Below are 144,179 nucleotides of genomic sequence, written 5' to 3'. Positions count from 1 at the left end.
GATCTTGTAGATCATTTATATATAAGGAAGATGCGAACATGTGAATATTAAGGCAGATTTTGGAGTAAGGTTTATGGTTATTGTGTGAGCTTAAACCGGTACTGAACCTGGCATAGCAAATGCTAAACCGAAGCAGTACATTATATTGGATTTACATAATCCATTTTTGTAAGTCAGTGAGACTTCCTTTTGTAATTAAGCAGTGAGCTTTAGGCAGTTGGCCTTCCTACATGTGCAGGTCCCTATTGTAAGTAATATTCATTTATTGGCTAGTGAGTGAATATTGTGGGTCACAAATCCCATAGAGGTTTTTCCCACACCGGGTTTCCTCATTAAAAATCTTGTGTTATGGTGTGCTTTCTATGTTGTGATTATTGTTCTTATTTACTGCATTAATTCTTGTTTACCGGCACACTGTTTTGGAATGTAATTTGTTTAATAAGGTCAGAAAATATGTTAACCGGCAAGATACTGATTCACCCCCCCTCTCAGTATCTTTGGGAATCCTAACAATTGGTATCACAGCCTGGTCCTCTTTTTTCAAAAGCCTAACAGCTTGAGGGAGATTTTGACACCAGTACAAATGGAAAACTTGAGAAAGCAATTAGAAACAACTCTTGCAGATTATGATGCAGAAAAGTTAAAGAATATCAAACTTGAAGATGGTCTGAAGGCTGCACAGGAAATCATTTAAGGACTTAAAGGAAATATTACTATTGCTAGAAGCAAAAGAAGAGAACTTCATGAGAAGATACAGAATGATGATGATGAAAAAGAAACTCTTAATGATCTTGTAAGCAAGATGAAGCAAGAAAACATGACGTTGAGGAATGAGATGCAAGATATGACTATGAGATTTTGTAAAGACATTGAAGACAGAAAGAAGAATGAAGATTACTTGGCTAGGAGAATCAATGATGCTGGAAATGAAAATCTTAAAGACAGATCTGATTCACTTGGAACATGATAAAACTGAACTCATGAGACAGGAAGATTTTTTGGAAAATGAGTTGGCTGCTGCAAATCAACATAAGGAGAAGTTCAAGAAAAGTTCAGAAGAACTTGATAATATGCTAAAAAATCAGAAACCTAATGGAGATACTAATGCACTTGGATTTGAAGTTGATGAAAGCTTCAGTGCTGCAAACAATCATGATCACAGTAAACCGGTAAGACAACCTAATGCATACAAATTTAATGGGAAATGTTTTAACTATAACAAGTATGGTCATAGAGAAAATTAGTGTAGATCTAGAAACTATCAGAACACTAATACACCCACTGGTCAATGTTCTAAATGCAACAAAATTGGTCATAATTCAGAAAATTGCAGAATGGATGTAAGATGTTATGTTTGTCGAAGATTTGGACACTTATCTAATCAATGCAGAACACATACCGGCATAGGATATGGAAAAGCTATTCAGAAAAATAATGTGACTTGTTATGCTTGTAACAAGATTGGACATATTGCAAAATTTTGTAGAAGGCATCACTGGCAAATAGCAAAGGACCCAGCTTGAAAGGTAAAGAGAAGGTTGAAGAGGTAAAGCAAGAATTTTCAAAACAATGGATTAGAAAGAGAGATCAGAATGTTGATGAGACTATTCCTTCACCGGTAGAACAGAGTATCACTCCACCAGTAGGAGATTCTTCATCTAACTAAAAAGAAACCTTTTTGGGGTATGGCAACTAATTGAAAATCATGCCAGTTTACCCTTGGTTGATGGTAAGAAGATGAAATGCTTCTCTACCGACAGATGAGTTAATTTTTCACTTAACCGGCAGGCATTTATTATGGTAGTTGAAGGAAATGACATTATAAAGCAAGTGTTTTTCACTCTTTTTCACTCACCGAGCACTCAAATTTCCTAAGAGTGCGAAAAACCTGAGCAAAGGCATCCACAGTGAGAAGTGAAGCAAAATCTATCAATCATTCAAACCTAAAGGCAGATTAAGGTATTTATCAAATGGCTTCCTCCTCTTCACCTGAATTCATTGCAAACCCTACTGTAATTGAAGTGATTAAATGCCCTAGGCCTGTATTTAAGATCATACCTAAAATAGAGAAGCAGGATGATACCCTAGGAGAATTTTCTAAAATACCCAAAGCAGTTGCTTATGTTGAAGACCCTAGGATATACATACATTGTCATATTGAGGAACTTGGTGCTGATGAGACAATGAACATGTATAGGACTGTAATTTGTGATGAAAATGGTAATGTGAAACCCGAACACAAGATAATTGAAACCCTAGGTTTTGTGGAGATACTTAGCATTCCTAATTTTCCCAAGGAAGTTGTAAGAATTGTACTTAGCAGATTTCATGGGGAATTCTTTTGGCTTGACTCCATCCATAAGATTACAAGAGAAGCAGTTAGGGCAGTGACTGGCTTACCTTCCACCGGTTGCAGGCCTGATAAAACTAAAAAGGTTCCAAACAACATTGTGATGACCCTAACCGGTGCAACCCATGATAGCAGATCCTTGAAAGTAAATGATGTAAAGGATGATAATGTAAGATTCATTAGCATGATACTAGGATACAAGACTACACCTACTAATAGATTAAACTTTGTTTCCACTTTATGTATCAAGAGTGCTTATGACAAGGTGAACAACAACACTAAGATTGACATATGTGAATGGCTAAAAGATGAATTGATTGACAACCTGAAGAAAATTAAGGGTGACAAGAAAGGCACGTTCAGATTTGGTAACTTACTTGTATGTCTATTGCTATACATCACTAAGGAAGTTCTCGGTATAGGCAGAAAAGAATTTGGTTTTGACATACCGATAGGAAAACAACTCTTGGATATTTTTACCAACATGGGAGATGATAGGGAAAAGAACATAATTGAATACTTTCAGGCATTTAAGGCTAGAATGAAGATTAGGGAAAGATTAGGCTTTGTTATAAAGAAGGATGAAATCTTGATGGAAGCAGTGGTTCCAAGAACAATTTGGGTAACTGAAATGGGTTATGAGGCAGATGAAAACATAATAGAAACATATGCTAAAGCCTTCCTTGAAGCCCCTAGAGAACTAGAAGAAGAAGTATTTGGAAATGCTGAAACCATTGAAAGCAAAGTACAAACCCTGAAAAGAAGGAAGAAAAGAGAACAAACAATCAGAATAGTAACTAAACAGGCAAAAGAAATCAAGGAAGACTTGTTGAAAAAGACTGGTATCAAGGAAAGTGACCTGGAAGGGTTACAACCGGAAGCACATCTTTCACCGGTTGGTACCTCCTCCGACAGTGAAATACTGGCAGAGTTTCAGAGAATAGAAAGAAAAAGGAAACCTTCACCGGTACCCTCTTCTACACCGAAGAGAACAAGACAGAAACAACAGGCAGTAAGGCCTCCAGCAAAGAAAATAACACCAAGGAAGAAGAAGGAAAAACAAGTTATCCCTCCACTTGATAATCTTCTAAATGAAATTACTGAAGAAGGAAACTTGTCCAATGTCAGCAAGTTGTATAATACTTTTACCAATGAAGAAAATAAAAGCATAGAAAACAGTGTCATTCTACACTAAGACATTTACAAGAAATTTTTGATAGAAGTTGTAGATGATTTACCAAGTGATTTGTATAGGAGACTAGATGCAAAGAGATCAGCAATTGTGGAATTAGATAAGAAGATAAAGGTAGAAAAATTACTTGCAGTTCACCCAGTGAAATCAGCAAAAGAAATTGATCAACTGATAAGTGAGGCTAACAAGACTATATTTTCCACTGGTCACCGACATGTAGCTTTAATGGCTGGCAGAATGAATGAAATATCCGAAGAGACAGTAGATAAATGGGATATCTTCTTTGTGGAGAAAGAAAAGCAAGAAGACCTTAAATGACCCAAAGCTTTCAGAGTCTATCAAAAGGATAAGGATAAAGGCAAAGGCAAGGTAGGTGGACCTCCAAGCATAAAAGTGATAGCCAACTTGCCCCCACCTTCTTCTGATACTCCACCGGCACAAAACGTTGATACACCACCGGCTACTGATAATGTTGAGTTGGAATCAACACATGAGGACACAAATCCTGATTCTGAAGTGTTATATACAATGAAAATTGATACACAAGAGGTAAACATTGTGGTTGATAAGGAAACCATTGAGAAGAAAGATGTGGCAACTGAGCCACTGATTGAGAATATTGCTGTAGAAACACATGTTGAGGATACAGTTGAAAATATTGAAATTGGGGTTGAGACACAAACTGAACAATCAGTTGATCCCCTGGCTTCTAGAATGGTGACTGATACCACTGGTACACACATTGAAAAACCTACTGAGTTAGAGAAATTGGATGATAACACAAAGAAACCAGTTGAGATATCGGCAGTGGACAGTTCAAAGGTGCATACAGAGAAATCGACAGTAAATACTGAGACTTCATCAGAGAAATCGGCAGATGAAAGCACAATGAAACATACTAAGGTACATTCTGAGAAACATGTAGAGAAAAAGGTTGAGATAGAGACAGTGCCATCAGCAACAGCTGAGAAACCCAAACCTTTTCTAGTTGAGATGAAGACACAAACTGACCTGTCAGAGGTCGATATAAGCAAAGAGGTTACTAACACCGGTGAAATGCAAATTGTTAAGGTAGTTGGACAAACATCTGGTTCTTCCATGACAGAATTCAGACCAACTAGTATAACAGAGGTATTATTCAATTCAGTTAAGAAACTCATAGAGTGTAATGCATTAGCTTATAAGGCTATTGATGATACCATACCTATTATGAAATTGATTGCACCCAAGTGCATTGTGGAAAATAAAGACTCTTTAAGTTAATTATACACATTGTCTAAATATATCACTGGGAACACATTGACAGTTGAACAGATAAATGAGGAGACATTTAGAGAGAAAATGAATAAGGAAAAAGAGAAATTATTTGATGAGACAATAAAGAAGTGCACGGAACACATTGAAACCCTCCTACCGGCACTAAACAAAACATTAATGGAATTTAAGGAGTTGTACGGAGACACATGTAAGACCAATATTTTGACAGTGGATATAGACAAGGAGATCAGCATGGTACAAACAAAAATAAATGATATAGCTAAAAATATCATCGGTTCATCAAAACCCATATCAGTTATAGAGCTGGAGATAGTAGGTTTTGAGGAAAAACTTGAAAAAATGGAAAAGAAAAAGGAAAGAATATAATACAAGGCAAAAGAGCTTAAATGTATACTTGGTCCTAAACTTGACAACCTCATCTCTTTGAGGAAAGAGATATTAGATGCACTTGTTCAAGGACTGAAAACACCAGAAGAGAAAATGCACATCCTCACCAGTACAATACAAAGGACACAACCAGCATTAAAAGACATTGAAAGGTTCACTAACAGCTTAAATTTTGTACTGGAAGATCTATTTCAGATTGTAACCAACCAGTTAAAGGGATCCAGCTGAGAACTACACTCAGTTGACATTTTTGACAACCTTTGTCATTGATGTCAAAGGGGGAGTAGTTGGGATGAGAAAAATGATGACAGAAGAGATCATCTACTCAGGGGGAGCACACAGTTTTGACAAAAAATTTGGACTTCAATTTTGGATACATTTTTGGATTTTTCTCATGGTCGTTGCCATCAATGCCAAAGGGAAATATTGTTGGCATTGCACACTCCAATGAGAAATTGTAGGTGATTGAAGGTATTGTCATTAATGGAAACCTTGCAATCCTATGGCACCGGCAGGCACCGACACCGGCAAATAGTTTACCGACAGCGGCAAAGATGATTATCGGCACCCCAGCTGACAAGATTTTGTTTATTGCATTTTGTATTTAATTGTAATATCTTTTTGTAAGCTGACAAGGCAAATTGTAATAAGACTCGTATATAAGTATGAGATCTTGTAGATCATTTATATATAAGGAAGATGCGAACATGCAAATATTAAGTTAGATTTTGGAGTAAGGTTTATGGTTATTGTGTGAGCTTAAACCGGTACTAAACCTGGCATAGCAGATGCTGAACCGAAGCAATACATTATATTGGATTTACATAATCCATTTTTTTAAGTCAGTGAGACTTCCTTTTGTAATTAAGCAGTGAGCTTTAGGAAGTTGGCCTTCCTACATGTGTAGGCCCCTGTTGTAAGTAATATTCATTTATTGGCTAGTGAGTGAATATTGTGGGTCACAAATCCCCTCGAGGTTTTTCCCACACCGGGTTTCCTCGTTAAAAATCTTGTGTTATGGTGTGCTTTCTATGTTGTGCTTATTGTTCTTATTTACTGCATTAATTCTTGTTTACCGGCACACTATTTTGGAATGCAATTTATTTAATAAGGTCAGAAAATCTGTTAACCAGCAAGATACTGATTCACCCCCCCCCCCCTCTCAGTATCTTTGGGAATCCTAACAGCTTCTACTGGAGGATCTATCTCTAATACCAATTGTTAGCAGCAATCAAGAAGGAAGACTGAGAGGGGGGATGAATTAGTCTTCACCAAAATAACAAAACTTAACCACCAAAAACAGATCTATTAAATTGTAGCAATAAGAAAGATAAGAAAATTAACAACACAACACACAACACCAAGATTTTGATGTGGAAAACTCAATTAAGAAAAAAATGACGATGGGAACCTACCCATACTAAGATGATACTTTGCAGTAGTATGTGAAAATATTACAATGGGGAATGTGCATGCATTCAGGCACATCGCCTAGAGCTCACTGCTCAAATATAATGGCTCGAAAGGCTACAACCCTCAGGGAAGTCTCATTGACTTACAATAAGATTTGAACTACAATTTGGAAGAAATAAACTAAAAGAATAACATCTCCAAATGCGTGATTATAGTTCTAGTTAAGCAAAGATGTCTTCCCTGCAACACCAATCTCTCCTCAAACTCAACACCGAAGGATAAATCAATTGTTCACACACAAATGTCTCTCTCATAACTCATGCACAACAACGACACCCAAATTACATGACTATATCACCTATATATACAATTCATCAACCTTGATAACAAGGTTGGCTAAACCCTCAACCCTCAATAACAAAATTACATCACACAATACAAAGATTGACCACCGAACCAATATAATGGTTTACATAGCATAGTATAGTCCTAAATCAAATTCCCAAATGCACAAATCCACCAGAAATCTTGCCAAGATCAACCGCAACACCCTACACCACCAAGAAAAACCGCATAACACGCAAATCCATACTAGTTGATGAAAACCACCAAAAACTCGCACAACGATCAATGCGGATCACCAAAACAAATAGGACATGACTATGAAACACTAGCACCAACACCACTTTTCAAATCTTCATCGATCAATGTCTAAAAGCTCAAGAACACAACCAATCAACAACTGTCATGAAGAAAGATAACTTACAGAGCACCAAATCACAAACCATCTGAAATGAAGATACACAAGACCATCCCAAACAATATCCCAAATCTCAACACAAGATCTAATCACACCGGAATGTACCTGAGGAAATACTAAACTTTGCAAAATAGCGATTAGCTAACCAACACTACAAACCAGATCAGAAAATCTTCCTAATGGGTAAGTGCACCAAGATAGTGAACAAAAAGGGGGGTATAAGTGGCCACTTTTTTTCTAAAAACTAGTAAACCTGAACTTCAAAGAGATATTTGAAGGTCACGCACTCAAAACTAGGAGTTCAGAAAAGAATAAAAATTGTAGTACTCTCAATCTAGTTTCTAAACAACTAAATTTTTTTAAAATTGGATAAGATTAAGAGGGTCAAACCTCTCTCGCACAAAAAATTGTTCCTAATTTTTTCAGAAAAACATAACATAGATGTTTTCGTGCGCTGCATAAAATATATAGTTAAATTTAGTATTTTGCAAAACCCTTTGGTAGGATGATAGGTAAGATTGAGATCTAGAAGTTGTGTATTTTTTTGTAATTTTTCCTTGAGTATTTTTTTTTATGATTTTTAAAAGTGACCGCATCTTGAAAATTTGGTACCTGTTCGTGTGTTGGGCATAACTTGCATCAAAATAATAAAAAATCAAAACTTATTTTATTTAAATTGTATAGAATCTAGTGTAGAACAATAATATGTAATTTATTTTGAATTTGGTCAAGTATATCAAAAGTTATTAAAAAAATGGTAGACATATGTCTGTGAGGACTGTCAAGGCACTGGTAAAGAAAATGAAAGTTTACTATGCTAATGTTGTCCAAAAATAGAAAAAAAATATATGGTCAGAAAGCTGAGAAGACCTGTGAGATTATGGTGGTAATTTTAGAGATACCCACTTGATCATTTATAAGCCTGATGATGATGAAGTTGATAAATCATGTTGGAAGATGAAAAAATGTGTAAAGGGACAAAAATGGAGGGAAAATGGGCTTGCAAGCCTTAGGGTCATTTTCCAACCCTCTTACCAAGCCAAAACCCACGTGGGTTTTGATGTGCAAGATAACCCACTCAGGTTTTGAAAAACAAAAAGTACCATTCATAGTTCTACATAACCTGTAAAAAATGAAGGGAAAATGGGCTTGCAAGCCTTAGGGTCATTTTCCAACCCTCTTACCAAGCCAAAACCCACATGGGTTCTGATGTGCAAGATAACCCACTCGGGTTTTGAAAAACAAAAAGTATCATTCATAGTTCTACATAACCCGTACGGGTTATGTAGAACTAAAACCATCATTTTGAGTTTCACAAAACCCGTACGAGTTATGAAAAACCATCATTTCGAGTTTCACAAAACCAGTACGGGTTATGAAAAACATCATTTTGAGTTTCACAAAACCCCTACAGGTTATGAAAAAATATCACTTTGAGTTTCACAAAACCAGTACAGGTTATGAAAAACATCATTTTGAGTTTCAGAAAACTCGTATGGGTTATGAAGACATCAAAATGTATGCTTGTAAACTTAGCATTTACTACACATATGTATAGACATACATATATAATATGTGTTAATGAATGTATATATATATATATAGATATATGTATATATGTTTGTAGACATGCATGTCTCTCTTCTTTTCCTCTCTCTTGTCTTCCTTCCCCCATCACTGTCTTTGTCTATTATGAGCCCTAATTATCATCCTTGAGTTCTATCTCATCTCTCTCCCCATCACACTTCTCTCTCTGCTGAGTCTCTCGCCCTCTTCTCTTTCTCATTCTCTGTCTACCTCATCTCTCTCTCTCTCTCTCTCTCTCTCTCTCTCTCTCTCTCTCTCTCTCTCTCTCTCTCTCTCTCTCTCTCTCTCTCTCTCTCTCTCGTTATCCTATCCTATTATCACCCTCTCCCCCTTCTCTCTTTCTCTCCCTCTACCTCTCCCTCTCCCCCTCTTGTTATCTTATCCTCTCTCTCTCTCTCTCTCTCTCTCTCTCTCTCTCTCTCTCTCTCTCTCTCTCTCTCACACATTATATCTCTCCCTCTCCCTCTCTTTATCCTATTCTCCCCATCTCCACCCTCAATCTCTCTCTTCCTCTCCCTCTCCCTCTCCCTCTCCCTCTCCCTCTCTCCCAATCTCCTCTCTCTCCCCTCTCTCTCCCTCCCCCTCTCCTTATCCTATGTCCTCCCTCTCTTCTTATCCCCTGTTCTCTACCATACCCCCTATCCCCCTACTCTCTCTCTCTAACTATCTCTCTCACCCCCTCTCCTTATCCTATTTTCTCTCTCTCTCTCTCTCTCTCTCTCTCTCTCTCTCTCTCTCTCTCTCTCTCTCTCTCTCTCTCTCTCTCTCTCTCTCTCTCTCTCTCTCTCTCTCTCTCTCTTTCTTTCCCTATCTCTCTCACTCTCTTCCTATCCCCTTCTCTCTCTATCTCTAACACTCTCTCCCTCCCCCTCTCCTTATCCTATTCTATCCCTCTCTCTCTCTCTCTCTCTCTCTCTCTCTCTCTCTCTCTCTCTCTCTCTCTCTCTCTCTCTCTCTCTCTCTCTCTCTCTCTCTCTCTCTCTCTCTCTCTCTCCACTTCCTCTTTGCTTCCTAGTTCTACATAACCCATACAGGTTATGCAGAATTAAGGCTAAAACTTCTAGTTTTGCATAACCAATACGGGGTGTGAGAAATTGTTCCTAAAAACCTATACGGGTTTTCAAGAACTTGTTTTTTTATTATTAAATATAATGTTCCTCAAAACGCGTATAGGTTTTGAGGAAATTTTTTTATTATTATTATTTTTGGCTAGGCTTGGTGTTACCAAGCCTAGCACATTTTTTAATTTCATAGAACACGCACGGGTTATGAAAAATTTCATTTTTTTTTTTCATGTGGCCACTTTTTTGTTCACCATCTTGGTGCACTTACCCTAATCAGAAATCACCAGATCAAATCATACGAATATGTTGGCATCAATGACAACAACATATCCTAGTAGCAGCAATGACCAATAATATCCATCAATCTCCCCCTTTGGCATTCATGGCAACATATGAGTGTGAAAAATAGTCAATGCAAAGAAAGAAGATATCACCAGCAAACTCCCCCTAAGATCATGATTGTTAAAGAAGTTTTTCACATGATCACTCTCCCCCTTTGATAGCAATGCCAAAGCTCACAAAATAGAAAACCAAACAAAATATCTCTCCCCCTGAAATGCATAACTAGATCGACAAACTACTCCACTAGAGGAGCAACACCTACTTACCAATCTGGATAAAAAGATAAGGCTCTGAAGTCCACCTAATTGATGCATCTCAATACATCTAGTTATCATCAAGAGGGGTAGATACCCCTAACTTGTCTCTCAAATAGACAAATGTATCTGCAGGCAAAGATTTAGTGAAAATATCATCTATTTGTTCCTTTGTAGATACATACTCTAGCTTCACCTTCTCTTCACTTACTTGCTCTCTCAAATAATGATATTTGATTCACACATGTTTAGTCTTTGAATGTTGCACTGGATTCTTTGACATGTTGATCACACTAGAATTATTACAGTATATAACAGTAGGCTCATCATAAATAATTATGATATCCTTCAGCATTTGCTTCATCCAAACCACATGAGTGCAATTACTAGCAGTAGCAATGTACTCGGCTTCAGGAGTAGATAGGGACATTGAATCTTGTTTCTTGTTAGCCCATGAAACAAACTTCTCACCTAAAAAGAATGCTCCACCGGTAGTACTCTTCCAGTCATCATCACTAGCCCAATCAGCATTAGTATAGGCACATAGCATGAAATCATCATTCCTAGGATACCATAATCCATAATCAACAGTTCCCTTCAAGTATCTGAATATCCTCTTCACAACAGTGACATGACTCTCTTTTAGATCAGCTTGATATCTAGCAGCCATGCTCACAGCATGCATAATATTCAGCCTACTCTGAGTAAGATATAGCAGTCCACCAACCATAGATCTATACAAACTTTGTTTTTTCTATAGCAATCAATCAAGTATGCTTTCTCTGTTTCCCCACATGATATTTCCAAAGTTCTCGAAGGTCTCGCAGGCATGCATGGTTTCTTTATGGAAAATATGCTTTCACGTGCACCCTCGCACAGATTTAAGTAAATGAGCAAGATGCCCATGGGTATGTGAGAAACAAGTGTAAATTGGAAATTTCTATGTTAGACTCATGTGAATATTTTTGTCATTGATGTAAAACTATTTATCTAGTTTCGACCAGATAGTATATGCAGTTCAGTGTTACCTAGTTCCGTCTGGATGTTGTATGCAAATGGTATGTGCAGTTTTTATTATGAGCAGGTGTTGTGATGCAGTAAGATGGAGGTGACATAATGGAGTAATTTTTAGAAAATCCCTTCCTTGTAAATCCTATGTTGTGTTTACATTGGTCCTACTATCAATTACGTGTTCCGGTATCATCTATTTTGGTCATGTCAATTGTATCTCTTCAAGTTTCATGTTGTGGTATTCTTGGTATGCGTGGAATTTGTGCTTGAGTTTTGTGATAATGGGTCAGTATCTTTGGGTCTGGATAACCTTGTCCTATTCCGGTAATCTTGGTATATGCATTAGCAAATTAGGTGTGAAAAATGAAGTGTATAGATATTTTGTAGAGGCCGACATGGTTGTCTTATTTTATTGGATAATGTGTTGAGATAGGCTAACACATTATCCTGACGTATAGATCCTCTGATATATATATATATATATATATATATATATATATATATATATATATATATATATATATATATATATATATATATATATATATATATATATATATATATATATATATATATATAAGTATGTGATATGTGTGATATAGCAAGGAAGAGTGTGAGGTGTGTGTGTATGCGAAAGAGACATGGCAGTGAAGATAGTAGAGAAGCGGAGTGTGAAGTGTGAGTTGCAGATAGCAAAGGCAACTAGTGCAGATTCGGAGTGCAATTAGTGTTGCAGTTAAGTTGTACAAAGATCTTTCATCAAATCTATTGTAGAGTTTTTGAATTGTGATTTGGGCTTAATCTTGAAACTGATCGCATGTATTTAGAGATGAAATCCTCTTCATTTCATCCTTTCTTATTGCAGTGAGCATTCTGGCAGTAAGTTGTCATTTGTATCTTTGCAGTGAGCAGTCCGGTAGTGAGCCATTTTTAGAATCTGGCAATGAGCCACCCTTTTGTAAAACACCATATAACTAGTTAAATTTTTTTGAGAGTTAACACTCTCCGTGGTTTTCCTTCAATGTAAAAAATCTAGTGTTCCTTTTGTGGCTGTGTTTTTCATGTTTGTCCTATATTTGTTGTTTCATGTGTGTTAAGCATATTTGGTTAATTGATTAGAAAGTTTAATGTTTGGACAAAAAGGTTTTAATATCTATGGGAATACAGATTCACGCCCCCCCCCTCAGTATTTTGGTCCTTTCAACCAAGTCAATAATTGGTATCAAAGCTTTGGTCCTTTTCTTGGAAGCTCAACCACTTATGTGCATGACTGGAGAATTTTAGTTGGATGAAGACTTGCAAGTAGCTCTTGAAGATTTAGGAAGTGTTGAATCAGAGAATGAGGAATTGAAAGAGAATGACCTAGCAAATGAATGTGTGCAGAAGTTGGGAGAGAAAATCTGGAAATTCAAAATGAGACATAAGGAGGCTAACAATCAGTTGAAGCAAGTGAATGAGACTATTAAAGATCTGATATAAAGTTGGCATATGTGCAGAGCTTGATGGCATGATGATATTGTATGTTGTCATTGATGTCAATATGCTAAAGTGTGAGAACCGGTATGATATTGTGAACCGGTATATGTGAAAAAGTGAAGCGGTATGTTGGAATGAGAACCGGTATATGGGAAGTTTTGTATCCGGGTGTCATTTGGTATGACTACCGGTTGGTAGTCTCAACTTTAGGGTTTCCGGTTGATGCATTTCAAGCCTGTGTGATTCAACTGATGACATCTTGTGATGAGTTAGCATTGTAATGAAGATCAGATAGTGTTGCCACGTCAGCCTTGTGCGTGTGAAGGATTTCCTTGAGGATCTTGCATGGAGATTGATCCTATCTACCTTGGGAATGTGCAAAGTCTCTGTAAACGGTGGAGAGTGTGTGATGGGTTATCAACTTCCTGAAGCGGCAAAGAATGAACATTGGAGAACATCTTGAGATCTATTCAAGACTGTTGTATTCAATGCAGTATGATTAATGGTCAGTATTGAACCAATTGAATTGTTAAACCTAAATGTTTAGGGTTTAGGGTTTATGCTACCAACCTATCTATTTCCTATAAGGTCAATGATGTTTTTCATTTTGAGGTTGTTGGCAAATGTTTTGTGTGTATCCCAGTGAAGAGATACTTGATTCTTGCCAAACCGGAGAAGTGTGGTGATACCTGCAAAGTGTGATTGCAGAAGAAAAGGAGCTAAAGTGGATCTGCCTTGGCATTGAGTGCTATTATCATATCAGTGTATTACCTGTTGACTTCTAACCATTTCAGCAGTTGGAAAATCCCTTAACCGGGTAGCTTTAACAGGCTTCTGTGTAAATCCTTTAACAGGGTGACTCAATTCAATGAGTTCTTCAAATCCTCTTGCAAGGTAACCTTTAACAGAGTTCTAACCTTTAACCAGGTATTTAGCCATCCCTTAACCAGGTGATCCCTAGCAGGATTGGTTCCTAGCATAACCTATTGTAAAAGTCTTTAACTGGACTAGGCTCCTAATAGAGCGGAGTTCAAAAGAGTTCAAAGAACAGCTTGTGGGTATTCATCCCCACCGTGGTTTTTCCCAGTTGGGTTTCCACGTGAAAAATCAGTGTGTCATGTTTGATGCTTTTCATGTGATGCTTTAATATTTTTTGTTAGGTGGTAAAGCATGTTGAACCGGTAGTCATTATATTTCTAATGATATATTACTTATTTATGCATACAGGTGAAGTGGAAATGAGATATTAGATTGTGTGGAGATATAAGTGTTTACCGATTTATTCTTTCATACTCTCACTGTCTTTTACCGGTAGTGCCCTGATTTAGACCGGTGTTACTGTTTACCAGCTAAGTGTAGTCTTTGCAATCAAACTGGTTCAGGGAAAGTTTTTGTCTGTACTAATTCACCCCCCCTCTTAGTACCGGTTTGGTACTAACTGTTCATCATTATTCATCAATTGGTATCAAAGCACCTTCCAAGTCCTCTATGTTTTAAGCTTAACCACTTGAGGAAAATATCCTACTCTAATGATGAAGAGGGAAGGCCTAAAGTTCACCAAAGATAACTTTAAGATATGGAAGGACATAATGAAGATCTACATTAGAAGCATGGGTACTCAACATTGGAGCTATGTTGAGAATGCTTATGTTATTCCTACTGGTACTCTCACCGATGATCAAAAAAGAGAGATTCGGGAGAATGGGCAAGTCATGGAAGCCCTAATCAGCAGTCTATCTGACATTGAGTTTATTGATGTTCAGGATAAAGATAATCCCAAAGAAGTATGGGATGCTCTGGAGAATATCTATGGCGGTGATGAGTTTGTGAAACAAGCTAAGGAAGAGAGCCTTGGGGGAAATTTTGAAGACATGTGGATGGTTGAAGGAGAGACCATTCAACAATATGGAATAATAATCAAAACTATTGTTGGAGACATCAAGAGTGTAGGAGGTAAAATAGATGATTCCACTGTTGTTAGCAAACTCTTGAGATCCTTGTTACTAGTCTATGCAATAAGGGTTGTTGCTATTCAGGAGTTGAGGTCTATAGACAAGACAAAGGTATCCCTAGACTCCATCATTGCTAAGTTGACTGCATATGAGCTAAATAATTATGATGGCAGTATTCAGAAGACTGAATCAACCTTTAGAGCATCTGCTGCACCATCTAGAAAGGGAAAAGAAGTCAATACCAGTTGTGAACCAAGACAAAGCAGAGAAATGGATGATGAGGAGATCTTGATGGAATTTGAAGCTCTCCTTGCCAAGAGACTTCCTAAGGGAACTGGTAAATACAAAGGTAAGCTCCCTTTAAAATGCTTTTCTTGCAATAGGATGGGACACATTGTTGTAAATTGTCTTAATGGTGAAAATAAGGACAAACAGGAGAAGTTCAAGAAGTTCAAAGGAGGAAACAGGAGAAACCATTTTGTAGCAATTGATGAAGGTATCACTGATGAGGAATCAGAAGATGAAGAAAGTGAAGACATTGTGTTTGTAGCAGTTAAGGAAGATGTGTCAGACAAGAAGGCTCTTGTCTCCCGCTTTGATAATTCCAATGACTGGATTATTGACAGTGGTTGTTCTCACCACATGACTGGTGACCGGAGTAAGTTTCTATCTCTGGAAGAGTATGTTGGTGGTGTGGTCCAATTTGGTAATGATGCACCATGTATGGTAAAAGGCAGAGGGTCCATCTCTCTAAATGGAAAAAGCAATGTTGATAATGTGTATTGGGTAGAAGGTCTCAGGCACAACCTTTTGAGTGTTGCCCAGTTGAATGATAATGGGCTCACTCTGGAATTCAAAGATGGAGTGTGCAAAATAAAAGGAAAGAGTGGTGAACTAATGGCCACAGGTATGCAAACTAGAGGTAACTTATTTCAGCTGAATGCAAATATTAGTACATGTCCAATGGCTAAGTTTGATGATAGCTGGATATGGCATAAGAGACTCTGCCATGTAAACTTTGATAATATTGTGAAGGCCAGTAAGATCAAGGCAGTTAGAGGATTGCCTATGCTGAGAAAACTAGAGAATCCTTTGTGCAGAGAATGTCAACTGGGGAAAATGTCTTCCTCAACCTTCAAAGTTAAATCTTTCACTGCAGATGCTGATTGGATTATGGTATCCATACAGTAATGATTTCAACCTGAAAGTGTTTACAGATGCTGATTGGGATGGTAATGTGGATGACCGAAAGAGCACAACCGGTGGTGCATTCTTTCTTGGTGGTAGAATGGTCTCATGGATGAGTAAGAAGCAGAGTTGTATCTCTTAGTCTACAGCAGAAGCGGAATATGTTGCAGCATTTATGAACTGCACCCAGACAATTTGGATGAAGCATGTATTTAGTGGCTTCAAATTTCCTGTATCTGAATCGGTAAGTATATTCTGTGACAACACAAGTGTAAATAATATTTCCAAGAATTTGGTTTTACATGCTAGAACCAAGCAATTTGAGCTGAAGTATCATTTCTTGAGGGAGAAGGTTCAAAACAAAGAAGTTGTATTGGAACATGTTTCCAGTAAGGAGCAGTTAGCAGACATATTCACCAAGCCTCTACTGAAGGCTACATTTACCTATTTAAGAGGTGAATTAGGGGTCCTGCCCCTTCAAGAGGTGAACTAAAGGTGTGTGCTCCACATCAGTCAAGTATTGCATTGACAAATCTTTTTCAGGATTGGTGTGTTGAAGGATGCTACTCCTTAGGGGGAGCAGCATAATGGAACATAGTTGTTTGTGCATCAACTTTGGCATTGTTGTCAAAGGGGGAGAAGATGTGAAGCAGAGAAGATATCTATAGTATTGGGGAGAAGATGTGAAGCAGAGAGGTATATTTGTATATTACCATCAATTCCAAAGGGGGAGATTGTTGGCATATGTGCAGAGCTTGATGACATGATGATATTGTATGTTGTCATTGATGTCAATATGTTGAAGTGTGAGAACCGGTATGATATTGTGAACCGGTATATGTGAGAACTTGTATGATATTGTGAACCAGTATATGTGAGAACTGGTATGATATTGTGAACCGGTATATGTGAAAAAGTGAAGCGGTATGTTGGAATGACAACTGGTTGGCAGTCTCAACTTCAGAGTTTCCGGTTGATGCATTCCAAGCCTGTGTGATTCGACCGATGACATCTTGTGATTAGTTAGCATTGTAATGAAGATCAGATAGTGTTGCCATGTTAACCTTATGCACGTGAAGGATTTCCTTGAGGATCATGCATGGAGATTGATCATATCTACCTTGGGAATGTGTGAAGTCTCTGTAAATGATGGAGAGCACATGATGGGTTATCAACTTCCTAAAGCGGAAAAAAATGAATGTTGGAGAACGTCTTGAGATCTATTCAAGACTGTTGTATTCAATGTCGTATGATTAACGGTCAGGATTGAACCGATTGAATTATTAAACCTAAATGTTTAGGGTTTAGGGTTTAGGGTTTATGCTACTGACCTATTTGTTTCCTATAAGTTCAATGATGTTTTTCATTTTGAGGTTGTTGGCAAATGTTATGTGTGTATCCCAGTGAAGAGATACTTGATTCTTGTCAGACTGGAGAAGTGTGGTGATACCTGCATAGTGTGCTTGCAGAAGCAAAGGAGCTAAAGTGGATCTGCCTTGGCATTGAGTGTTGTTATCAGATTAGTTTATTACCTATTGACTTCTAACCATTTCAGCAGTTGGAAAATCCCTTAACCGGGTAGCTTTAACAGGCTTCTGTGTAAATCCTTTAACAGGGTTCTAACCTTTAACCGTGTATTTAGCCATCCCTTAACCGGGTGATCCCTAGCAGGATCGGTTCCTAGCAGAACCTATTGTAAAAGTCTTTAACTGGACTAGGCTCCTAAGATTGTGGAGAAAGACAAGATCAAGAAATCCCTAAAAGAATCAATCAAGCTAAAGTCTGAGGAATGTGAGAAGCTAGAGTAAGAAGTGAAGAATTTGAAGGCAGAAAACAAGGTCCTTGACAATAGAAAGCTCCTGGAAGATTTGATCAACATGCAGAAAGCTCATTTGGAGAATATTAGACTTGGATTTCAATCCGGTGTGTGTTCGGATCAGTATGGCAAAGAAAAAACAAAGAAGTCAAATCTGAAGTTGAGAAGAAGTCAAAATATGAAGGAAAAACCTGGAATCATTATTCTAATGCAATAAGACTACTTGTTCGACAACCGAATGTACAAAGGTACCCATCTTTTAATGACTATTGTTTCCCATGCAATAAATTTGGCCATAAGGCAAAAAACTATGGAAGCATTCAGTGTTATAGTTGTAAGAAGTTTGGTCATAAAGTAAATCACTGTAGAAATCATATTGTGAGTCAGAATCATAATTCAGTTGAAGCAAACAAGATGAGTCACAAATTTCATAAATATTGTTATACTTGCAATGACTATGATCATAAGGCTAATCAATGTAGATATAGATCTCATATAGTAAACTCTACAAGGAAGGTCATTAGTTGTTTCAAGTGCAAGCAGTCTGGACATAATTCTAATCAATGTTGAAATGGAAATGCAAAAAAATATGTTGAGAAGAGTGTGATGAAGAATGGTGAATCAAAGAAGAAGGAAAACTTGGTATGGAAAAATAAGGAAGTGAACAAAGGAAGTGAGCCTGATGTACTGGAATCTAGTGCAAGCACATCTTCCTCTGACAACTGAGTATAGTGATTTGGCTCAGGGGGAGTTCTATTCTGAAGGAAAATCCTTTCACTGTCCCCTGTCTGAGTGGATCATATCATTGATTCAGTGTGACTATGTTTTAGAGGCTATCTGATACTCGAAGGTATTTTGTTGGCATCATCGATAAGACAATTCTTGGCGGAAAAACCAAAAAGGAAAGTTTTTTTGGCGAGATAAGTATCAACTTTTTGAATTCATTCTTTCATTGTCAATCATTTGTGCTTGAGAAAATTGCAAATAGTAGAAAGATAATAGAGAAAGAGAGCAGTGCAAGAAATCATGGAAGGCCAAATGATCATCAGAGAATCTAGTAGCATGGAGTCTCAAGCCTTGGAAAAGGTATTCCTAGACGAATTTAACCCAGAGAAAATCAAAAATGTTGAAGCTGGTATGAGTGATGTTGGGTTGCAGAGGGTCAAAGGATTGGAGAGAAAAGGTTTGAATCTATGGACAAAATTCCCTTGGTTTGATAATACGGAGGTTATTAGAATGATCCTTAGCCATGTACGAGATGACAACATTCTGTATCAGATAAAACCTATCTGTAATGCCCAAACTATTGGGCAAAAAGACAACAACTAATTTTTTTTAAAGGCTTAAATACTTGTGTTTACGTAATGTTAAGATGAGGTTGATCACTTAGTTTTACGAATCTGATTACATAAGTGACAACTTGTAATGACTTACAATGAATTGGGCTACACTATTTTATTAAATCAAATCTAGAGGGGGTGGCATGTGCATACGTTAGCCAAGTGGGTTAAATTCCACCCCTAAGACATTTCACTATAATACACTCAATCAGGAATAGTTCTTTAAAATTGATTAAAGAAACTATCCCTAGTATTGAAAAAGATAATTTAATTTCGATTAATTAAATGACATCTAAGTTTTAAAATAACTCCATTCACTTAGATTCTAATTTTCTAAAAGATCATAATCCAGTCTCTTTGAAATAACGATTTAATTTCGTTTTCATTTAACGTTAATTAAAATAACTCAAATAGTTTCAGCGTAACTTTATTGATAATTGTGTTCTTTAATCGTGATTTATCCAATCCAAACATGATAATATTAATATGACCCCCCTTATATTAATAATAATTTTAATAGTCAAATATATTTGTTTGCGGCAGTGGTCATTTTATTATTTCACTAATATCACAAACCCATTTTACTATTTTTGAATTGATACAACTCTCTTGTATTACTATTAATTTAATTGTCAAGGTGTCCATTAATACTTGTTTATCGAATATATATATATATATATATTTATTTATTTATTTATTTATTTATGTGTGTGTGTGTGTACTTATAAATAAACATATATAGATATTTACCTATACAAACATGAATAGACATCCATCCCCTTTTTAATCATATATATATATATATATATATATATATATATATACATATATATATATATATACATATACATATATATATATATACATATATATATATATATATATATATATATATAAATAAAATATACTCCTCATGTATGCAAATAAATACACATGTATATAAATCCTTCTATTTAAATTTGGGGTATTTCCCCATTCTTTATTTTAAATTCACCCTCTTTCTTTTTTTTAAAAGTTAACCTAACTTATATTATTTTTAAATTCCCCTTTTTAGGGTTTTCTTTTCTTTACATGAGATATTATTACCTCATTCTCTATTTATCTTTTTACTCTTCTTTACCCTAGAATTCAAATTAGGGTTTCATTTTATGAATTTTTTCATGGAGATTTTTTTTTGTTACAGGTTAGAGATCATAGGGGCAGCGGATCCCCATGCCTACCCCATGATCGACATCCATGACGGCCGACATTTTTTTTTGCAGGGTTTCCATATTATTGGTGGAGGATTTCATTTCGGCATGGAGGAGAGGTGAAATGAAGGGAAGGGGAGGTGGATCGACGTGGCGGCCATTGCCCACAGCGCGGGGAGGTTATTCCCCCTAAGACTATGGGGATGTCCCCCCCACAACCACAATGCTTCGTCCCCATGACTGTGGGGTGGCCTCCCCACAGTCGTAGTGGGATACCCCAACGACTGCGGGTGGCCTCGGCCCCCACAGCCTCGGCTCCACCAACATGCGATGCAAATTTTTTTTATTTAAAGAAACATTACCATGTTTTAATAAATGTGTGTGTGTGTGTGTGTGTGTGTGTATATACTCACTGTATATGCATAGTGCTTATTCAGATCTGTTTCTTTAACAGCAAAATTAGTTATGTTAAATACGATAGATAGATAGATAGATAGATAGATATTTATTTATTTATTTAATATATATATATATATATATTTGCACAAGTATATGTTTTATAAATATGATGTTATTTTCTATTGATTCTTACATTCCTTTTTTTCAAAACAAAAATAACAGGAGCAATGCAATGTCTTATATATATGTGTGTGTGTGTGTGTGTGTGTGTGTGTGTGTGTGTGTGTGTGTGTGTGTGTGTGTGTGTGTGTGTGTGTGTGTGTGTAGTATGTGTATGTGTATGTGTATGTGTATATGTATATGTATGTATGTATGTGTGTGTGTGTATATATACATATTCTCATGTACATACTGGTAAAATAGGAATAAGTAGTTTCTTTCAATTTCAGTTTTTTTTTTTTTTTGAATTATCAAGTTGAAGATTAAAGCATCTAAGTGTCCATATATGTTTTTTTTGCATATCACATGTATACACATTCAAATAAATAGAAAGGAGAATATTTTTTTAAATCTAAATCTATTTCTTTTCATTTTAAACTTGATCTACTTCATTTGAAAACTAATAGGGTAACTGAAAAATACAAAGGAACTCTTTCTTTTTTTTATTTTTTGCAAGAATAAACTTTCTACAACTAAAGAGCAAAATAATACAAGATTCGAGTTTAAATAAAATCTGAAACTTAACAACTCAATCATTTAAGAAGTATAACTTTTCAACCCCCCCTTTTTTTTCAATGAAATTATAGCAGAAAACATAATACATCTTTATCTCTTTTTCCTTTCTCATGAATGATTAAGATCAATGGAAACATTTCAACCTTGTACACTTAGTTCCTTTATGAACTCAATAGTGGGAAAAAGGAATACATAAAACATCTTTCTTCTTTACAATCTTTTCCTGATTCTCATTGAACATATAAGAAGTAGCATAAACTGAAATAATCATGAACTTGCAACTTGGAATACATTCTTCAAACAGTCACATAGGAAACTTTGTTTTTCTTCAACTTCAACTATCGTTTGCAGACCTACAAGTAAATGGAAACTTTTGGTTGTGACCATGGAGGCTCACCTCCCAACCTAGGCCTACAAGAGGCCACCCTCGAGCTTGGGAGAACTAGATACCAAACATGTTACACACACATTCAAACACACATATATTTTCTAGATTTCATAGGGAAAGCATTCAACACAAAATTCCCAACCCAAGCTTAACACATAGTCATCAAAGTGACATTTAAATTAGGGGTGAAGGTGGACCAAGTATCAAAGGGGAGAAGTGCACTAATACAATAAATACCAAATGCCTTCACAAGGCTAACAAACCCTCCAAACTCGGTCTCTCACATGACCACAAAATTTCCTTATGACCCCCTAAGGCTTTCAAGTCAAAACCTCCCCTTATGACCCCTAAATATACAAAATAAATGCAGCAAGGATCCTAGATCCTTGTTTCTCCCTCTCTTCCCAGAAGAGAGACTCTACACCCTAAGATTGTCACAAACCCTTCACCCCAAGACTACTTTGCCCTCCCAAGGGTGAGTTTGGTCTTGACTCCCATACACAATATTCAAAGAAAATCCAAATGAAACAACTAACAATTCAAGCAAGTTCATAAAATCAAAGTTTCAAAAGAATACACTCATTCACATATATTTTCAACCATATTTTTACACAAAGACAAACATGAAAGTGTGGCTAAGATTCTAAGTGTGACAATGCACCAACCTTCAACTCTTGGTATGGATTGTGTGTAGAAGAAGAGCTTCCAATTTACCAAACCAAGCCCAAAATCATGCAGCAACAAGTCTCCACACTTAGACAAATTTTCTTCTCTCAATGCAAAATTCCTACACAATTCTTAGTCTCCAAGATTGGAGAGTGGGTGATAAAAACTCTAAGTTTGAATTTTTCTCCTAAGTAGACTCTCTCCTCACACTTTCCAACTTCCTTGGAAAAGGATGGTGAGAGCTTATAGGTTGGTCTTCCCAACCTTATTACAAGGTTTCTAAAAGAGGAAACTGAAAATGTAAGTGTAAGGTGGGGAAGTGCATCCAACACAAGAATGGAAGGTTGTCTAACCAAGACTCAATCTTCTAGAAGTTGATTTTCGTCCATCAAGAGAAGGTCACTTTTGAAGTGACTTGGCAATCATATGTGAGTGTTTATATGTTCAAAAAGGTCCCTTACCCATAGGTATATCAAGTGGGCCTTCAAAGATGACTTAACTTCAACTATAAGAGTTAGTTTGACCCCCAAAAAACCCACCTAAATTTTACCTACGGGTCAAACTTGATTTGACCATTCCAAGGGCTCCCTAACCAAGTTGTCTTATGGGAAAACTAAATGGGATTTGAAAAATGCATAGGTTTTCACATTTCCCCCTCAAAGGCATGTCACATGCCAACTCACAATACTTCACAAGTGTCAAGTGACACCATAAAATACAACACATCAACATACACTTGGACATGTCTTTTCAAGGTGAATTAAAATTAAAATTAAACAAATTGAACACACACACATGCATTCACTTATACAAAATAAAGACTCTACAAACAAGGTATTGTCTCTCCAAATAGACAAACCTTGGCTTCACAATCACACATAGGTTTGGCTCTAGTTATCTCATGTATTTCCATGGTCACGTGGATTAATATCCTACACATCTCAATCCACACATCAGTAGGTCCAAAATAATATGCATACATATATGAAAGAAAACACTTTAAAACACATAGCATCCAATTTCACATCATATCATGGTTCAATCTCTTAATCAAGAACAATAAAGATAGAATCCAATTTATTTTCCTAACAATCCATATGTGATCATTAACCATATTGCAACATCATTTAATTCATATAAAGCAATCATCAACTTGGCATGCATACATGATTCATCATAACATTAACATAAGTACTGAAATTAAACATAATATGGGATATATCATATCCAATGTTATCAAATTGTCTATCAAATAGTCTCAAAATACATAATGCATCAAAGTAATGTATCGAATGATAAGTCCATAGTGGAAAATAAAGAAGTGTTATGATAGCTCGGGGTAGGGCCTCACACTATCCAATCACGAAGGAGGTTATCTCTATGATCACTAGTTTGTGTGTCAATGGAGAGGTTCCAGCTAAGAAGTGAATTTTTAATAGAGAAGTGGAAGCCCTAATTGGCATGAAGGGTGATCAGCGAGCATTGATCATTGACAAGATCATCAACCCTGTGTTGAGGTATGTTGCCTATGACATCTCTTATAAAATCTATTTCAAGAATACGGAAGGTGTCAATTCAGCAATTGCAGTATATATGGCACATATACTTGTAATGAAAAACAATATATTCAACTTGTGTGAATTGTTGAGATAATTGTTGTAAAATATTAAGATGTCAAAAGAGAAGAATTATCCTTTCCGGTTTGGTTCATTGTTTGTGAGTTTGGTCATGTATTGTTTTGGATCCCTTTCGACAAAAGGCAATGTCATATGAGAATTTGGGGTTCCAATTACGAGGAAAATATTTAGGTATTTGAATAGTTTGGATAGTAAAGAGGAAGTTTGTGATACATATTTCAAATCTTTTCTGGACATGTGGAGTGTTGGCCTAGTATCCCTTGTTTCTGGTTCTGGAGGTTCTTCCTCTGAAAAAAGGAAAAGAAGACAGTTTATTTTTGTTGGTGTTTCAAAGTCAAAGAAAAGAAAGGTGGATCTGAAAGAAGAAGATATTGTTGTTATTGAGGATCTAGAGTCTCCTGTAACTGTACGATATTTGGCGGTTGCAAAGCAGGAAACTAGAGAATCAAATGATGAATCTAATTTGTTGGAATTAGTTGGTAGTGTGGATAGAGTCAAGAATATTGGCAAGATATGGCTGAATTCAATAGAGTCACATATAATTGAAGGTGTTATGTTGAATCATTTGATCTGAAATGGCATGAGCATTGAATACATCAGTAATTTGCTTTTGGAATCCTTGAATGAAGTTCTTAAGGAGAAGTTCTTTGAGCAATCTATTGAGGGGAGAATATCTGAATAAAAGGTTTTGATATGCGGAATCTATTGAATGAATGTGTTGATGCACAAAAGGTTTTATCATCATGTATTGAGGAGTTGAGAGACTATATTCGCGGTGCCAGCAGAGTCTACAGGTATTGTATTCTTGGTCAGTAGCTGCAGTGAAGCACAAAGCCAAAATTGATGCTATTGAAGATGAGTTGAGTGCTTTACGAAAATCTTTTGATTTCCTGATTGATAAGGATGGTGAGCAGAGGAAAAGAATTAATTCTCTTCAAGATAAACTCTAATTCATGTAGAGGCAGAGAGAAGACTTTTTGAATATGTTTTGGAAAGTAAAGGAGATTGTTGAGGCAAAGATGGAGCATTTTTCAACATTGCTTGGTAGTGCAGTTGAGTATGAGAAAAACCCATCTGCTCCAAATAGTTTCTCCCATGCTATTGATCTATTAGTGGAATGTAGAAGCCTTTCAGTTAGCATTAAATTGGTTATAAATTCTTGGGAAATTCTTCCAGAATTCACGGAGAAATACAAGCCTATCTTTTCGAAGAAGAGCAGCTGAAGGTTCTTTCTAGTGTGGTATTCAGTTTTTTTGACATTTGTGCAGTTCTGTATATACTCTGTTTCTTTTCTTTCTTTTATTTTTCATCAAAGACATCCTTTGTCCTTGATGCCAAAAGGGGGAGAAAGGAATTTGGACTTTGGATATGATGTGATGTATGAGTTAGAGGGAGTTGAGTTATATGAAAATATGTTTTTGATATATTTTGTCATCAATGACAAAGGGGGAGATTATTACACTTGTGTGAATATTGTTGTCATTGATGTCAAACCAGTTATCCAGTTTGGATCAAATAGTATATGCAGTTTAGTGTTACCTGGTTTGGTTTGGATGTTGTATGTAGTTGGTATGCACAGTTTTTGTTATGAGAAGGTGTTGTGATGTAGTAAGATGGAGGTGATATATTGGAGTAATTTTTGGAAGATCCCTTCCTCTAAAATCCTATGTTGTGTATACATTGGTCTCGGTATCAGTTATGTGTTTTGATATCATCTATTTTGGTCATGTCAGTTGTATCTCTTCAAGTTTCGTGTTATGGTATTCTTGGTATGCATGGAATCTATGCTCGAATTTTGTGATAATGGGTTAGTATCTTTGGGTCCGGATGACCCTGTCCTATTTCGGTAATCTTGGCATATGCATTGGAAAATGAAGTGTGAAAAAGGAAGTGTGTAGAGATTTTGTGGAGGCTGATGTGGTTGTCTTATTTTATTGGATAATCTATTGAGCTAGGCCGACACATTATCCCAATGTATAGGTCCTTTGATATATATATAGAAGCATGTGATATGTGTGTTATAGAAAGGAAGAGTATGAGGTGTGTGTATATGCGAAAGAGACATAGAAATGAAGATAGAAGAGAAGCAAAGTGTAAAGTGTGAGTTACAGATAGTGAAGGCAATTGATGCAGAGTCAAAGTGTAGTTAGTGTTGCAATAGTCCTTCACCGGACTTTCTATAGGACATTTGTACAGAGATCTTTCATTGGATATCCTACAAATTTTGTGAATTGTGATTTGAGCTTAATCTTGGAACTAATCTCATGCATTTAGAGATGCAATCCTCTTCAAGTTCATTATTTCCTGTTGTAGTGAGAATTCTGGAAGTAAGACATCCTTTGTATCTTTGTAGTGAGAAGTCCAACAGTGAGCCATTTTTGTAATTCGGCAGTGAGACACCCTATTGTAAAACACCATATAACTAGTTAAATTCTTCTGAGAGCTAAAACTCTCCATGATTTTTCCCATTTAGGTTTTCCACGTAAAAAAATTGGTGTTCCTTTTGTGATTATGTTTTTAATTCATGTGTGTCCTACATTTCTTGTTTCATGTGTGTTAAGCATATTTAATTAATTGATTAGAAAGTTTAATAGTTGGAAAAAAGGTTTTAATATCTATGCGAATACTGATTCACCCCCCCCCCCCCCTCAATATTCTAGTCATTTTAACCAACTCAACATGTTATGCCCACATCCCCGCAAAATAATCAATGGGACCCAATGTGGAATGCGTGTGTGCGAGGATAAGGAAGGTTGATGCAAGGTAGACCCCACATGGTGATTTGGCACATGCATGGATTAAGAAGGAATTCCATCATGGATTTTATAGAAAATTTGAAGCAACCATTGGAATTAAAAGTGAAATCAATGGCCTAGGTTTTAAAAGAAAAATTCAATACATCTAGGTGTCGAATGAAAGTTAGTTCATGCCAATTTAATGCAGAAAATACTTCATTTTTAAAGTTTAACCGATTATATCATAACTACATCTAGAAAATGAGATTGAAGAAGGAATTTCGTAGTGCAGGGAGAAGCTATTTTGCAGAATTCAAGAAGGTATTCTTGAAGTGACTAAAACCAGTGAGTTTTTCTTTCTTAGAAGATTTCCAATTTGTTGAAGAAAACTGTGAAAATTGAGTAGAGAGTTACTTGAGTAAGATAAGTTAGTGAGTATAAGGTCTAGGTTTTAAGGTTTAGGAGTAGTCATGTTAAGAAAAGGAGAGCCCTCGTCTAGGAAGAAGAAGGAGACATTGCCACCAGAGGGCCAAGTCCCACCACCTCAATAAGAGGTGCCTACACAAATAAAGCCAATGAAACCTAGGGCTTCTCAAAAGAGGAAAGAATATATAGATGACCCTGAGAAACCCTCTCAATGGAAGCCAAGCAAACCAAAGAAGGAGAAAACCTCAACCCCCACAAAGAATGTCCATGTGATTAATGTTGAAGAGGAAGAAAAGGTAGTGGCAGAGGAAGAAGGTGGTTTCAAAGAAAAAAAGAGGCCACTCACAAAGGATATAATGTATGTGCTTCCTGATTCAGGTGGAAATGCAAGGGAAAAGGGTGAATTCAGGGATGGTTGTGCTCAATGTGGTAATGTGAGGTTGGAAACTATTTTCTTATTTCTATCACAATAGGTATTGTGTTATCCCTCTCTCCAATCCTTGGACCTTGAATCGAGCCAAGTTGATTATGCCTAATGTATTCATGGAGGTGGACTTGTTAATATTCTTATCTAAAAATTATGACACTACTTCCATGACCATTAGAAATGAGGATGGCCATGTAATGGTGGATCTCAGTAGAATGGCAATTGTGGAGTGTTTTGGCTTAATTGGTCAAGGTTTGGTACAAATTGATCTAGACAAAAATGATGTAGACTACAAAAGAAGAATGCACACCCTCAAGGAGAAAGAGGTGTCATTGTTTATGAAAAAGGGCTATAAGAATGGCCTTGTACCTATCCCTCTTTATGAGAAAGAGCCCTTTTCAATTGGTAAATTGAAAAATGATTTCTTCAACACATACTATGATATCTATCAAGTTGTAGGAATTGATGTTGAAAACAAGGTTCCAGTTGGAATGATGTTGACGGGGATGAGAATTCGGCATAAGTATGTTAACAGTGAATATAATTTTTCTTCCTATATCAACCACAAGATTAATGAAGGAATGTTGAAAATCAAGCAAGAAGGGAGATAAATTTCAAGTTATTCTCTTTGTTATGTCATATGATACTGTTTTAACATAAGTATGAGTGGAGTCTGGAGTTGCGCCTAAGGTACTTTGATGAAAATGAAAAAGTGTAACCAATTCAGAGATGGTTCTATCTATGGGATAGCAGTTGTGAGGAAGTAGACTATGTCACTTTTCATCAGCATTTTGTGTCCAAAATTATAGGGTGGTGTGGCTACAAGTTTGAGAGATTTCCACCAAGAATGATACAATTAGTAAGGCTGAAGTCCCAACGAATTATTGAGGAAGGAAGATTTAACTTTGGCGACTGGTTCTTTTTAAAATATACAATAATAAAGGTGTATGGGTTTCCTCAACCCCCACACCAATTGCCAATTCATGTGTCACATCACCTGGCTTTTTTAGAAATTATGTGACAAATAATGTGGATGGAGAAGATGTACATGGTAGGACTTCAAAGAAGGACACATTTTTGCCTAGGGTCACCAGGTATTATGATTTTTTTATTGGTCCAAAAGCACTAGAGAAGGTTCAAAAGTTTTTGATTGAAAAATATACTTTGAAGTTTGGAATAAGGAGGAAGTGTGATCCTGAGGATTTCATGCATTAGCTAAAGGAGGACCATTTGAAGAGAAAGGAAGACTACCATGATGAGTTGAATCTAGATGAGGATATAATTAGAAATACTCATGATGAATAACTAGTTATTCAATGAAGGAAGAAATGGGAAATTTTGTCCAAAATTGAAATGGAAATGAGATAGAACGACCCTACTTTTAGGGGTTTCTTCCTAAATGAGCCCAATATTGTAAAGAGAGTTGAGATGATGATGGATTCCTTTGAGGGTATTTTCACCCATGCTCTACAAGCCAAACAATAGCAACGCGGAACTAGTAAAACTGTTGTACAAGATGTTGCACAAGCTCCTCAGTCCACTGAGGAAGAAATTGTAGAAAATGTAATTCATGTAGATGCACCAATACAAGAGCCACCCATTGTTCCCTATCATGCCTTGCAACAAATATTAGAATCTGAAAGTGCAGTTCATATTTTAATAAATATCATTGAGGGAGATAAGACATAGAAAAAATTGAAGACCCCTCTGAGGGATGAAATCCCTAATAGAGATCCAAAGGAAAGAGAAAGGGTTGATGTGGAAACTCCACATGAAGAAATTGATGGTGATGAGAGGGCCCTCAGTGCTCAAATATTTATTTTTGATGATCAATTTATTAAAACCCCAGAATTTAAAGTTTTATGGTTAAGAACAAGGGGGTGATCAAAGGAAAGGACCTGATCACTCTAGATGAGATTAACCTTGATCATATCACCCCTGATGAAGCAATAAAAATTGTAAAGGAAAGCGGGATGTTATTACTACAAAATTGGAATTTAGAAGACATATTCATTCTTGACCAAATAAGACAACAATATGACCCAATGTTGGTTGTTGAGTTTGATAGAGAATGAGTGATCACATGAACATGGTATCTCCCATCTTAAAGGCTCTTGCACAATGGGTGTCAGCACCAAGGAATGATAGGTTGATATTGCTAATAGGTGTTGAAGAACGGGGTAGTGATGATACAATAATAAGGACATTAAAGGATACTACTATTGTGGAGGCTACTACATTGACCATGTACTCTGCAATGTTGAAAAAAAATGCCACTAAGTTGTTGCAAGAAATATTGGATAGATATGTTGATGAGTGAATAGAGATGCATGCAACCTACAATCAAACATTGATGGCTAATTCCCAACTTAGAAAAACATTAGCTATAAGGACTCTTGCACCTCCAATAATGATCGAATAGGGTGAGTCTTTTTCCTTGCCGTAGGAACTAAGTTCTCTAAAGAAACAGTTGCAAGATGTGCAACATCAATTGAAGATAAAGGAGGATGAATTGGTGCAAGCTAAGATGATAGCCAAGGATAGAGTAATGAAAATAATGAGGGAAAATTTGTCCCATCTTTAGAGGGCCATTTTGAAAAAATTATAATTTATCTATGATTCTTTTTACACTCTTTCTCAAGGAGGTATTCATTGTGCTAACTTTTTAAAAGAGTTAATTTAGAAATTTATGAGACATGGAGACCAATGTCAACACAGATTAGAGACCTAGGAATAGTAGCTCAAAATATGCCCAAGACTCCACAAGTAATAGTTTTTGATTAAGGAAAATCAGGTTTTAAGGGACCCCAAACCCGCTTACATAATGAGAAGATAAGCATAAAAGAAACTAGAGAGGAAAGGACAAAGTAAGAAGAGTTGCAAAAGACCAGCAGAGAAAACAACAACTAAGGAAAAGACCAGCAAAAAGTCGAGGAGAGACTGGCAACCAAAGACTAGATTACATGTCAGATAAAAAACTTTATACTCTTTTGTGTCCTTAACCATCATCATCATGGCATTAGCAGCTTCTTTTAGGTCTTTGTTATCCTACATCCGATGGGTGTCTTTAGTCTTCATCTCCAGATCACTAGTAGTTTGCCTTGTTCTTCATCTGGAAGAGTGAGGATCAGAACCGGTGGTCAGCACATCATCAATGATCACCATCTCTTTGTTCTACTTGGTCTTCTCCAAGCAAGCAACTAGAGCATTCATGTTTTGAGACAAAACCTTCAAGACCTCAAGGCTATGCTTCATAAATTTTTTCAAGGCCTTCTCGGTTTTAGTAATTTGATTGATAATAATTTCATTATCAACCTCTCCCTTTTCTTTGATGATTCTAATCACATCTTCAAGATGCTTCAAATCACCATTAATCATTTCTTTTTCTGAACAATCCTTCATTTCTTCTTCATCCTCAGCCTCACTGGTATCCACCGCCGCATCCTCTTTACCTACAGTATTGGTATCCTTAATCAAATTCTGAATTTTATGATCCAAATCTCTCTGTTTATTCTGAATACTAGAGATATTTTCAATCACCCATTTCTGGAAGTTGAAAATTTCCAGAGTGTTATTTCTAGCAGCGTTCAAAATGGAGTTCGCGATCTCCATACCCGGAGCAGAGCTCATAGACCTCGGGTTTACCTCTTTCGTAGTGTGCTAAGCTTCATTCCTGCTATCCGAGACTTCCGGCTCTTCAAAGTACTCTTTTCTCTGCACCTTCTCTTCCTCTCCCTCAGCCTCTTTCTTCTCACTCTCTGCCTCAACATCAACCACCTTCCCCTGTACCTCCTCTGAACCAGCTTTCACTTCCATCTCATCTTTAGCTTCATCAGAAACCCCACCTTTCTTATGTAAAGGAATGTTAGACACATCATCATCAAACTTAGAGCCCTCATGACCCTCAGAAATATGGGCATTTTCCACCAAAGGATCTTCCCTATTAGCCCTAGCTTTACCCTTCAAATGCTCATAAATTAGCAATATAAGCCCTTGGTGAGCAATGGGATAGGATTTAGGTTTTCTGGCATGATTGGCCAAGCTTTCATTAAGAGAAGAAGCTAAATAGAAAGGCAAAGAGATCTTCAATCCATGGCAAAAATGGTATAGGATAACAAAATGATAATTGTAAACCTTAGAAAACCTACCATCAACCGTTAGGTATTCCATTAAAGCTCTTAACATCTTTTGCCAGAAAGATTTTACCTGTTGAGGAAGATAGTAGGACACATTGTCCTTCTTGGCGAGCCAAACCCTCTCTTCATCACTTTTAGGGAAGTTCTTGGTGGCTTCCACCGAGAACTTGCGGTCTCTGTAAAATTTGGTACCTTCCTTCTGTAAAACTGTAACCTCCGCCACCAATTCTTCATCCATTTTTCAAGTCTGCCCAAATAGAGTGACTTTGTTATTGCTCCATCCCTTGGCGAAACCATGAGACACTGAATTTTTACTCCCGTGAAGTTTTTCCATGTAGTCAGTGAAACTATATCTATGCAGCCTCCACCAAATTTTGCGTTCACTTTTCCAGTTGGAAGGCTCATTTCGATTCAGATTACCCCCCATAATGTAATTCAGGTCAAAACCCTCAACTAAGCATGAGATACTCAAATGCTGAAGAAACCGGATACCTGGACTTAAGCTCGGACTCTGGAACAAAATGCTGGATTTGAAAAATAGGGTTAATTCCTTATTATTCAAATAGTCTTTAAGGACATTCAACATGAACCAACACTTAATATGATTAGCCCCATCACACTGATTATCATAATCACAATGCCTAAAATAGATCATCAGCTAACACTTCATATAACTCCAATATTTGTCTTTGATATCCGAACCTAGAAAAGTAATAATGAACTTAACTTGTACCATGGATTCGATCAGTTAATAATTGCTCACAGACAACCTTCTTACAAGCAACTTCTCTGATATATTTAGTGTCCTCCTCTAAATAAACCCCCTGATTAGCTAATAAGTCAGCTACCTTGTTACCTTCCCTTAGAGTATGGGAAATGAAAACACTATCATAGGCTTCTAATAATTTTTTAGCTCTCTAAATGATATTATAAATGTTCCAAGAGGGGGAACTAGTGCCTTTGATAGCCTGAATAATATTGAGAGAGTCCCCTTCCAACCATATTTTTAAAAAATTAAAACTCTGAGCAAGATGGAGGCACTTTAACATTGCCTGAGCTTCTGCGACATGATTGTTTTGAACTCCAAAGGGAGAGGCAATTGCAGCAACACAATAACCATAAGAATTTATGATGACTCCTCCCCCTCCAGACTTCCCAGGATTGCCTTTAGCAGCACCATCAAAATTCACCTTAACCCAATTATGACAAGGAAATCTCCAAACAACATTTTCTCTCCTACTCTTTGTATCAAATTTGCAGACCTTGTGAATCAAATTCCATTCAGTGAGGATGCTTTTCTCATAATCATTCATATTAAGATAGCTCCACTGCTTGTTGTTTTTGTGAAGAGTATTTATGTTTTCTTTACTTGCCCTACAAATCTTTTCAAAAACTACCTGAGACGTACACTTAGCCTCCCTGAAAATTTTATTATTTCTCTCCTTCTAGATGTACCAACAGGTCATAGGAAGGACAAAGGACCAGAGGGTCTTAATGAGAGGAAATTTGGTAGGAAAGATCCATTGCAGGATGACTTCCTTAAGACTATTATGCATAACCCAAACAACTTTCCATTGCATCCAGATTTTACTCCAGATTTCCCAGGTAAAAGAACAATGGATAAACAAATGATCCAGAGATTTTGCCTCTTTCTAACATAACTCACACCTGTTAGGAAACATGAAACCTCTACGAGCCAAGTTATCAATGGTAAGAATCTTGTTGTGAGCAGCAAGCCAAAAAAACATGTTAACTTTAGGAATGAGGGATCTATTCCAGATTTTAGTCCATGTTGGATTGCAGCCCTGAGTAATAGTTTTTTTATAAGTCGAGGCAACAATGAAGTTACCCCTAGGATTTCTCTTCCATAGAAAAACATCATCAAAATCTTTACTAACGGAAAAGGACAGCAGATCCTACTGGAGCAGCGAAAAACCAACATAAATAACATCAAGTCTAACCCATTTATTCTCCTTCCAGTAATTACAAACCATAGAACCACACCTCCTTTTGCATTCATCAATGAATTGGCTCCAGTCCTGATTAAAGAGAGGTTCATCTTTAATCCAAACATCCTCCTAGAACTTGATTTTATCACCTTTGCCAAGGACCCATCCAGCTCCAGCTTTAGCAACTTTTATAGATTTGATCATACTGTTCCATATAAAAGATCTAGCAGGGATATCTTCATAGTAGAGAAGAGAATGAATTGGCTGGTTATGAATATATTTATCAAACCACACCCTACTCCAATATTTCTTAATACCAAAAGTCCTCCAAATCTGTTTAGCAAGCAAGGCTTTGTTAAAAGTTTTAAGAACTTTAATACCTAATCCCCCCTTGCACTTAGGATTACAAACTTTGTCCCAAGCAACCAAGGCTATCATTTTCTTGTCTTCAACCCCTGACCAAAGAAATCTTTTCTGAATCCTTTCTAAAGCTTCCACAAATTTAACCGGTATACTAAACAAGCTTAGAGCATAGACAAGAAGATTCTGAAGAGTAGCTAGAAGAAGTTGCAACTTACCAGCATGAGATAGCATAGATCCTTTCCAACCTACCAATTTCTTGTTGATTTTTTCAATTAACGAGTTCCAGAAAGAGTTTGGAGGAGCCAAACCAAGAGGGAGACCCAAATAAGTAGATGGGAGCAACTCCACCTTACAACCAATAATGTTAGCAATTCGTTGTTGCCTCAAAATTGGGGTATTTATGAAATAAATAGCAAACTTCTCCCAATTAACTTGCTAACAAGTAGCCAAATAATAAGAGCTGAGAGCACCTTTGAAAGCAACAGCCTCACCAATAGAAGAATATCCCATCAAAATTGTATCATCAACAAACTGTTGGTGAGTACAGAAAACATTAGCAGAGGAGGGTTGCAATCCTTTGATGGTTTTATTCATTTTCATTTTCTGAATCAATTTGCTCATACTCTCCGCTAAAATTGTGAAAAGGATAGGAGAAATAGGATCTCCTTGCCTGAGTCCCCTAGAAGATTTAAAAAATCTAGACGGAGAATCATTAATAAGAATAGAAAAGTTTGGGGTAGATATCAATTCTCTTGTAACTTTAATTACCTTCTCATCAAATCCAAAGGCCTCCATAACCCTAAAAAGAACCTGCCATTACACTCTATTATAGGCTTTAGCCAAATCCAATTTTATCAGGAAACCCTCTTTGTTTGCAGCATTAAGAGAATGGATATTCTCATTCACAAGAACAATAGAATCCAAAATCTACCTACCTGGGACAAATCCTTTTTACTCATCAGAGATAACAAAGGGGAGAACAGCCAAGAGTCTGGAAGTCATAACTTTTGAAATGATCTTGTAAAAGGAATTACAAAGACTTATTGGCCTAAACTTTCCCATAGAATCAACTGCAGCCACCTTAGGAATTAGAGCAATAAAAGTAGAATTGATTTCCTTAAGGATTCTTCTAGAACCAAAAAATTCTTTGACAGCATTGACCATATCTTTCCCAACAATATGCCAATAATCCTGAAAGAAAAACATGGGAAAACCATCCAGGCCTGGAGCCTTATCCCCTTGAAAAGAAAAAACAACTTTTTTTATTTCATCAGTTGTAGGGATAGTAGATAGAGTCTTATTCTGGTGAGGTTCAATAATCTTAGGAATGTTATCAACCAAGTCTTGTTGCTTAACAATGTCAATATCCTTACTACTAGTAAGGAGGTTAGAGAAGAACCTAATAGCTTCATCTGAAATGTCAGCATCTTTGAGAAGCATTTTGTCATCAACAATTAATCTAGATATTTTGCTGGTAGCTTTATGCTTCAAAGATGTCATGTGAAAGAACTTAGTGTTTCTATCCCCAACTTCCAACCAAATAGCCCTAGATCTCTACCTCCAGTAGATTTCTTCCCTATAAATAGTGTTGTTCTTTGGCTAGAATCTCATCCTCCTTAGCCTTGGGAAGCATATTATAACCATCTTTCTGAATAAAGTTTTGAGTCTATTCTAATTCCTCCTTCGGCTTCCTTTTGGATTCAAAAATATCTCCAAAAACCTTCTTGTTCCAGATCTTAATGTTATCTTTGGTATCTCTTAGTTTTTTAGCAACTTTGAACATGGCAGATCTATCCACATTAATATTCCACCATTTGGCAATGGAATTTTCCAAAGAAGGGTGTGAAATCCACATTTTTTCAAACCGGAAAGGAAAACATCGATTGCTTTTAACAGACTCAACAACAAAAGAAATGGGATAATGATCTGAACCTATTCTATTAATAATAGACAAAGAACATCTATACTTGAGGACCCAGTCAGGAGTGATAAGGGATCTGTCAAGCCTTACCTGAATAAGGTCTCCTCCATCCCTTCGATTAGACCAAGTGTAGGAAGCTCCAGTAAGATCAACATTAATCAGAGCATTGGCATTGATAAAGTCCATAAGGTCAATCCTGCTATCCAGTTGAGCTTGAGTTCCTCCATATTTGTCACTTTCTTGCAACAGGGTGTTGAAATCCCCCATCAATAGCCACCTGTGCTGAGAAAAAAAACCCCTTTTCTGTTGGATTTTGTCCCAAAATTTACTCCTAGCCGATTTAGAATTTGGGGCATAAATGTTGGTGACCACCCAGTCCTGATCTTTAGCAATACATCTAACTCTCATAGAAATAATATTATCATCTTCATCAATCAGATCTCCATCAATAGTTTTCTTATTCCAAAATATGGCCACCCCACCTGACGCCCATTCGAACTACTACCACAAAAATTCCTTAATACATCCTATTTGTGGAGACCATTTAGGCCTCAAATATTCCATGAAATTACCTTCATTTGGAAACCTGAGAGCAGGATTCCTGGATAGTTCGTTGCCTTACATCAGCTATGTTCTATTTACTCTCCTGGTCCCTATGCCACTTCATGGTTTTACGTCCCTGCGGGGATTTGGAAAGACCAATATCCGCCTTAGATCTAGTTCTAGTTTTAACCCCATTAGAGCAACCTATCTTCTTATTTTATTTTTCCCCCACTCCTATTATCTCTTCATCTTCTTCATCTTTATTTGTAGGTAGCTTATTATAACATGGTTCTCCTATTTTCTAAGAAGACATGGGTGATTCAGTACCAACATTCTAAAATAGAGAATTAAGGAAAACCTGAGGCGAACCAAAATTGATCTTTTTACCAACAAGGACTTCTTGGCCTTCAAAGCCCTCAGGGAAAAATTTATTATTTTTCATATATGTTTCTTTTAGAGCCTCATGTTGTGATTCATTTGTATCGTCAATCTCACCCTCTTCAAGATTTTCTTCTATGCTTATATTCTCTACCTCCTGACTCTATAATACTTCAAATCCATTGGTTGTTTTGATCTCAAATCCTTTATCTTTATTATGTCTATCTTCCTTCTGACTAGAATACTTGGAAGGACTAGCTCTCCTATCATCTTTTTTCATATCATTTGAGTTACTAGGAAATCCACTTCCTCCTTCCTCTTTACCCTCCTCATTTTTTGTTACTCTTCTCTTTCCAAATCTATTTAACATGATTGTTATGCTTCTGAACATTCTTGGGGTTACTTGGGAAAGCCTTTGCCCAGTGTCTAGCTTTCTTACAAGAGAAACACACAAAGGGGAGGGACTCAAACTCTATGGCTTGTTCCTAGTTCCCTCGTTTGGAATTTATTTCAATAGAGCTAGGTAGATCCGTATTCTGTGAAATATTGACATATATTCTCGCATATACCGGCCTCTTTCATGTTGTTTTCATAGAGTCTATAGCCACAAGCTCCCCAAAGGAGTTGGCAATACCTGAGAAAACATCCTCCAACCATAATTCAAGCGGCAAGCCAGGCAATCGCACCCATACCAGGGCAGATTCAAAAAAGGAGTCATTGAGCTCCATATTTGGAGACCATTTCCTTAAGGATAATGAGGATTTCCCAAACATCCAAGGTCCTCCACTCAGGGCCATTTCCAAATCTTCCCCACAAGAGAAGGAAAAGACAAAGAAACCCCTTGACAGGGCTGAAACATCAACCTGTCCTTTCAGCCTTCATTTTCTCTTAACAAAAGATCTAACAACCTCAATATTAGGTCTAGGTCCAACAAATTTACCCACTAGAGAAAAAGCCATCAGAGATATACTATGGTCTATTACCACATCTGGAACTGTAATAGCCAGTCTGCCTATTTTTCTATCAGAAATATCTTCCACAGAAGGAAAGGACGATTTACCAGTGGGTTTGTTTGCAAAAAGACTATTCCAAGGTTTGAGAGCTTTATTCTCTGTCTTCTTTTTCAAAACGACACTCAATATCTCGGGAACCAACTTTGAAGAAACTTCATTATTTTGAGGAAGGTCTAGATGCCATGGGTCCCCGTCCTTTCAACCATCCTCATCATCCACCGTAGAATCCAAAGAGTCAAGTTGTCCTTGTGCTGTAGAGGAATCAGAACCAGAAGAAACAGCTGCATTGTTCCCTCCATTCGCAGAATTCAAATTTCCCTCTAGCTGCGCTATTCCCTCCATTTTTGCTTGGTGATTGCCTGAGATTCAATTGTTGTAATTGCTATCTTGAATGTTACGAATGGTTTTCTATGTGGATTATTACCATTACTAGAACTAACATCCAACTTGAAGGAAGCTCAAGATGGTTGTAGCCAACATATCTTCGTTCCATCACTCCACAAGTAATAGTTGATATGTACAAAACATATAATTTACTTCACAATGAAATTAAATTTCTGGAATCTAAAGAGGGTGCAATAAAAGGAGGAATGTAGTCATTTAGGGAGCTCCAAAATTGGACCATCCCTCTTCTTCATAATGAAAATTCTAAATTGAAGTCTTTTGAAGAATGGAAGAGGGATTATGAAGGCATTGTAGACATTATAATATAGAAGATGAGTGATAAAGATCATCTCATAGAGCATGTCTACTACATTGCAATTGATAAGATGGTTTCAATAGATATGGATTTTTCAAAATTCATTGCAAATGCGAGGTCCATTATCGACAGCAAGTGCAAGGAAGTTCGAAGCTGAGTTCGATAGATTAAATATTTTGAATGGCCTACCAATTATGGAGTTCAAAGTTGGCATGAGAAACATTGCACGCTCAGAGAGCGATGACACGGGAAGGAGCACAATGGAAGGAGGGAATGAATACACTCTCAAGTCTTTTGCAGCTATTTTAATAAGCACCTTGCCAGATCCACTAATCACGGGTGTATTACAAGCCAACAAAAAAGTTGAAAATGTTTGAAGAGTAGAAATTGTCAGTCAAAAAATCAAGTCCAATCAAAATCAAAGTTGTTAAAAAATAGTCCTTTGATTGATTATAACGCATATGTAATACAAACCTGTAGAAAGCTTCAACAAATTATGTATTTGTTTCTTATCGCTGAGACTTTTGATATTTGACAATTATAAACAACTTAGATTCATAATTGTTGGTTTCTTTATGTTGGGTTGTTTTTAATGTTGTTAGAAAAAAATTTCATTATATTTGTCATTGTATGGTTTGAGTTGTATAACTCGACCATTTGCCTCTTTCTTAAATACTCTCTCATGATCATTGTTAAAAGAAGATGTGAGTTTATGGGAATATTTTTAGTTGAATCTATTATATGGCTCGAACTCTTTTGTATTGTGGTGTTAAAAGATGCTTTAAGAATATTCATGTTTTTAGACATTAAGATTTTGATAGATGGCAAATGATCTTAGGCTTGGTTTTGCTCCCTTGTTTTATAAAGAGGGTTCTGAAAGCTTTTTGTATGCTAGGTAGTCTAGTTATGAGTAATAGAGTAATTTGAAATTGAGTCTTTATCTAAAGGATTGCATGAACTTATTCTGGGACATTAATGAAATATAACACTACAAGTTGTCTCCTAGTTTGTTTCTTGTTATCATATGAATTTATCCATTTAGGATGGATGAATTTGTCTCAGTGATATTGTCATTGATGAGTTATATATTAGTGGGTTTGTTTCAAGGAAATAGTTAAATTCCGCTGAAATATTACAATGGTATATTCAAACAATTAGTGATTTTAAAAGATGGCTTGTATTGTTGTATTGTTGAATGTTTATGCAAGGTGTGAATAGTCAGGATCGTGGGAAAAGTTAATACAATTATTTGGAATGTTTAACTTGGTTAAATGACTCTATTACCCATGGATTTAAGCACCGATCTAGTGTTTTCTGTTTCAATAGCCAACCCAAATGAAATTGTGTTGTATTTTCTTGTAATAATATTTTATTTGTTTTGAATAAATTTTCTCAATCAAGTGTTAAATGCAATATAGACCATGAGTGCTTTCCTTGGTATATTTCCATTTATAACTATCTATTTAAGTGCAATACTAATGTGAATTTGTTATAGGACTTGAAATATTGTACAAGTATACCCGCCTAGGTTTCACATACCCTGAAGTGTAGAGGAATTTGATTCTTACAATCAAATTCCTGTTAAATTGGCCAATGGCTCAAATTCCTATTGATGAATAATACCCCAATTCTAGGAGAATTCAAACAACCAGTTGGAAACACTAACATTGTGGATGTGATGAAAACCTCTTTTTGAGCCCAAAACTGATAAAAATTTGCCCACTAGATCCACAAGAAAATGAATCTGGGACCCTACAACGCTTCTGAGTAAAGAAACCCTCAGAACTTGAGAAGGGGTTTGTCGAATTTGCGCTTTGATACCATGTTGAAGTTTTAAATATCTGATACCATGTTGAATTCTGCAACACAAAAGATTGCAACACAATCCTACAAGATCAAATAGAAAACAAAAACACCTTCCACAAGAGAGAGCTGTACAAATGAATGCTATATTACTCAAAAGAAAAGAATACATAACGAGTTACAATTGTACAATGAGGTGCTTATAAAGAAAGAACGGAGCTAAATTTAGGAGAACTAAAGTGCAAGCATGAGAAGTTAAATAAATCTCAACTCTAGCTAACTAGGTGCATACAAGATAAACTAGGTGCACAAGTAAAATAAGCACTCGTAAGTGAACTTAAAGAAAAAAGAAAAAAAGCATAACTAGTTGTAAAAAAACAACTAATAGCTAAATATTATCTAACATGAACTACCTTTCAAATTCATCCTTATAACTCTCATCTCATTTTCTAATATCAACTTATCTATGTAGCTCCTCTTGCAGTGTCTTAAATTGTCTTTGGAGACATCTACAACCATCATTTGACACAACAATATTTGTTCCACTATGGTTCCTTTGTGGAGGCATTTTTCTAACTTTTCTCATGGACCCAACCACAAACATGGTGCAAATTGCCTCATGTTCTGCGATCTATTTACACACTCAAGAACTTCTACTATGATGCCACCTAATGAAGGGTACTCCCCTTACAAACCCAAACGCACAACAACAACAACAACAAATAAATAAATAGAAAATACAAGAAAGGAAACACTTTCTTTCTATTATCCAATGAAATGAAACTACAACATTCAAAAAATAACATGTTGCAGCCACATGGGATTTCTCACTTAAATAATTTGCAAGTCAAAGACACAATCTACACTTCTGGAGTTGTCCTTTGAAACCCTCATTTGTCTTCTTTATGTTAAGTGCTTAATTACCAGGTAAAATATTCTAGAAAGTGTAACTCCCATTTGGCCATCATAAGTCCAATCGTCCATTTTCTCACTCAAGAAGATGCTTTGAAATTTTTGGATTTTGATAGTACAACTTCTCAAGGTCATAAATTTTATATATATTTGTAAAGCTCTCAAAAATACCTACTCTACAATAGTATCAAAGGGTATATTGTAGTTTTCAACAAATTTTTGTGCCCATCCAAAGCCTCTAAGTGCCTCAAATTTGACTTTGAATATTTTAAAAAGATTTTGAAAAATGAAAATAGTAATATCTCACAAATAGCATATAATATTGTAGCTCTATCTTCACCATTGGCTTCATTTTGTCATTCTAGAGGTCCATATAAGTTTTTCGTGTCCATGCATGCACAAATTCCAACTCACTAAAATGGTAACCCTACCATTTTTAGTCCTTATTGAGAAAGAAACTATTTTTTTTGGTGACGCAAGATTGCTCTTACACCCTAGATGCTCCTACATCACCCTACAACATAGTTTGTTAGTTCCTACAGTCTATGAGTGTATTGTATGGTTCCTAGCTATAGATTATGCTAGTTGTTGAATCATACCTTGCATTTTCCTAATAAAAAGTAAATTGGGACTATGCCTTTCTTCATCATTCTCTTCTCTTACTCGTGTGTTTATTAGTGATTTCCCTTGTCTTATGTATGTTTAATATTTATTAAGCTATATGATTTTCTAGCATCCAAGTTGTTTTGCAAGTTATATTTATCTAATCATTGTCTTTTGTAGGTTTTATATGTATATTTTGACATTGTTTACCATGAAAGTTTTTGTGGATTAACATATATTTGTTTTGTAGGTTCTTAGCTTGGAGGCATAATCACTCCATTTGAAGAATCCTTGTCCTTTACAATATCATTTTTGGGTGTATTGTGATCTTATTAACTTTTAGTATTTTATTTGTGTACTTTAATGTAGCATATCACTTACTGTCATAAGCTTGCTAAAATGAAGATAAAATATAACATCAAAATTTACATATACTCTTCTAACTTCACATTATGTTTTGGATCCACTAAGTTATGTTTTGGATCCACTTTAGTGTTTGTCTTCCGTAACATAATTAGGATCTTTTGGCTCATGCTTTAACCTATTTTCACCCGTAGTACCAAAGTTATGTCTCTAGTGATCTATTTTATTTTTTAAAATTTTGAATCTACGAAATTTTAAATTTATTACCTTCTCATATCATTTTATGCCTACACCAGATCTTTCAAATAACTCCAGGTTTGTTTCAGTTTATACAATACTACCACATTTCTTATCTGAAGGCTTTGATATGGATGATGTATGTGATTTGATGAAAGGCTCAATGGAGAAAACTGATAGTAACTTCTTCATATGCTGGCTTATTTGTAAGAGCATAATCACATCGTATTAATTTTTCTAGATTGGGTGGGACATTCAGTAATCTTCTTAAAACTCATCGAACTCAAGTTGAATATCTATAAGAAATTGAGTGGGATGAAGGTTGCATGGTGGTAGAGGAGAGAAAAATAATACATCATACTGGAACAAAACCTTGTTTTAGTTCAAGCACTTCTACAACAGGCATGTGGATCGTGCAATTACTTTTGATACAAAGTAAAACTGATCAAATTTTCCTTTGTGCACTGGAATTCTATGTAGAAGCACTAGTAAGAAGTGATCCTCCCTTTGTTTCTATTCCTACTCTATTGCAATAAAGGCTCTCGTCATTCAGATTTTTTCTTGTTTTGGATTTCAATTATCCTCTAAAAGATGTTCTTCTACAATCTATGTCTGTGTTGGTACATTGTGAAAAATACATGGGTTCCCTTCTGCAGGAGTTTCAATATTGAGCTAAAAACTTCATTCATCTGTTTCTCCAACAATGACAGTTCATGAAGGATGAATATATAAAATATAAAGAGAAGGATGGCTGATGCATTGAGGCAAGGCATGCTCCATTGGAATTTGTTAAAAATCTCAAATGCCAAAAACCATTCAGGTACCGTGAATGTTATTCATGAGAACAGTGGGCCAATAACTACTCAACAAAAATCTTAACTTGGCTATTCATAAAATTAGTGATGGTGGGATCATTGTATCTTTGCTAGAAAAAACATTTGCGGGAAACTATGGTATCAAAGTTGATTTAAAGTGCATCCGCAGAATAACTTGGCCTTATACTTGATGTTGTTATCAAGAAATTTGAAGTTGCAGAACTTGTGGGCATTATCTTAGGGTTAACAAAACAACACCATATCTTTGGGATTTGTGCGAGAAGTAACTACAGGGAAATTTTTTAATGATGCTCCTGCTTGTATTGCCATTATGAAGCATAGAGACAAGATTAGCATTCAGCATGCTGATTCTCGACAGTTGCAATTTCTCATCCTTCACTTCTACACAAAGTGTATGATCTTTTTGACACATTGCAGACTCTAGTGGTTACATTCAAATTTCAATTATATTATCTTAGACTGTGCATACATATTGATTTGAGCGAGCATTCAACACTTGACCTGCATACTGATGTTCACTCAAATAATATCTTAGAAAAATGAAGCTGTAGCGTCCTAAAATTGCGACACTTGCAATTTCGACTGCATTTGGGTCTTCACGATGGCGACGCAACATTGAACCTGAATGGAGACCCCGAAACCTGTTTACAACACCAAAAACTGCATTTTTCAGCACCCTGGCCTGATCCTCCTTGCACCCTGCTGTCCCGGGAGGTGGGACCATGGCGCCCAGTGCCCTGGTCCCCCAGGACCATGGTGCCCAGTGCCTTGGTCCCTGGCCCTATTTTGGGCCCGGTCTCTTTTGGGCATCGGGTCTTTAAGTTTGCAAATTGGAAAATATTGTTTCCTGGTCGGCCTAAGGTCGGGAAAATCAGTCTACCAGCCCTAATTGACAAGTATATAAACTACTTTTCCTCTCCTAGAAAGAGGGAGAAAGAGGAGGACATATGTATGAAAAAGGCGGAAGCGATATTCAAACATTCAAACATTCAAGCATTCAAGCATTCCTTCAAGCAATTGAGTATTCTAAGTCTCCATTCAAGGCTAGGTGTTGCATTCAAGACAAGGATTCAACCATTGAAGAGGAGATCACATACAACATACAACATACTACATACATTACACCTTTGCATGTAAGAATACAAACATTCTTACAACAAGGTATCAGTACTTGTTTACATTACAAACATTTACATTTACAACATTCTCATTTCTTGGTTAATTCCAAAACCGGGGTTTGACCTAAAGGCAAACCCCTCATCCCTAACCCCCCAATCGTCCTCTCTTTTCTGTGTGTAGGTTGCAGGTACGCGGCTGTAATTGAAGATCTGGAATCCTTGTGCAGAGACTAACAGCTCCACCTTCGTTTCGCGGATTTTTCGGAGGACCGTGTGCACGTCGGGCGCCATCGTCCCGTCAACTTTCGCTCAAATTTGCAAAACAGCACTGTCTCGACATTTTACTGCTAATTCCATGTCCGCAGCTTCATCCCATATCCCTATCTCTGTTTATAAGTGAATCTTTCCTACTTTACATGCATTCCTAGTTCAATCATTCTATCTACATTCTTTACAAAAGAGGGTATCCTTGATGTCTTAACCCTTGAAACTCATTTAGAATCCAATCTTGCATTGCGTGGGATTGGATCTTGTGGGTTTCAACCCCTCTTTTGAATGTAAAGTCTCTCCTAAGTGAAAACCATCAACCCTAGTGACTCTCCCCTCTCTCTCTTTGGAATTGGGGAGGGGAGAACGACTAGGGTTCGATTTTTCCGCTTTACATTTTGGTGAACCTAATGTGAACATCCTCATTCTGATTATTCATGGTTAGATTTGAAAAATTTGCTTCCTTAATTACATTCCCATGTTTGATCTTTTGCAAATTTTAGAGGTTGATTGCATAAAAACCCTAAAATTTTCTTTTTAGTAATTGACCTTGTGAAATATTTAATTGTTAATGCTTGTTTCAGATCTACCCTTCTATTGCAAATTGCCAATTCATATTTGTGCTTTAATTCTGAAAATTAAGTGGTTAAGTGTCAAAACCCTAATTTTTAAAACCTTCTTGATTCAACCTTTGACTGATAATTTGACTGATCAAAACACCTCCAAATCGGCTGTAATTTTGGATTCCGCAACAAAATCACAATATCTTTCATCTCTGAAAATTTGGAAAAAAGTTGCGAGGACCGTGTGCACCCCGAGCGCCATTGTCCCCGACATTTTTTCCGAAATTTTGGGAGCTAGATCTTACTGTATTTTTCTGCTAAAATCCAGAATTTTGGCTGATTTTATCAATTTTAACACTTTCAAAATTAAAGTCAAAGTTGGTCTAGTGATTGCTTGGATTGAGGCTTCTAATCATTCAAAAATTGTTGAAATTGAAATTCATATCAAAATTGTGTTTCTTACAGTCCTAAATCTGAAAAGTGTGTTGGCATTCATTCGAAATTTCAGTGTTTTATTCAAATTTTTTACAATTTGTGACTTTTGAAATTAAGTGTCTAATTGCGATAACTCTGATTTCCGCTTTCAAATTTGAATTTTTCATGAAATTGAGTCAACTTTTAAATTTCAAAGTCTGCATTGCTTTCAGCATTCCCTCTAAAATCATAAAATTCAAAATTCCAGTTTCCCTCTCTTTTTCAAAATTCAAATTTTACATTTTTCAACAATCTTGGTAGGGTTCAATTTTGAGATTGCAACTTTAATTTGGTCTATCTACAGATCGTAAAATCACTCAATTTTTTCAGATTAGCTTTAAAATCATCATAACTTTCATCCCTAAAAATTTCGAAAAAAGTTGCGAGGACCGTGTGCACTCCGTTCGCCACGGTCCCGGACATTTTTTCCGAAATTTCGGGAGATTGTCTTGATTATATTTAACAGCTTAAATCTAGGAGATTGGCTGATTTTATTGAAATTTGCTACCTCTAAAATTCAAAATCTTCTCTCTCTCTTTAGTGCATGAGTTTTACAACAATAAGCCCTACATACACTATTCCCGTTAGACGAAGCCTTAGAATTAAGTCCTTCCAAGGTTTAATTACTGAGGAGATGGAACATAATTTGAATGGCCTTTTTAACGAGGACATGGGTAATTCCTCTAATCCTCTTAATGATGAAGAAGCTCTCCATGAGGTTTCTGTAGAACAACTTTCGAAATTGGATAACCAATTTGATGATTTTCGACAATGGATGTCTCAAGAATACCCTGATAGTGAAGCTCTTTCATTAATTGAGGGTCTAAAACGTATGGTTCAAAGTGATAAGAATGGAATTGATATTTTGCGTGGTATTGCACACATTGTGGATTCGAATGTGATGCCTATGAAGAGTTGTGCCGAAACTTTAGGTTATACACAACCTCCTACTCAAGTTAATCATTCTATTCCTTTGACAACTCCTATTGCTAGTATACCTACTTTTACATCAAACATAATGACTACTTCAATACAAGACATTCCTCCTATGATCACTAGTCATGGGGGCAATCCTTCCTCTTCAATCAATCCAACTTCTTCATTCATTCCTTCAATGAGTGTTCCTATTATATCTCCACAAATGAACATGACGCAAGGGGGCAATTCGTTTAATCATTCCATTCCTCCTTGTAGTGTTCCTCCTTTCCAATCATCTCCTATGACTAACTATCATAGTGTCCCACCACCTTACTCAATACCTTCTTTCAATAACATAATACCTCCATCACAATCTAACATGTCTAATATGAACTCTTCGACTGAAGCGACCATTAACAATCTTGCACAAACTGTCTCTTCTTTACAGCAGCGAATTGCCTCTATGAATCAATCTAAGTTTAGTGTGCCCACATTTGATGTTGCGAGCCCACTTTCTCTTGACATTGTTCGAGCTATTCCCCCTAAACATGTTGAAATCCCGCATTTGGAGCTTTATAATGGTAAGGGTGATCCTCTAACACATGTTAAGACCTTTCAAACAATATGTACCGATTTTGCTTATGACCAAAGGTTGCTTGCAAAACTGTTTACTAGAACATTAAGAGATAAAGCCCTACAATGGTATTGCTCGTTGCCTTCTTATTCTATTTCTTCTTTCGAACAACTTGCCAATGCTTTTATTCAACAATTTCAAAACAATATAAGTCCTAAAGTTACTTTGATTGATTTAATGCATTGTAAACAAGGTGTTAAAGAAAAAGTGACTGATTTCATTGGTAGATATAAGCATTTGTATGCTCAAATTTCCTTTCCAGTGCCTGACAATGATATTCAAAGAATCTTTATTTCTAATTTACAAAAAGATATTAGAGAAAAACTTTTGTTTTCTGAGTTTACTTCTTTCCAACAGTTGTGCGCAACTCTTCACAATTATCAACTGACTGTGAGTCGAATGGAACAAGCAAATCCTATGGCTCCGAGTGATAAGGGTGATAGTAGTCAACAACCATTTGGGAAGTTTAAACCGAACAGAGAGTCCATTAAATTCAATGAAAACATCATCAACAACAATGTGAATGCAGCATCAGGTGTGCCTCCTATTTCTAAGTTTTTCAAGAAAGAAAGAAAGTTTACTCCTTTGAATGAATCATTGCATAGTATTATGAATAAGTTATTGGAACAAAATGTGCTTACTCTTCCTCCTATAAGGCAAATAGATCCTGAAAAAATTAATTCACCCTATTTTGATAACAAATCTTTTTGTCAATTTCATCGTCATCCTGGGCATGATACTGAAAAATGTTTTGCTTTAAAGGGTAAAATTCAAGATTTGATTGATAATAATACTATCTATGTTTCTGGTGTGAATGATAAAGGCAACACATCTGTAGCTCCTCCTAACCAAAATCTTCAGATTTTTACTGATCCATTGCCTTCTCATACCTCTAATGCGATTGATACTACTGATTCCTCTGTCTCACCTGATGATCTTGTGTCTATGACTCCTAATGTGATTAACTTTGTGGAGCAGCAGAAAATCCCTAAAGAACCTTCCATCACCTTTGATTCCAGTGAAACTATCAGGGCACCTGATGGTCCTTTATATATAGTTGCAAAAGTCAAGAATACACCTTGCCGTGGAGTGCTTATTGATCCTTCTTGTATGGTTAATGTCATTACTGAAGAATTTCTTTTTACTTTGCAATTGAATCAAGTGATCTATGACGAAACAAATGTGGTTGTGAAACTATTTGATGCATTTTCTTCTCCTGCAGTTGGTTCTATTACATTACCTATTGAGGTTCATAACAAATCCCTTGATGTGGACTTTGCTATTATTCCATCATCCGAACAATTTCGTGTGAAGCTAGGCTATCCTTGGCTATCTTCCATGAAAGCTATTGCTTCTCCTATTCACAAGTGTTTGAAATTTCCCCATAATGGTGAAATTGTTACTATCAATCATAGTCTCTTTAAACCTGCTGAAAGAACTTCTAACGTTCCTATTGATTACTTTTGGCCTAAACAATTCCAATCTCTTCCTCCGCGAAGTGATCATCTTTTCAAATCTTATCAAAAGTGGAAAAAAGATATGATCCTATCTCTAAGTGAACCTAGAACACCCAAACTTGACATTCCTATCATTCTTGAGAAGGAAGTTCTTCCTTTGAAAGATAAAACTAATGTCTTTCCTCAAGAAGATTCCCAACCCATCCCTATGAATGTGATTATGCCTATATCTAATAAACTTTCTAAAAGTAGACCTATACCCCCTCGTCATGATGGACTTGGTCTCCTTCCTAAACCAAATATTCCTCCCTTATATGGAGCAGTTCCTCCTCCTTCCTCTTATAGAGAGAAGAGACCTTCCTCTTCTCCTATTATTCAACCTAAGAGACCACAACCTAAACACCCAAGTGATAAGGATGAGAACATTCCTCCTCCTCAATCTTCTCAACTTCCTACTAAGACTAGACGAAATCGTTCTGCACGTGAACGTCGACGAAAGCGTCGTCTTAGAGCTCAGGCAGCTGCTTCTCAAACTTTGCAATCCCCAAAAACACCTTCAGCCAGTATTATTCCATTTTCTCCTCAGCCGACGATTGAGCCGAAATCTCCTAAACATAAGATGCATGATGGTCTTGATCCTGTGCGAGTTAAAGATACTATTTTTATAAATCTTGATGATGATATAGATGAAAATGTTATTCATGATGAAAATGTTACTTCTATTCATTCTGATAGTGAATATGAATATGTTGATGTTGATAACCATTTATCTAACGCATTTTCTAAAGCACTTATCCTAGCTCCTAGACAAGAACAACGTGGCTCGGAACATGAACATAGCCCTTGTTTGGATTTTGTGATAGCTCCATCTGCTGTGTTGGATGTTCCTCCTCTAGCATGTTTCCTACCTTCCCGAAATATCGATCAGCAAGATCGGGGGGTAGATGACATGCTAGACTAGTTTCATTAGCATAGTAGACTCTCTCCTCCTCTCTTGATATTTTGTTACTTCTTCTGTGTGTTATTCTCATTCTTCTATTTGTTGTCCTTAGTGTTGTCTACTTGAGGACGATGCAAAGCATTGAGATCTCTTTTGGTCTCTCTCATGTTGACTCAAAAGACACATGTGTTCCCTTCTTCTAGGTGACCTTCCTTGATTGGGGAATGAAGAACAATTATGCATACATACATATGATATACATGAATTATCATACAGCATACTGACCCCGAGGAAAGCGAAGTCACCTTGTGCTTCGTGTTTTGTGTCTATTATCCTTGGGCTTATCTCACACTTGGGGGCTAAATCCTTGTGATAACGTGCTCCTTTCCTTTCTCATTTCTTATATGTATCACTACCTTAAAGCAATCACCCCCGGTGAGGCATGTGCGATCGCTTTAACGTAGGGGGGCATACATCCTGTTCATATCTTTTCAAGATACTTGAAAATTTCTTGACAAATTTAGCTTTGCCTTGAAAATTTTTGATATCTTTCCTGCATGACTCATAGTGAGGGAACCTTACTACTGACAGTCATGGTTCTCCCTCGTGATCTTCCCTTTTACTTTGTCAATCGAAGTCGTAAGATCCTTAGTCCACTGGGGGCTTGGTGTATCTTGCCTCCTTGACGTGGTGAAAGTTTTTCAATGTTGTTTCCTTGTACTTTATCGGAAGTATGAGCGTACGCTTATACTCCCGCTAAAGTGGGGGCTAAATGTAGCGTCCTAAAATTGCGACACTTGCAATTTCGACTGCATTTGGGTCTTCACGATGGCAACGCAACATTGAACCTGAATGGAGACCCCGAAACCTGTTTACAACACCAAAAACTACATTTTTCAGCACCTTGGCCTGATCCTCCTTACACCCTGTTGTCCCGGGAGGTGGGACCATGGCGCCCAGCGTCCTGGTCCCCCAGGACCATGGCGCCCAGCGCCTTGGTCCCTGGCCCTATTTTGGGCCCGGTCTCTTTTGGGTATCGGGTCTTTAAGTTTGCAAATTGGAAAATATTATTTCCTGGTCGGCCTAAGGTCGGGAAAATCAGTCTACCAGCCCTAATTGACAAGTATATAAACTACTTTTCCTCTCCTAGAAAGAGGGAGAAAGAGGAGGACATATGTATGAAAAAGGCGGAAGCGATATTCAAACATTCAAACATTCAAGCATTCAAGCATTCCTTCAAGCAATTGAGTATTCTAAGTCTCCATTCAAGGCTAGGTGTTGCATTCAAGATAAGGATTCAACCATTGAAGAGGAGATCACATACAACATACAACATACTACATACATTACACCTTCGCATGTAAGAATACAAACATTCTTACAACAAGGTATCAGTACTTGTTTACATTACAAACATTTACATTTACAACATTCTCATTTCTTGGTTAATTCCAAAACCGGAGTTTGACCTAAAGGAAAACCCCTCATCCCTAACCCCCCAATCGTCCTCTCTTTTCTGTGTGTAGGTTGCAGGTACGCGGCTGTAATTGAAGATCTGGAATCCTTGTGCAGAGACGAATAGCTCCACCTTCGTTTCGCGGATTTTTTGGAGGACCGTGTGCACGCCGGGCGCCATCGTCCCGTCAACTTTCGTTCAAATTTGCAGAACAGCACCGTCTTGACATTTTACTGCTAATTCCAGGTCCGCAGCTTCATCCCATATCCCTATCTCTATTTATAAGTGAATCTTTCCTACTTTACATGCATTCCTAGTTCAATCATTCTATCTACATTCTTTACAAAAGAGGGTATCCTTGATGTCTTAACCCTTGAAACTCATTTAGAATCCAATCTTGCATTGCGTGGGATTGGATCTTGTGGGTTTCAACCCCTCTTTTGAATGTAAAGTCTCTCCTAAGTGAAAACCATCAACCCTAGTGACTCTCCCTTCTCTCTCTTTGGAGTTGGGGAGGGGAGAACGACTAGGGTTCGATATTTCCGCTTTACAGAAGCTAACTTTTGAAGCAAAACTGATAGAAATTAAAAAGAGAATTGTGCAGCAAAAAGTAATAATTATACAATACGTAGATATCATTCCCTTGCTAAGACTAGAAATATTTGCAAAACAATGGGACTCTATGATAAGATGAAAAGGGAAGGATTCCATCTATCTACCGACACATACACTATTATGATTAATATAAATAGAAAAGGAAAGCTCTTTTGTTTAGCTCTGGAGATATTTCATTAAATAAAGTCTACAAAATGCAAATTGAACATTTGCACTTACACGACATTAATCAATGCATATGCCAAAGAATGTAACTATGAAAAGGGTGAGGAAATATTTGAAATGTTACATTCAGCTGGGCACAAACCGGATATCTGGGCACAACTAACGCAGATTCATTTCTATAGTGGCTAAAATATGTTTTCTCATCTAACATAAGGATTGTGAGCTCTAGATCAATCATTCATCATATAATGTTTGATAGATGATTACAGAAAGGCAATACTTGATAGTGAAGACAAAGATAAATGGACAATGCAGGGTTGTTTACAGATAAAATGAATAGACAACTGAAGATTATATTTTGTTTTGAATCTGCTTATTTTCGAAACAAGTGGAATGAAAAGTGTAGGATGGGATAAACAAGTGGAATGAAAAGTGTAGGATGGGAAGACAAAGATAATGACTCTTTATATGTCCTCACTTTTGGAGTAAGAATAATTAATTAATTTAATTAGTTAAATTGTCCAAATTATTATTAGTTTTCATGGATAGCTTAATTAATTATTTTAATTATGTTAGTCTCAATTGGTGCTGAGAGGGGAGGGGTGAATCAACACTTTATTGGTTTTAACCAATTAAAATATTTAACTCAAAATTGTACTAACTTATCATTCATGAATGTAAACATTTACTGCAAAAGATTATGCATGCATGAAAAGATACACAATGACACCAAGATTTATCTCGTGGAAACCCAAATGGGAGAAAACCACGGTGTGAGTAGGAACTCACAAAATTTATACTCTTCTGGAGTACGCCTGGTAAGAAGCTATCTTTGTTAGGAGATTACAAAGACATTGTTAGATGTCACCCAATTAAGGGATTTTGTCTAGGGCCTATCAGTGCCTTTACCCTGTTAGAGGTAGCCTTGTTAAAGGTCTTAAGATCATCAATTAAGATGACACCCTGTTAAGGGATTTTTACAATGGGACCTGTTAGAGTCCAACCTAATAAGGGATTTTGGTTGCAATAGTTAGAAAGCAACAAAAGGATGATGTCTTGGAGTAGCTACTGATAGCTTGATCAAATCACACTATAAAAACAAACTCTATCTGCACTGGTTGTATCTTCACTGCACACCACCGATTTCCTGCTTATACATTCAGCCCTGCACTCTGTCGGTTCTCTATCCTTCAACTCTATACTTATGCTGGTCCTCTGACCTTTGGCTCTGTACTATGTCTTTCCCCCCATGTATTCTCACTTTCTCACCTGACTATCCACATGAGCAACAACTCTTTCAAAAAAAAATTATGTGAACTTATTATCCTTCCAATCTTTCGCCAACTTTCCTCCAAAACATCATATTCAAAATTTTGTTACCATGCCTTAAATCACTCTCCTGAAATCACTGCAGGAGTCTCTGTCAAGATAGTCGATCATGTCGATAAGTCTGTCAGTTGACTGGAGAAGACTGCCATTTTAACTGAATGTTAACTGAACGTTACAAGTATGTCGGTTACAGACTCTACCTGTGTATAGATCAAAATCTACCCAATCGATTACCTCCTGTATACCAATCTATTCTCTACTTAGCCGGTTTTCCTCTTCTGTGTCGGTCTACTCACTGCTTGTCGATTGACCTTCTGTGTGTCGGTCTACTCACTGCTTGCCATGTTTACTCATTGCTTAGCCAGTTAACCTCAGTATTCCGGTCTACTTACTACCGATAGACTATGAGGACTTGGGAGATGACGTTGCCAACAATGATAACCATATCATTCACCGGTCATGCAAAATGCACCAGAATGCCAACAAACTCCCCCTTTGGCATTGGTGGCAAATACTACAAAACTATGTCGATTCTGGCCCCTGTTCTCGACCCCTATAACTCACAAAACTGTGCCGGTTGTCCAAAATTCCCCCTTTTGCCATCAATGGAAAAGACTATAATAATGTGTCAAAGTAAAGCAAAAAGGTCCTTGAAATTTTCTTGAGCTACTTTCAATGAGGATTCCCATGAAGATTTTACCTGTTTCATGGTGGTGAAATGTCCATGCATAACTGCAATAAAAACCTCCATATCATCAACTGTTTTACAGTCAGGTTCACTTGAGGCGACCTGCTTCTTTAATGTTCATTTGCACGAAGTCAATAATTGGTGCCAGGTAGCACTGTAGCTCTAACAAACTAAGACCTCGTTTGCCCTCTTCTTCTTTCAACCTTTTGATTTCCTGATTGAGTTGTTTGACCTTGCTAGTGAAAGTTGATGCTGAACTGGTGAGAGGATCAAAAGAACTTATCAGATCTTGAATTTCTTTTTGATTCTGATTTCTTTTGTCTTCTAGATCTCTAATGAAATCAGTAAAACTTGAAGATTTGACCGATAATTGACCAACTTCTTGAAGTATATTTCTGACTTCTTTTGTTAGGGTAGAGAGGGCAACTTTTCCAACTGATATTTGTTCCATTATATTATCTCCTCTCTCTGATTCATATTGCCTTACTACAACCTTCTCTAGATCAATTGCCCCTGAACCGATTGTTGTAACAAGAGTATTTAACTGATCAATGATGGGGGCAGTATTATCAACAGCAATGTCAGGGATTAGGTCAGAGAGAATTGTCTTAGCAGAATTGAGAATTCTTGCCTTCTTTTTCTTTACTCTTAACTTAGCCTTTTCAACTTTAATTTTTAGTTTTTCTGAAACCTTCATCAGCTACTTGGGAGTCAACTTCTTTATATCAATGATCGATTATCCTTCTTCTTCCTCCTCTATTTCATCTTCCTTATCTGCAATCTCAACTTTTGAACTAGCTGTTGTGATGGTTTTTACCTTCTTCGTTCCACTTTCAGTTTCTAAGTCTAACTTCCTCTTTGTCGGAGGAGTATCCATCATTTCTTTCTTATCCTCTACATTTTTTCTTCCTCTTTGTCTTCTTTTGTCAGAATAGTATTTGGTGCCACTAAGTTCCTATGGGGTGTATCCTCATAAGGAATGTCTTTAATTATCACCTCATCTTTACTAGTATGCTCAGTATGTTCAGCTTCCTTCACCAATGAAGTATGAACCGGTTGCTCGACATCCTTTGTTAGATTGAGAATATCTGACACAACATTTCCTATGATGTCCTCAACTGTGAAAGTATCAAAGTCTTCAGTGGAGTCTTTTTCCTTACCTTTCCCTTTGTCAAGGGCAGTTGTACCTAGGTCATGTTTTGTTCCCTTTGCTATTTCTTCTTCAACTTCCTTTTGCTGATCCATAATTTTCTTCCACAAGGCAACACCTTCAGCATGCACTGCTCCAACTTCACCTAGAGCCACTCTCCTAGTTCTATTCCTGATTTTGAAATGTTGAATGCATGCTTCAGTCACTAGTGAAGCTTGATCAAGGTTTAATTCGTGTTGCACTTCCATGAGTGCTTTTATTCCGAGTTCCTTTTTAGTAGCTAGAGTTGTTTTCCATCTCCCTTCAATTTGATCTTGCAAATCTAATGGGATTATGTCATATAATTCACTAGGAATCCTACAAAACTTGTGCAAGTTCCAGATCAAGGCTTCTTCAATTTTCCTTTTGTCTTCTTCATTACTGAGGGAATATGTTCTCCCAACACCAGACAAACCTCCAAATTATTTGATCCCATGGACCAATTCATCAACTGTTGGGGATTTGTTCCTTCCACTTCCTCTAACCTCCTTGATTTCCACATCTGATTGGGTTTCAGAGATGTCACCCTCTTTTTCATCCTTTTTAAGCTTTGTATCAATTCTTCCTTCACTCTTCTTCTTTCTAGTATAATTCACACTATCGGTCTATCTTTGTTGGGGGAAGAGACAGGGGTACCTAAATCTTTTTCTTTTGTATATGTTGCAGGCTTGGTTGCTGCAGTCCCCTTTGGTTTTGTTCTTGGCACTTCTTCTTTTCACCTGTTAATTCTTCATCTTTATTAGGGTTGACTCTTGATTGTTCACTGGCACTAGTGGAAGTAGTGGCACCTGATGCTTCTCCTCCATAGTTTTTGTCAAGAGTGTCAATCATTCTTCTTACTTTTCTTCTCATGATTGGCACCTAAAGTTCCTGTTTTATTTTGGAGCTTGCTTCCTCACAGGTTCCAAATCTCTTTGCCTTCGAGTCTACCGGTTTGGACAGTAGCATATTGACATGGATTTTAACAATATCTGTTGCAACCTCATAGCCCATAGGTGGAACCCAAAAAGTTCTGGATTGAATTGCTTGAATGATACAACAATTTGTGTCTACAAGAAAGCAAATGTTGTCTTTGTATTTTTGCACTATACTAGTTGGAATTCTTTCCCTCTTGTGCATCCTAATTTAGAATTTATTAAAGTATCCCCACACTATTTCACCAAACTTATCTCCTAGATCCCTAATCATTTCACATATCTGAACCATGATAGGTTTCTCTTCAGACCATACTACATTACCCTTACCAGGGAAAAAGTTTTGCACATAGAAAAATATACATACCAGTAGTGAGCCATATTTCAAGGATTGTTTCTTGTCCTTTTTAATTCTTTCCATGTTCACAATAAATTGACTTTTAATCATCTTACAAATATCATTGGTTGCATCCTCCTTGATAATTCGATAGCCAGCATGTATGGCACCGCTCGACACACTATTCATCCGGCTTGATTGATAAACCATGTAACCCAACACTGCAGAGGCAAATCTTACTTCAGCATCTTCAATATGGGTCATTGTCATTTCTCTACTATCACATCAGGATTTGGTTAACCAGATGACTTCAGATGATGAAATCATTCTTAGGGTTAACGCTTCACCGGTTGCACTAAACCCTGTCACTCTTTGAATCACCTCCTTTGTAATCTTGATCGGTGCTTGAGCTTCTAGCCACAAAAATTGATCATGAACTCTATTCATTACATAACTAACCCAGTCGTCATGAAACTGATCAGGAAAATCAACAACATTAGCCAAACCCTTGGTCTTCAAAGGTAGAAATTATGCCTTCAATTGATCATTAACACAAAACCCTTTAAAATCATTTTGAATGAACTTGTCTCCAAGTTTTTCGAGCTTGCATTGAATGTAGGATTGAATTTATTCAATCAACAATACACCGGAGGGCACAGATGATAAGGCACCGGTTATGTCGATCTCACCGGCTTTCATCGGATGCAGCTTGAACTCGAGTTGAGGTTCTTTGATAGCTTCAACCAACACAGGAGTCGATATCGATGCTGTCATGATGACCTTCAAACAAACTTTTCTCAGACGAAGTTGAATACCTTCTAAGTAGAGATACCAAATACCACTATCGCTCTGCTTGAACTTTCCACACAAAAAATTCTTAGCAAGATTCGAATCGCCTTTTATTGCACAAGAGCTTGAGAAATTTCACAAGAAAACAAGATAAATGAAAATGTGTTGATATTTCCTTATTTATCCATTGAGATTTATCGGCGTTATGATACAACGATTAGTTTTGAAAATTTACAACTTAAAGTACACTGATTTGCCTTTACCGGTTGTTTGTTACCGATACTGATACACAAACAACTAACTCACAAGACATTCTTCAACCAAGAACTTTTAGATTAGCTTTTATGCATCACAATTATGCAGATAGAGATATCCTTAAATTTTTTAAGGGGATTCAAGAGTAATCTTACCATATGTGCTCCCCCTGGGCATCAGTATGCCTAGTTAGAAGAGGAACTGTCATCACCGATGGATGATGACTTGGTTTCAGAATGACCTTCTCCTTCTTTTCTTTCTTCCTTCTTGATCCATGTTTTTTTCATTTCATTTCTCACTTCTTCAATTGTCTTCTTTCCTTTTAGGTCATTTTGCTCTTTCTTCTTGTTAAACTGGTTCTTGTCTTCAGACCGGCTGTAGGATCAGTTCCTGCACTCTCTGGCTAAGTGACTGATCTTATGGCAATTGAAACATGTCATACTAGTTGTCCTCCATGGTCCTGAACTATTCCTTTGGCCCATTCTCATTCTGCAATTTTCTGCAACATGACCAAAATTACCACACGTGGAATAGGTGGCATTGAATTGATTACTCCTTTTGTTAGGACTGACTGGTTTGATCGGTGATCTTGATACATTTGACTTGAATCTGCGCTCTTTAGATTTGTGTCCAAACTTATTGCATGTGAAGCAATGTCCATTAAATCTTTTTCTATTTGACATACTGCTAGATTGAGATATACACTCATAAGTAGTGTGGCCATACTTATGAAAATTATGGTAGTAACCATCAAAAGTGAAAATCTTCTTTTGACTAACTGGTTTATTTCTACACTCATTAGTCTTATGACCCGATTTGCCACAATGATTACAAGAGGATTTGGAGAACTTCATACCTATCACTTCTGAATGGTTCCTTTTGTCATCCTTCATCTTTTTGGATTTAGATGATTCTTCAGTTTCTATAGGACCTGTATCGGGGTAACCAAGACCGATTGTTTCCTTTGTTCATCTCTGAGCCTTCAACTGTTTATCTACCTTCTCAGAGCTTTCATTGAATTTCCTCAAATTATCATTTCTCGCATTTTCAGTTTTCAACTCACTCTGATGGTATGATGAAAGAATAAGTATCTGGTCAACTACTGAGAGGGGGGGCCGAATCAGTAGATAGAAAAATTGATACAAACTTCACCAATCTCAAAAATCAATCTCTCAATGTAAACTTAGAATAATAACTATGTCAAGATAAAAACTCATAGGATAAATCGGTTGACTGTTTCAACAAATTAACAGTAAACAACTTCTTCATATCTCAATACTTTTGGTTATCATGACTTATCAAAATAGTTAAGTAGTTAAGTAAATCAACCATGAAAACATAACCACAAAAACATTCACCACTTGACACAAATATTTTTGACATGGAAACCAAAATAGGTAAAAACCACGGTGAGATGAGACTCACAAGATAACTATCTGAACTCTTTTGAAGTTCGCCCTGTTAGGAGCCTAGCATGTTAAAGCTTTACAAAAAGTCTTGTTAAGAACCGATCCTATTAGGAATCACCTAGTTAAGGGATTGACTACAAATGCCTTGTTAGAAGCAATACCCTGTAAGGAGTAACCTCAGTAGAGGATTTGAAAATCCAATCTAATGGACCACCTTGTTAGAGGATTTGAATAGCACCAAGCTTGTTAGAGCTTACCTGGTTAGGGGATTTCAATTATGCTGTAATTGTTAGAAAACAATATGAGTTTGCTGATCTTTCTGAATAACACTACACTTGCTTGATCAGATCCATTTTATGCTCCTTATCTGCCTTTACTCAAACCGTAGATACATCATCTGGTTTGGCAACCACACACTCAATTGAATTGTGTCTATCTCTTTGCAACTCATTAAACTAAACAACTTCATCGATCTTATAAACAAATCAATCAGGTTGGTAACACAACAGAAACCTAATTCTAATAGAGATTACAAACAAATCAGTTCAAGTATGACCATTGGATTACATAGCAATCTCTGCACATCAATCAAGAAAACCTTGATTGCTCCTTGATCACCGCTTCATCGAACTTAGTAACTCATCACGCGCTTTGCATTAGATGCAACACATTTGTTCATTCTCTAGATAAAAACCATTACAACAACTTGCCAAAATCTCTTAGAATTGTCTTCATACAATAATCGTATGTGTCATAATCATTATCGCTCATCATCAAATCATAAACTAATATAACCAATTCACCAAACTTAATCGGTTAGGCTTTATCAAAAGCAAAAGGTAGGGTTTACCGGTTACAACAATAGATAAGTTTGCAAATTGGAAAATATTGTTTCTAGGTCGGCCTAAGGTCAGGAAAATTAGTCTATCAGCCCTAATTGACAAGTATATAAACTACTTTTCCTCTCCTAGAAAGCAAAAAAAAAAAAGAAAAAAAAAGGAGGAAGGAAATAAGCAAGAGCAAGACGCGGAAGCAATATTCAAACATTCAAACATTCAAGCATTCAAGCATTCCCTCAAGCAATTGAGCATTCTAAGTCTCCATTCAAGGCTAGGTGTTGCATTCAAGACAAGGATTCAACCATTGAAGAGGAGATCACATACAACATACAACATAATACATACATTACACCTTCGCATGTAAGAATACAAACATTCTTACAACAAGGTTGCAGGTACGCGGCTGTAATTGAAGATCTGGAATCCTTGTGCAGAGACGAACAGATCCACCTTCATTTCGTAGATTTTTCGGAGGACCGTGTGCACGCCGGGCGCCATCGTCCCGTCAACTTTCGCTCAAATTTGCAGAACAACACTGTCTCGACATTTTACTGCTAATTCCAGGTCCGCAGCTTTGTCCCGTATCCCTATCTCTATTTATAAGTGAATCTTTCTTACTTTACATGCATTCCTAGTTCAATCTTCCTATCTACATTTCTTTACAAAAGAGGGTATCCTTGATGTCTTAACCCTTGAAACTCATTTAGAATCCAATCCTGCATTGTGTGGGATTGGATCTTGTGGGTTTCAACCCCTCTTTTGAATGTAAAGTCTCTCCCAAGTGAAAACCATCAACCCTAGTGACCTCCCTTCTCTCTCCTTGGAGTTGGGGAGGGGAGAACAACTAGGGTTCGATTTTTCCGCTTTACACACCGATTACCGGTTCACTCCACAAATTCTTCCTACCGATTATAGTAAGAATATTACAACAATATCAACAATATCATTACCAATTTAATTGACATCAATGACAACATAACATATCATTAATGAAATATTCATGCAAATGCCAACACACTCTTGAGTTGTTCAATCTCTTTCATCATCTTCTCTTTTTCTTTTGTGTTGTCATGCAGATGCTTATGTATATATTTATTCTCATGACTGAGAATTCAGATTTCTTCATCTTTCTCAATCATGATTGCATCATTTTCTCTCAGGGCATCTTTAGCAAGCCTCCTGGCTCTTTCAGATTTTGACAAATCTTCTTCTGCCTCCCTCTTTCTTTCATCAACACTTATGCTGGCTTCCACTAACTTAAGTCATTCTCAGGGCCTGACCTTCGTGTTCTCTTTTGAGATGTGTGACTTCTTCAGACAGCTTCTTGTTCTTTTCCATGAGTTCTGAGACTGCTTCCTTAGCTTCTTCAGATCCACTATGTTCAGAGAGTTGATCTATGATGTCTCGACTCTCATTTAGATGTTGAGCTAATTCCTTGCTTTTTGCAAGATATTTTCTTAGTCTCTCTCTCATCTAAGAAATGATTTCATTTGCTTCATCAATCTGCTTTTGATACCAGTATTCTTCCATGATCTTTATCCTCAAGCCGTCAAGCTTCACTTCAGAGGAATATGGCTCTGATACCAATTGTTAGTCCCAACAGGTGCTGAGAGGGGAGGGGTGAATCAGCACTTTACCGGTTTTAACCAATTAAAAAATTTAACTCAAATTTGTACTAACTTATCATTCATCAATGTAAATATTTACTGCAGAAGATTATGCATGCATGAAAAGATACACAATGACACCAAGATTTATCTCGTGGAAACCCAAATGGGAGAAAACCACGGTGTGAGTAGGAACTCACAAAATTTGTAATCTTTTGGCTTACGCCTGGTAAGAAGCCATCCCTATTAGGAGATTACAAAGACACTATTAGGTGTCACCTGGTTAAGGGATTTTGTCTAAGGCATGTCAGTGCCTTTACCCTGTTAGAGGTAGCCTTGTTAAAGGTCTTAAGATCATCAATTAAGATGACACCCTGTTAAGGGATTCTTACAATGGGACCTGTTAGAGTCCACCCTAATAAGGGATTTTGGTTGCAATGGTTAGAAAGAAACAAAAGGATGATCTGTTGGAGTAGCTACCAATAGTTTGATCAAATCACACTGTAAAAACAAACTCTATCTGCATCGGTTGTATCTTCACTGCACACCACTAGTTTCCTACTTATACATTCAGCTCTGCACTCTATCGATTCTCTATCCTTTAGCTTTGTACTTATGTGGGTCCTCTGACCTTTGGCTCTATAGTATGCTTTGCTCTCCCTGTATTCTCACTTTCTCACTTGACTATCCGCATGAGCAACAACTCTTTCAAAAAGAAATTATGTGAACTTATTACCCTTCCAATATTTCGCCAACTTTCCCTCAAAAACATCATATTCAAAATTCTGTTATCATGCCTTAAATCACTCTCCTAAAATCAGTGCAGGAATCTCTATCAAGATAGTTGATCATGTCGATAAGTCTGTCGATTGACTAGAGAAGATTGTCAATTTAACTGAATGTAAATTGAACGTTACCAGTCTGTCTGTTACAGACTCTACCATTGTACCGATCAAAATATACCTAACTGATTACCTCTTGTATACCAATCTGTTCTCTACTTAGCCGGTTTTCCTCTTCTGTGTCGGTCTACTCACTGCTTGCTGATTGACCTTTTGTGTGTTGATCTACTCACTGCTTGCCATGCTTACTCATTGCTTAGCCAGTTAACCTCAGTATATCTGTCTACTTACTACGATAGAATTTAAGGACATGGGAGATGATGTTGCCAACAATGACAACCATATCATTCACTGGTCATGCAAAATGCACTAGAAAGCCAACAAATTAATAATATTAAGTTAATTATTTATAACGTTATCAAATAAATTAAAAATTAAAAGATGACTTTATATTTAATTAATTTAATAAAATGACTTATTAAAAATTATATCATAAAGTCACTTAAGTGAAACAATATTATTTTAATATTATTTCTAGAAGCTTCTAGAGATGGGCTGGAAAAAAGTATAAAGGGAGATCTAGTTGAGCTTCAAAGCAGTCTAGAATTGATATTTTGTATGGTCGAGTCTTGTGGAGCCAAGTGGTTTCTGTGGATTTGTCTTTGGGAATGAAAACTCCCATTGATAGCATAACTAAGGGAGTGAAAGATCTCTTGAGGGGTTGCATTGAGGAGGTGATACTTCAGTCATCTCAATTGAGCTTCATTGGTGGCCAAGGGCTAGTTTTCACTTGGGTTCATATTGGAGAAATTTTCGGCATCAAGTGCCTTCAACAATTTTTCCTATGTGGAGCTAATTGCAAATTCCATCTGCTAATTTTTGTTTTAGTTATTTTTCAAACATCATAATTGTGTGAAGATGCCACGATTTTTTGTCATAGAAACTCATATTGGCATCTATTTCATACCTGATTGGAGCGCTCCACTCCTAGGGTGCCATTTATTACTTTGAAGGGAATTTGAAGGCTCTGATCTGCATTAGGGACATTATAGGATTTCTGCAACATCCCACGATTTTTACTCATGGAGCCCCATTAATGCCACATATTCACCTTCTGACTAGAGAGATTATTCCCTAAGGGGGTATTGATGCTTTTGTTGACTGAAATAAGATACAATAACAACATATTATTTTCTATGGACCGAATCCATCAGAAATAGGGGCGGCTAAGGAAGGAGCTCAATTTGGCTCTTCGAAGGGCATATTACCTTAGCTATGACTTGATTCCTGAAGCAGTCATCAGTTAGGAGAGACCTCAAAGAGATCAGTCTAAACCGGCTAGCAAGAGTAAACACAATGGAAACACAAATTCATGATGGAGGCAATGCAAAACAGATTGAAATATAACATGAAAACTGGTTACAATCAACTGGTAACAACCGGGTTACAGAAACCGGCTCACGGGCCTACTAAAAGATGCTAAAAAAAAAAGAAATGTCACAATTGGGACCTCAAATATTAAGATCTATCTTCTATGTTCAGTCTGACTTCTTGGTTCCATTCTAATACTCGATTACAATTATTTATATGATCCAAGGGGATCCGGTCGGCCCAAAAAGGGATCAAAACCCAAAGAACAACACCTAACATGCAAAACCAACAAGGTCGGCCTCTGCCAAAGAAATTCCTTTGGAAAATCCAAAGGATGAAGAATAGATCATGGGAAAAGGTCGGCCACATGCCAAGGAACATCATAATCAATTCTCAAGGCTCCACAAGATACGAAAGGGATCTGGTAGATCACCAATGCAAATAGGTCCAAGCAATTGGTAACAGGAAACTCTCATGGAAACCGGAAGCGATAACTTACTGGAAAATGATCCAAATACTCCACGGTTTGGGAATAAGGAAGATGATCAAGTCTTCAAGCAAAATCTAACTTCACAGGATCCGGTGAGCCAAATTTGGGACACACAGAAAGAAATGCTAAAACTGCAAATACAAAGCAAAACAAAAAGGAAATATTTTTGGTTGATGCAGGATTGCTATGAACCGAGGATGCTCCTGCATCAGACATATGGGGTTGTTGAAAAAGTGAGTCTCTCACTTTGCCAGGGTCAGAGGAAAACCAAGGCGGTCTATCTCTGCCTGAGAAATACAAGATGAATCTTCAACTGGTCTATCCTTCCACTTCACAAGATACTCCTTATACCGACTACTCCAGGTACTACGCCCAATCCTACTGTCCAAAATGTCTTCAATCTGATCCGGTTCCTTTTGGGGAAACTATTTCTCCAAGTTTGCAATACCGTCCTCATTGAATTTTGGTTCATGATACTGATGAAGATCTGCAATGTTAAACACAAGTGAAATACTTAGACTATTTGGTAATTCCACTTCATATGCATTCCCAGAACTGAACTTCCTCAAAATCCTACAAAGTCCAAACTTTCTCATCTGCAACTTGTTATAATTTCCAACCGGGAATCTTTCTTTTCTCAAATACACTATCACCTCATCGCCAACTTCAAAATGTCTCCTCTTCTCATCTGCCTTCTCCTTATACTTGCTATTCATGTCCTCCAAATGTTGCTTAACTTGAATATGTAAGTCCTTCATGTGGTCTGCAAATTCTTCTGCTTCTGAACTTCTCCGGTCTTCATTGCTAATATCTCTCAATTTTGATATACCTCTAGGATGCACTCCAATAACAATCTCAAAAGGTGTTCTTTCGGTACTCCTGTTTACTAAATTATTGTAGGCAAACTCTATTTGTGCAAGAATCAAATCCCAACTTCCGGTTTTATCTCCAACTAAACATCTCAACAAATTTCCCAAGATTTGGTTAACTACTTAAGTATGTCCATCAGCTTGTGGATGAAAAGTAGAACTCAACTTCAAATTTGTTTTCATCTTCTTCCAAAGTGTTCTCCAAAAATAGCCATCAAACTTAGTGTCTTTGTATGAAACTATGCTCTTAGGTAACAAATGCAATCTGACTACTTCCTTGAAAAATAGGTCTGCTACATGTAGTGCATCTGATGTCTTCTTACAGGGTATGAAATGAGTCATCTTCAAAAATATATCCACTACCACAAATATAGAATCATTCCCTCTCGGTGTTTTAGGAAATCCAAGTATGAAATCCATGCTTATATCCTCCCAAGGTCTTACCGGTACTGTCAAATGTTTATACAATCCCACATTCTGACTACTACCCTTCGCAACTTGACAAACTCTACAACTTTGCACATATTTCCTAACATCCTTATGAAGTTGGGGCCAAAAGTAATGTTCACTCACCAATGCTACTGTTTTGTCAATACCAAACTGTCTGGCTAATCCTCCACTGTGTTTCTCCTTTATCAGATTCTCCCTCATAGAACTCTTAGGTATACACAACTGAACTCCTCTGAATAAAATTCCATCCTGAATAAAGTAATCCAACCACTTTCTTCTATCTACCCTAATCGGTTCTCTACATGCTCTCCAAGGTTCTGCAAAATCCAGGTCATCATCATACAAGGTCTTCAATTCCTCAAATCCTAGTATTGTCATTCTCATCTCTATTAGCAGATTCCTTCTCCTACTCAATGCATCAGTAACTTGTTAGATTTCCCACTTCTATGCTTCAACACAAAGGTATAACTCTACCAAAATTCTACCCATCTCATATGTCTCTGATTCAACTTACTCTGACTATTCAAATAATGCAAGGCTTGATTATCTAGACAATACAAACTCCTTAGGCAACAGGTAATGTCTCCACTTCTTCAAGGCTTGAACTATGACATAAAACTCCTGGTCATACACTGAATATCTCCTTCGAGCATCATTCAGTTTCTCACTGAAATAAGCTATTGCTCTCCCTTCCTCACTCAAAGCTGCTCCTATTGTTGTTCCACTTGCATCACAATCCACTTGAAATATTTTATTGAAATCCGGTAAAGCTAATACAGGCTTCTTAGTCACTTTCTGCTTCAATAGTTTAAAACTTTTGTTTGCTCCGGTGGTCCACTTGGATTCCTTCCAATCTCCCCTCATGGTCTTAGTCATAGGGTCACAAACTGAACTAAAATTTCTGATGAACTTCCGGTAGAAACTAGCCAAACCATGAAATGGTCTTACCTCTCCAATGCTTTCTAGTGTAGGCCACTAAACAATTGATTTTACTTTCTCAGGGCCCATCTTCAAACCATCCTCAGATATCACAAATCCCAAATAGACTAACTCATCTTTCATGAAAGTACACTTCTTAAGATTTATCAACAACTTTTCTTCTCTCAACCTTTGCAAAACTTGTTTCAAATGCAACAAATGCTCCTCTTTTGTCTTATCAAAAATCAGAATGTCATCCAAATATATAATAACAAATTTACCCAAGAATTTCTTCAATACCTCATTCATCAGTCTCATGAAAGTACTCGGTGCATTAGTTAACCCAAAAGACATCACCAACCATTCATACAGTTCCTTCATTTGTCTTGAATGTTGTCTTCCACTCATCTCCTTCTTTGATCCTAATCTGATGATATCCACTCTTTCAAAAATATCTTTGCAAAGTATTTGGCTCCGCTCAAATAGTCCATTATGTCATCCATCCTAGGCAAAGGAAACCGGATTATTGCTCTGGAATCGGTACACACTCTACATTCTCCATTCTTCTTAGGTGCTAATACTACTAAAACTGCACAAGGGCTTAGACTTTCTTTGATCAAAACTTTCTTTAACAACTCCTGCAATTATTTATTCATTTCTTCATTTTCTGTCGGTGTCATCTAGTGTGCAACTTTGTTAGGCAAACTATCTCCGGGAACCAGGTCCATGCAATGACTGATACTTCTCACAGGTGGCAATCCATCAGGTACATTATCTGAAATGATATCTTCATATTCTGTCAGCAAATCTTTTATCTCTTCCGGTTGTTCCTCTTCATGCTCCAGATTCTTAGTCTTCTTAGGAATTAATGAAAAACACACATTCACATGTCTCAATCCTTCCTTCTACCAAACAGATTCTAGCATTCATATAGACTTCACTCTTCAAAGGTTCCTCCAAGGGCAACAAGGTTTGCTTCATCCCATTGACCACAATAGTGTATGTATTCTTCCTACCATCATGTATTTCCTATCTATCAAACTGCCAAGGTCTACTGAACAAAAGATGACAAATATCCATAGGCATAATAACAACAAGACTTCATCATGATAATTCCCAATTTTCAATTTCACCAAACATTGCTCACTTACTAACAACTTATGTTCATCTTGAATCCATGCTATCTAATAAGGCTTAGGGTGTTTCAATCTTTCCAAATTCAACTTATTCACCATCTCTTCTGAAACAAGATTATCTAAACTACCACTATCAATAACAACTTTACAACACTTACCAGATACCTTACATCTGGCCTTGAAAAAATTCTTCCTCTGCAAGGGCTCTTCATCTCTCCCGGTATGACATAAAGCTCTCCTCATCATCAACAATTTTCCATCTTTTGGTTTATTATATTATCCGGTGGGGTTTTCTTCCACCACTACTGCTCTTCTAGTATTCTCTGTCTTATTACACTCGAAAGCATGATGTCCTTCTCCTCCACACTTAAAGCAAGTTTCTCTAAATGTTCTCTTGTCTTGTCTTCCAACATTCTCATTCTAGTATCCATCCGGTTCTCTCCTCTGGTAGAAATTTCTATCAACTTTCCAATATGAATTATCTTCTTTGCTTACTTCCTTGTCCTTATTCTGATCTGTACAGGTTCCTCTACCTCTGGTACATCCTCTTCCTCCTTGAAATCTTCCTCCAAAAAGCCTTCCACCTTTGCCTCTCTGCCTCTACTCATGTCTTTTGTTTAGCTTTTCTTCTGCCTTCAGGGCATACTAGTAAGCCTCTTCAACACTCTACAATTTATTCAATCTAAGTTCATCTTATATAGACACCCGCAATCCATTCAAATATCTTGCAACTTGTTCAACTTCATCATCAACATGTCTGGATTTGGTATTCAACATGTAAAATGCTTCGGTTTATTCCTTCACACTAGATTCCTTCTATCTCAAATTCTACAACTTCTAGAACAGATTCACTTGATAATCAACTGGCATAAATTTTGATTTCAACTTAGCAATCATCTGATCCCTTGTCTTGATATTCTCTTTACCTCTTCTCTATCTATCAACTTGCAAATGCTCCCACCAAAGAGATGCATGACCTTTCAACCAGGTATAGGCATATTTCACCTTCCTTTCTTCTGCAATGTTTTCAAAATCAAAATATTTCTCCATCTCCGAGATCCAATCCATCAATTCATCCGAGTCCAACTTTCCATCATATTTTGGTGGGGTAAAATGAAGTTTAGTATTTGCTCTACGCAAAACCCTCAAAAACCTTTCCTCATCTGGATCAACTGCCGGTGGGTTTACTTGTTGTGTCAGGGCTTCTTCTCCTTCATCTTCACTTACATCTTCAATGTGTTGGCCTCTTCTCTCAGGTGTCTCCACGGGTTGCTATTCCTCACAACATTTCCATCACAACAAGGTCTAAATTCCCACGTGCTCCACCATTCCTAGTTCCTCTTTGTGTAATCGTTACGCTAGTCTTCTACAACTACAGGTTGGATCCACAGTTCGCTACGCTACAACAAAATTCTTAAGACAACACAACCTGCAGAATGAAACTAGCTCTCATACCACTTGAAGCAATCACCGGTTAGGAGAGACCTCAAAGAGATCAATCCAAACCGGCTAGCAAGAGTAAACACAACGGAAACACAAATTCATGATGGAGGCAATGCGGAACTGATTGAATTATAACATGAAAACTGGTTACAACCAACCGGTTACGTATTTGTGTTTATGCATTGAAGTTAGTGATTTTTTTAATACAATGATATTTTTCAAAATAAGATAATATCTTTTAATATTTAATGAATGGATTACCCTTGTACCAAAAAAAAACTTCATAGGTAGAATAACTCTCATACAAAAGAACAAATACTTGATAGACAAAGTAAATTACCAAATTTAGATCCCACTATAGATCAAAGGTCAAATGATACTATATTCCAATAAACATAATAAGTTTTTTTTTTTTTTTTTGAAAAGGAGGGTAGAAATTTAGTTTATTTGAAAAAGAAAAGCACAACAAACCTACTGGAAAACCAAATTCAAACATAATAAGCCTACTTGAAAAGCAAATTCATATTTTTTCTATTGAGAGGAGATGATAGACTCTATAGAATCATCTTTCTTGTCATTTAATTTCTTTTATTTTTTTAGTATGTTTAATTACAATAATTCTTCATAATTCAATTGTGCTATTTTTAAATCAAATTTACAAATTCTTTATCAAATTGAAATATGTATTAATTAAGTGAAATTTATAAACCTATTTATCAAGATACAAATAGATTGATTCATTTGTCAAAATTCATCCATATAGTTTTTAAATTTTCAATAAACAAATTATTAAATTTTATCAAGACATGTCTAATTGAATTCTAATAAAATGTCAAACTTAAAAATACCCTTCTAATTAGAAACATGTTAACTGCTATTTCGAAAATTGAAAGATACAATGCTAATTTAAAAACCCACAAAGAAAGCATGACATTCAATTGCAAACACCAAAGTGTTTCAAATTGACCACGTATTTTGTGGGCCTTGCCAAAAACATGCAAACGGTTAATTTTGAATACCGACGAATATTCCAAACTTAAACCAATTTGAAATCCTTTTTATTCGCGCCAGTTTTAAATGTAGCAAATGGGTAACGTACAGATTTTTTTTATCAGTCACCCAGGAGACATGTTTGTTGAGTGATAGAATTGGGGGTTTTTATAATTCCATATTGAATAGAAAACCCCATTAGATAATTTATTTGTTAATTAATTCAGAGTCTGTATAGAGAATTTGGGGTTTGAATAATTCCTGCAATGACCGATAGATTTGCAGTTGATAAAATTATTTTTCATGATGTAATTGGAATGCTGTGTTCGTCTTTTCACAGAGTTTACGTGTCAGCCACGCTACTTTGCCATTTGTAATGCCTAATTGGCCGGAAATAGCAGGTTACAATCACGCATTCTTTGCCATGGAGATTTCTTGGCTTTACTACTTTGTTTCTGGTCTACATTTGGATTAAGGTACAAATTATACCTGTCTTCCTGCCCGCAAACTTGTACAATTATTCCTGTAACAGTCATGCATTTCTGCTGCGTGGAAGAAATGTACAACTGGAGGGATTGTAATATGTTGTTTATAAATAGATGCCCTATAGCCAGAAGTTTGTTGATTTGCAGAGATGGAGGCAACCCAAGTAAGCTTGGGAGGATTCGGACAAGATTTAAGTGCCAAGGAACTCACAGAATACTTAGAAGACAGTGTAGGAATGTTGTGGAGATGCAGATTAAAGACATCATGGACTCCTCCATACTCATTCCCAAACTTCACAAAAACCAATGGGGAGTCTTCAATTCAGAATAAAGCCAAGGTGCCTCCTCATGCCTTTGTTCACTTTGCGTCTCCAGGGTCTGTCAATGAGGTCATTAAGCTTGTCGAAAGGGGAAGGCTTATGTTCAAAACCCATGCTCTCAAGGTCAATTTTGGTAATGGCACCTCATTTAGAAGAATTAAAAGAACAATCGAGCCACTTAGGTTTTCTGATGTTAAATTAGAAATCGGTTCAATGTATAGTCCTGATCAGTTTTGGGTTGCCTGGCGAGCAGCCACTTCTGGGGTGGATTTTCATGTAGACCCATTTGACAGAAGATGTAGGATTTTATTTACTCGTGATCAGGTTTTTACTCTGGGTGAAGGTTGCCACAGGGACAGGGATACGGTCATAAAATGTGAATTTAAGATCGAGTTTCTTGTGAGAGATATTAGGGATGCGAGGTTTCTTAATGAGAGGGGGACTTTGGTTATGCTGCTGCAGCTTTGGGTGCCTCCATGGATATTTTATAGGACTGCAGATGATGATATCTATGTACGTGATCCTTTTGCTCTGTTAGATGATGATGATCCCTGGATTAGAACCTTGGACTTTACTCCTAACAATGCCCTTGGCAGGTGTTTGGTATACAAGATTTCACTATCTCCTCGTATGGGTCACACCATGGAAAAAGCCAAAGCATATTTTAAACAGCACCGTTTGGTGGATGAAAAATTTCTGAGACTGAGGACTCTGAATGAACATCCTGTTGCTATAGAGGGATTCTTTTTGGTCCTTCCTCCTGATGGAGAAATTCACTTTGATACCATGTACCTCCTAAATGCTCTTGTGCATAAGGGCATTGTCAATTACCATAGATTAACCCCTGAGGTCTATGCTATGTTGAAGCCCTCTGTCACACCCACTGAGCTGTCCACAATGGCACTGAGGCACATACTTGCCTACACCAATCCTATTTATGATGCATTCACAAGACTTAAATCTGTGATTGGTTGGATATCAAGAACCCCAGAGCTTCCGAAAAGCCCAAAGATTGCAGAGGAAACAGTTGAAGTAAGGAGATTGATTATCACTCCTACAAAAGCCTACTGTCTTCCTCCAGAAGTAGAGCTCTCAAACCGAGTCATAAGGCACTTCAAGAGGTATGCAGATAGATTTCTGCGTGTAACATTCATGGATGATAGCATGGAACCCATGTCCTCTGGGGCATTAACAGTGCATATAGCACCTATTGTTAAACAGGTTTCCTTTGGTTCTCCTGCACATAGGACTGCTATTTATAGGCGAGTGAAGCAAATAATGCATAGTGGCTTTGAGCTGTGTGGACGTAAATATTCATTTCTTGCATTTTCTGCTAATCAGTTGAGAGACCGTTCTGCATGGTTCTTTGCAAATGCAGAAGATATTGAAGTTCAACAAATTAAGAGCTGGATGGGGATATTTCCTAAATATAATGTAGCCAAGCATGCTGCAAGAATGGGTCAATGCTTCTCCTCAACCTATTGCACAGTACAGGTACCAAAAGAACAGGTTAAAAACATTCCAGACATTGTAAGGAATAGCTATGAATTCTCAGATGGTATAGGAAAGATCACTCCAGATCTTGCCACGGAAGTTGCTCAGAAATTACAGTTGAACATCAACCCTCCATCAGCCTACCAGATTCGATATGGTGGCTACAAAGGTGTGGTTGCAACGTGGGAAGGTGAGCGCAACTATAAGCTCTCCTTAAGGCCTAGCATGAGAAAGTTTGAATCTCGACATGACATGCTTGAAATAATCACTTGGACACGCTTCCTACCTTGTTTTCTGAACAGGCAGATAATTACATTGCTATCAGCTCTGTCAGTTCCTGACAGTGCTTTCAATGAACTACAAGACTCAATGATGCATAAGCTTAGTCAAATGGTTGAAAATGTTGAAGTGGCATTTGACATATTAACAACATCCTGCACAGGAGATCTACAAAGCACTGCTACTCTAATGCTAAGGGCTGGTTTTAAACCTCAAACAGAACCACATCTCAAAGATACGCTTTCTTCCATAAGAGCTGTCCAGTTAGAAGAACTGCTGAAGAAGTGTAGGATTTTTGTCCCTGATGGTAGATGGTTAATGGGCTGTCTGGATGAAATAGGGGAGCTGGAATATGGCCAGTGCTTTATAAAGGTTTCAAATATTCCGGTGGATGGCTGCATTCTCAAAAACGGTTCAAGCTTTGGAGAAAGGAGGACAAGTACAACAGTAATTAAAGGAAAGGTTATTGTAGCTAAGAATCCTTGCTTACATCCTGGTGATATTCGAATTTTAGAAGCAGTTGATGCTTCTGGACTGCATCATTTAGTAGATTGTTTGGTTTTTCCCCAGAAGGGCCTCAGGCCTCATCCTAATGAAGCTTCGGGAAGTGACCTTGATGGAGATATCTACTTTGTTTCCTGGGACTCTAGGCTCATACCACCAAGTGGTGAGAGTTGTGAACCAATGGATTATGATCCAGGTCAACTAAAAGAATCAACTGAGCCTGTGAAAACAGAGGTATGCCTATTTTCTTCATCCATCCTCCGCTTACTACCTTATTTTTGGCCTCGCAGCTAGTGCTTTTTTCTTTTGCAATATAAGCTCTCAGGAAGTGTCTTTATTATGGTATTTATTATAGTCTATTACATTTTTCGTACAACTACTTTGGAAGACCCATTTAAGAAGCAACTTGAATAAGATAATTTTACATAAGAAATAAACTCTGGTTGACACTCTATCTGTGTGTAAGGTGTCTTGTTAAATCCTTTGATTTTAATTTGTGATATCTGGCTCTGAATCTCACGAGTGACAACGTAGAATGCTGTCTAATCCTTATTCATGCTTTGTTATGTGTGGCTGCAATATTGCAAAAACAAATAAATCTATAGGATTATCTTTGGAAGTTATTGTATGTCTTAATTTTTATAGAGTCTAAAGGAAATGATTTGACTCTTTAAAACAGATAGACAGTCTCTAAATAATAAATCATTTTGGTTATAGACTCCAATTGTCTCAACTTACCACTGAAAGATGGTTAGTTTTAGTAATAATGAAGATTGAAGATACAGCCATTTATCAAAACCAAAGTGACAAATATTAAAGGTTTTGAAGCACACTTTATTAGTTCTAAACTAGTTTTTAGGTGTCCAAATGTTATCACTTTCAAGAAATGGCAATCATTTTCTCATAGTCCTATAAATTCTTACTTATTCTTTCAATCCCTGTTGGTCCATGAATTTTTGATATCGCAGTCAGATGTGTGAAAATGGGAACCATGAATAGTTTGACAGAATGAACTGGTAAATATATCTGAGAAATTGATTACAGTATAATATTTTTTAATATGCCCTTCTATTACTAAAACTAAAATTTGGACCAACTTTATCAGCTCTAATAATATTGATTCTTGCAGAATCTTGTGGCTTATGAGAATCAAACGAGCTCACTGATTTTGTTTTCAATATGGTCATGTTTAATAGTAACTAAAAAAAGAACAAGTGGTTAGTTGTTGTCTAGGTACGACACAATACTGCTGGATTGCAGAAAATATTATAACTATAAATGATATGATTTTATTCCCAGGTACATCAACGTCTGATATGGTTTGGGTAGTGTTGATGTGGCTAAAGTTGTATTACCAACTCTCTTCGGTAAACGAATAATACAATGCTAAGTATCCTATCCTCTTTTGTGTAAGGAATCCCTACTGCTGTTTTAGATGATCAAAGAGGACAACCTCAAGGTTCCAAATGTCAGGTCTTGATTGCGGGATAACTCAATGGTTTGATGTGTTTTGCTGGTAACACAAGGGGGCTTACGTTCACAACAAGTTGGCCTGCATCCGACGATGCTACGATTCTCAGACTGCGGAAAATAAAAGAAAAAGAGAAGGGTTCAGGGATCCTAAGGACAGTGACAATAACAGTTAATGTAGCTGGTAGACAGATTTCGATAAACCAATTCTTGTTTCGCTAGAGACACCCTCACAACTCGACAAGAATAGTGCAAGCTCCAAAGGATAAATGGATTTTCAGACTATGGGGATTCATCCAAGCACTCGATTTTGGCGCAGCCTGAGATAAATACTCACAGTTGAACTAGGCACAGTTTTGGGTTTAGACTAACCATACACGGTGACCTACAATCAGCAATCCCCCAATGATATGAACCTTAAATACATCAAATACCCCCCCACATTTCACCATTAGAATCACTGAACTCTAACTAACCAACTGAAGGGAAACCATGCAAATAGGAGAAAAACAAAATAATTAACACAATGTTTCAATGTTTATGTATTGATTTCAACTGCCATTACAACAATTTCTTCCAGCAGTCCTATTCTACTCCTAATCTGCTAACTGCTGAAACATCCAACTATTCTAACCTCTAAAATTCTAACTACTGAAATCTAACAAATTCTAACCCTTTACAAGAGAGAGGCCTCTGGCTTTATAGATTTCTAAAATTTGAATGAAAGGCCAGGATTGACTGCATCCAAAGGCTGCAATCTGCCTTCTAGAAGCTTGGCAGCTTTAACCCATGCCCATTAACTTTCAGTCGTCTTCCCAACCACCTCCTCAGCTACTGACAACTATTTGACATCAATTCAGCCAATTAGGTAGCTGGGAAGTAACTGACTTGTGTACCCATGTTTTATTTTGCATTAAAAGGGGGCCCACAGGTAGTTGTTTACATTAAAATAATTCAGTTTTATAAGCAAACTAATTTTTTGGAAACAATTCCAGCAATGTATTTCTGAGAATGCATACACTTGTAGCATTCTAAGTGTTCTTTTGTCTACAGTCTTGAGGGTGGATTTCAACTTATTGTCCAGTGATGGCGTGCATCCTTGTGCTTTTTCTTCAGCTCTACAGTGCGCTACATCTTCACTTCCTGTTCTTGATCACGATTAGGTCTTCAATTTGCGCTTTAGGTTGCCACCTTAGCTCTTCCTAATGACATCGATCTGCAAACAATCAATTTCGAATTGAATCAATCACCTTGAAAAATATAAATGATTTTAACAAATATTAAATTTTTTAAGGCTCGGAGGGGAACATAAAATTATTCACTTTTAAAATTAATTTGAATGCCCTCTTTTATTTTGCAATTAAGTGCGTTTTAGCTAGTAAGGGGAGAAATTCGGCTTTGTGAGTTGAAATGTGCATTCGAAAAATGCTCTTTAGCCGCTTTGAAGAAAACTCGTCTTTGCAAGCCAAATTGCAAGCACTTTATTTGGCTCTCATATTGTTCTAGGCCAAAACTCGGCCTTTGTAGAGAATTGTAAGAATCGCACTACACTTGAAATGTGCACCCCCCTTTATACTTTGCAAAACTAACAGAAAAAGCCCGAACTTTCTTTTCTTTCACCCTTTACCTAAGAGAATTCGGTCTTTTAAAGAGAATTGTGCGAAAATACTTTCATTGCCAAAACTCACAATCTCGTCCAAAACGCCGAATTCTTTGTGTGTCACTTTACTTAACCATCGCTTGGGTTAGAAGGGAGAAATTCAGCTTTTTTGGGGGAAATGTGCAATTTCTAGCTTAAAATGTCTCCTTGTAATTTCTATTTTCAAACTCGGACCTTTTAGGTAAAATGTGAGACTTTGTTTTAAGCTTTTGTTATTTGCCTTAGTCATCTCCCGACTATTGCTATTGGGTTTCATAGGCGATTTATTGGCATTTTGAAGATGTTCGTGAAAGAAGATACAAAGTGCTTCGTTTTCAAATGCAATCACGCCAAACCTTGATTCTTTCAAATTTCGACCCTTTACCACTGCCTTGAAACAATCGGGATATTTTTGGCTTTAGACAACCCTTGACGGCAAAGGACCAATTTCACTTGAATCAAAATACCCGAGGTTTTGCTTTTCTTCGATTTCAAGTGCTATGCCTTGGGGATTTCGTCAGCATTATTGAAAGAATAGTTGCGTTCGGGTTTATCAGGGCTTTGGTTGGCATTCATAGGAGTTTATCAACATTTTCAAAGGTGGAGAAACTTGAAATAAACGAATCTCACTGGGCTTGAAAATGCCAAATTTGGAGCTTACATTATGCGAGATATTCATCAGACCTTAGCTCGGATAGATTTCGACTTTTGTTGAGGGCTTCAACTTATATTGCGACCCCCTATTTTGAGATTCTGACGGCTTCAAACTCCCTTCTTATTTGCAGCTTCGAAGTTCATATTGGGCCCAGACGGAAGATGATTAGCATTGGCTTTGTTCACAGAGACTCCCTATCTCTCTCTCTTTTCAAGGGTAGGCAAATCGGGAGTCCCTGTCAAAAGGACGGTGATGTGGTGCAAGACGCACAACAAATGGCGACTCGGCTGGGAAATGTTCCTAAATCTTTCAAGGATGACTATCCGGATTGAACCCCAAAATCTCTAGTTTATATCCCACAAAACAACCCAAATGACAAAAGACAGATTCAAAGTAAAAAATGAGGTCGCAAACTGAATCAAGTCACCGATATTGGAAATCAAGTGTGTGCAGTGAAGTTCATTCCAGCTTAAAGATAGTTGAAACATCATTGTTCAGTCATTACAAGCTATGTAGGGCGACTCTAACTCCAAAAGCAACCTAGATATTGCCTCGCTGCCAGCGAGCATTTATTGCTTGGACGAGGTTATTGCTTGTAAGCCCACAGAGATTGCTCTATTTCCAGTAGATTTTCTTTTTAAATACCGACAGAGGTGTCTGCACTCCCAAAAGGCAAGCATTTTTTGACATTTCTTTGGTTTTCAATTTCTTTTCTTTTGATTTTTCTTTTTCTCTTTTGCTTTACTTTTTCACTTTGGTTGGTAAGCAATGAAGCCTATGTGGGATTGAGCATTACAGTGGTTGCTAAAGCAAAGCTTCAAATTTTTCACTTGCAATAACTTCCCTTTGACAAAACAACAGACCTAGGCAATACTTAAGCGTTTAAATGTGCGGTGATCACAATTTTTGGTGACAAGATACAACAAGCAACTAAATTTTTAAAATGACTAAGCCTTAAACCAAATGAACTGACTACGGGGGCAACCATCAATTAGGTGCTCTACCAAAGTCGACATCCAAGAAACAAACCGGAAAACATCCTGACTTCGTACACCAAAGCTATGCAAAGCAAACATATCCCTACAAAAAAATAGGGAGACAACCCCTTTTGAAGGAAAACCTACATTACAACAAAGCAAACTAAATTAAAGAAGAAAACGAGAAATCTAAACTAAGAACAGAAAAGCAACTTACCTAAAAACGGAAAAGAAAAACCCAAACTAACTATATACAAGAGGAGACCGATTGTAGAAAATGCGGACTATATACATGCATCCCTGACCTAGGTTGATTTGTTTACACGTGCAACAGTAATAGGGCAGCAGGGATAGTCCTAAGTTTGGCTGACTTATCTTTGTATTCTGAAAAGAAAATTTTCAGCTGGCCACTCTTGGGTTTAACCATGACATTGGTCAATCCATTTAGAGGTTGTTTTTTCGAAATATTCAAAATTAAACTGAACATTTTTAGGATTAACAACAGAAAGGAAACAAAAACCTGGTGTGCTTCTGAGTCATGCGAGGTGCTGTGCAAAGGAAGAGCTTCAACAACTTTAGGAGGTCGCAACTAGTGGTGCAACATCCTGTTGGCGTATGGCATGTGTAAATCAGCATTGAATTCTACAATAGGTTGCACATGCTGAAAATCAATCTCAAACTCGAACACAGGAAGGTGGAGTGCATCATCCATCGGTGCATCTTCAGGTTGCATAAACCATGCTTCCTTATGTGTTCAGTCAGCATATCTTCAAAGAGCAGGGACTCTTCAAGGGTCATGTCTTCAAAAATATCTTCAGCTAGCTCTTCAACTGCATCCTCCACTTGTAGGGCTTCCTCAAATTGTTCTTCAGCTTGCGGTTGATCCGCGGGGTTCACTTGATCTGCTTCTTCAAAACCCCCTTCCTTATGTGCAAGGACAACACAGTCATCTATTGCCATAGTGTGAATGACAGGTTCATCCTGGTCAGCACTTGACAACTGGATCTTTTCACCGTTAGAAAGTGTGGTGTTGCTGCGATCTTGCATTCTTTTCTACTCATCAGCAGCGAGGTACACAGTCCACACTTTGCTTGTGATGCACTCGTCTGGTGATTTCGACAGTTCGTATTGGGCTTTGATTTGATTGACTGCCTCTATGCATAATGAGCAGGTGAATTCTGAATGAGGGGTGCGATGAATTCTGCACCACCAAGGTGACAACACACTCTCCAAGCATAATTCTTCATTGAGACCAAACTGGTTCTCAATCAGATTCTTAAATTTTGTAAATTCATCAATGCTGGATCGAGGATTGGGAATATCCGACTGTATGAGCTCTTCTGACTTGGGGATATCCTAGAAAAAGATGTGTGTCCTTGCAGTGCTAGCTCGACTCTTGACAAAAATGTCAAGCAGTTCAACTCTTCGTGCTCCGTTGTGTCATGTATCTTGCAATGACCTGCGAATGCAAACTCAGCTAACATCCTAGGACACAACTGTGCACTCAATGTCTCATGCATTCGGGAAATGTCAGTATGGGGACTGTTTTCATGAAGAACCTGCTCATACATCTTGCCTCAAATTTTTTTTTTTTTTGGTATTTTCAGATTTTCTATTTTTTTTTTTTTGGTTTTTTCAAAGATCTAGCATATCCCAAATGTAGCATTAAAAGACAATAATAGACTTAACTTGCTGTGAAGTCCTAACAGGGAGGGCCTCCTAGTGCCAATTTTGTTGACATGGCTAAAATCGTATTACCAACTCTCTCCGGTCAACGCAGAATCGAATGCCGAGTATCCTATCCTCTCTTGCATAAGGAATCCCTACTGTTGTTTTAGATGATCAAAGGGGACAACCTCAAGGTTCCAAATGTCAGGTCTTGATTGTGGGATAACTCAACGATTTGATGCGTTTTGTTGGTAACACAAGGGAGCTTACGTTGACAAGTTGGCTTGCATCCAACGATGCTACGATTGTCAGACTGCGGAAAATAAAAGAAAACGAGAAGGGTTTAGGTATCCTAAGGACAACAACAATAACAGTTAATGCAACAGGTAGACAAATTTCGATAAACCAATTCTTGTTTCGCTAGAGACACCCTCACAACTTGAGAAGAACGATGCAAGCTCCAAAGGATAAATGGATTTTCAGACTATGGGGATTCATCTAGGTACCCAATTTTGGCGCAGCCTGAGACAAATACTCACAGTTGAACTAGGCACAATTTTGGGTTCAGACTAACCATACACGGTGACCTACAATCAGCAGGTCCCCAATGGTATGAACTTGAAATACATCAAATACCCTCCACATTTCACCATCAGAATCACTGAACTCTAACTAACCAACTGAAGGGAAACCATGCAAGCAGGAGAAAAACAAAATAATAAACACCATGTTTCAATGTTTATGCATTGATTTCAACTGCCATTACAACAATTTCTTCGAGTAGTCCTATTCTACTCTAATCTGCTCATTGCTGCTAATTGCTGAAACATCTAACTATTCTAACCTCTAAAATTCTAACTACTGAAATCTAACAAATTCTAACCCTTTACAAGAGAGAGACCTCTGGCCTTTATAGATTTTACAATTTGAATGAAAGGCCAGGATTGACTGCATCCAAAGGCTGCAATCTGCCTTCTGTTGACTTGGTCAGCACCTCCTTTGGGATTCGTGACACGTGCTTCCTCCTGCTTCCTGTGGATCCTTGTCTCTGGCCGCTCTCCCGTTTGTTGCAGCTCGAGCTTTTGGTGTAACAACAATGGTGTCTAGTCTGAAACTAGTATTAGAGCGCTGGGTTACGAGTTCGAATCCCAGGAGGCCTCCTTCATTCCGTTGGTACGGAACCCTCAGTTGGTGTTGGGGGGGAGATTGTTGACTTGGTCAGCAGCTCCTTCGGGATTCGCGACATGTGCTTCCTCCTGCCTCCTGTGGATCCTTGTTTTTGACATTCTACGGTGTGGGCTAGCGGGATCGACCTGTGACCTCATACCTAAGTTACCCTACATGTTCTTTTCTCTTCACTCGAACACACTGCGGGATAGCGGGGAACTCTGATAGCAGGGATGGCCTCAAATTCGATAGAGAGCACAAAGGAGTCATATATTGAACTTGCAGGTGGATAGATGACCAAGGCCATAGAACTGTGATGGCATGGGGCAAACAGGTTTGACCGAGAGAAAATGTGTTGTTGCAGCATCATATAACACACCGTGTTAGTCCCACATGGAGATATAGAAGACAGGCATGGGCTGTTTTATTGGGACGTGTAATTGGACAAGGATAACATAGGTCATATTGTGGCAAAGGCATTGTGCAATTTGGTCTGACTTAGAAAAATTAAAGCTGCAATTGTGTATAACATGCCATGCTAGTCGCATGCAGTTAAAAGGAGTATCAGTCGCAGTTGTATATAGCATGTTGTGTTAGTTACACAAATGATACAAGTGGTGTGCATGACATGCAGGTTATCTCAATCTACAAACTGTAGAAGGTGACTGAGATGTCAATAACACGATGGTTATGTGAATGCAAATGTCAACAACACGATGGTTATGGGATCGGAGATGTCAATAACGCGATGGGCTGGTCATGTTTGTTATGCAATAGAGAATGTCAATAACGCGATAGGTTTGTCGCCCCGCTATCCTGCGACTAGGGATGTTAGACAAGGAAGACCCTGCGAGGTAACTTCAATGCAAAGCAAACGACGCTTCCTGCTATCTCGCAATGTGTAGGTTTGAAGTGGAGTAGTCACATAGGGTAAGAATATTAAAGAGGATAGAGGCGCCCCCGCTATCCTACGACGTGCTTGTGGAGAGTGATGGTCGTGCGGGGCAACATGAAAAGCAAGGCAAACGATGTCCCCCACTATCTCGCAGTCAAGAAGTGTAGAAGAAGACAGGGTTGCAGGGTAACATGAAGAGCAATGCGAATGCAGTCTCCCGCCATCCCACATCGCTAGATGATCAATGTAAATTGGTCTTGCGGGATAAGAAAGTGAAGTGAAGGGAGGATGAATCTGGCTATCCCGCAACAATGACGACATAAAGGAAAAGGTCGTGCGGGGTAAGAATTAGTATGCCTGAGCTTGCATCCCGCCATCCCGCAACAACAGAGGGTGAAGGAAAAGGTGCGTGTGGGGCATCTAGAAGGAAGACGTGATGAGGTATCCTGCTATCCTGCACCATTTAAAATGGGTGTATGATGATCTTGTGGGGTAACACAGGATGAAGGGAGAGATGTATCCCGCTATCTCGTGCCAGCGAAAACCGAAGGAGCTCAAGACTCCCCGCAGCATGCAAACGCAAAGTATGATGGCTCTGCGGGGTATGATAGCAAGGTGTAAGAGGTGCATCCTGCCAGCCCGCACGGATAGAATGGGCTTGTAAATGACGATGTGGGGTAAGATAGAAGGAATACGATGCGCATCCCGCCATCCCGCAGTGACAGAGTTTGAGGTTGGTGTGATCAGTTGAGATGACTTTGCTAACACATTGGCTGTCTGATAGGCAAAATGGTCCACGTGGCGGTTGATCAGGCGATTTGGACATCGATTGAGAAGTTTTTGATGACTATTGTGCATGCCGATAGACATAGGGGCCCACGTGGCTGTTGACCGACGTTGACTGAGTGACTTGGATGTCGAATATGAAGATATGTGGCTTCCTGGTGGTCGAAGAGGAAATCTGATTGCAGAAGTCGGTGATGATGAATTTAAATGAGGTAGCTATCAATCCTTTTAGGGTAGGTCTAGAAAGGATAGAGAATGCATTAATGGCGATCGGATTGTAGGTTGTTCGTGTGGCTCGAGGAAGAGTACTAGATCTCTTCGTGCAGATGAAGATTACTAAACTTAGTAATCGATACACAGAGAACCATCTGATGACAGAAAGGATGTATTTAATATGGGTGGCTATCTATTTGAGAGATGAGTACAAAATATCCAATCAATAGGAAGATATGATTTCTTAGGAGCTCGAGAAGATTGGAAGACCTCCAGTTGACAAGACATCATAGCCAGGGACAGGTGAAGATTACTAAGTGTAGTAATTTGTACATTGAGGTAAATCTAAAGATGAAAGGAGAAGCAATGAATGATAGCAGTAAAATCAATTTGTAGAGTAGATTTGTTAGGGGATCGAGGAATTTCTTTGAATTATCTTTCTGGAGGGAAAATCAATGGAGTGCGCGGACAACCGTTGAATGAACTTAGTGAACAGAGGTTATTGTAGAAGTGTGCGCCAGAAAGATAGGTCGGAGATGTGTAGAAGTTGAAGCTGAGCAAGAACTGAGGATATAGAATAGAGAGAAAAAGGTGGAGAGCTCAGAGAAGCAGTTCCAACAGGCATCATTAACATGATGCCAGTGTTGAGATTACGCCACAGAAGAGACAGATCACAGAACTATCAGAAGGTGACAAGGATATAAGAGGTAGTTGGAAGCCAAAACAGAGTGAAGACCAAGAAGTGAACAAAAGGGTGTAGCAGAGACCAAGGACCAAAGAGTGGAGAGTCGAGGTTGATAACACAAAAGAATATACACACAGAGTGTGGCAGAGAAAAGAGGAGTGATTAGAACAAAATCAAAGAGTTGTTTGTAGAGAGAAGAAGAGGACAAAGAACATAGGACAAAGCCTGTGTGTAGACAAGAGTCAAGTCTTTCCCAGTCGTAGATAACACAGTGAGTTACAAAACTTCATTTATAACAGGGTGCTTAATTTGTATTTGTAATTTATCTTTATTGTAAATCTCTGAGTGGGTGTTCAGAGAAGGGGTAGGTGCTCCTTTGGGTTGGTGCCCATAAAGCTAGGGGTTGGTGCCCATAAATGTTAGGGGTTGGTGCCCATAAACATTGTAATCAGTTTTTTCATTGTGAGGCTGGATTGGAGCAATAGACTCCAACAACATCTCACTGAGGTTTTTCCCCACTGTGAGTTTTCCTCGTATATTTTTGTGTTATGATTTTGCTCTGTGTGTGTAAATGTGTTTCATATCTCTGCTCATAGGTTAATCATTTCTTTTATTAAAGGTTAGATCTCTTAGAAAGTTAAAGTTTTAGATTACCACTGATTCACCCCCCCTCTCAGTGGTTCATTGTGTTCCTTCACCTTCTAGAATTTTGGCAGCTTTAGCCCATGCCCATTAACTTTCAGTTGTCCTCCCAAGCACCTCCTTAGCTACCGGCAACTATTTGACATCAATTCGGCCAATCAAGTAGCTGGGAAGTAACTGACCTGTGTACCCTTGTTTTATTTTGCATTAAAAAGGGGGCCCATAGGTAGTTGTTTACATTAAAACAATTCAGTTTTACAAGCTAACTGACTTTTTGGAAACAATTCCAGCAGTGTATTTCTGAGAATGCATACACTTGTAGCATTCTGAGTGTTCTTTTGTCTTTAGTCTTGAGGGTGGATTTCAACTTATTGTCCGGTGATGGCACACATCCTCGTGCTTTTTCTTCAGCTCTGTAGTGCGTTGCATCTTCACTTCCTGGTCTCGATTGCAATTAGGTCTTCAATTTGCGCTTTAGGTTGCCACCTTAGCTCTTCCTAACGACGTCGATCTGCAAACAATCAATTTCAACTTGAATCAATCACCTCAAAAAATATTAATGATTTTAACAAATATTAAATTTTTTAAGGCCCGGAGGGGAAAATAAAATTATTCTTTTTTTAAATTAATTTGAATCCCCTCGTTTATTTTGCAATTAAGTGCGTTTTAGTTGGTAAGGGGAGAAATTCTTCTTTGTGAGTCGAAATGCACGTTCGAAAAACGCTCTTTTTAAATGCTCTTTAGCCACTTTGAAGAAAACTCGGCTTTGCAAGCCAAATTGCAAGCACTTTATTTGGCTCTCATATTGTTCTAGGCAAAAACTCAGCCTTTGCAGAGAATTGTAAGAATCGCGCTACACTTGAAATGCGCCCCCCCCCTTTATACTTGCAAAACTAACAAAAAAAAGCCGAACTTTCTTTTCTTTTGCCCTTTACCTAAAGAGAATTCTGTCTTTTAAAGAGAATTGTGCAAAAATACTTTCATCGCCAAAACTCACAAACTCGCCCACAACGCCGAGTCCTCTTTGTTTGTCACTTTACTTAACCATTGGTTGCGTTAGAAGGGAGAAACTCAGCTTTTTTGGGGGAAATGTGCGATTTCTAGCTTAAAACGTCTCCTTTTAATTTCTATTTTCAAACTCGGACCTTTTAGGTAAACTGTGAGACTTTGTTTTAAGCTTTTGTTATTTGCCTTGGTCATCTCCCGACTATTCCTATTGGGTTTCTTAGGGGATTTATCGGCATTTTGAAGATGTTCGTGAAAGAAGATACAAAGCGCTTTGTTTTCAAATGCAATCACACTAAACCTAGATTCTTTAAAATTTCGACGCTTTACCACTGCCTTGAAACAATCGGGATATTTTCTTCTCTGCAGCTTCGAAGCTCATATTGGGCCTAGAAAGGAAGATGATTAACGATGGCTTTGTTCATGGAGACTCCCTATGTCTCTCTCTTTACAAGGGTAGGCAAAATGGGGGTCCTTGTCAAAAGGATGGGGATGTGGTGCAGCACGCACAACAGGTAGCTCCCACTAGCTGAGACAATTCATCTGCAGTTGGCTGATTGGACCTAAAAACTTGGAAGCTCTATGGTTGATAGCTTTTGGCTTCTATCTTTTGGGGTAAATGTCTTGAATATAATAGCAAATTTCTAGGGAATCTCCTAACCCATGGCAGAAATGTTGGATCAAAATAGAGGCTTCAGTTAGTACTTTACTGGATTCAGGCTCTGGATAAGTAGTTCCTCTGTCTTACTGGAATCAAACAAACATGTCCACCTGGCAAATTCTGTGATGTCCCTTTTCAATAATTTTATTATTTTCTGATTGTTTTTCTTGTATTTCCTGAATTTCAACAACCAAAATAAATTGGAACAGCAGACCAAAATTGAAAACGAACAGCTGGAAATGCTTGATCAAATCCCCAAATACTGAAATACCATTTCATAGGATGAATCTGAATCAAATTTTAACAACTATAATGGCTGGTATATCTGGTATAAACCCTACATTGCAATATAATCTCAGATCTGAATTATTTCAATGATCAGGACACCAACATAAACTCAATTCCACCAACCCAACAACTTTCAAGTAATTCTCCTTTAATAAGATCTGAGTTGCATTACATCGAAATGAGGGCTGATCAACAAACGCTAGCTTCTACAAAATGAGGATAATAATGCACTTGCAATTAAACAGTAATTTTTGATATTCCAAAGAACAGTTGCAGGTTGTGATCAGACCTAAAAACTGCAATCCGATTGGGATTTTTGCTGTGGTTTTTAGTATTCACCCTTGAAATGGGGAGTGACAGTTTATGAATCAGGTCTGGCAGCCGTCCTGCACTAAGCTCCAAAACTATGATCAGATCTGGATGGTATGCAATTCTTGGATCTGCAACTAATCTCACTATCCCCTGCAATTTTAACTCCTTGCAAACTGTTAACAGCCCTCTGATTTCTCTGTGGTTGTGGCACTGGGAACACAAATGCACTGGCTACTGCTGGAAGTTCATGTGAAGCAGTTGCAGATGATAGGCCTGTAATGTGTAGTTGGTGGCCAAAATAAGTTGTGCTTGATCAGAATCATCAGGTGCCCATCCTTGCAACTGCAATCCACCCAAGTTACACCTATAACAGCTGCAAATCAATGTGCCCAACTGGAAAACTTGATATAAACTCTTCAAAACTAACTTCAATGCAATATCTATGCAAGGATGCCCTATGAGGAAAGGAGGATTTTTGTCCCCAATTCCAACAATGAAGTCCAAGAGGGTTTTTGTCCTCAGTTGTGAACTTGAACGCGAATGCGCCAAGGTGAAAAATGCCAAAATGAAATCCTCCCCCAAATGAGGCTAGGTTCCCTTTTTATACCCTTTTTAAATTTTGGCCCTTGATTAAATTTCCCTCCACTTAATAATATAATATTTAAAAATACTTTTTGATTTTAATTTTTATTATTATTTTATTTGTTTATTTGAAATAGGTTCCATGGCCCAATTTGAGTGCTACTATTAAACTTGACTTTTAACTTTATTTTTATATTAATTTTTTTTATAAGTGCCAAGTTAACTTTTTAATGTGACCTGTGACGCTTACATGACATACCTTTCAGCTCCACATGAAACACTTTTGACCCAAAGCTATGAACCAGTGAGGTCTAAATGGGGGACCTCATCCTTATATAACAATGCTAAGGATCAAATCCGCGAGCACATTTGTAATATCCCTTGGCTAATCTGACCCTGTTTTGCTTATATGAACACCAAAGAATATTGTCAAACATTTGGCATACAACGTTTGAAGCCGCTGTAGTGAATTCTTAATTTGTCTTCTTTGGGTTTGTAGGCTGCAAATGAAGTTATGGAAAGCTTCTAACAATGCAAAGTTGTTATAGAAATGATATACTAGCTGTTTTAGACCTTTCCACACATATGTAATGACTGAAATTAACTAGTACAGCTAGTTGACATTAAGACAAACACTTGTCATGCATCCGAAAGCACACCTACAACCATTAGGCATTTAAGCAAACAATTGGCATGAAAGCTAAATGGCTGATCAATGTTGAATGTGGAATATGCAAATTATATCTCCATTAAACATATGCAACCTCCAAATATTTCATGATATAATCATAATAGAAAATGATGCAATGAAGTAATGATTTTCTAATACAATGACCATAGATAGAAAACCTGGTATTTCAATGGCTGCCTTGATATATTGGTTTGATTCTTCTCATATGCAAATCCCTTGTCACATATATATAGCTGTTCAACCTCTCTAAATCCCCTTCTATAGAACTCCAACTACTGTAGCGCACTGTTCATGCGCACTGTTCACGGCACTGTAGCGCACTATTCACGGCACTGTTCATGCGCACTGTTCATGGCACTGTAGCGCACTGTTCACGCGCACTGTTCATGCGCACTGTAGCAGCAAGAACAAACTTGCAATCTGCTCTTAAAACCTTGAATAATTTGTTGCCAAATAAGGATGATTCACAACCAACTATAAATGTTCTTCAACAATAAACTTCAAACCCTTGTAGAAAACTTCACCAATTTGCACAAATGAAAGAACTGAAGTATTCTTTCCCACAACTGCAATAATTCAGGTGTTATTTCACTCCTTCAAAATTGCTATCAATAGGAAGTTTTCGTTTCCTATGATCAAAGAAGAAAATTGCGAAAGCCCTAGGCTTCACAATAAAAATCAATCAAAATACTATTCATCAACTGGATGCCGAGAATGAACTCCTGCCTTTCCTTTTATTCTTTCCTTAAGAGAGCTCAAACACCTTCCTGGCCAATGTGGGATAAAAGATTTATTCCCACATTAAATTATTCACTTAACGCACTTTATTATATTAAAGTGACTTTATTATTATAAAGTTACTTTAGAACTTTATAATAATATTAAAATATTAAATAAATCACTTAAGTCACTTAAACTTTAATATCTCTTGATGTACTTGTTTGATTGCTAAGCCGTCTGAGCCAGGAGTCGACTCTCCCTGTTCTCCATGTGATTGGATGCCTGTCTAAAAATAGAAACCCTGAATAGTGACTTACTATAAATAGTAAGTATGTGGAACTGAGTCTAGAAATAGCTGCAAAGGACCAATCAAGGTCGATACTGCCAATAAGCTCTGCTCAAGTGTCTTTCTATTAATAGGAACCCTGACTCTCCCAAAATAGTAACTTACTATAAATAGTAAGTGTGCCAATCTGAGTCAAAAAACCTGTGCAAAGGCCAAAACCTGAATCCAGCTGAAGAGTAATGTCTCTAATCACCAAGTAACTGCCACACGAGGCCCTCTATCAATAATTGTTAGCCTACGAGGGTCAAATGATAGGCTTATTCTTACAAACTCTGATGCTCGCAAAATGGGGACATTACAACATTGTATCAGCAAAGGCACAAGCCTTGCAATCACAATGGCCTAGTGGGGTTTAAACCTTGGTGGTCACAACACCACCACCACTTAACCAACACACTATGGGAAGAACCCATAATTTATAATAATTAAGTAATTTATATTATTTATATTTTAATATGTTGTCGGTTTTGGTTCAGGCTCGGGTTTGGGTTTGCAAGTTTGATCAATTTTTTTGGGGGGGTTTGGGTTCATCCATACAAAAACATATAAAAGTCAAAATACACCATCATGCTAATAATCAAATAACATAACAAAATACACCACCATATATTAAAGTTTTAATTCAAAGTTTCAAATAGCATAGCAAAATAGATCACCATATTAATGTTTCAATAATAATCATAATGTTAAGTGTCTACAATCAGTCATCAGTGATCAAATATCATATGGGCCATCAAATAAATCATCATCCTCCATATATTGTGGTAAATTAGAAGAACCACAAATAGAGCCAATAGCACTAGCACTCACACTAGCATGGGCAGCGGTACTAGCATTCTCGGTCTCATGATCACTAGGTAGCTCGTGGTCATCATCAACTCCAAGTGAAGAAAGGCGGGCAACTGAATCATCCAACTCAGCATGCTTTAGATCAATATCCCATTTCCTTGTCTCCCATTGTTTGTAGGAATTTTCTTTGTGTGTGAGGAGTTGCAAGTTTGAATACACAAAGACCAAGTCCTCTGCCTCTTTGGAGTGTAGTCTATTCCTTTTTATTGAATGGATGAAAGAGTATGTGCTCCAATTCCTATCAGAAGAAGATGAACTAACAACCTATCAAGATTCTGAAATTAGAGAGAATAAAATTAAATTTTAAAATATAAATAAAACAGCAAATTCAAAAGCAAGATAAAAGATAGAAGAAAGTAAGAAGTAAGAACGAACTTGTGATAAAGTTTTGATGGTAAGTGGTTGTAGGTGCTGGTATGCTTCTCCATGGAAGTACCACCAACCATGAGCAGCAATCCTGTGCTTGTCTCAAAGAGCTTCAAGAACACAATCATTTGTGCTTGCACAACTCATGAATTCATCCCTCACTGAACCACGTATGTCTTGGTGAAAGAGTCTACGAAGGGCTGCTTTGTACCCTTGAGCAACTTCTGAATCTCTATATGGAGGACCCTTGTGCTAGTAAAGAGCTGTTGACTATAGTACTTGGGACTCAATGCAAAGGCAAGGAGATGCAATGGAGTGGTCATTTTGTTCCATCTCTCCACTATGATTTGCTGCAGTGCTTTAAAGAATAAAGAATTTTTCTTCAGGATCTTGCTCTTTTTTATTTATGATGACTTTCATTTGTTCAATCACTAAATCTATGCCATTATATACGCGACCCAAGCAAGGCCTATCCATGTCAATATAACGGATCATGCTCAATGTAGGCTCGGTGAATTTAAGGAGGTACTTAGCACGATACCACCAAGTGTCATCTAGTATCAATCTCTTAATGTTTGCTGCTCTTGTAGTGCTAGATTGCCTCCATATGCTCCAATCAGGCTGATTACCATGCTAGATAATGCCTCATGAACTTTGACAATTCATCTCAATAGAAGTGTGTTGGAGGCATAACAGGTTTCAGCAATCTATTTCAAAATCAAAATAAGGAAAAATTAAAACTAAAATTAAATTAAAAAGTTTACAAAACTTAAAGTAAAATAAATATTATTAAATTTATTATTTAACTAATTAACTTACCTTTGACAAATCCAATTTTAAGAATTGTCTAAATATGCCTTGTGACATATAGTGGTTGGTGATGAACATTTGGATCTCCTTGACATCAACATACACCTCTTTGATCCATTCTACTTTTCTGCCAATTTTTTGCAACATTAGGTTGATGAATAGATGACACAAGGAGTCGAAAAAATTGTGTGAATAGCGCTGCTCAACCAATAACCTAGCAGCCGTATAGTTTTTGGCATTGTCTGTTACAACTTGAACAACTTTCGAAGGGCCAACTTCCTCAATAGCTTGGCAAAGAATATTAGCAATAAATGGACCGTCCTTCATTTGCCCTTCACAATCCACTGCTCTCAAAAACATTGCCCCTTTAGGGGACACTGCAATAACATCGATCAATTGGCGATTTCTTGCATCTTTCCATCCATTAGATACGATGGACACCCCTATATCTATCCATGAATCCTTGATGGGCTTCAAGGAGTCCTCTACATGTTTCACCTCTCTATCCAATAAGGCGGTACACACCTTCTCATAACTTGGGCCCTTGAATCCTTTTGGAGCCTCATTAATTGATCTCACCATTCTTTGCCAATAAGGTGAGCGAACAACATTAAATGCCAATCCATTAGCATAGATACATCTAGCTATGTCTTGCTTGATAATCTCTCTAGCCTCATTTTGAAATGATGTTTCCAATGGTCCCTTCGCTCTCTTATGTGTCATAGGTTGTTCTTGAGGTATAAGCAAGGATGGATGGTGTTGTGCGAATCGCACACCCATCCCCGTCTTGGACAGGGACCCCCCAGTTTGTGCCTTTCTGTCCTGATCCTGAAATTTGGCTAAGTCTGGAATTCCCTGATCCTGAAATTTGGCTAACTCTGAAAACTGAGGAAACCTCCAAAAACTAGAATTTGCAATATAACTCCTGGAGGGCCGAAACCACTCTCAAACATCCTGAAAGTATATATGGAATATAACTTAAAGTATAAGTGTTCCATATGTCTTTCTCCTTTCTTATACTTAAATGTTATATTCCATTAAATGATCCTCCGGGGAGATCTGGGCAAACTTGCCCAAGTGCCCAAGCTCGCACTTCTTGAGGAAACGTTTAAAATCGCCCAAAATGCCCAATTTCGGACCCTGGGCCAAAAAGTGAAAAAGTTGATAAAACTGGCAGGAGGTCCGAAAAAGTGAAATGTTGCAAACGTGCCTTCAGGTCCGAATTTCACTTAAAGCACCAATTTCGGACCCTAGGGCCGAAATTCGAAGTTTCTTCTAAATTTCCAAACGCGTTTTTAGGTTCGAAAAGTGAAAACGCGATTTTGCGAAATATGTTACAAGGTCCGAAAACCACTTAAGCGCCCTCATTTTCGGACCCTCGGAGGTAAATAGAAAGTGCGTCGAGTTTAGGAAACACAAAAAAAAAAAAAACGCGTTTTAGATCCGAAATTTACCAAAAGCGCTTCAAGCCCCGAAAATCGTTTAAGTGTCCATTTTCGGACCATGGGGCGAAATTGAAAAAAAGGTATAAAGGTGTGAAATCCTACAAAGCTCCTCCAGATCCGAAGTTTGCCTTGGACACCCATTTTCGGACCCCAGCCCCGAAATTTTAAAACTCAGAAATTTGTAAAACGCATTCAAACTCCGATTTTGTAAACATGTTTAGGTCCGAAGTTCACTTATTTTGCAAAAGGTGGTTTAGCTCCGAAAATGAGAGTTCGCCAAAAACATGAAAAGCTCTGAAAATACACTTAAGTGTCCATTTTCGGACCCTAGGGGCGAAATGTTTGAAAATCGCGATTTGCGAAATATATGTAAGCTCCGAAATTTGCAAAAGGATGGCAAGGTCCGAAATTCGCCTTAGTCCTCAGACTTCGGACCCATGAGCCAAAAGTGAAAGGTTTTGAAAATTCAAAAGTTCAAATGCTCCAAATTTGCAAAAACGTCAAAGGGTCCGAAATTTTTTGCAAATATCAAAAGGTGTCCTCCGTTCTCCGAAATTTACTAGAAAGCATGAGAGTTAGAGTTTTAGAATCTGCAGAAGCTCTTCAAACCTCCAGAATCGCACCATAAACCCATTTAAAACGTCCAAAACTCCAAAGGTAAAATCACGCAGAAGTAACAGACCAAGGATCAGATTTCACAATCGAAGAGAAAAGAGAAGCATTTTCAAGATACATCCCGCAAAGAGCTTCTCAAGCCAGACGTCGTAATTAAATTTAATGTTTGTTAAAATTAAACTATTTAATTTTTCAAATTGATTTAATGAAATGAAATTGGTTGATCGCAGGACGTCATCGAAGAACCAGGAGAAAGACCTCAAACGCAAATCAAGGAAGGATCGCAATTCAAGGCCAGGCGCTGAAGATTGGAAAAGAAAAGATGCAGGAGCGCAAGAGCAACCGAGCATTGGGAACCGTGCCGTTGAACATAGATGAAGTCCACTGGCGAAATTGGAGGCAAAAGGCAAAAGAACACTCTGAATGCTGCAAGTTTATGCATTCTCAAAGAAGCACACAGCTGGATTTAAGTCCAGAAATTCAGTTTTAAAGCTGAAATTGCTTTATTGTAAACTGCCTATGGGTCCCGTGCAAGATATTTTTGTGGATAACTATTCCCAACCACCAAGAAGATTGGATAGACCTGAATTAAAGCCAAATAGTGGCAGGTAGTTGAAATAGTTGCTGGTTGGATAACTGAGAATTAATTCGGCATGGGTCAAAGCTGTCAGCTTCTGGAAGACAGATCAGGGCCCTTGGATTCAGTCCATCCTGGCCTCTGATTCAAAATTGTAATATCTATAAAAGGCAGAGGCCTTTCTTTTGTAAAGGGTTAGATTGTTAGATGGTTAGATTGTTAGAGATTGTTAGAAATTGCTAGATAGTTAGATTTTAGAGTTAGAATAGGTTAGATCTTAGCAGTAGCATAGAGATGCTGCAGGAATTGTTGTAATAGGCAGTTGAGATCAATATATGAACATTGATTTGGTGTTTATTGTCTTGTTTTCATCCTGTTTGCATGGTTTCTTTCAGCATTTTAGATAGATCTTTCTATTTTGGGTGTGCAGGTATTTGATAGATTCGGGCTCATACCATTGAGGATATGCTGATTGTGTATCCTTTTGTGTGGTTAACCTGAGCCTTCGATTGTGCTTAGTTCAATTGCAGGTGTCCGTCTGAGCTGCGCCAAAATTGGGTGCTTAGCCGTGTGTCTCCAATCTGAAAATCTTCCAAGTTCCTTTGAAGATTGCACCGTTCCTGCAAGGTTGTGAGCCATTCTGGCCAAGCAGGAATTGGTTATGTGGAATCCGTCTACCCGCATACCCGTGTTGTTAGTTTTAGATCTCCTAAACCTTTCCTTTTGCTCTTTATTACGTAATTCGAGAATCACAGCAGACTAGCTTGTTGCACATCGTAAGTCCCCTTGTGTTTCCAGCATAAACACATCAAGCCACTGAGAGATCCCGCAGTCAAGACCTGACAAAAGAAACCTTGAGGTAGTCTCCTTTGATCAAACTTAGAAAACAGCATTAGAGACTTCCTTATCTCAAGAGAGAGTAGGATAATCAGTCGGCTATTCTATTCTGCGTTGGCCGTATGAAGTTTGCAGCAATGCGATTTCAGACACGTCAACAGATGGCTATCAGAAGGTTCAAGATTGAAGGGTGGTGAAGAGATGTTAAATCCTTTTTTAGTCTTACTCTTTGCGAAAGCATGAGCAACTATAAGATTGTTTCCCTGCCGCTCCATCTGCTTTTGCTTGCTCTTCAATATATGCCATTACTTGTTCGTCTGCAAGAAGACCTTTACCTTTTGGTTTGCCTGGACAAAATTTGATGCCTTGATAAGGGATAAAGCACAAATGCGCTTTCACACGATTGTATGAGCTGTTGTATTGTGTTTTGCAATGAGAACAAATCCAAGTGAAACCTCCCCCACCTAGAAGTTGGGCTACCATTTTCACATATATCCCAAGGGGAAAGTATGGGTTTGTTCTAAAGCGGGGTTGGCTCCTACCGCTAGAAACATTTGCCATTTTAATACCTGTTGATGTGTTTTTTAGACACCTCTAACATAGAATAAAATACCAAAGTATTTTACCCTCTCTTGAACAAAAGCACCTTGGATGCTAAATATATGATCAACCAAGATGACTCCAAGGTTCCTATTGTCAGGTCTTGACGTGTGGGTAACTCAATGGCTAATGTGATTTGTTGTATGCACAAAGGGACTTACACAATTGTTCTCAAGCCTTCATGAATACAAGTAGGTTTGGCACGGTTTTCAAATGACTTATAATTTTGCAAGATGATCACTTGATCTATCTCTAACAAAGATTTTAAAATAAAATGGAAAAGAAAAGGGTTTAGGAGTTCTATTCTAGTTCTATTCTAATCTTAGAATGCAAGAGATAGTGAATGACTCAATGAAATTCAACTAGGCTTTGTTTTGTCATACAATGAACAACTCCTCACAAGCTTAGTGCAATCTTCTAAGGTAATCAATAGATATTCAGATTCATACTCACAGCACTAACACCTTCCATTCGATCAATATCAATGTGCAAGTAAAATTGAAGTTAAGCTTAGATCAAATTCCAGTTGACCACACAAGGCAAATCTACAATCAACAAATAGCTAGTGGTATGGATAAACAAATTTCATATAGATTCATTCAACAATTTCTTCATTCAACTAAAATACTTAAAACAAATTCTAAACTAAATTTGAGGATTAAAGAACCACACAATGCTCCAAGATCTCATCAAAATCACCAAGTTCAATGATTCAATTCAATTTTGGCAGCATCTAAGTGACAATTCTCAAAATCTTTCTCTTACAAATGAGAGGAGAAGGGTTTATATAGAGTCTCAAAATGAAATGGATGGCCAGGATTCATTTAGAATCAAAGGTCGAGATCATACCAACACAACCCTAATTAGGTTTTACATAAAAAAGTGGAATCTTATCCATATCACAAAACTCGAGGAATGAGGTCCAATGGAATGACGCCTATTCATCAGGTAAGCTGTATTCTAGAAGATTCCTTCATCTCTCCCTCTGGTTGCATATTAAACGAATCTAGACATGATTGAATTAAGCTCTTCCATCGTGACACTTGGCAAACCATCTAGTTGCAATTCAATCACATCCAAGGCATCTGAGCAAGCATCAAAAATGTTTTCCCAATCTAATGTATGCTTTTGCAAATTGCTGATGAAGATCTTAAGGGAAACTAAATCATCTAATTGTTTCCTCCTGATATACTCTAGCTCTTTGAAGTAAACAACATCTTTTCTTTCAATCCTTCCAAGTTCAAGGTGTTAGAAGTTTGGACATATTGTCTCAATAATTCTTCAATTGATGTGAGGATCTTAGATTGTATCTCTTGGATCGATCCTTCCATCTCAATGCACTCATCTTTTGCATGATCAAATGCTGACTTCTTTATCGCCAAAGAACAATGCCATCCATGGAAATCATATACGTTACCCTCCTGACTCACTCACTCCTTGATCAACATTGATGTAGGAATCCGCTTCAACACCTTGAGGCAAGGAATAGTCTTGTCTTGCACCAGTTGGAACTCTTCCCATAAACCCTACAGGCATTATATTCAGCTTATGAGCATCGTTGTCTTATCATAGGCTTGGACGAATTGGCCTAGGAAATCATCTGCCTGCTTTGAAATATCTTCTATCCATTTTCCAACCTCCTGGTATGTATTCCTCATTGCCTCATGATCATTAGGTGACCCATGAGCAATAGCAATAAGCAAAATAAATGTAGGATCCTCACACCTTAGGAGATTCAACCCTTCAATGTATTCCTTGAGTCTCCTGTTCTCCATCTCTAGATAATTTTCTTCTCTTCAACACTGTTCAATCGTGCCTCTATAGCCTTGGCAGAATCATTCAGCTCCTGAAACTCTTGTTGCTTTGTGGATGGCCCAATATCAATTGTGGTAACTTGATAGTCCACGGGAGTGATCAAATCTCTATGCTTATCAACAGTTGGGTCAGCCACTTGCACAATACGTGCTCTTGAATCATGTCTAGTAATCTTAGAGAACTTCTTTGCCTTCTTCTTTTCTTTATACTTACCAATCCGGGCTAAGAAGTCATCAATATCTTCAACTGGTTGCGCCTCTATAACTTTCTTCTTCTCCATACTATTCACCAACCAATGACGAATTGTAGGAAATTCCATCCCATCCTCGAGTTGATGATCATCAAGTCCTCTCAAGGCGGAAATAACCTCATCTTCTGCTCTCCTCTTACTTAGATCCACCACATCATCTCCTAAATGGACCTCAAGCTAAATGGTTGGTGATCCTAGTTGCTTCTCTTCATCTTCATGTGGTGTTGATTGGGCTGATGCATGTTCATATTGATCATTATCTGGTGGGATCTTCGTATCGGAACCTTGGTTGGATTCATTGTCTTCTCTTGGCATATTATTTTCCCTAACAAACGAAGAGCTCATGGTAGATTGAGGAGTGCTGGACTTATGCTTCTTGTGTTTGGATTCTGATTGGCAATATCCTTACCTTTCGCTTGCGTTCTTCCAGGCATGCACTTTCTTCCCTTAGGAGCATGACTTTCTTCATCATTATTTGCTCTTACATCACTTATAGTTCTTTCATCATCATTGAGAGAGGACTCTTCACTCTTCATTTTTTCATAGGTCAAGGTGGTATTATGCCTCCTTAGCTTGCTGATCTGCTTGTCTACCCATTCCCTAGAGCAATCATTCACTTCCCTCGTCAAAACGTTCAAATCTACCATCTCAGGTTGTGACCAATCAGGTGATGGAATTGGCTTGTCTTTCTCCTTGCTATATTGAGGATGAATATGATTCCCACCATCTTTCACTTGATCAGGAATCGAGAAGAAGTTACACTTCCTCATGAAGTCCATTGACATTCGAGACCACATCTTCCTCCTAACTCCGAACTCATCTATAAGATTTGTCCAATAGTCCTCGATGTCAATTTTGTGTGTAAACTTTTGTTCTTTAGTTGTTGAATTCCTTTGAAATGGATCAAAACGTTTGATTGCCTTGTATATCCCAAGATGGAAGAATTCCGGTTCTTCATTAATTGCATATGCTGTTGCTTGTCTCAATTTTTGAATTTTCAAAAAATAGACAACCCCTACAAATTGTTACTCAAAATTCGTAGCTTTCTCTAAGATGCGTTTTACGAGGTTTAAAACTCATATTTGTTGATGTCAAATCGTTAGAGGGTGTGTTTGTGATCTTTTTCCAAGTTTTTGTTGGCCTTTGTTTTTCGTTTTCTTAGCTTTTTGTTCAAAATCATGTTTTGAGTTCCTCTTTGCAAGTAGGAACTTTTTATTCAAATTGCAAGTCAGTTGTCTTTGCTTGTAATTGGGTCTAGAAACCCGATTACAAGTTGTCTTTACTTGCAGTCGGTCTTAAAAACCCAATTACAAGTTGTCTTTACTTGCAATCAGGTCATAGAAACCCGATTACAAGTTGTCTTCATTTGCAATCGGGTCTTAGAAACCCGATTACAAGTTAACTTGTTTTCTATGTAAAGTATTTATGCACTTGCAATCGGGTTCCTAAGAGCCGATTACAAGTGAAGTTTGCTTTACAAGGAAATTAAGTCACTTTCAAATTACCTTCCCAAATCCGATTCCAAGCTAGTAGCTTGTTTTTCTTGACAAATTACATGAGTTTTGTTGTTCTCTATCTGAGATTAGATCCTAGAGATCCAATTGCAAGGGGTCTCAGTGCATATAAAGACAGTAAGCAAAAGCCAATGTTGTCATATGTTGATGACAATAGTGATGTAAAATGAAAAGAGTATGCTGTCATATGCACAGAGAGGGTCAAAATATCATGAACCATGAAGCAGAGAACAGTGGCCAAGTCAAGTCCTGTCTAGAATTAGGGATGATAGTCCTAGTCTCACCATTGTGAATGTTTTCTTTCCTTTACTAAATGTGGAGATCAATGCCACGATAAGAGAGGACTTGACAAATGGAGTAATGCAGTAGAAGAATGCATTGTTACAATGCATTATGGCAGTGATAAATGTCAAAGTGAAAGACATTGACAAAAGCAATTCTATGTGGTAAAAAGCAACGACTTTCACTATCACAGTGACCAGTAAAGAATGTTTATTATCTTCAAGTTCAGTGGTTGATCTTTATAAGGTCACTGTCATTACCATTCATGGTAAAATGATGTAAGTTGATGTTCTTGAACAAATACTCTCACCGATATTGAATACTTCAAGTGCCAGCATCTTGTAGCAGCATGAAGAGGATGATGTAAATAAAGTCGTGTCTTGGACACATAGATTAGTTTCAATTATGCATTTGTAATTTCCCTTTGACAAATTACATGTAATGCCAAAAATTGTAATTGCAAGTAGTCACATTACTTGTATTCTTGTAACTTGTAATTACATGTAAACAAATTACAAGTCGAAAGACATTAGAACTGTAATTTGGAATAAGTCATAGTTAGTTGTGGAATAAGTCTTAGTTGGATTTCTCTCACTTTTTGCTTTTAGCCCCTCTCTTATGTATTGGAGGGTGCTCTATGTAATAAAGATCATTTTGGCAAGCAAGAAAAACTCTGCAGAAATCTACAGTGATAAAAACTGTGTTTTATACTTGTAAATTTGACTCTCAAGCAATATAAGGAGAACATTTGAGTTTTCAGACTTTGTGTCGATACTTTGTTCATATATTCATTGTGTTCTTATGTTAGTGATATATTTTTCTGCATATACTTGAGATTCTAGTGAGATTGTTGGAAAGATCTTTAATTTGATTTCTCACAGACTTCGTGCTGCAAATATTGAGGGTTAAACTAGCATACTTAATGTTGTGCTTTGTGCATCACGCCCTATCCCAGGGGACCCCCATTTTTGTGGTCTATCTACTCTGGGTGAGAAAGAAAGAGAGGGAAAAGGCTTTGAAGGGTGGAGTCGAAATCTTGTAGCCTTCCAAACCCTTGCATTCGCCGATGAATCCCCTGCCACCACGCCTTTGTAAGTGTCTTCAAAATGCTCTTTCAAATGCCGAAAATAGCCCCGTATGGGAGGACAAAGCGAATAGTCTTTTGTGCGAATCCCTCATGTCTTCATGTCTTTTATGAAGGACTCTAACACTACCCTGGAAAGCAAAAAAAAGTGGGGGGTCCCTATTTGCAATGGGGTGATGTGTGAATACCTCACAACACTAAGCTCATCAAGAACACCCATGATTCTGTGTATTAATATTTTCCACCAACACCCGATAAAAGATCTGTGTATTAATATTCACCCAACAACAACGGATAATCAATACCACAGTCCGTAGAATCAACTATCCACACTTTTCATTCCACATCAATCTAAGCATATGAGAGTTCTAACACATAAGCCCACTCAACGATCACGGTAGAAAAATATTCATTTCAAAAAGCTCCATCTTGACTTTCCCACAAAACAATTATGGCAGCCAGCATAGAAAAATAAAAACCTATGCGTTCAACACGATATACACCAACGACCAAAGAAAATAAAGTCATTTACTTTTAATAGAGTCAACACATGAAAGCACCACTCAAAATCATGGCCCACATATCCTTCCATTTCCTCAAAATTCGATTCCAAAGAAAAATAACCTCCGTAAAAAAACGATTCTGCTATGTCAAAGCCACGGATTAAGGAAGGCACACGATATTAAAGGAAAAATGCAGCCATAATAAAACACAAGCTCTTCAAGCCAAAAACATGATTTTAATAAAAATTGTCTTCAAAAATCTTCAAAAGTCGGCAAAGATACAGGTGTCGCTTCATCCAAAAAAGTAGTTTAAGATATTATATGAGCCATCGATACCAAAATAAAGGAAAATATTTCAAATGAAAGTCTAAAGTCATGCGGCCCCCACATAAAAAAATTAACCTTTTGAAAATTCAAAAGCTGATATGGCATGAAGAAACTGACAAAGGTGACAAGTAGGCACATAGGACATTGATGCACACACATAGGCACCTCGAACAACCAAGCAAGCTGCTCAACCAGGTAGGCAAGGAGCTGAAGCAGGTCAAGCAGGTTAAGCACGTCAAGCAACTTGTTGTGACCTTTTTCCACACATCGCCCCATTGCTACTGGGGACCCTCTGATTTTCCTGCTTTCTAGGGTTTTGTTAGTGTCCTGTGACCTTTTGCTGCAGTTTCACCAAGACTTGTCCAGTTCAGAACATTTCAGGCCCTGACGATTGAAAGTTAGTTTTTGCAAGTTATGTGATTCCGAAGTGTGAACACCACCAGAGTGCTTAGAAAGGCCAAAGGACGAAGATCGCAATCGATTTGGACGAATTTGGACAACTTTCTATTTTTAGAAAGTTTGCTTTTTTTGCTTTTTCCTTTTTTTAGGAAGTTTTGTTTTTGGCATTTTTAGCCCGATCCCCGGTATGGCTATTTTTAGAAAGTTTTTTCTATTTTTTAGGGATGTCTGCTTTTTGCTTTTTCGGGATGCAAACCCAGGGTTTACACTTGCACCACTGACCAGCTTTGACCGGAACTCGAAAATTCCAAGTTTTGAACTAAAAAAGCTAAATCCCTAGATTTTAGGCTTTTTGCTTTTTCGGGATGCAAACCTAGGGTTTACACTTGTACCACTGACCAACTTCGACCGGAACTCGAAAATTCCAAGTTTTGACCTAAAAAAGCTAAATCCCTAGATTTTAGGCTTTTTGCTTTTTCGGGATGCAAACCTAGGGTTTACACTTGCACCACTGACCAGCTTCGATCGGAACTCGAAAATTCCAAGTTTCGACCTAAAAAGCTAAATCCCTAGATTTTAGGCTTTTTGCTGCTTCAGATGATCCACCTAGGCATGGATTTCAAATTTCAAGTTAATCCGATTAAATTAAACTAAACTGTGAAATTTTGAAATTTCTCTGAAAATTATTCTAAGTCTGGCTAACAAGGGTTTTGAAGTATTTTTGCAGGTTCAAACCCCACCACGATGCAAGAGAGGCCATGAAGGAGCCTTGCCTGAAGTCCGCCATGTTTGGGGAGGTCACATGGGAGCACACTCTAAAGTCCGCCAAGGGTAAAAGGGCCATGAAGGTCCTCACTCCAAAGTCCGCCAAGGTCTAAGAGGTCAATGTGGAGAGCCTTCTAAAGTCTGCCCAAGTGATGGAGGAGCTATCCTTAAAGTCCACCACACCTCAGGGGGCCATGAAGGAGCTCTCATCAAAGTCCGCCATGAGTTTGAAGGAGGCCATGTTGGAGCAAAGGCTAAAGTCCGCCCCAATGCCTTAGCCAAATAACATCAATAATGGAGGCCATGAAGGTGCCTTAGCCAAAGTCCGCCATGCATTTGGAGGCCATGTGGGAGCACTCTCCAAAGTCCGCCCAATGAGGAGAAGCGCTAGAAGTCTGCCCAAGATGGAGAGACACCAAAGTCCGCCATAGTCATGTGGGAGCTAACAACAAAGTCCGCCCAAGCTTGCCAAGTGTTGGGAGCAACCTCCAAAGTCCGCCATAGGCTAGGAGGGTCCTGAGGAGAGGTCACCAAAGTCCGCCCAAGGTGGGAGAGAAGTCTAAAGTCCGCCACAAGCTAGAGAAGTCATGTGGGATAAATGTCTAAACTCCGCCCTAGGCCATACTGGAGATGTGTTCAAAGTCCGCCCAAGATCTTCACAAGGGGAGAGGCCACCAAAGTCTGCCCAGAGTAAGAAAGCCATAGAAGAGCCAAGTCTGAAGTCCGCCATACCTTGGAGAGGTATCCAAAGTTTGCCAAAATTTGAAGAAGATGGAGATAAAATTCGAAAAAATCCATCTACACATGGAAGGTCAAACAAAGTCAACATGATGTCACAAAATCCATAGGGATTTCAAAATTAAATCCAAAATGAAGAAAATATCTAGGGATTATTGAATATCTTCAAAATAAATCCAAAGTGGAAAGTTTTTTTGAGGAAAAGAATATTGAAGGAATATTGGAAAATTATTGAGATATTAATTCAAAATGGAAAGTTTTTGAAAGAGAATATTGGAGAATTGATGAATATCTTCAAACTTAATTCAAAATGGAAAGTTTTTTTTGAAAGGGAATATTGGAGGATTGATGAATATCTTCAAACTTAAATCAAAATGGAAAGTGTTTTTTAGGAATTGAGGATTGAGGATTGCTTGAAGATTTAACCTTGTCTACAAATACTTCATTATCAACTTCATTATTACACCACGAAGTTCAAAATTACTAAGGAGAGCTTAGTAAAGTATGTCAGTTTGAAGATCATCTGGAGAAAATTTTAGATATTGCTGGAAGTGGGATAATATTTTTTGGCAGAAGGTTTACAGATTTCTGGAGAAGGGCAACTAGTACGAGGAAGAATCCTCCAAACTTTTCTGAATTTTTTGAATATTTTGGAGAAAATTCTAGCCTTACTCCTATCCAAGTCAGAGGTGAAATTAAAATTGTGAATTTTCTGAATATTTTCCAGAATTTAATAAGTGATTTTTTCGAAAATTTTGGAGGAAGAAAATCATTTTTTTTGGCTAAGTGTGAAATTTTTTTGAAAGTTTTGACACTTGGTGGTAACCACAACCAACCTTAAGATTGAGGGTTTTAAGGTGAAAATTCAATTTTTATGGCTAAGTATGAGAATAAAAAATGGAAAATTTTCCAACACTTAGCCATTTCGCAGCCCCGTTATTTTCAAAACTCTGCAAATCCTTTCCTAACTTTAAAATTTCCATTGTTTGCCTGCAGGCCTTATACATTATGAAATTCCAGATAGACAAAGATGCTCCTCCAGAGTCGAGGATGACTTCAAAGTGGAAGAACATCAGCGACACCAACCTTGGACACATCAATTTGAGGGAGTTTAAGAAGCGAATGTTTGGTCTGGACAACCTTGTGCCTACCACCATTGCGCGAAAAATGATGAAGAGTGGTATTGTGCACGCTGCTGGCTTCCTCCCCACCATGCAGTGCAATGAACTAGTAATCGAATGTGCCAAACACTACAACCCCATCAGTAAGGATATTGTTGCACCTGATGGAAGAGTGTTGGCAAATGTCAGCGATGAGGCCATCAGAGAGGCCTTCAGGATCCCTGAGTACCACAACACAGTATATATGACAAAGGACGAAGTTGATAGTCTGTACCACGACCACCTGGAGGAATATGATGCCATAGTTAACCAATCCTGGCTAGACAAGCCGAGGAAGGGCACCTCCAAACTCCAGAGAAAGAGCCTAGTGCGAGCATACTTCAAGGAGGACATTGGGGACATGATTGTCCTGCTCAATAGAATAATAGGAAATCCTCAGGGAGCTCCATTTGAACCCTGGATGTATTATTTCATTAATGAAATAATCAATGGAGTAAAAATGATAGACTGGGCCCGGATGACTAGCGACAACCTAGACAGCCAGCTAAGGAATCTGGAGGCGAATAGGATTTTCTTCATGAGTTCTTACTTGTTTTATTCTTTGGCCAGGACCTACAGGTACAAAGGTCTCACTTGTAGAGGAGAAGTTGGGAACAAGGAGAACCAATTTCCAGTATATGATTGCTATCCCTAGTTCCACATGGAGGAGAAGTTCCATTTCAAAAGGGTGAATGATACCTTCCTGATGCACATTACCCGAACCCTTCAAGGTGGCCTGCACTAGAGGCTCTCTCAAGAGTTTATGGACTTCATCGGTCGGTTCGGGTGTTGGTACATCCAATATCCAAAGTTCACTTACCTCCGAATTCAGGGATTCTCTGGGCCTCCATACAAGCTTCCAGCTTACCCTACCAACCGAGTGGTGTTGCTCGAGGTTGTGAGACAACTGGAGGAGTATATAGTGATTCAAAGGGATAAGCAGAAGAAGGCAGAGACGTCCTCACTTACAATTGGTAATGGGCTGGAAACATGTCCATCATCACAGGTTGCAGCCACCGCTGAGAAAGAACTGGCCTGGTATCCCTTCTATCAATACAAGGCAAGAAAAGATTTCGATCCATTCCATAGGATAAAGAAGATTGAAGGGACAACGTTTGAGCACAGACTGGATCTAGAAGACTACTGGGCTAATGTAGCCGATAGTTTCGAGATCCGGAAGAGGTTCTGGTCAAGAATTCCTTTGAGTATGGTGAGAGCAATGGAAGTATTCAGAGTTGCCGATCAAGTAGAAGAAAGCCTAGAACTTCAGCAGCCAGGTTTTGAAAAGATGTAGAATGAACCCTTAGTCTTGATAGATTGGACTGAGGGAGAGAAATCAGATCTAGCAGACCTCATGAGGTCGGTGGTTGAGTACTCAAGGTGGTGGGCATCTGAAAAGACAAAACAGTTGAAGGCCAAAGGTGTGACTTTAACTTATGAATTAATGGGAGTAGATGATACTCTGTCCGTCAATCCTTGTACCTCCGCCGGTGATGCTCGGAATCCAGAAAGTGTTGGGTCTCGAAAGAGGAAGGAGTTGGGTGGAAGCTCCACAAAGGTCACAGGGAAAAGGGTTGTAGGTGAGAGAAGAGAGTCCAACGAAAGTCACTCCATCCTAAGTGCTGCTTCCATTGCACCTGATCAGAGTACAATTGGGGAGCAAGAGATGAACATCTGTGTGATTGATGATGAAGTAAGAGTGCTTTCCCAGCCAGTTGAGGAAGTGGTGGAGAAGGTCTTCCGAACTCCAGACAGGGGGCAGATTGAAGCCCCTACAATCTTCTTGGATGGCATACCAACGAACCCAGAAGAGGTAGATGATGAGTTTGATCGGAACACTGTAGAACAATCAACCATTCCGGATTGGCTGAGAGCAAGGATAAAGGCCAAGGTTCCCAAGGAGGCCCACTCAACCGAGGAGGTCACCGCAGCATTCCTGGAGAAGGTGAATGAACCCGCTATAGCTAAACCGCCCAAACCAGCCAGGAAGTTTTCCCTGATTCAGAGAGACAGTGTCGGATTTAGGACAGTCCAGATAGCGGTGCCCAAAGAAGGGAAGACTAGGGACAATGTCACCGCAGATGATTACAAGGTTACCACCATAGAGATGGGTAAGCCTACCCAGGACCAAGAGATCCAATATTTTGATGACTCCTGCAACGTTCTAAAGATGAGGCTGGCTCATGAAAAGGAAAAGAGGAAGAAAGTGGAAGAAGGAAAGCCTAAGGGAGAAGCATTTACAAGCAGAGAACCTGAGAGCCAGGATTCAGGTGAGCTTCTTCCGAGATTCAGGGATGATTGACAAAGGCGATCTTTCGAAGATTGCAAACTTCCTCTCCATCGATGACAACTTCCTCACCCAAGCAGTGGAGTGGGAAGGCATCCTTGCCACATGCGCCGACGATGTAGACCTCATCGACTTCCAGATTGGCGGTTTGCCAAGTGTCACCATGGAGGAGGTCAAGCTCATTGTGTCCAGATACGTTGAATCTCTGAAAGAGGAAAGTGGCCACTCACCTCAGTAAAATTAGCAGCTGCGCCACTTGTCACTCTTTCATTTGCTTGAACTTATAGTATTTTGGGAAACCCTAATTAGGGTTTAGGACTTTCAATCTTGGCCCTTGATCACTGTTTGATCTCGGCCATTCATTTATTTTTGAGAAACTATATAAGGTTGCCTCCTCTCATTTGAAAAGGGTGAGGTTTTTGATGTATTGTTGCTTAAGGTCATTTCCAGATAATATATTGCATGTGCGTTGCTTTGTAATCTCTATTATTTGAATGATTTGCATGGTTTCAATTGCCTCAACACTTAGTTGGAATTAATTTAGATTTGCTTTCGTTGTTGTTAATTTGAATGAAGGATTTGATAAGTGTCAATTGATGGTGTATCTCCGCTCATACTTTTGGTAAATGGATGATTTCCATTCTACTGCAAAGTTAGTCTGAGCCCATCCCCTGTGCATCCCAACATCTCAATCATAAGCACAACCCATTGAAGATTGCACTGGCATTGTGTAGTTGTCCCTAGTGTGGTGACGCAAGGTTTGGTTTCTTGAGAGCACCTAGTTGATACCGTCTCCAAAATTCGTAGGATTATATTAGCCTTCCTAAACCCTATCTCTTTTTCCCTTTCTTTTGAAAGTCTAAATCCCGGAAAATTCCCCCCAAAAAGAAGAGCCTAAAATTGCTAAATCCATCTAATAAGTCCAGCAGTTCAAGATACTTGTCAAACGTAAGTCCCTCTTGAAATTTCAGCATACACTACCCAAGAAGCTATTCCACTAAAGTCGCTTGTTTGCACATATAGACCTTGGAATCAGTAGTGATTTTTCAAGAGAGGATAGAATACCTTCGGGTATCCTATCCTAATGTTTGGTAGATGATAAAACAGACACCAACACAACTCAACTAAAATTGAGAAGATCTAATGAATAAATAGTAGCTCGAAAAGCACTTCAAACTCAATCCAATATTACTTTGAGTAATCCTCTAGCTTGAATAGCACAAGCTTGACAAAAACCACTTGACATCAATGACAAAATGTCTAACAAGAAAATACCTCTTCAAAGACAATAGATGGAAAATGCATCCTTCGTGTTATTAATAACTTCTTTAAGGCTACCAATAATATGTAGGGAAAGATGGAATTATTTGTAACAATGGATCCAAAATTTGAAACAGTTCTCATCATGATCCATGGATCATAGTTCCTACCACCCAACATTCTACCAGCCATGTAAGTTGATGATTCTCATTCAACAACTCTTGACTTTCCAATACCTCATTTGGTATCCATCTTTGGTCTTCCATAACGAACATATTAAAAATGGACAAAACATAATCATGACAAAGTGTTTTTACCTTGGACTCGATTCTTGATTATCTCCATGCGTTGAGTGATTCCTCAAACACTCGCCTCCATTCTTTTAACTTCAACCATGCTTGGGCTTCCATTCAATATGCCTTGGGGTATTACCTCCTTTTCCTTGAGCTTCATCTCTACAATGTACCTTTCAAAGAAATGTGATCAATGTATGCCAACAATTTTACTCACTTTCTCTACGTTAAAGTTACGATATTTACCTTGGGCTTTAAATACTCTTACCATGATGTTCCAAGTCTTACCACTGGAAAGATGCTTTAGATCAGATTGTTAGTAGGCTTGGAGATGGCTGTCATAGTCACATTTTACTTGGGATTTTCCTTCAAAAAGCCATATATCTGCAGACCTGTAGTCGCTCATGAAAGATATCATCAATCCAAAACAATAATTTTTCAAAATGATCAAAAGGAACACAATATCTTTGCTATAAAACTAAGTTCCTTGATTCAATTTCAAGAAAATAGAGGTCGGAAATCGGCTTCTACTAGTTGAGAAAACTTCAATAGTGGGAATTGATCAAAGACTCCACAATGTGATTGAAAATTCTTCTTTGGCTGCAAGGAAAGTGTGGGATGTGCTGGAAATATTGAGGATAATAAAATTGAAATTCTGAAACATATTCAAAATGGTCGTTAGCTCATATTTATTGCAACCAATACTCATTCGAGCTATGTCAAATCGGTGCTCCTCAACAAAAATTTCCATTTAACAATTATCCCCTTTGGTGGCCACCTTACAAGTGCAATATTTAGCATAACCAAAATATATCAAATGACATTATTATTGAAGAGCACTCAGTTATGCTAAGAGGGGGTGAATTAGTATAACAACAAACTTTTTACTTTTCAAAACTTAATTAATCACAATAGCAATGCATCAAAACTCAATCATCCACAATAGTAACACAAATGCAAGATCTAGAAATCAGGAACACAAGAAGAACACATGATTTATGTGGAAACCCTTTGCGGGAGAATTGCATGGCAAAATATTGCTTTTGTATTAGAAAATTCTTACAATCTTGGTCAGCACAGACCCATAGGAGACATAAATCTCGTTTAGATGATTCATAGGCACCAACCCATTGGAGAAACCAATCCCCACAATTAAGCACCAACTTAGCAAGAGACACCAATCTCTTTTAATGAGAGGCACCAACCTCTAACAAAACTCAGGTCTTCTTCAAAATAGTGCTTCTTCAAAATCTGCCTTAAATCTGCTATAGATCTGCTTTAAATGGATGCTCCAAATATCTTCAAGATTTGGCTTAACACTCTCTCGAAAGTCTGTTCAAAATATCTCTAAAAATATGAAATATTTCTGCTCAAGGTCTTGCAATAATTCACCTTCAGGTCTGCTCACAAATCTGCAATTTTTCTTCTTTAGACTTTCCTTGAAATTAGGAATTATTTTCAATGAATTGCTTGATTGAAATGAACTCCAAATGATCTTATTTTTATACATGCAAATTGCACCCTCTTACCAACGGTTACATCTGTCATGCTGGTCGTCCAAGGCAGCATATATATATTTTTATTTGCTTCCCCAAAGTGGACGCCCAAACCAAGGGGGTTGGCCACACCAAAAATTATAATTTTCCAAAATGCAAAACATTGAGAGGGGGCACCAAAGGCTAAGGGTCGGCCCTTAGCAACAATTAATTTTATTTTGATTCAAATCCCTCCAAGTATGGGTCAGTCCATGCATAATTATTTGTGCAATTTAAGATTTAAATTGCCTCCTTATTTGCCCAACGAAGTCCTGAATATGATGCAATAACTTTGGTACAATCTATCCTCCTATCTTGGTCTCCGAATGCCTTTGTTATCAATGACAATAATTTTCAACAATCTCCCCCTTGTCATTGATGGCAACCTTGTTAAAAAATTGTTTGTTAATTGCAAAAGGACCATACATCTCCCCCTAATTGAATTACGCCCCCTTACTCTACTCCCCCACCTTTGACATCAATGGAAAAGGTTGTCCGAGCCAAAATCACAATACAATGAATAGCTCCCCCTAAACACATGCTTTTCTTGAAGAACTAAGTGAATGGAGGAGAGTGATGTCACTCCTAATTTCTCTCTTAGATACTCATAAGTCTCTTTTGGAAGAGGCTTTCTGAGGATGTCTGCAATTTGTTCCTTTGTGGCTATATATTCCAGCTTTACTTATTGATCAGCTACTTGTTCCATTAAGAAGTGATGTTTAATGGGAATATGCTTTGTTCTAGAGTGTATGACTGGATTCTTTGAAATGTTTATTGCACTCGTATTATCACATAATATAGATATAGGATGATCATATTCTTCTTTCATATCTTTCAATGTTTTCTTCATCCATAAAACCTAATTACAACATGATACTACTGCAATGTACTTTGTCTCTGTAGTGGATAGGGAAATTGGCGCTTGTTTCTTACTTAATTAAGAGACAAGATTATCTCATAGAAAGATTGCACCATGACTTGTACTCTTTCTATCATCAACACTATTGGCCCAATCTACATCCATATATGTTGTAAAGGTGAAATTTTCACTTCGTGGATACCATAAGCCAAAATCCAATTTGCCTTTCAAATATTTGAATATCCTTTTTTGTTGCTTGTACATAAGTTTCTTTATGTGCAGCTTGAAATCGCTCTAGCATACCAACTGGTTGCATAATATCAGGCCTTGAAGTTTTCATGTAAAATAGGCTTCCAATCATTCACCTATAGAGTGTTTGATTTACCTCGGGTGATTCATCCTTAATTTACATCATGTCATTATGGGTGTGCTAATAGGATTACAATCCTCCATTTTGAACTTCTTCAACATTTCCTTAATTACTTGGTTTGTGAGATGAAAATGTTAGACAAATCTGATACCGGGAGTAAACAGAGAGGGAGGGGGGGGGGGGTGAATCAATTTACTATCAGAAATCAAGACTATTGCATATCAAAAACCTTTAAACCTGAGCACAAAGAAACCAACACAAGGAAGGATAAAACATGAAAGCACATTACACACAACACCAATATTTTTGATGTGGAAAACCCGGTAAAGGGAAAAACCATGGTGGGAAACCCTACCCACAATCAGATAATACTTCTGCAGCAGTATGTGAAATAATTACAATGGGGATTTGTTGATGTGTTTTTTATGCACATGCGAACATAGAATAAAATACCAAGGTATCTTATCCTCTCTTGAACAAAGTTATTTGTATGCTGAAGATTTGCCTAAGGATCAATCGAAATAACTCCAAGGTTCTGGTATGTAGGGTCTCTACATGTGGATAAGCTCTGTTGGTGTGATGTGATTATGCTGGAATCACAAGGGGACTTACGTTTGAATGCCCGAGCGTTTGATTTGTTGGAACTCAAGTACTATCTACTCACCGGGATAATAAAGAAATAACCAAAAGGTGCAGGGTTTAGAGAGTCTAATCTAAAACCTAGAATGTAAGAAGGTAGATGAACAACCAGGTGGAGTCCTACTGGGTTGGGTCTCACCATCAGGTTGAACAATCCGACACCAACTCAGTGCAATCTTCTAAGGGATGTTTCGAATATGTTCAAATTGTTACATCATCAGACACTGATCACCATTCAAGTTAATGCATGAACAATAGACGCATAACAATTTGAGATTAAGCTTATTCAATGTTAGTTGACCACATAGGGTGCACTTACAATCAGTAAGAGGCTAGTGGTTTGGACTAGGTGAATTCCACGCGAGTGCATTTAGTAACTTCCTTCATTCAATCTAATCATTTACCATCTAAAATGAAGATTCAACAAGAAACCATGCATATTGCAAAGAAACAACACACTTCACCATAACTTCAATGAAAATGGAGTTCATTTACAATCAAGGCAACAATCTCTTGCCTTCTCTTCCTACTTTACTCTAATTTCTATTCTATTCACTATTGATCATTAGCTATTCTAACCTCTATGAACTAACTATTAACCTTTACAAATGAAGAGCCAGAGCTTTATATAGAGAGCTCTTTACAAATTGACGACTTTGATTGATTTAGAATCAATGGCTAGGATTACAAGACAGAAACCCTAATTAGGGTTTGTTATAACAAACTTCCTTAGCCAATGAGAAAATTACATTCAAGGAGTGAGAACCAATAGGAAGCAGGGCTAGGTGCCTCGAAGTTTGTGCCATCATTGGTGAGTCAGGTACATTGAATTTGGACATGCTGATGTGGAGCTGTCTGACTGGAGGAACAATGACTAGGATGCCACTTTGTCTTGTGTTTGTGCTTGGTGAATCAAGGAATGTTGTATTTCTTGATATTCAATGTGATGATGCTGAGAAGCTAACTTTGATTAACTCTTCTGAATCTGTTTGCTTCTTCAACGTACCCTTGCACTGACTTTGGTTGATCTTCTTCTGTCCTTGATATACTTGATGGATGACGTACCTCCTTGACTCCCATGTGTGTTTGATGAGGCCCTCTACACGATCGAGTCTTTCTTTATTTTCTGTCATCCTGTGGTTTCTTCATGTGGCAGAATGGAGTCTTTGAGGATAGCTTGGAACTCCTTGAACACTTGAAATCTCCCAATGCTTTTCTCGAACACTTGAAGTCCTCCTCCATGCATTTGAAGTGTCCTTGATGATGATGGGATTGGAACAGGTCATCCTTGTCCTAGCCTGATCCTCCTCTATCTGCAAAACAAACCAAAAGATGATTAAGTACACATGATATATTTATCCCAACATAGCATTTCTTACCTTAAATCATTAACAAGAAGGCATCAAAATGGAATTTGCTTAGGATCCTCCCCAGGGACAGGCCCTATAAGAATTTTGCTCTGGACCTTTTGGAAGGGTCAGGAGCGAAATTCAAGATTTAGCTCAAAAACCTTCATTTTTGGTGGTCACAAGCCATTCAAAAGCATGCTTAAGGGCATCTTCAATCTTAATTCACCCTGATCCACACTTGGCTTGACACAAAATTGAGAGAAAAAGGAGATTTTGGGAATTTTGCTCTGGACCCTTTGGAAGGGTCAGGAGCGAAATTTGCAAAGTTGCTTAATTAGACCTCATTTTCAACATTACTTTACCAAGATCAAGTTATTCACCTCCAAAATTGCCAAGGAATAGGTTTTGCTCAAGGACCTAGGCAAAATATTAGACCTCCTAGGAATTTCGCTCTAGACCCTTTGGAAGGGTCAGGAGCGAAATTTGGATTCTTGACTCAAATTATTCACATTTTGTGACCACAACTTGCCCAAATGCATTCCTAAGGATGTTTTTAATCTCAATCAACACTAGGCTTGATGCAAAATTGGGAGCAAAGTAGAGGTTTTAAGAATTTCGCTCTGGACCCTTTGGAAGGGTCAGGAGTGAAATTCATGATTAAGTCCCAATTCCATCATTTCTCTACTCCAAAATGCCTCCCAAGACAAACATACACTAGTCTTCTCTCCACCAAGCCTAGGAATCCATCTCTTGATCTCAATCATGGGCAAACTAGGTGATTTTGAGAATTTCGCTTCGGACCCTTTGGAAGGGTCAGGAGCGAAATTCATGATTTGCTTGATTTCTCTCACTTAGCTCTATCCTTCTCACTTTCTTCTACCCAAACTCTCATCTTTGGATCCCTCTCTCATGAAGGCAACACTTGTTTGACCCCTAAGAAGGCCTGAAAGGAGGAATTTGCTCAAAAACATGACCAGGGACAGTACCTATTTAGGATTTCGCTCTAGACCCTTCGGAAGGGTCAGGAGTGAAATTCATGATTTAGCTCAAAACCTTCACTTTTGGTGATCACAAGCCATTCAAAGGCATGCCTAGGGGTATCTCCAAGCTCATTTCACCTTGGTCAATGTTTATCCTGACACAAAATTGGAAGAAAAAAGAGATTTTGGGAATTTCGCTTTGGACCTTTGGAAGGGTCAGGAGTGAAATTCATATTTTGAGCTCATTTCTTCATCTTTTCAACTCCAATCTCCATTGCAAAGCTAATATAAACCAATCCACCTTCAACCATGCCATAGAAACCAAGGATTTGAACTCATCTAAAGGGAAAATAGGTTTTTTCAATCTCGCTCTGGACCCTTTGGAAGGGTCGGGAGCGAAATTCATGATTTAGGACAAAATCCTTCACTCCTTCACTTTTAATCACTTCCTAAGGAAAAAACATGTTAATCTACTTCCAAATATACCCAAGGAACTAAAATGTTGGCCTAAACTAGGAAGAAAATGAGGTTTATGGAGAATTTTGCTCTAGACCCTTTGGAAGGGTCAGGAGTGAAATTCCCAATCTTGGACAAAATCCTCACTTTTCAATGCTTTCATTAACTTCCTAAGGTAAAAACATGTCAATTTACCCCCACTATGTCCAAGGAACAAGGCTTATAGTCTAAACAAGGAAGAAAATGATGTCTATGGAGAATTTCGCTCTGGACCCTTTGGAAGGGTCAAGAGTGAAATTCTTGTTCTACGTTGATTTCACACTTCTTCCCTTCAGTCCACCTTCAAACTTGATCAAACTCACCTCTCTTCACCACAATCAAGTCTATTTGCCATCCACTTAGCTCAAAATCTTCACTTTTCAATGCCTTAGGCAAAATAGAGGGTCAAATGAGGATTTCGCTCTGGACCCTTGGAAGGGTCAGGAGCAAAATTCCTATTTTGGGTTGGTTTTCACTATTCCATCGCCTCAATCCACCTTTCTAAGGCTAGAAGACATCAAAGTCCTTCCATCCATGCCTTAGAAGTCTAAAAAACTTGGCCATAACAAGGAGGGACATAGAGGCAATGTGAATTTTGCTCTGGACCCTTTGGAAGGGTCAAGAGCGAAATTTTCAGTTTAGGCTCATTTCTCACTTCCTTTCTCCTTTCCATGCTTTGGACATAACTTCTCAGGCCTCCTCCTATCATGATCAAGTGAATTTGCTCCTAAAGTGGCGTTTATTTCAAGGTCTTAGTGAGGAAATAAGGTCATTCAAGAATTTCGCTCTGGACCCTTTGGAAGGGTCAGGAGCGAAATTCACATTTAGGCTCAAATATTGACTTCATTTCCTGCATTTCCTTATCCAAACAAGTGCTTTGCTCTCAAAAATGCATGGGACAAGGATTAGTTCATAGGTTTGGGCAAGGTAGAATGCCTTATGAAGGAATTCGCTCTGGACCCTTTGGAAGGGTTAGGAGCGAAATTGCTCTTCTAGGCTCAAATTGACTTCTCTTCCACTTGGTTTTGCCTTAGAATCAACCCTTGATCCCTTTCCTTGCCATGTATGTCCATTGTTTGATGTCCTTAGTGAAGAAATAGGTATTTTGGGGAATTTCGCTTTGGACCCTTTGGAAGGGTCAGGAGCGAAATTTGCAATTATGCTCAAATTCGTTACTTTTCATCACTTCACTTTGTTTCACACCTCAATAATCTCTCAACTACGCCATAAGGATAAGGTTTATGAGGCAAATTAAGACCAGGAAGGGAGATATTAGGAAATTCGCTCTGGACCCTTTGGAAGGGTCAAGAGCGAAATTTGTCTTTAGTCTCTCTGTCAAGATCCATATATGGAATATAACATTTAAGTATAAGTGACATTTCCTTATATCTTTCTTCTTTCTTATACTTAAAGTTAAATTCCATATATATTGTCAGGATGTTTGAGAGTGGTTTCGGACCTCTAGGAGTTATAATGCAAAATCTAGTTTTTGGAGGATTCTTCAATTTTCCAGACTTAGTCAAATTTCAGGATCAGGATGACATTCCAGACAGCCAAATTTCAGGACATTTGAGGATCAGGATGACATTCCAAACTCCTTAAGACGAATTCACTATGTCCTTGCTGTAAGGGATGGGACCTAGGAGGACATTATGCATTCAACCAAGGTTTGATTTAGCAACTTGAAGTGTGACTAGATAGTACACAAAAAACACCCTAGGAATGATCTAAATAACCCCTAATCACTGAATTGACCTGACCTCTTGAGGAGATCCACCTGACTCAAGCAGAGCCTGCTATATTAATGAGCCCCCTGGCGACCCTTCAATGCAAAGACTAATAGCGAAGACCAGGCAACCAAGCAAACTAAACTAACCATAGAAAGCAAAAAGGTAGGGGTCCCCATTTGCAATGGGGTGATGTGTGAATATGTCACAACAGGATTGCACTTGCAATCAAGCCAACTGCCTAGAGCTCAATGCTCATCACAAAAAAGAAGTCTCACTGACTTACAAAACATCGGACTACAATCCAAAAAGAATGAATTGTGAAAGTAGCATCTCCAAATGCTTGATACAGTTCCGTTTAAGCACAAATGTCTGCTTTGCAATACCAAAAACCTTCTGCCAAATGATATATCACTTGTTTGCACATAAACCTTTCTCTGATAATGCAAAAATAACCATTGATCCCACATCTCTTGCATATTACATGAATAAGTCGCCTATAAATACAGATCATCAACCTTATGATAAGGTCGGCTAAACCCTAAACTCCAAAACCAATAATAACAAAAATTACATTACACGGTATCACTGGACCAATATTATGATTTACATTACATAGTGTGGACCTAATTCAAATATCCGAACAATTATATCTGTCGGAAATTCCGTTAAGACCAAAATCCAGCACGTTTCACCAACTGGTAGGAACCCCCAGTGAAGTAACACAGAAAGTCTAATTGGATCCAAATAGAACCACCATAACAGCACGCCAGCCAATGCAAAGTCGCCAAACACTCAGAATATGATCAAGAAGCACCTTCAGCATGATAGAAACCGATTCCATAAGACGAACCAAAATCGTTTGATCAAAACATCAAATATCACTTATTGGTAAAGCTAACCGGTACCAGGAAATTCCAACCGGGAACATAAGTGATAGTTACCGGAGCACCAAAACATGAACCAACAGAATATGGCAAGCATATAACCATCTGGAATAAGCATCGAAAACCGCATCCAAGGATCTGATCATACCGGATCAGAATCGAAGCCAAAACCAAGATAAACACCAAGACAAACTGGGATAGGTCCACCCGTGATAGCAGAACCATATCTAACTGAGATACAGTGTTGACATCAATGACAACACTTAACCCAATCCAACATATTGCCAACAGAAAATACCTTTATCTGATTGAGAAATCTATAGCCCAAGCAAGAAAGAGAACTCACCAAGAATAGACATTTCAAATTCTTTTTGCATCTCTTTAGCAAAGTTTTGACACATATAGTCACTACTTCCCTACAACTATCAATTGATCTTCACCAACGGTTTTGACATAAAGGTTCCTATCCACATCTCCTTTCTTGAATACTTGTTGTTGTAGTTATTTATCCAGCCTTGCTTATGTTGGCAATTTGGAGGAATTGATTATGTGTTGCATTAATGTTTTGTCATTGATGTCAACACTAGCTGCTTTGGCTGTTTATCAGTATTTAGTTGGTCCTGGTAGGATGTCTGGTTTTTGGTTGGTTACATCATGTTGATCCGTTATGCTCCGGTATGCTTTGGCTTATGGAATTGGCTTAGATTTGCTATTCATGCTACTCAGATATATGTTCAGTCAGTTGGTATTGATTTGGTGATCGGATGCTATCTTATATGCTGGTAAGCTTGGTTTATTGATCCGGTGAGGGTTTCATCGGCAGAGCTTTGTTGAAGATCTTTTGATACTATGCATAAGTGGTGTTGGTGCGGCTTCTAGTAGGGATTCAGGATGTTGATGGTTATCATGTTCGTGTTCCAGTTGATCGGTGGTGTTGCATTTAGCACCAGACCTATTTTGTGCTATCTAGGTTATGGACCGGCTTAATGTAACGTGTTGTTGGGACTTGTCGATGTGTTTCCGGGATGACTTACGGGTTGGATGATATTTGTTTGATCTCAGGCTGACATGTTTTATAATTATTTAATAGGATTTATTGTCTGGGTGGCCGACCTAATTGTTTAAGGTCGAGGGTTTGTATATATATATGTGTGTATGATCTCATTGTAGATCATGGATGGTATGCAAGCGAATAATGTAATAATCATTCATGCAGAGGATTTGGTCTATTATAGGTGATCGAGTTGGGTTTATGCAAGAGGTTTTAGACCTCCGGTATTGAGCTTAACCGGAACTATATTCAGGCATAGGAGATGCTATTATTGCAGTTCATTCTTCCTTCCAGATTGTAGTCTGGATTTAAATGTAGTCAGTGAGACTCCTTTTGTAATGAGCAGTGTGCTCTAGGCTATTGGCCTTCCTGCAAGTGCAAGCCTCTCAATTTGTAATCACATACTTACTGCAGAAGTATTATCTGACTGTGGCTAGGCTTCCCACCTTGGTTTTTCCCTTTACCGGGTTTTCCACATACAAATCTTGGTGTCATGTGGATGCTAACTATTCTCTAATTGTTGCTTGTGCTTAATTGGTATATCTGCTATCTCGGTAATTGGTTTATGTATTCCGGTATTGATCTTATGTGTTTCGGTAATAAATTTTTAAATGCTTAATGTTCCGGTAATCTGGTGACAACTGATTCAGCCCCCCATCTTGGTTGTCCTCCAGTTATTTGAACTGTCTAATAGCTCACCATGCTCCAAGAGCTTGTTTTAGTCCATAGAGTGCTTTCTTCTATTTGCACATATAATCCTTGTTTTTTGAAAACAAGAAACCTTTTGGTTGTTTCATGTAAACCTCTTCCTTTAGATTGCCATTAAAGAAAACAGACTTCGTGTCCATTTGGTAGACCTTGAAATTCTTGAAGCTGACAAGAGCTAAAACCATCTTTATTGCCTCCATACAAGCAAAATTCTTGAAGTTGGCAAGAGGTAAAAACATCCGTATTGCCTCCATACAAGCAATAGGGGCAAAAGTTTCTTTCGAAATCATTTCCTTCAAGTTGAGCAGACTCCTTGCAAACTATTTTTGGCTTATTTCTCACATTTTTTCCATCTGTATTTAGCTTGTTCCTGAATACCCATTTGGTGCCAATCAAATTCTTATCCTTGGGTTTTGGATAAGTTCACAAGTTTCATTCTTCTCTATTTGATCTAGTTCCTTTTCCATAGTTTTTATCCAATGCTTGTCCTCACTTGCTTCTATAAAGTTCTTTGGCTCTGTTTTGGAGAATAAGTACAGATTTGCATGTAATGATGAGCTAGCGAGTCTCCTTTTCTAAATTTTTGTATCTTTGTCCCTGATAATTGTTAAGTTTTAATGATCAGATTATATAGAGATAAATCAAATACAACTACACAAACTTTATCCTGGGAAAACCTTCCTCTTGAAGGTGAAAAACCCAACAACGATATTTCTCATATCATTTATCTATAACAATATGTCTTTACAATGAACTTGTATTACTCCTAGCATCAAACAATTTATTGAACACTTCTGTTCAATGTATACAATCTGCTGTGAGCATACAACTACTATAGATGTTTATTAGACTGCTGTAGATGAATGTCAAACTTCTGTAGATGAATGTCGAGCTGCTATAGATATATCACGAACTGCTGTAGATGAAGAATACGATCTGCTTGATGATCAACACGAGTTGCCAAAGGAGATGGAATGCATCGATCTATATATCCAATCTCAACATGATCAAGCAACACGACTTTTACCCAAAGTCGGCTTTAACCAACACGTCTTATTCATTTAGACATCGGTTATATTATGATTAGCATGACTCTTCATAATCATGTCTTATGCCAAGGGTCACGACTTCCAAGGTGATCGGTGTATTTATTAACAAGTCCTTTAATACAAATAGAGGAAATAATAAATCGGGTATATAAAATGTGTAAGGCCGATTCGGCCCTTCACACATTTGAAAACACGATCGGTCCTGAGAAGTCCGACCGAAGCTATACATCAACACTCCCTCTTAGCTAGGGAGGAATTCTTCTCGACATCTGAGTTGCATAGTCATATCCATCATGGCTATTCCCAGAGGTTGAGTATAAACAAATGCTAAGTTATGAAGTCTCTCACATGACATTCACCATACCTACTCGTAGAGGGTGAATCCACCATACCTACTCGCAGAGGGTAGAACAAGGGCGGGAACCTCAAACTTCTCTCAGAGAGAAGAATGCACAACAAGGGTTGATACCTCAAACTTCTCTCGCAGAGAAGAATGCACAACAAGGGTTGATACCTCAAACTTCTCTCACAGAGAAGAATGCACAAGGGTTGATATGTGATGTCCCCGATATAATTAAATAATAAATTTAAATACTTTATTGTAAGGCCCCAAATGTAATAACAAATCTTTCGGGCCCTTTATTTAATTTGATTAGTCAAGTCTTGGTTTGGTCGTGTCAGCCTGTTTGTAACCCTTCGGGAAAGTTCTCGGAGCCCATATTTATGGCCGAGTCTATCATTTGTGTTGGTATGCGAATTTGGTATTTTTCTTTGTATGTGCGAATTCCAGCTGGAGTTTAGCTTATCTGTCATTTCGGAGGTGAGAGATCCTCCCTACTTGGCATTCGCAGTTTCGGTGGGAGTAACTCCTCACCCTATTCTGCTTCTTCTTAGAGTCTGTGTAATTTGTTGTGCGTATATTATCAATATAATTTCTCTTTGCATGTGCGAATCCTCAACTTATTTCTTTGGCAAGTACGAATCTCCATCTAAAGTGTCTTGTGTCCAGAATATCAATAATTCATTCCATATCTTGTGTAAACCGTACTTTCCAAGTGACAGAGGGCTCAAGGGGGAGATTGGCAGTTATTCACTCACTGTACATTCCCAACACAACATATCGTACAATCAACACCCCGTGCATAACATACCGTACAACCAACACCCACCAACACCTACCATACGTCCAAACACTCACTGTACTAACAAGATCATTAACTCGCACAACAAAGGGAGGGACACTGTACAGACATCACCGTACATTCCAAGGAGGCCATGCAAGGGACACCGTACGGACATCACCGTACATTCCAAGGAGGCCACGCAAGGGACACCGTACGGACATCACCGTACATTCCAAGGAGGCCGTGCCAATTATTCCAGAGGGGAGTTTACCGTACGAACTACACAGTACGTAGAGGAGTAGTGGTTGAAGAGTTCCGTACAGCGTATGGAATCTTACAGTGGTATCAGAGCTGGTGATCTTGCCAGCTTGTCGTCGTGTAGTGGATGCAAGTGTACACTAGAAGGAGGTACCGTTCGGCCGACTGAATGGGGGAACCACATGATCCTACCAGAGAAGTCATGGCACTATTAAGGGAGCTATCCAGAAGCCAAGCTAAGCTCAACGACACCATAACCAGAAGGGAGCAACGACAACAAATCATGGAGGAAACCTTATGACAATTGGGCTTGGGAAAAACGAATGGAGAACAGAATGGGCAGGGCGATGATTCGGTCACTGGAAGGTCAAACGTCCAACGCTCACATTCAAGGCCGCTGATGCTGACTTTTCCTCAAAAATCAGAAGCGCCACGAGGGGAGCAAGAACCCACCTTTCAGGAGATGCAAGCACAGTTAAACCAAGATTGGAGGGATGCAAATCTCGAGGGGGACATATCCTTCAAGGATTATGCTGAGCTTCGGATCAAATACTCGGGCGGTAGAAGTCGGGGCTATTATGGACACTATAACAACGACATCAAGCGGAAGGTTTGCAAGATCAACCTGTCATCCTTTGATGGGACTGGAGCAACCTCGACACGAGCTTGGGTTCAAAAAGTAGATACTTACTTCCAACTCAACCTAATGCCTAAAGATGAAGCTATCAAGTTTGCAGCACTTCACCTGGGAGGAGTCGCGCACGAATGGTGGCATCATGAAATGATCACTCTCGTCCATGACCAGATAACTTCCTATGTCGAATTCATGGAGAAGCTCATAGATCGGTTTGACAGGAAGGATCTAGAACTCAATTTCAAGGAGTTGGTGCAACTAAAACAGTCGGGACCTGTGGACACTTACATCACAGAGTTCTCGAGACTATCCGTGTTGGTAACGAACATCTCAGAGCGGAGATTGGTGGTCTTGTTCATGGACGGATTGATGGAACCTATGAAAGGTTGGGTAAAAGGGTTCAACCCCAGCACGCTCATGTAAGCAATCAAAAAGGCCCGTAACATGGCAACATCTTCCTCTTCCAAAAATTTTGCACATACCAAACCACCTTTCGTTTCGAAGGAGAACAATAATAAACCCTTTCCGAAGAGGTCATTTCTTGATGAAGCCACCAAACAGGAACTTAGAAGGAAGAAGCTTTGTTTCACCTACAAGGAGCCATGCGAACTAGGACACTGATGTTTGGGCAAAGGAGAGAAGAGGAGCCAGAGGAAAGTGAAGCACCAAGGGAAGAATTTGTCGAAGAAACCAGCCCGGCGGAGAGAATCTCAACAACGGTATGGAGGGGAGGCATCATTGCCACATTGGCGGGTACCCAAAGGTGCAGTGTATTTAGGGTACGTGGTACACTCCAAGGGCAACGAGTCTTGGTTATGCTCGACATTGGGGCCTCGCTCAACTTCATAAACTAATCACTCGTCACTCGAAGGGGTTTGTGTACAAAGGAACACAAAGGGTTTGATGTCAAGGTGGTAGGAGGCAATCTCCTATCATGCACTCACTTGGTTCCGCAACTGAGCATCACCATGGGAAATTACACGGTGATCGACGATTTCTTTGTAGTAGATCTGGATGACATGGATGTCATATTGGGCATTCAATGGATGGAGACCCTCGACCAGTACACGCAGAGCTTCAAAAGGATGGAGTTCTCATTCGAAGTGGATGGCAAGAAGGTGGTTCTCAGAGGAATGTTGAATGGCGGCCTGTTGTGACCATTTCACACATCGCCCCATTTGAAATGGGGACCCCCTCTTTTTGCTCGTTTTTCGCTCGCTTTTCGCTTCGCTTTTAGGGTTTTGTTAGTCAGTCAGTTGTCTGGATTTAGGGTCAAGCCTTAGGGTTTTAATTGCCGTCTTTTCAGGACAGAATCCAGTCAATTTTGAGAGCTTTTGAGCTTCTTTTGTAAGAATGCAAATTTTGAATGCAATGATTTCGCCAAAATGGTCTATTTCAATTGGAATTTTGAGTGCAGAGCTTAAATTTTGTCTAAGTGTTGAGGGTGAAATGTGAATTTTTGTCCAATTGACTAATTTTGACCAAATTTTGACTTTTTTGATTTTTGATCTTGGGCGTTGGGAATGATTTGTTTTTGCCTCGTGAATTGATTAAACTTGTGAAATCATGTTATTTTGGCCTGTAGGAGCAAAATCGCTCCTGTCCCTCAGTGAAGGACCGGAGCTCGTTCTCAAATATCTTACTGTCCCTGCAGAGTCAAGATGAATTTCGAATTGCAAGTGATGAGGAAGGGCTTGATCTTTCCGTTGAATATAAATTGAAGAATTTCACGAACACGGAAGTGCCTCCAGGAGTCAAAATCGCTCCTGTCCCTCAGTGAAGGACCGGAGCTACAAATCAAATATTGCTTTGTCCTTGCAAGATTTTAACGACTTGACGTCTTGAAGAGATCCAAGGAGATATGTTTTATCAAATGAATATAACTTGAAGTGCCGACATGAAGGAGAGTGGTCCAAAATGCCAAAATCGCTCCTGTCCCTCAGGAAGGGACCAGGGCAAAGTACATTGTAGCTCCCGTCCCTCTCCCAGGGACCAGAGCGATAGTCTTCATAAGGCAAAATCCAGACGAAAATCAAGCAAGTTATAAGTTTGAAGGCAAGACACAGGGTGAAATGAACTCGTTGAAGACAAATTGAAGATTATCAAACATCAACAAGGGACCTAAATACCTAAGTTCGCTCCTGTCCCTCAGGAAGGGACCAGAGCGATTTTTACTTTAGATGATTTTCTTGCTCAATTTGAATGGATCCCAAGGCATGGATGAATGGAATGGAATGAAATGAATCCATTGAAGATAATTTTAGAGGTTAGCAATGTGATGTAGAGCCTACAAGAGCAAGATCGCTCCTGTCCCTCTCCAAGGGACCAGGGCGATATGATGAGTATGTTGCCTTTTCCTCAAGTTCAGGACACTCCAAGGCGAAGAACAAGGTGGTGAGGACATTTTAAGACATCTCCATCAAGCACAAAGTTACAAAGGTCGCCAAGTTAAAGAATTTGCATCAAGACACCTAATTCGCTCCTGTCCCTCAGGAAGGGACCAGAGCGAAATTTGCATGAAGGCATAAAATTTGAAAGTTTGTCAAGCATCAAGTGATTAAGGAAGATCAAGGGATCACGTTTTACTCGATGAAGACAATTGCAAGTTGAAGAAAGCAAAGACAAGTCCAAAACCTTGAAGTTCGCTCCTGTCCCTTGAGAAGGGACCAGAGCGATGTTTATTATATTGGCCAAATCCCTCAAAAATCACGTAAGGTCAAGGTTTTGCAAGGTCGTATGAGGTCCAAGGCATGATTAGAAGGTGATATACAAAGACTTCAAACGTTAAACGATCATCAAATTGAACACAGAGGCTATATCGCTCCTGTCCCTCTCCAAGGGACTAGGGCGATTTGCTTGGGATTCTTCATTTTCCTTCAAATTCATGTCAAGCCAAAGTTTTTCGAGATCACACAAGGTATAAGGTGTCATTTGAAGATGATGTACAAAGGTTCCAAACGTCAAAGTGCTATTAATTAAGCAAAGAGCCTATATCGCTCCTGTCCTTTGGACAAGGACCAAAGCGATTTCATTAAAACATTCATGTTCCGTCAAAACCAAGACAAAGCAAGTTCATGCTAGATCAAGAACGTCCTTTAAGAGGCAATGAACGAAGAACCAAGTTTGAGAGGTGATGCATTTGGACTAGAGTTTCCAGATCGCTCCTGTCCCTCTCTAAGGGACAAGGGCGATAATCTTTCTAAAGTCTAAATGCCTTGTAAAAAATCAAGTGGAACAAGCATGGAATGAACAAACAATGTTATTATTCGCCCTACAATGAAGATTAGAGATTAAAGATGCCAGGTCAAGGAGAAATTATGAGGATTGCTCCTGTCCCTCTCCAAGGGACCAGGGCGATATTTGCCAAAACACATGTTATCCTTTAAAGATCACGTTAAAATAAAGTTGTACAAGGTTTGAAACGTCTTCTAAAAGGTGATGAATGGGGAGTTGATATCGAAAATGGAGAATTTCAAGTGAAAATATTTGGATCGCTCCTGTCCCTCTCCAAGGGACCAGGGCGATAATACATCCAAAGGCACTCATGCACACATGCAAGTCGATCTAGTTCGAAGGACCTAGCGAAAATGGTAAATCCAACATGGGGATGGAGACCTTGGACGTAAAAATTGCAAGAATCAAGACAAAAGTGATGGATCGCTCCTGTCCCTCAGTCAGGGACCAGGGCGATAAGGTTAGTATTTTCCATCTTCAAAAAATTTGGCGCTCAAGCAAACATTTTTTTAATTTATTTTAAATGCTAAGATCGATAAGTTTGAAAATCCTATTAAATTAGCATTTAAATATTGCGCTTAACATTTATTAATTATTTTGCCTTTAAAAAATCGAATTTGATAATTTAAAAACAAAGGCATTTAATTAATTATTAATTAATTAATAAAAAATCAAAAAGAGCGCTTGGAATTTTAGAGGTCGGCCTTTATTATTTATTTAAAAATCATTTAAATTGCTTTATTTCACAAAAGTCGGCCTTGGGGTGAATGGTGAGGTGAGCTCTATAAAGGGAGAGGTGAAAATCATTATTTTCACATTATCATTTTTTCATCTCATATGCGATCAAAGGGAGAAGTGCGAATTTATATCCAAGGAAGTGTGAAATTGTGTTTGAAAGTGCGATTTGGAGTTTACAAAGCTAGGTGGTGCGAACTACTATCCAAAGTGGTGCGAGTCCAAGTTTCCATTTGAAGCGAATTGTCAAAGGCATTGAAGAACACGTCAAAGAACTTGAAGGGTGGCGAACTTGATAAGACGAACGTTGGCTTGAGGAGATTACGTTGAGGCCACATAACGTCAATTTTGCCTAGGCGAATCCTTTTTATTTTTGCATTCTAGAGTTAGCTCTCGATTTGAGGTATGGCGATTTGGTTTTATTGTTTTATTCGTTAATCGTCATAATCTAAATTTTGAAATTTTGAATTTTGAATTCCTTGCTCAATCGTTTTATTTTAGGAAATGATAACTCAAAGACTTATCATGAGGTTTCCTAAAATTTACTCTCTAATCTATGTTATTTATTGCAATATCTAGCTTCTCATTATGAAATGTAGTGTAGGTATGGCGACCTCGAAGGCGGGAGCATCCACCAGTCGTTCAGCTCTCATGAAAGAAGATCAAAAGACCGAAGAAGTGGAGACCAAGATCGTGTCAAAGTGGAGCAACATTGGAGATACAAACTTAGGCAACTTCAGCACGAAGAAGTTTCGAGAGGTTCCTTACATTGGCAAGCCATCACCTGTCGCCCGGAGAATAATCGAGAGTGGCATCATTAAGGCGGCCGGCTTTCCTCCAGCTGTTCAGTGCCATGAGTTGATGATCGAGTGTGCTCGTCACTATGATCCACAGTCCAGAACGATCGTATCCAATGAGGGAAACACTTTGGCGTACCTTTCAGAGGAAGCTATAAGTGAAGCTTTCCATCTTCCAGAGCACAGGGACATGATATACAAGAGCATAGAAGGGGCCAGATCAATGTACGAAGATGATCCAGATGCTTGCCTAAGCATAATCAACAAGAACTGGTTACTCAAGAGCCGTCCCCGTCTGAGCAAGGTCCCGAACACACCACACAGGATTGATTTCCAGGAGGAGTACAGAGATTTGATTACCATGCTCAACCGAGTTACAGGAGCACCTCATGCCTTCTATTTTGAGAAGTGGATGTTCTACTTCATCCAGGTGATTGTTCAGGGAAAAGGTACCATACATTGGGCTAGGATGATTAGCCATTGCTTGGACGTACAGTTGAGGAGACTCAAGGCTACTAAGTCCTTCCACATGAGTTCATATGTCATCTATGCCTTGATCAGGAGTGTTGAGTACGCAGGACTACCTCACAGAGGAGTGATTGGAAGAGGACCCGGTGAGGTCAGAGCTTGTGATTCCTATGCCTACTTGCATCATCCGCCGGGAAGCAACTATAAGTTAGTTAATGATACTTTCACGATGAACATCACCAGGACGTTGCAAGGTGGAATTCACAACAGGTTATCTCAGGATGCCCAGGAATTAATAAAGAGGTACGGTGCTTGGTTCATTCAGTTTCCCAAGTTCACTTATATTAGAGTGCATGGATGTCCTTTACCTCCATACATGTTGCCGAGATATCCGACAGACAGAATTGTGTTACTTGAAGTAACAAGACAGTTGGCAGCATATGTGAAGGCATTCAGACACAGACATCAGAATGGAGTTCCAGTACCCATCATTTTGGGCAATTCAGTTGAGGTATGTCCTAATGCTTTAGCCATGGATGACACAAAGAGGGAGTTAGCCTTGTATTCTTTTTCATCTTTTGCTTTGAGAGAAAGCTTTGATCCACATGGACATTTAGAGGAGACAGTCGGCAGAAGGTTTAGGCATGAGTACCAAATAGAAGATTTTATGATGAATCTCTTAGATGATCTTGAAGTGAAACGAAAAATGCATTCTAGATTGCCTTTGGATTTCATCAGGAAATGCAGGATTTATAGAGTGGCCGACCAAGCTCAGGACAGTGGCAGACATATCCAGTCTTCCTATGATCGAGAAAGCAAAACAATAAAGTTGGATTGGAATGAGCCCGAGGTCGTGGATTTAGATACTTTGATGGCACCAGTCTTGTCTTGTACTCGCAGATGGGTTGACATACAACATCAGAAGTTGAGAGAACAAGGCATAGCTATGACTTTCACTTTGGAAGAGAAACCAGTCGAAGGTGGAACTAGTGTGAGTGAAGGCAATCCTAATCCTAGAAATTCAGGTGAAGGAAACCTTCGATGTGCCAGCGAGGGCAATCTCCATCCAAGAGGTTCGAAGAGGAAAGAAAGACCTGGAAAGAGGGAATCTTCCAAGAAGAAACAAGAGGCTAACAGAGATCGATCATCCGGTACTTCTTCTAGACCTGAGAAGAGAACAATTCAAGTGGAAGAATCCATGGAATCGATGGTACAGAACGATAGGCAGGAAGAAGGACAGGCACAGCAAGGGTCACCAGATGGATCTCTCCAAGATTATGAGTTAGATGAAGATAAAGAAGACAATGAAATGACATCTCCTCCCAGACAAGAAGAAATAGTGCACAAAGAGATTCAAGTTCAAGAAACAAGATCGATTATCCCAGATTGGTTGAAGGAAAGATTAACCAAGGTGATCGTGATAGAAGACGAAGATAATGCAATTGATTTGGAAAGCCTTGTTGGACGTTCTCACGAAGTAACAGAGAAGAGGAAGGCTACCAAGATGTCCAAGATGATTCGAGATGAGACTGGATCCAGGAAACTGCAGATAGCTACACCGACAGTAGACAAATATGAGGGTGAGATCCTAGCAGAGGAATATGATATACAGACATTTGAGCTAGGACCATCTACAGCAGAGCAGACTTTAGATGATGCCACCGATTCATTTGAGGCACTGAAAGACAAGCTTAGAGAAGAAATGGAGAAGAATAGAAAGCTTGAGAGAGAGGTCGGTGCATGGAGGACATATTTCAGTCATCTCAATGAGCCTTTAGGACGTCAGGATCCAGCTAGATCACCAGTACAAGCACTTCCACTTCAATCCATCAATGAGGCAGAAAGATTCAGGAACATGGTCCAACGTACAAGTAATTGGATGGATAGATCTCATACAGTGGCCACAGAATTTGTAACTAGGATGATGAAGATTATTCATCAAGCTATCCAGGTTCTTGAGATAATCCACAATTTGATGATAACAGTAGCTGCATTTGCCCATACCAAGGATGTTATCATTCCTGTCTTGAAAGTTATTAGACACACATCAAGGAAAGTTTTAGCGCAAGAGAAGATCTTGGATGGGGAATCTCACAGTTTGTTTCAGTGGTCAACCTTGCTCCATATGAAGAGTGTTTTCTTCGAGGACATCAGTGTTAGATGTGGCCAAGTTGAGGAGGTGATCAATCCGATCCAGGACAGAGTATTTGAGGTACTTCGTACCATTCTTGGCAGAAGGATCGAGGTCGAGACAGATGTGGATATGCAGGAATTAGAGGATAGAATCAAGGTCATCTTTTGCAAGGACGCAAATGTTACAGATGAGCAATATGATCAAATGTTTGCCACCATGCTCCTGATTGAAAGAACAAAGGAACTTGAATCTACTTGGGACGCAGCTCTTCTAGATGCATTCGATCAGGTCATCCACTTGGAAGAGAGTATGAAGAATCTTCCCGAGATTCCAATTGCAGAAATCGAAGGAATCGTGACAAGATTCATTGCATATGCCAAAAAAGAACATTGGAAAGGGAATAAGGTTCTAGATGAAAGGTTGTTATAGATGACATGGCATCTTATTTGTCATTGGTTTATGTCTCCTAGGTTTTTGTGCGAAATTTAATATTTGGCTATGTATTTAATATTGTTCAGTAGAAAGGAGGCCATTTGTAACAAACCCTAATTAGGGTTTAGGTGTCATGATCTTGACCGTTGATCTACTTTCGATCTGGACCTTTCATTGTAACTGGGGATGCTATTTATACCCCCATTTTTCATTTCATTTAGTAATAGTTAATAGTCAATAGTTGATGTAATAGAGAAGAGAGATAGCTAGGAGATTAGAAGTTAGAAGCAATTTTATTTTGTAGCAAGATTGAGTTTTGAAGAGAGGAATTCAAGCAATTGTTGTACATGATGACTTGGAAATCAATAAAATATTGAAGTTATGGTGTTTTGTTGCAACTTTCTTGGTTATCTTCATGGTTGTTTAATCTACTTGAATCATGCTCAATCAAAGTAGTGTGTTAATTTGAAGGACATAGTGTGAGACTTGATCTTTGGTAGGATTCGTAATCCAAACCACTAGCTTCTTGCTGATTGTAGGAACGCCTTGCGTGGTCGACTGGAGAATACTTTGAGTCCCTTAATCTTCAATCAATCTTGGATATGTACCTTCGTGGTAGTGTCTTTGATCTTTGATGCATTGAAAAATTAGTTTGATACCTTAGAAGATCGCACTAATTTCAATTGAGTTGTTATCTTATGGCAAAATTGAAATTGGTTGAATCTTGCCAAGTCTTGTCTACACGAAGTCATTCTTAGGATTAGATTAGACCTCTTTCAAACCCTACTCCTTTTGTTATTTTTTGAATAGTTTCTTTAGTTTAGCAAATCTTGAACTTTCGGAATGCGTAAGACCCCTTGAAGGAAACAGCAAATCACATCATACCGCTGGAAGCTTGTCCACACGTAGAGACCCTACTAACAGAACCTTGGAGTCTTCCTAACTGATCCTTTATGCGAATCTTCAGCAGTTAGAGACTATTTTCTCAAGAGAGGATAAGATGCCTATTGGTATTTTATTCTGTGTATGATGGTGTATAAAATACACGTCAACACGGCCCAAAGGAGATTTCCACCAAACGGATGGAAGCCATCTTAAAACATGATGAATTAGTTTGGGTAATCTGTTGTGCGTATATTATCAATATAATTTCTCTTTGCATGTGCGAATCCTCAAATTATTTCTTTGGCAAGTACCAATCTCCATCTAAAGTGTCTTGTGTCCAGAATATCAATAATTCATTCCATTTCCGGTGTAAACCGTACTTTCCAAGTGACAGAGGGCTCAAGGGGGAGATTGGTGGTTATTCACTCACCGTACATTCCCAGCACAACATGCCGTACGACCAACACCCCGTGCATAACATACAGTACAACCAACACCCACCAACACCTACCGTACGTCCAAACACTCACAGTACGAACAAGATCATTAACTCGCACACCAAAGGGAGGGACACCGTACATCCCAAGGAGGCCACGCAAGGGACACCGTACGAACATCACCGTACATTCCAAGGAGGCCATGCAAGGGACACCGTACAGACATCACCGTACATTCCAAGGAGGCCATGCAAGGGACACTGTACATTCCAAGGAGGCCGCACAAATTATTCTAGAGGGGAGTTTACCGTACAAACTACACAATACGTAGAGGAGCAGTGGTTGAAGAGTTTCGTACAATGTACAAAATCTTACATGATACCTCAAACTTCTCTCAAAGAGAAGAATGCATGACAAGGGCTTGCACCTCAAACTTCTCTCACAGAGAAGAATACATTATAATACATATCAAGTAATTACTGATGTTGAGACTCCCTCTTAGCAAGAGCTTCATTTTCCACAATTCCAAGCTTGTCTCGAAAATGCACAAAATTTAACTTTCACAAGAGGCTTGGTGAAAATGTTAGCCGTCTGTTCCTTAGTACAAATGTATCTCAACTGAACAACATTCCTTTGTACCATATCTTTGATATAGTGGTACTGAATCTCTACATGCTTCGTTCTGTCATGAAACACTGGATTGACTGAAAGCTTTACACAACTTTGGTTATCACAATGTATGATGCTAGGCTCCAATGATTGACCAAACAATCCTGCAAGGAGCTTACAAAGCCACATTGCTTCGTGAGTTGCTACACATGCTGCAATGTATTTTGCCTTTGCAGTGCTCAGAGCTATTGAAGACTGCTTCTTGCTACACCAGGAAATCATAGCAGATCCCAAGTGAAGCAACAACCAGAAGTGCTCTTTCGATCAGTAACACTCCCTCCCCAATTAGAATCAAAATATCCTTCAAGAATCAGGTCCATACTGGAAGAGTATTTCAAGCCATATCCAACTGTGCCACGCAAGTATCTCAAGATATGCTTGACTACAACTAGATGTATCTGTCTAGGTTCACTCATGAACTGGTTGAGTGCACTTACTGCATAACAAATATCTGGTCTAGTGTTAACTAGATACATCAAGGACCCAATCAATTGCCTGTACATAGTAGGGTCCACAAGATCTGAACTAGCTGCATCTTCCCTTAGTTTCTTCAAGTTAGTTTCCATTAGTGTGGACATAGGTTTAGAATCTGTCATTCCAAATCTCTTCAAGATATCGATGGTGTATTTTCCTTGACTTAGGATAATCCCATTGGTCCTCTGCCACACCTCCAACCCTAGAAAAAAGTGCATAAGTCCTATGTCCTTCATCTCAAATTCGGAAGTCAACTCCTTCTTACATCTATCAATGAGATGATCTTCTCCGGTAACAAATAGGTCATCAACATAAAGTACCAAGATCAACATATCACCATTGAATACCTTGAAGTAAAGGTTTGGATCAGCATAATTCTTGCAAAAACCCAAACCCACTAAGTATCTGTCAATTCTTTCATACCAAGCCTGATGAGCCTGTTTAAGACCATATAGGGCTTTCTTCAATTTACACACATGAGACTCTTTCCCATGAATCACAAACCCCTCAGGTTGCTCGATGTAGACTTCTTCTTCAATCAGACCATTGAGAAAGGCAGTCTTCACATCCATCTGATGCAACTTCCATCCCTTAGCTGCTGCAATGGCAATGATGGTTCTAATGGAAGTATAGTGAGCAACAGGAGAAAATGTTTCTTCGTAGTCTATTCCCTCTTGTTGAGAGAAGCCACGAGCCACAAATCTAGCCTTGTACTTTTCAATACTGCCATCAGCTGCATGTTTTATCTTGTACAACCACTTGGAAGATACAACAAACTTTCCTTTTGGTCTAGGCACGATATCCCACACATTGATCTTGAGAATGGATTGATACTCCTCATCCATTGCATCTTTCCAAACTTGTTGTATTGCTGCTTCCTCTACACTAGAAGGTTCAGACTCAATAAGATTACACATTAATGCAACATAACCAAAAAATATTTGTGGTCTTTTGCTTACTCTGAATGTTCCTCTAGGAGCGGCAAATTGTTCTGCTTCCTGCATAATATTTCGCGCCCGAAGAGGTCTCTTTCGAGACAACAATATCTCTAGGCCCATCAGTGGGGTCCAAAGGTTCAATTGGGTCATTACTCATATTAGGTTCTGTAGTCTCCCTCTGAATCTCAGAAGCATGATCAACATCCATGTCTTGAGGAGTCTCATCATCTATCTCCATGTATGAGCCTTTTGATTTCCTGAATGCAACATCTTCCTCAAATGTGACATCCCTGCTAACTTCTATTTGCTTCTGTCCAAGAATGTAAATACGGTAGCCTTTGGAGGTTTCACTGTAGCCTACAAATATTCTTCTCTTGCCAAAAGGCTCTAACTTGGTTCTCTTGTCCTTGGGAATATGAACATACACAGGACAACCAAATATTCTCAGGTGGCTGATATCAGGTTTGATACCTGAGAAGGCTTCTTCAGGAGTCATATTTTGTAATATCCGATGAGGACATCTATTCTGAACATACACTGCTGTTCTAGAGGCTTCTGCCCATAGAAAAATCTGAAGGTCTTGATCATGAATCATAGCTTTTGCAGCTTCAACTATAGATCTGTTCTTCTTTTTAGCAACCCCATTTTGTTGAGGGTTGTAAGGAACACAAAACTCCCTCTTGATCCCTGCCTCAATACAGAAATCACGAAAGCTACCTGAGGTGTATTGACCTCCATTATCAGACCTTATAATTTTAATTTTCTTTCCAGAGATAGTTTTTACAAGAGCTTTAAACTCTTTGAACCTACCTAGGACTTCATCAGACACTTTAGACCTTAAGAAATAAATCCAAGTCTTCCTAGAGTAGTCATCTATAAAAGTTACATAATATAAACATCCACTTAGGGATGGAATTGACATTGGACCACATAAATCTGAATGTACAAGATATAGTATTTCTTTAGACCTACTTTCACTGCTATGAAAAGGACTTTTAATATTTTTACCCATAGCACAACCTTTACAAGTACCATCATTTACATGAATAAGTTTAGGAATACCTTTTACCATCTTCTCCAAAGATGGAAGAGCTCTAAAGTGAAGATGTCAAAGTCTTTTGTGCCAGAGTTCGCTTGAACTGGAAGAATCATGAATAAGAGCTTGAACTGGGAGAGTGGAGAGTTTGTTTAAACTGTCATGTCGATTTCCAATCACACGAGCAATCTTGATGCTGGAGTTCTTAGGCCAAGAAAGAACTCTTCCTTCAGAAAATGAAATTTGATAGCCCTTATCCTCCAGGGCTGACATAGACACAAGGTTCCTCTTGATCTCTGGAACAAACAATACGTCACTTAGGTGTAGAGAAACTCCAGATTCAAGTTTTAGAGATGTAGCACCAACTCCTCTTACATCGTGCATCATCCCCAATAATGACTTGGAGATGTGACTCTTTCTCCTCTAGATCAGAAAGGTGCTCCCGATGACCGGTGATATGTTGAGAGGCTCCATTATCAATTAACCATGTATCACTGTCCGTAGGAACATTGCTTGATAATGTTGATATGAAAAGAAAACCACTGGAGTTATCTTCAACCTCCTTCTGAGATGAAACTTCATTGATGTTTGCTCCTTGATGATTAGGTCTTGTCAAACAATCCTTTGCAAAGTGAACAAACTTGTCACACCTAAAACACTAGATGCGAGAGAGATCTTTCTTCCTCTTCCTAGAATCAGGTGCAAAATCTGATTTGAAATCTCTATTCTTTTTGAAGTTGCCCTTCTTCCAATACTTTCGTTTCTTGGTAGATTGAGTGGCAAGAACATGTGTATCTTCATTTTGAGAACTCTTGACAATTCCTCTAGCAGTCAATCTTGATTCTTTTTTAATACAATCTGCACGGAGTCGATCAAACTTAGGTAATTTGGACCTTCCACTTATGCTTTGGATAAATGGCTCCCATGAATGAGGCAGACCATTTAAGGCTAGCATAACAAGGTCTTTATCTGTCACTTGATCCCCAATTGCACATAGTTGATCTCTCAATTCTGAAATTTTCATGAAGTAGGTGATGACTGAATCTCCTTTTACCATCTTCACTTAGTGGAGTTGCTGTCTCAAGGCAAGAGCCCTACTTACGTTGTTAATCTCATATAAACTCTCCAAGGTCTTGAACATATCTCTTGCAGTTGTCATCTTGGAGATGAGAGGCACCAAGTGATCCCTCACGGAGTCAATTAATATCTTTTTTGCTTTGATGACATTTTTCTTGAATTGCAGTTTCTCCTCATGATCTTCAGGTTCGGGTAAATCCTTTTCCTCTATGAATTGAAGAAGATCGTTTTCTTCAAGTGCAATGAGCACTCTAAACTTCCATGAGGTGAAGTTAGATGCGCCTTCAAGCCTATCTTCGACTTTAAGACCGTTCACCATTTTCGAGACTTGGAGATATTGCACGACGGAGAGAGAGAGAGAGGAGAGAATCTTAGAAGTTGTATAGAATCTGATCACGATCTTCTTTCATCGTAGCTCTGATAACATGTTAAGTTTTAATGATCAGATTATATAGAGATAAATCAAATACAACTACACAAAGTTATCCTGGGAAAACCTTCCTCTTGAAGGTGAAAAACCCAGCAACGATATTTCTTATATCATTTATCAATTACAATGTCTTTACAATGAACTTGTATTACTCCTAGCATCAAACAATTTATTGAAGACTTTTGTTCAATGTATACAATCTGCTGTGAGCATACAACTGCTATAGATGTTTATTAGACTGCTGTAGATGAATGTCGAACTGCTGTAGATGAAGTCGAGTTGCTGTAGATGAAGAATACGATCTGCTTGATGATCAACATGAGTTGCCAAAGGAGATGGAATGCACTGATCTATATATCCAATCTCAACATGATCAAGCAACACGACTTTTACCAAAAGTCGGCTTTAACCAACACGTCTTATTCATTTAGACATCGGTTATATTATGATTAGCATGACTCTTCATAATCACGTCTTATGCCAAGGGTCACGACTTCCAAGGTGATCGGTGTATTTATTAACAAGTCCTTTAATACAAATAGCGGAAATAATAAATCGGGCATATAAAATGTGTAAGGCCAATTCGGCCCTTCACACATTTGAAAACATGATCGGTCCTGAGAAGTCCGACCGAAGCTTTACATCAACAATAATCAAATATTCTAGATGATTCTTTTGGACAATTTTGGTTGGAGTCTTGAATGGTGCTCTCAATGGTGTCTTGAATTTATAGAGGAGCTTTTTTCTCAAGAAATTAGAAATTCAAATCAACTCAAAGCAAATAGCAAATATGAAATGGTAACCCTTTTCTATTCACAACTAACTCCTTTTATAACTTTTGTTGGTGAATAAAATATTAATTTCATTTTTTTTTGGCTCCATATTCATTTCATATTTAAAACATTTTAAAGTGTGAGAAAGGTTAGCATTTTCCCCCTTAAGCCTAACGCTTACTTTTTTGCACAACTTAAAATCTATTTTTAAATAATTAAAATAAGTTGTCAATATAGAAATATATACAAAAGTAACTTTTGACAACTTAATTATTTAATTTACTTTGCCCTTTTTATTAGCTTACCGAAAAATATGAGAAATAAGTTAATTGTCAAATATCTACTTGCGTGAGGGAAGGAGACATTACAATTGGCATGATTTCACCATTTGCACATTGGTTGTGTAGTGTTATTGGGGTCACTTCTGCAAATTGATGTGCCATCTGTATCTTTGATTGCAAGATGTTGCCTTGGTTAGCCATTTGATCAATGTTTGAGTCGTGTCATTGGGGTAACTCATGTAGAATTGTGTCTCTTTGATTTTGATTCGAAAGGAGGTTCTTGTGTCTCTTTGATTTTGATTGAAAGTTGTTTGGAGTTTTTTGCACTTTAGTGGTGTTCTTATGTTTCTACACTTTTTGGAACATCTTTTGGAGGTTTTTAATCCATAACATGTTTTCTCTCTTTTTGGGAGGCATCTATTGTATTTGTTATGGAAGCAGTCCTTGGGCTCAGGGGTTCTTGTTGAGTCTTCCTTCACTTTTTCATGTTCTTTCTTTGTTTGGAGAGGCTTTTTTTCCTATAGGTTTTTCTCCTTTATTCCATTTGTGAAAGATTTATGAGTACATGGGTAACCAACATGGCATTGTCATTGGCATACATCTTTGCATATTTTATCATTCTCTCTAAGTTGCACTTAATGAGGGGTGTTAGTATGAAAAGGATATAATGCCTAATTAGTTTCACTATAGGAACTATTTACACCTAATTGTACTTTAGTTTACTTGGGTCATTTACATTTTATTTCTCATATCATAGGATGAAGCCACTTGCCATAAGGGCTTCATCTATGGTTTAATCCATGCCTTTATAGCAAGGTCATCTTATTGTTTTGTTAGTATGCCACAAGTTTGTATCCAATGTTTTTTGAATATAGCAGTTCTTTCTATTGTATCTCTCTTGTGGAAAGTATTTGGTCTTTAGATTCCTGGTCCTTTGAGTTTTTCCATTTCTCCAACATATATCTTTCCTGCATGTGGGGACTCTAATGTTCTTTCTTACTTATGGCTGATCTGACAAAATGGTAGTGAGCAAACTTCTGTTTTATTAAGCAGATGAAACTATTTTATTTGATTACCATGTCATTGCACAATTAAGAGTTTTCATATACTTCTTACAACAGTTTGGTCGGTTCAATGGTAGTAAACTAAGCAATGGACTAATTATTACATGAACATCTATATTCTGCCTCACAGATAAGCCTAACATTTTCATGCCACACTATCATAAATCTTTCAGATTATAATTCGAATATTTACACTAGCTGGTTAGGTTCTCTCACATTCTCACTTTTAGATATCTTCTGGGTGGTCAATCATTTTTTATTGCAAAACTTTAGCTCTTTTATACAGTTTTTTATTCTTACTTAGCCCTGTGCAGTTGGAGTTGATAATGATGCTTGTATGCACGCTAGCAAAAATTTCTGGTAGAACTGTCTTAGTTTATGTATTTTTATGCTGAATGTTGATCCGTTTCAATTTATATAAAAATCATAATACTGAGCATCACATAAAAAAATGTTCAGGGTTTGGAATTAATTATTTGTTAATACTAGACATTTTGCAGGACAAAATTGAATTTTTGTGCTTACGGTTTCTGGCAGAATTACTTGATTTATAATTCTTTTAAATTTTTCTACACGGTGTTTTATTTTTTTCTATATAAAATTATCGTGGGCTTGAAAAATTAAATAAGAATTATTCAGGTTTAAAATGCTATGCTTAAATCCTTTATTAACTCTTGGTCTTTTTTCAGGATGTAATTGAATTTTTTGTGCAACACATGGTCAACGATAGTTTGGGAGTTATTTGTAATGCACATGTTGTTCTGGCAGATCTAAGCGATTGTGGCGCACTGGATGAAGATTGTCTTAAACTTGCTGAGCTGGCGGCCATGGCTGTAGACTTTCCTAAAACTGGAAAGGTAGCAGTGATGCCACAATATCTGAAACCCAAGCAATATCCAGATTTTATGGACAAAGAGGTATGGGTTTCTTATAAATCAGAGAAGATTTTAGGCAAATTGTATCGAAAAGTGAAGGATATGTTTGGAGAAGAGATTGAGAAACAAAAATGCTTTGCTGAAATGGAAACATTGCCTTACGATAATGATTTAGAAGTCAATGGATTTGAAGAATATATTGAAGAAGCTTGGGAATGCAAATGTTCATATGATCAACAACTTCAGGCTTTGTTAGGCCAGTTCAGTGTTAAGAAAGAGGGGGAAGTAGTCACTGGAAATATCTCTTCCCTTTCCAAATATAGTAGCCGGCGACAGGGTGAAATCAAGGAGAGATTGCAGCACGCATACAGGTCTTTGAGAAAGGAGTTTAGGTTGATTTTTGAGGGATCAAAAGACTCTCAAAATCTGGAGTCTTGTGAACAGGCCAAGTATGTAGCCAAAGCATCTGCATGGTACCATGTAACCTATCATTCAACATGGGTGCAGAAGAATGCTGAAAACTTAACAGAACCAGGTGGTTATCCCAGTGCTCCACTTTTGAGTTTTGCATGGATTGCTGTTGATTATTTAGCCCAAATAAAGTTGCGGAAATTCAGGCCAGATGTGGTAAACTTTGGCAGTCAGATCATTTCCGAAAGTTCTGGTTGGTAAGTCAGAATTTAAAAATAATTAGTCCTTTCACCATTTTGAGTATCATTGGTCATATCGGCATATTAGTTTTGAGTAACTAAGTCAATGTTCTGCCAATATTGGTGGAAAAGCATGGGAATGTTTTATATAAATAACAGTGTTTCTCCAAATTTCAAGGACTGGGGAATGGGTTTCTGGAGACTGAAAAATTTGCAAAATTTTGAGAGCAATGTGGGATATGGGGGTACACTTATATAATTATATATAAATTAAATTAACATTGCTGTAGTGCTTGTAAATAAGAAATGAAAGAAAATATGCTTATAAATTTATAACACTTCTGTACATGAGTATGAATGAAACAGAAATGGGAAAATGCAAATAATGAAATGAGAAATTCTAGGGGGCTACAGTAAATAGACAAACTAATTTTTTCTCCCCGGAGAAGGCTTGTTGGGACCACACAGGACAAGGATTTTAGAGAAACCCAAAAATGTCAATACTTTTAGTTTATTTAGCACTTGAATAAGTGTTCATCTTGTTACTCCCTTGCCATTCCTAAATGGGGAGATTTTCATGACCGGGAGTACCAAGTTGAAGGAAGTAGTGTTGGGGCGAGACTATTGTAATCCACTTCTACCTGTGCAAGCATCTCCAACATTTAATAATGGAAGTGTTGTCATTGGAATGGCCTATAGGTAGTGATATTGTATGTTAATATCAGGCTTATTTATTAAAATAATATTTTATTATTTATTTAATGTTCAATTATGTAATATTATGTAAATATTTCTAATAAGATCTTTCTTATCTTATTGGCTGTTTCTTTTTAGAAACTTGCTGTTTTGTACATTTTGTAAATCTTTTTATTGAGCATATTTGCTCATTGTTAATACAACAATTATTTTTACCAATTACGTTTCCGTAATATGGTATTAGAGCACATAGGTAAAAATTCGTTTTTCTAAAGATTTCTTTTGAGAAAATTTTCAAAGTTTTGAAAAACGTTTCTAATTGCAGATTTTTGAGAATAATTTTTTTCTGGGAATCGCGTTTTTTAGTGAGCCGATTTTGTGCAAGATCGCGTTCTTCCGACAATACTTTTCTATACGATGCGACTCCTCTGCATATTTCACGATTTTCTGTGCTCTTTTACAACCGGCGTCGGATTTCCGGGCAAGTTTTATGTGATTTTTTCATTAAATTGCGTCTTTTTTTGCTAGGTCTTTTTTTTTTTTTTTTCTCCACATCTTTGCTCCACGTGACGCAATTTTTTCCCCCCTGCAATTTATTTTGCCATTTTTGGACGGAAATCTGCATTTTCGACTAGGGTTTTTACCTTTTAGATCAAGTCGATTTTTTTTTGATTGCAGATTCTTGGTGGGTTTTTCAAGAGCTCAATTGGATTGTTTTCAGAATTTTGTGGGTGTATCGTTTTCCGTGCCTCAAATTTCATGCCAACGGATTTCAATTATGATTTCAAATTCTTTCTGGGTTTTTTGCAAGGATTTCGAGGTTGTCTTCAGATTTTTTTGGGCCAGTCAATTTTTTCTCGAAATCCGTGACAACTGCATTTCATCTATTTTTTGAAGTTTGTACCTGTATCTGCCTTTGTTTTCTGCATTGGAATTTCTATTTCGTGCTATCGCCTCTTCTTTGATTTTCGTTTTTTGTGCATTGGGAAATGCGCAAGATGGCGTCATTGACCAACTTGATGTTGGAAGGCAGTCAGCGACTCAACGACAAAAATTATAACACTTGGAAGCAGTGTATGCTGACAATCTTCGAATATCGTCGCCTAGATGATCTTGTCTTGGGAAAAGAATCTCATCCTTCTACAGCTGGAGCCGATCAAGATAAATTTGATGACCGCAATAGGGAAGTTGGGATGCTTCTCAAGCTCTCTATCACAGATGGCTAGCTACCTCAGATTCCTTCTGGCCAGTCAGCCTCATAAATTTGGAAGCATCTGAAGGAGTTGCATGAGACATTCGACAAAAGCCGAGCGTTCTTTTTGAAGAACCAGTTGTTCTCCATCATGATGGATGAACGCATGTCCTTACAGGAGCATCTTACGAAGGTTAAGGACATTCGAGATCAGCTCAAAGTTATTGGTCAGAAAATGGAGGAAGAGGATATGGTAGTCATAACCCTCAAAAGTCTACCAAAATCCTACGAGCACTTCATAGAGACTCAACATTACGTCTACGAATGTTGATCTGAAATATCCAGAGTTGTGCACCAAACTTCTGCAGCAGGATCGTTGGAAACAACAGTTTGGTAGCGGTGCCACTTCATCCTCCTCTGAGCAAGCATTTGCAGCCAAATCCTTTCACAAAGATAAAGGCAAATTTTAGTCATCTCAGTTCTCTCAATCGAAGGGCTCTAGTCAGTCACAAGAAGACTCGAAAAAGAAGAAGATCCAATGCAATTATTGTCACAAATATGACCATTTGATTAAGGATTGTCGCAATCAGATAGCTTCCAAACAACGAAAGCAGGGAGGGTGTCAACCTAAAGGCAATGTCATTGAGCACACATAGCAGAAAGAGTCTTCCTTTTACGCCTTCATGGCTAAAAGACCTGCAGACCATGTGAAATCTTCTGCTTGGTATATTGATTCTGGTGCTTCTCGAAATTTCACTCACAGGCGTGATTGGTTTACAAAATTCTCTCCCTATACTGATTCAGTTATTTTCGGAGGAGGTGAGGAGTATACAGTTGTCGGCAAGGGCAACGTTCAGATACAATCTGATGGGAGGAATCTCATATTCCTCAATGTGTACTACGTTCCTGGCATGGAACTGAACCTTCTCTCTGTGAGTCAGATTATGCGGCATTCTCCTTAGCTTTATGTCATCTTCAGTGCACATAAGTGTTCTATTGTTGATCGTGCGACACACACTACAATTGCTGTTGGTATTGAGGATCGTGGTCTTTATAGACTTGTGGATACAGGTGATTCTCTTGAGCATGCCTTCGCAGCAAAATCCTCCTCTATCTCCCGTCTATGGCATCAGTGACATGGTCACCTGAACATTCAATATCTTGCTCAACTTGTTCGGGAAGATTTAGTACATGGCCTACCTGAAATTCAAACTCAGAATCAATGAGTTTGTGAAGCTTGTCAGGCTAGGAAACAACATAGGACAATGTTCAAGGGTGGTGACTCATGGCGAGCCTCTAAGGTACTGTAGTTGGTCCATGCTGATGTATGTGGTCCAATGAATACTACTTCTGTTATTGGGTGTAGGTATTTCTTATTTTTTGTTGATGATTACAGTCGTAAGATGTGGGCGTACTTTCTTAGACAGAAATCACATGTGTTTCTTGTTTTTCAGAAATTTAAGGCCTTGGTAGAAAAAGAGACTGGTTGTTCTATTATTACTCTTAGGTCTGATAATTGGGGGAGGGGGGGAGTTTTGTTCTACTGCTTTCTCCATTTTTTGTGATACACATGGCATAAAACATCAGTTAACCACACCATACATCCCTCAATAGAACGACATTGTAGAACGTCGTAACCGCACTGTTACAGAAATGGCTAGGTCTATGTTGGAACACAAAAATGTTCCTAAGAAGTATTGGACAGAAGCAGTGTTTACTGCAGTCTATCTCCTTAATAGGTCTCCCACTCATGTTGTTAAAGGGAAGACTCCTGACGAAGCTTGGACTGGTCGCAAACCCAGGATCAACCATTTGAAAGTTTTTGGCTCTCTTGCATATGTTTGGATTCCAGATGCCAAGCACTCTAAGTTGGATTCCAAGAGTCAGAAGCTCATGTTTACAGGTTACAGTGACAACCATAAGGCCTACCGACTGATGGATGTAGACATTGATCGTCTCATCTTCAGTCGCGATGTTGTCTTTGATGAAGATCGAGGACCATTTCAGCTTTCCTCGTCTGAGCAAAATTCTAAGGATCAATCTTTGAAGGCTTTTGATTTAGGTGTTCGTCTTCCATTTGGTTCACCTGATGGGAGGGATGATGCAAATTCTGTATTTGATGATGCACTACCTGAATTTCCTCCGGACGATGCTAATCTTCCACTTGTTCCATATCCTCTTCCACCTCCAGTTCTAGTTCTTCCTCTTCCATTTGATGTTGGCACATCTACTCTCCGGCCTAAGTGGTGGGCTAAGACCATTAGTGATCTTCGTCCTGATGAGCTCATTGAGGGTAGATCTTCCAGAAATAAGGGCAAGCAACAAAATACAGTTAACTTTGCTCTCATGACCAACATTCATGACATTTATGAGCCTCAAACTTATACCGAAGCAAAAGGGATTCCAGAGTGGGAATAGGCAATGGATGCAGAATACCAAAGCCTTCTGAAGAACAACACCTGGGTTCTCTCTGATCTTCCTCCAGGGAAGAAACCCATTACTGCAAATGGGTCTATAAGGTCAAGTATCATGCAGATGGTACCTTAGATAAATACAAGGCCATATTAGTTGTTCAAGGATTCACACAACGGGAGGGCATTTATGAGGAGACATTTGCTCCTACTGCCAAGATGAGTACCATTCGTCTTCTTCTCGCTATTGTAGCTCAGTTTCAATGGAAAGTCCATCAGATGGATGTTAAGAATGCCTTCCTCAACGGTGAATTGCAAGAAGAAGTCTACATGACACAACCTCCTGGTTTCAAGGTTGTCGGCAAAGAACATCAAGTATGTAGACTCGTTAAGCACTCTATGGACTTAAACATGCACCTCGAGCGTGGTACATTAAGATTGATCAGTACTTGGTTTCTCATGGTTTTCAACGTTGCCCTTCTGACAATAATATGTATATCAAACACTCTGGTGATGATATTCTCTTTCTTGTTGTCTATGTGGATGACTTAATCATTACTGGCAGTTCAACACATTTGATTGTAGAAATCAAACAGAATTTGTGCCAGGATTTTGATATGATAGATTTGGGGCTTCTGCATTATTGTTTGGGTGTTGAGGTTTGGCAGACAGATGATAGCATTTTTATTTCTCAGTCTAAGTTTGTTAGGAACTTGCTTGACAGGTTTCGAATATAGGATTGCAAACTTGCTTCCACACCTATGGAGACTGGATTGAAGTTGTCAACCAAGTCTGATTCTCCTCTTGTAGATGAACCACAATTCAGGCAACTAGTGGGCAGTCTCATCTATCTTACTGCTACTAGACCTGATCTCAGTTTTGCAATGAGCTACATTTCACGCTTCATGACAGTCCCCAAGGCTATTCATTGGGTAGCAGCAAAGCGTGTCCTGCATTATGTGAAAGGCACCTCTGATTATGGACTTCTTTACACTAGGAGTCATGATCCTAGACTTAGTGGGTTCACAGATTCAGATTGGGCAGGTTCGGTTGATGACATGAAGTCAACCTTTGGATATGTGTTCAATTTGCGATTTGGTGCAGTCACTTGGACTAGTAAGAAGCAGTAGGCAGTGGCTCTCTCCTCAACATAAGAAGAATATCGGGGAGTAGTTAAGGTAGCTTGCCAGGAAGTTTGGCTTTGCTGGATGTTTGCGGATATGCAAATATCTCAAGCAGGTCCGACTCCTTTGTTCTTTGACAATCAGAGAGTTCTCAAATTTGCCAAGAATCCAGTCGTCCATGAAAGAACCAAACATGTAGA

General features: G+C 38.2%; 1 protein-coding gene across 2 annotated transcripts; it reads left to right on the top strand.

The window, feature by feature from the left end:
- The first annotated feature begins 70,461 nt into the window (after nt 1–70,461).
- LOC131067730 (RNA-dependent RNA polymerase 6) lies at nt 70,462–138,787 on the top strand. Of its 2 annotated transcripts, XM_058002852.2 has the most exons (3): nt 70,462–73,282; nt 73,391–73,558; nt 137,721–138,787. In XM_058002852.2, exons 1-3 carry the CDS (start codon nt 70,877–70,879, stop codon nt 138,576–138,578), a joined length of 3,432 nt encoding a protein of 1,143 aa, XP_057858835.2. In that variant the 5' UTR covers nt 70,462–70,876; the 3' UTR covers nt 138,579–138,787. The 2 variants fall into 2 exon arrangements, with proteins under 2 accessions (XP_057858835.2, XP_057858834.2); XM_058002851.2 differs by having other exon boundaries at nt 70,464–73,558.
- Nucleotides 138,788–144,179: the final 5,392 nt, after the last annotated feature.

This window comes from Cryptomeria japonica, chromosome 8 (assembly GCF_030272615.1).
Source record: "Cryptomeria japonica chromosome 8, Sugi_1.0, whole genome shotgun sequence".
NCBI lineage: Eukaryota > Viridiplantae > Streptophyta > Pinopsida > Cupressales > Cupressaceae > Cryptomeria > Cryptomeria japonica.
This window is presented reverse-complemented; position numbering and strand designations above follow the sequence as displayed.

Excerpts from the sequence above, each read along its gene's own strand:
- LOC131067730 (XM_058002851.2), top strand. The coding sequence starts at position 70,877 with ATGGAGGCAACCCAAGTAAGCTTGGGAGGATTCGGACAAGATTTAAGT. Across the intron at positions 73,559-137,720 it reads CTGAGCCTGTGAAAACAGAG|GATGTAATTGAATTTTTTGT; the intron begins GTATGCCTATTT and ends GTCTTTTTTCAG.